The sequence below is a fragment of the Bos indicus genome, chromosome 9, assembly GCF_029378745.1.
Source record: "Bos indicus isolate NIAB-ARS_2022 breed Sahiwal x Tharparkar chromosome 9, NIAB-ARS_B.indTharparkar_mat_pri_1.0, whole genome shotgun sequence".
NCBI classification, from domain to species: domain Eukaryota; kingdom Metazoa; phylum Chordata; class Mammalia; order Artiodactyla; family Bovidae; genus Bos; species Bos indicus.
The window spans coordinates 72313473-72457651 of record NC_091768.1 but is presented as its reverse complement, the minus strand read 5'-3'; the positions used below and the strand labels follow the sequence as shown (position 1 = coordinate 72457651).

General features: G+C 41.5%; 2 protein-coding genes across 5 annotated transcripts; one reads left to right on the top strand and one right to left on the bottom strand.

The window, feature by feature from the left end:
* Nucleotides 1-29824: 29824 nt before the first annotated feature.
* SLC2A12 (solute carrier family 2 member 12) lies at nucleotides 29825-105743 on the top strand. Of its 3 annotated transcripts, none has more exons than XM_070796202.1 (6): nucleotides 29825-30309; nucleotides 60596-61936; nucleotides 81933-82055; nucleotides 86060-86192; nucleotides 98250-98365; nucleotides 105167-105743. In XM_070796202.1, the coding sequence occupies exons 1-6, from the start codon at nucleotides 30195-30197 to the stop codon at nucleotides 105211-105213; spliced, it is 1875 nt and encodes a 624-aa protein (XP_070652303.1). In that variant the 5' UTR covers nucleotides 29825-30194; the 3' UTR covers nucleotides 105214-105743. The 3 variants fall into 3 exon arrangements, with proteins under 3 accessions (XP_070652303.1, XP_019823022.2, XP_019823021.2); XM_019967463.2 differs by lacking the exon at nucleotides 105167-105743 and adding an exon at nucleotides 104338-105159; XM_019967462.2 differs by lacking the exon at nucleotides 105167-105743 and having other exon boundaries at nucleotides 29828-30309; nucleotides 98250-99606.
* TBPL1 (TATA-box binding protein like 1) lies at nucleotides 102098-142049 on the bottom strand. 2 transcript variants are annotated; one of them, XM_070796203.1, is made up of 7 exons: nucleotides 141843-142049; nucleotides 109307-109485; nucleotides 107765-107847; nucleotides 107542-107605; nucleotides 105917-106020; nucleotides 105730-105824; nucleotides 102098-102627 (listed from the first exon to the last, which is right to left on the bottom strand). In XM_070796203.1, the coding sequence occupies exons 2-7, from the start codon at nucleotides 109439-109441 to the stop codon at nucleotides 102548-102550; spliced, it is 561 nt and encodes a 186-aa protein (XP_070652304.1). In that variant the 5' UTR covers nucleotides 109442-109485; nucleotides 141843-142049; the 3' UTR covers nucleotides 102098-102547. The 2 variants fall into 2 exon arrangements, with proteins under 2 accessions (XP_070652304.1, XP_019823023.1); XM_019967464.2 differs by lacking the exon at nucleotides 141843-142049 and adding an exon at nucleotides 140899-141151.
* Nucleotides 142050-144179: the final 2130 nt, after the last annotated feature.

The following is a 144179-nucleotide window of genomic DNA, read 5'->3' as shown; positions in this document are numbered from 1 at the left end:
CCGTCATGTTTTTGCTTAACTTCCCTATGTTCTCATTCCCTCCTTTTTCAGGCTGAGCCTCCTCCTATTCTGTCTCAACCAGATTCCTATGGAATCCATGCGCTCTTGGCCCATCGTCTGGTGGCGTGGTAAGTCACTTCAGTCATGTTCGACTCATTGTGACCCTATAGACTGTAGCCTGCCAGGTTCCTCTGTCCATGGGATTTTTTCAGGCAAGAGTTCTGGAGTAGGTGGCAGTTTCTTTCTCCAGGGGATCTTCCAGATCCAAGGATCACATCCACATCTCTTACGTCTCCTGCATTGGCAGGCAGGTTCTTTACCGCTAGCGCCATCTAGGAAGACCCCATCCCCTGATGGAGTGATTCTTAAGCCTTGGATGTGATGGATCAACACACCTTTTTGTTGTTGTTGTTGTTAAATAGGGACCATAATTAAGTTGCCCTGTTTTTATTTCAAATGGAGAAATAAATGGAGTTGAAAGCAACTACTATTCCCACCACCATTTGTGTTTTTTAAAGGATATTTGAACACCAAAAATAGTTAGAAAGGCATAATCTCCAAATAAAGGAAAACCTTTTAAATTGAGTGATTTTCCTTCATGAAAAACTCCCTGGATGGTTTTTATTTCTCTCATTTTGTTTCAGTCTGATAAAAATGTGGGTGCAAAGGCTGGCTTTTAAAATTCCCTTCTGTTTTTCTTTCATCTTTTTTCTTTCTCTCTCTCCTTATCAAAATGTAACTATCTTGTGCTATGTTTCCTGAAAGCCTGCCTAGTGACAGGAATTAATTTAAAAAGTCAAATTTATAATAACAAATAGCCAAAGATGCTACTACTCCTTTTAATTTTTTTCTACCTACTAATGGCTTAAATAAGAAAGATGTCTGATTAAATAAGACAAATAAGAAAGATGCAGTAGGATTGCTTTGACTTGTAAGTTCAAAGATGTCATTAAGAATTGGCGTCCCTCCTTTTATTATTCTAGCTGCAAAAATCTGGCTCCCCTTCATGTTCACAGGATTGTGGCAAATGCTGTCTGCGTGATTTGTTTCTTCAACCACACCCAGGGAGAAAGCCCATTCACACTTGTATTTGTTTATTTATTTGGCCACATGGCACAGCATGTGGGATCTTAGTTCCCCAACCGGAGATCAAACCCATGCCCCTACAATGGAAGCATGGAGTCTTGATCACTGGGCCTCCAGGAAAGTCTTGAGAGTCCCTTGGGCTGCAAGGAGATCCAACAATCCATCCTAAAGGAAATCAGTCCTGAATATTCGTGGAAAGGACTGATGCTGAAGCTGAAACTCCAATACTTTGGCCACCTGATGCAAATAACTGATTCATTTGAAAAAACCCTGATGCTGGGAGAGATTGAAGGTGGGAGGAGAAGGGGACAGCGGAGGATGAAATGGTTGGATGGCATCACCGACTCAATGGACATGAGTTTGAGTAAACTCCGGGAGTTGGTAATGAACAGGGAGGCCTGGCGTGCTGCAGTCCATGGGGTTGCAAAGAGCTGGACATGACTGTGTGACTGAACTGAACTGAACTGGGGGGAGCGTGGTGGGTTGCAAAGAGTTGGACAAGACTTAGTGAATGAGCACAAATGAATGCTTACCACCAGGAGAGAAGCATCATTACATCAGACAGCATCATTACATTTTGATGCTGGCCTTCCTGGCAGCAAAACTGTTTTGAAAGTCATATTGAGTCAGACATATCTTTTCATCAAGCAACTGCGTGTACCACCAGAAGGTCCATTTTAAAGAATAATGTTAAGAATTGACTATTTTGTAACTGGCCAGAGTCCCATCTTTCCAAAAATGACTTCTTTCTAACAAGGTATAAAGCCTGAGTTCCTGTGCTCAACTTTCAGTGACATACTCAGGAAGAGTTAAATTTTACCTTATCTTTCTTTCTTTTTTTCCTTTAGGTTTTTTTTTTTTTTTTTTAAACTTGTTTGTTTGGCCAGCCAAGTGGCATGTGAGATCTTAGGTCCCAGACCAGGGATGGAACCCATGCCCCCTGAAGTGGAATCACAGAGTCTTAGCCACTGGATCGCCAGGGAAGTCCCTGTGTAGTCTTTCTTCTCTTTTATCAATGATGAATTTTAAATCAATCCACTGAAATGCCATTCCCTTAAACTGAAATGCTATTTTAACAAGATGAGAGGGATAAATTTTGGCATATTTATTTGCATTTTATTTTTAATTCTGTAGGAAAACTGAGGAATGAGAGTTGTTTTCCCTCCTCTCACATCCTAAGAAACTAAATTCCAAGTGCTCCTTTGCTTCCGGGATATTTTTATTGCAGAACACAAGGTGGAAGCCACTCAGAATAAGCTCTTTCCTGCCCCCACCTGCCCTTCAGTTCTGGAAGGATAGCCCACTGAGAGTGGAGGAGCCAGGACTGGCCAGGCAGGGATGCTGGGAGTATTAGGTCCAGAGCCTGAGAAAGAACAGGTGGTTTGAGGTTCAGGATGGGTAGGTGCCTGAACCCCAAGAGGATAAGACGTCCATTATGAAGTGGCTCAAAACCGGTAGAGGAACTAAATGCTGGTGTATGGGGATTCCACTTATTCCTTTTCTTGATGATTCTTCTCATATGGCGAGGCCACCACAAGAGTCAAACAACTAACCTCTCTCCATCCATAACTCTCTGTGCTCAGTGAGAAGAGAAACAACCTTTCTAATGAATGAGTGAGAAAAAGGAATTAGGCCTGCACATTCTAGGTCTTCTCCATTTTTCCTTGCTCTGTTCTACTGTCAGTTTTCCAGGATTTGCTGTAATAGAGATAAATTGCAATTGCCTGGATCAGCCTTGGCTGGGTGGGTGAACCAGTCTAACTGGATGGGTGAGCCCAGCCTTGCTCTGGAGTTTAGTGTTAGCAAACCATTTGGCCATTTTTCCCAACAGCTTTATCACTATCGTAAGTGGTACTTTGATCTCCATCTGCACTGTTTCTGCATTTATTTCTCAGTTGGTCCTGAGCTTTAAGCAGGAGGCAAAAGAGAAGGCTATGTATTAAGCCCTTCAGACACCAACAACTAAGAATCATGGCCCTGGACACCTAAGGAACAGATCTTCCTGTCCACTTTGAGTAATCATTCATTCACTTATCTCACATGCTAGTAAAGTAATGCTCAAAATTCTCCAAGCCGGGCTTCAGCAATATGTGAACCGTGAACTTCCTGATGTTCAATCTGGTTTTAGAAAAGGCAGAGGAACCAGAGATCAAATTGCCAACAGCCGCTGGATCATGGAAAAAGCAAGAGAGTTGCAGAAAAACATCTATTTCTGCTTTCTTGACTATGCCAAAGCCTTTGACTGTGTGGATCACAATAAACCGTGGAAAATTCTGAAAGAGATGGGAATCCCAGACCACCTGACCTGCCTCTTGAGAAATCTGTATGCAGGTCAGGAAGCAACAGTTAGAACTGGACATGGAACAACAGACTGGTTCCAAATAGGAAAAGGAGTACGTCAAGGCTGCATATTGTCACCCTGTTTATTTAACTTCTATGCAGAGTACATCATGAGAAACGCTGGACTGGAAGAAACACAAGCTAAAATCAAGATTGCCGGGAGAAATATCAATAACCTCAGATATGCAGATGACACCACCCTTATGGCAGAAAGTGCAGAGGAACTCAAAAGCCTCTTGATGAAAGTGAAAGTGGAGAGTGAAAAAGTTGGCTTAAAGCTCAACATTCAGAAAACGAAGATCATGGCATCCAGTCCCATCACTTCATGAGAAATAGATGGGGAAACAGTGGAAACAGTGTCAGATTTTATTTTTGGGGGCTCCAAAATCACTGCAGATGCTGATTGCAGCCATGAAATTAAAAGATGCTTACTCCTTGGAAGGAAAGTTATGACCAACCTAGATAGCATATTAAAAAGCAGAGATACTACTTTGCCAACAAAGGTCCGTCTAGTCAAGGCTATGGTTTTTCCAGTGGTCATGTATGGATGTGAGAGTTGGACTGTGAAGAAGGCTGAGCGCCAAAGAATTGATGCTTTTGAACTATGGTGTTGGAGAAGACTCTTGAGAGTCCCTTGGACTGCAAGGAGATCCAACCAGTCCATTCTGAAGGAGATCAGCCCTGGGATTTCTTTGGAAGGAATGATGCTGAAGCTGAAACTCCAGTACTTTGGCCACCTCATGCGAAGAGTTGACTCATTGGAAAAGACTCTGATGCTGGGAGGGATTGGGGACAGGAGGAGAAGGGGATGACAGAGGATGAGATGGCTGGATAGCATCACTGACTTGATGGACTTGAGTCTCAGTGAAGTCCAGGAGTTGGTGATGGACAGGGAGGCCTGGAGTGCTGGGATTCATGGGGTCGCAAAGAGTCAGACACGACTGAACGAATGAAATGAAATGAAATGAACCCATCATGTGCTAGGCACAGTTCTCAGTAGTAGGAATATAACAGGTGGGTGTCTCAACCACAACAGTGATGTGGTGAAAGCTAGAAACTTTTCTTATTGATGCACCATATGAGTCTTCAGATCCTTCAGACAACACCCACCCTCCCCCTGCCCTGCAAAACATAGCTGATGTATTTAATTTAGAATAATTCAGTCTTCCCCACATGTAAATACTGTAGCTCATATTCATATCTGCTACTAGTTTGTTTGTTTTGAAAGAGTAGCTGTTATTGAGACATTTGGAGGGTGGGATAGGAAGTAGAAAACTAAGGCCTTCCTTCAATCTAGTTACATGGACAATGTAAAAGTTGATCTTTTTTTTTTTTTTCCCACAAAACTATTCTATTATTTGGGCAAAAAAAAAAAAAAAAGAAAGAAAGAAAGAAAATCCTAAACTGGAGTCGGAGAAGGCAATGGCACCCCACTCCAGTGTTCTTGCCTTGAGAATCCCAGGGACGGGGGAGCCTGGTGGGCTGCTGTCTATGGGGTCGCACAGAGTCGGACACAGCTGAAGCGACTTAGCAGCAGCAGCAGCAAACTAGAGTAAATGAGCCTCAAAGAGAGGAAATTTAAAATACTAAATAATGGGAAAAAATAGAAAAGAAGCAAACAAAAATCAGGCTTTTCTAACAACAGCCCAGACTTCTAAATAATTTTTTAGAAAACAAACCAAAAAAGTTACACAGAATGTTAAAATAAAAGGCTAAATGTAGCCTTCTCTTCTCTCCATACAAAAATTGTTAAAATTGTACAGAATGTGTGTGCACTAAGTCACTTCAGTTGTGTCCAACTCTTTGCAACCCCATGAACTGAAATCCGCCAGGCTTCTCTGTCTGTAGGATTCTCCAGGCAAGAAAGCTGGAGTGGGTTCCCATGCCCTCCTCCAGGGGACCTTCCCAACCCAGGGATTGAACCCGCATTTATTATTTTTTTTTTTAATTTTATTTTATTTTTAAACTTTACATAATTGTATTAGTTTTGCCAAGTACCAAAATGAATCCGCCACAGGTATACATGTGTTCCCCATCCTGAACCCTCCTCCCTCCCCATACCATCCCTCTGGGTCGTCCCAGTGCACTAGCCCCAAGCATCCAGTATTGTGCATCGAACCTGGACTGGCATCTCCTGCACTGGCAGGAGATCTTCACTACTAGCGCCACCTGGGAAGCCCATTGTACAGAGAAGGAAATCCAAAAACGTTCATTTAAGGGTGGTCCGATTTAGTGTAACATCTAAATAGCTGGATGAGCAAAACACCATATTTCTGAAGAGTGAATATTACTTAATATGACAGAATAAAAACAAAATAATTATCTTCCTCAAGACTTTTGAAAAATACATTACAGTCCCTATTCCTTACTTAATTCAGAACTCCAAGAAGAAAGACTTGAAGATCCTAAAATCATAAAAATTATTTTTATTGTCACTTCTAATTCTTATGTTTGACTAGGGCCAAATGCCAAAAGCATTTAAAACTTTTCCATTTTCTCCTCATTTACCATAATGTTTGCCAAACCTAAAAAGGGAGTGAGAAATAATTTTAGTTTAGTTTTTTTTGTTTTAACATGTGGAGGAAAAAAAAGGCATATGACTATGCCAGTTCCTACCATGCTCTAATCACAGAATGTTGGGTTTAATTTGCATAATAGCTGTTGCAAAACTTGTCCCTTAGCAAATAACTGACTCAGCAAAGTCGTGAAGTGAGCAAATAGTCTTCTGGCCCAACCTTTTTATGGCCTGGGCCCCTCTCCGCCCTTCTTCCACTGTGGTCTCTGTATTTCCCTACTAGGAAATTCCTAATTTAGGGTTAGTGGATCTCCCAAGCAAATTTTTATTTTGAAGATATGCAAATAAGAAATGCAAATGAGCAGCCTGAGTTAGGAGAAGATTTCTTCTATATAATTCTGTATCTATGTCTGTATTATGAGGTCACACTGTGCTATATTTGTTTGTGCTTCTGACTCTCCCATTGGACTAAAAATTGTGCAGCACATTTGAAACCCTTGTCTCTAGCTACAGCCCTGGAGCATAGTAGGTAATCAATTTATTTTTGATGAATTAATAATGAATCAATGTTTTCATATTTGGACACGTTGACAATATATGTTCTGTCTTTATTCATCTCAACTGCTATCTCTAATTCTATTTTCATCTTTCCTCAAAAAGTACATTTGAAAGTTGGATCTGAGTAAACAAAATGGAAATGTAACTTCCACAGAGTATAAGCAGAAAGCAACTTCATTCTTCGTCTTCATTGCCTTTCAAACCTACCCTGAGGAGGTATTCCTTCTCTGTCTGTTGAATAAAACTTAAGGGAGGTCCTAAGAATCTTATAATAACTCTCAGGAAATTTTTCAAAAAGAAGACCTCTAGTTACTTCTAAGTATAGGAAACAGCTTTATTTTAATACCAATATTTTTTGTTCCAGGTACAGTAAGAACTCCAAAACTATTAAGTGAAGGCTTCTTCTTTATCCAGCTCAAGCTGCCCTCAGGCTGGAAACTTGCAATGGGGAGGAGGGGCGTGGTCATAGAGTTTCCTTTCTATTTCCTTGAACTTCCGTCTCCTCTCTACCAGCTGATCTGGGGCTGTAATTGGGGATGGGTAGTGGAGGTTCCTGGAGGAGGCAACCCACTCCTGTATTCTTGCCTGGGAAGTCCCATGGACCGAGGAGCCTTTCGGGCTACAGTTCATGGGGTCACTAAGAGTCAGACACAACTGAACAACTGAACAAAAACAATGGAGGTTCCACGCAGACAGTTTTCTTTGAGCACCCTAAGGGTTCTCAGAGGCCCCTCGTGAGACCTCACATCCAGCCCTCTGATGTGGATGATGTATATTCTAAATCAACAGTTGTGACAGCCACTACCCTCAGCACCGACCCAGAGGGCTTCCCTTGCCCTGATACTGATAGGATTACATCATTGGGTTAATCTCTTGTGTAGACTGCTTCCAGATGGATTTAGTTACAAACCTCACTGTCCACTTGGTCCAGAGTATACTCAAGCATCCTTGAGTATACCACCTGTCCCTATCGCAGCCCTCTTCCCTTTTCTTGTCTTCACACATGGCTTCAGCTTAGCCTTTTAGCTTTGTCTTCTTATGTATGGCCCCAAAATATTCCCACACACTAAGAAACACTCATCAAGCTTTGCAAATGTGTCTCTGAAGCCTTTCTCACTAGGCTTGAGTAAAGAGGAAGTAGTCCTCTCCTTTCCATATGTCTGGTGTCAGGGGAAGAAAAGAGACTTGGCTTGACAGCATTTTTTTCAAAGGAACTCTCTCTTCCGCCTTACCTTTTTACACCCTCTGGTGGATGTTAAGATGGAAGGGTCGCAGAAATAGCTTTCTAAAAATATACATTTATTTATTTTAATTGAAGGATAATTATAATATTGTGATGGTCAGGGAGGCCTGGCATGCCACAGTCTGTGGAGTCGCAAAGAGTCGGAAATGACTTAGCAATAGAACAACAAATTGTGATGGTCTCTGCCACACATCAACATGAGTTGGCCACAGGCATAGATGTGATCCTTCCCACCTCTCTCCCCATCCCATCCCTCCAGGTTGTCACAGATCACCAGCTTTGGGTTCCCTGCATCATACATCAAACTCTCACAGGCTATCTATTTTACATATGGTAATGTTTATGTTTCAATGGTATTCTCTCAAATTATCCCACCCTCTCCTTCTCCTGATCATCTTCCTTGCTAGCCCCATATAAGAGGTGCAGCACCTCACTGAGGAATGTGGGAATATTTGCTACCTATGATATTTGAATCAACCTTTTAGCTGTAGTCAAAATTGAGAGCAAAAGCGCCTATTTTAATTAGTCACTCAGTTGTGTCCAACTCTTTGCTACCTCATGGACTGTAGCCCACCAGGCTCCTGTATCCATGGGGATTCTCCAGGCAAAAATACTGGAGCGGGTTGCCATGCCCTCTTCCAGGGGATCTTCCCAACCCAGGGATCAAACTCAGGTCTCCCGCATTACAGGTGGATTCTTTACCATCTGAGCCACCAGGGAGTACAAGAATACTGGAGTGGGTAGCCTATCCCTTACCCAGGAGATTTTCCAAACCCAGGAATCAAACCGGGATCTCCTGCATTGCAAGTGGATTCTTTACCAGCTGAGCTATCAGGGAAGTCCATTTTAAATTCTATCCAAACACAAATGACAGGGTTTACAGTCACCTGTTGTTTCAAACCCAGACTCTTTTTAAAATAAAAGGATTAGGTTTCTGGTTCAAAATGTTAAGTGAGTGTATGAGTTACAAATGAAGAAATAGAGGAAAGGAAACAAGAGGCAATGAGATTTTAGCTGATTTCTGGAATACAGAAAGAAGACTGGGGATTGAACACCATGCCAGTCTGAGCAACCTCAGGAGAAGGTGATGTGCGAGGTGGCAGATGTTCTTTCAAGCTTCAGGGAGGCTAAGCTCAGCATCAGCAGGTCCAAGGCAGGAGTGGGAGGCAGGAGGCAGCATTCCCTGGAAGGCTTTCAGCAGAACGTGGGCGTTTCCATCTGTCTTCCCTAACCTCACACTTAACAAGCCACTGGCCAATACTCTCGCTAATGCTAGTGGCTGCCTTTCCATCTGTCTTCCCTAACCTCACACTTAACAAGCCACTGGCCAATACTCTCGCTAATGCTAGGAGAAAAAAAACCCCACACAGATGTGGTATCTAAAGAAAGGGGTGACTTATCACACTGGGCTTTGGGTTAACAAGAGTAGACTCTAGCACAGAAGAGTGAAGCCCTAGCCTTTTTGCCAACAAAATTAGCTTAAATGTCCTCTGCAGAGTTTCCACTCAAAGGTAAACCCTGTCATTCAGTGCATGCGTGTGTGTGTGTGTGCACATATACACACACACCTTCTCTACAGCATGCTGGTTTCAGGAAGAGCCTTGATGGGAGAACAGAGGTACTCAGTGCCTTTAGAAACTGTGTCAGTCACCTCTGTTCATCAGTCTTATCCTTCATAAAGAAATAAACACCCTAGGACAAGCAGAACACAGCCAGGGGGATCTGGGCAGCCCCCAGAGGCTGTCTGTGCTGGAAGCAGGAAGGACCCCAGTCTCTTATCTTGTAGAGAGGCCTGCTTGGTCTGGGGAGCAGCTGAACACGTGGTGGGGCATCCCAGCACAGACACCCTGACTCATTTTTCTCATCTTTTGTATAAATTGAGCACGATGATGGTCTTGAATGTGAAGAAAAAGAAAAAAAGATTGGCCTGGAGTACTGAGAAGTCTGAACTTAGAAGCAGGTTATTTAAGAGCCTTCTGACCAATGCCAGCTGTCCACATCTGGAGAATTTTAGGGCCTGTTAAGTGGGAAGTTGGGCTTCCCAGGTGGTGCTAGTGGTAAAGCATCTCCCTGCAAATGAAGGAGATGCAGGTTTGATCTCTGGGTCAGGAGGATCCCCCAGAGTAGGAAACGGCAGCCCACTCCAATATCCTTGCCTGGAAAATCTCATGGATAGAGGGTCCTGGTGGGACTCTTTGTCCATGATGGTACAAAGAGTCAGACATGACTGAGTGACTGAGCATGCACTAGTAAGTGAGAAGTTGAGTTTGGGTACAAGTCCCCCACCCCAGTGGAGGCAGGCAGAGCACTTGACTACAGAGGAAATTTCAGGCTCTGCCCCTAAGAAGAGTGAAGCATCAGGCTCACTGTTGAGCTAGCTTGTTGCCAGGTAACCAAGAACAGCTTCCCAAAATTAGTTATCAAGAGAGAAGGACCAAGAAAAATAAACAGAATGACTAATTCTAGAGAAATTGAAGTTTACCCAGGGAACCAAAGAGACTTGAAAAAAAAAAAAAAAAGCTTTATTGTGCCCACCTTCCCACAGTACCATTACCCACGTACTTGCCTTCAGAGCAGAAGAGTTGAATTGTCAAAGCTGACACATTCGAATCACAGATCTCATCTAGCACCAACCTTCACTAATAACTCAAAGATTACTGGCAAGAAGCAGGGACAGACATGGCACTTCTTTCAGGAGAAGCCCCCATCTGTCAGACACAGCTTTTTAAAAGGTCTCTTTCTCCCTCCAAAGAATGCATTTTTTTTTTCAGATTTCTAAACAAGGTGTGTGGCATAGTTGTGTCTTGTCTATTCCCCAATCAGTCATCCTGCATAACTCCATAAATCTCATGGTTTTTTTTACAATCTTGACTTGATACGTTTCCTCCCTGGGATTAATTTTGAGTTTTACTGAGATAAATCATCAATACTTTTTTCAAAGAGTAAATGGTAGAACATTGTCTGAGAATGCCTTTATTTTGCCTTCATGTTGGAGTAATGATGTAGATCATTATACAGCTCTAGGTTGTCTTCCCTTTTATGGATCACAGCCTTGGCGTGGAGGAGGGGCTTGTGTAAATCAGTGACGCTGTGAACCATGCCTTTCAGGGCCACCCAAGATGAACAGGTCATAGTGAAGAGTTCTGACAAAACGTGGTCCACTGGAGGCTGGAATGGCAAATCACTCCAGTATTCTTGCTGCGAGAACCCCATGAACAATATGAAAAGGCAAAAAATATGACACCAGAAGATGAATACCACCCCCCTCCCCAGGTCGGAAGTATGCTATGGGGGGAGAGCAGACGGCAATTACTAATAGCTCCAGAAAGAATGAAGCAGCTGTGCCAATGTGGAAATGATGCTCAGTTGTGGATGTATCTGGTGGTGAAAGTAAGTACTTTGGCCACCTCATGTGAAGAGCTGACTCACTGGAAAAGACACTGATGCTGGAAAGTATTGAAGGCAAAAGGAGAAGGGAGCAGCAGAAGATGAGATGGTTAGATAGCATCACTGACTCAATGGACATGAATCTGAGAAAGCTCTGGGAGATAGGGGAGGACAGGGGAGATTGGTGTGCTGCAGTCCAGGGGGTCACAAAGAATTGGATACAACTTAGTCAGTGAACAACAATAAGGTTGTCTTAACTGACCACCTGAATTGGCTCCCCCTGCCTCTGTCTGACAGTAAATATCATTAATATGTTTACAAGAAGGTCCAGTCAAGGTCAGTGGACATGTAGGATATGACACTATTGTGACACAAACATACCTATGTTACATCTCCTCCATCACAAGTGTCTTATTTTCAGGAAGAACAGACAAAGAAGAGGACATCTTCCAGAGCATAGATTAAAGGGAAAAAAACATTTAAAAATAAAAATTGTGTGTGATGGCTTCAGGGGGTTTGACTGAGATACTTGGGATTCAGCAGACAGACTCTACGGTGGCCCCCTTCATGACCCCCCTACCTAGTGTTCACACTCTGGTATAATCCACTCCCATTGAGAGTGGGCTGGACTTTTAACTTTCTCCTAGTGAATCGGCTACAATAAACGTGATGGCATATCACATGTAATAAGGAACTACATTACCTTATTCAAGACCTTCTCTTGCTAGAAGACTAGTGTGCAGGGCTCTCTCTCCCCAGCTGGCTTTGATAAAGAGCCATATTGGAAGGTCCATGTGGCAAGTATCTGAAAGGGGCTTACAGGATTTAAACTCCCCCAAAACTGAGAGGCTCTCAGACTAACAGCTGAAGGGAAATGAATTCTTCCAAACTTGGAAGCAGATCCTTCCCCAGGCAAGCTTCCAGATGAGACTGTAAACCAACTGACATCACCACAGCCTTTTGAGATCTTGACCAGAGAACCCAGAGAAGCTGTGCCAGACAATGGGATAGTACATGTTTTGAGCTGCTGTTTAAGCTGTGATAATTTGTCATGCAGCAATAGCTAGCTAATACATGATAGATCAAACCAAAATCTGGTCCATAAGAGTTCCAGAAATAGAAATATTCAGTTCAGTTCAGTTCAGTTCAGTCGCTCAGTCATGTCCAACTCTTTGTGACCCCATGAATTGCAGCACATCAGGCCTCCCTGTCCATCACCAACTCCCGGAGTTTACTCAAACTCATGTCCATGAGTCAGTAATGCCATCCAGCCATCTCATCCTCTGTCGTCCCCTTCTCCTCCTGCCCCCAATCCCTCCCAGCATCAGGGTCTTTTCCAATGAGTCAACTCTTCATATGAGATGGCCAAAGTACTGGAGTTTCAGCTTTAGCATCATTCCTTCCAAAGAAATCCCAGGGCTGATCTCCTTCAGAATGGGCTGGTTGGATCTCCTTGCAGTCCAAGGGACTCTCAAGAGTCTTCTCCAACACCACAGTTCAAAAGCATCAATTCTTCAGCGCTCAGCCTTCTTCACAGTCCAACTCTCACATCCATACATGACCACTGGAAAAACCATAGCCTTGACTAGACGGACCTTTTTTGGCAAAGTAATGTCTCTGCTTTTGAATATGCTATCTAGGTTGGTCATAACTTTCCTTCCAAGGAGTAAGCGTCTTTTAATTTCATGGCTGCAGTCACCATCTGCAGTGATTTTGGAGCCCAGAAAAATAAAGTCTGACACTGTTTCCACTGTTTCCCCATCTATTTCCCATGAAGTGATGGGACCGGATGCCATGATCTTCGTTTTCTGAATGTTGAGCTTTAAGCCGACGTTTTCACTCTCCTCTTTCACTTTCATCAAGAGGCTTTTGAGTTCCTCTTCACTTTCTGCCATAAGGGTGGTGTCATCTGCATATCTGAGGTTATTGATATTTCTCCCGGCAATCTTGATTCCAGCTTGTGTTTCTTCCAATCCAGCGTTTCTCATGATGTACTCTGCATAGAAGTTTAATAAGCAGGGTGATAATATACAGCTTTGATGTACTCCTTTTCCTATTTGGAACCAGTCTGTTGTTCCATGTCCAGTTCTAACTGTTGCCTCCTGAGCTGCATACAGATTTCTCAAGAGGCAGGTCAGGTGGTCTGGGATTCCCATCTCTTTCAGAATTTTCTACAGTTTATTGTGATCCACACAGTCAAAGGCTTTGGCATAGTCAATAAAACAGAAATAGAGGTTATTGGCTTGGCCCAAAAGTTCATTTGGGTTTTTCCATAATGGAACTTTTTTGTCAACCCAGTATGAAGACACAATTCTGAAATATAAAGAAAAATCTAACTACTTAGATTGAAAACTGTTGTGTGGATTAATGTGTGTGTGTGTGCTCAGTCACTCAGTCATGTCCGACTCTTTGCAACCCCATGAACTGTAGCCTGTCAGGCTCCTCTGTCCATGGGATTCTCCAGGCAAGAATACTGGAATGGATTGCCATGCCCTCCTCCAGGGAAACTTCCCAACCCAGGGATCGAACCCAGATCTCCCACATTGCAGGCAGATTCTTTACTGTCTGAACCACCAGAAAAGCTCATGTGGAATAATAGGCGGGGATAGAAAAGATTCACCAATTCAGTTCAGTTCAATTCAGTCGCTCAGTCGTGTCCCCCATGGACTGCAGCATGCCAAGCCTCTCTGTCCATTACCAACTCCTGGAAGTTTCCCAAATTCAGGTCCATCGAGTTGGTGATGCCATCCAACCATCTCATCCTCTGTTGTCCCCTTCTCCTCCTACCTTCAATCTTTCCCAGCATCAGGGTCTTTTCAAATGAGTCAGTTTTTTGCATCAGGTGGCCAAAGTATTGGAGTTTCAGCTTCAGCATCAGTCCTTCCAATGAATATTCAGGATTGATTTCCTTTAGAATGGAATGGATGGATCTTTTTGCCACCCAAGGGACTCTCAAGAGTCTTCTCCAACACCACAATTTAAAAGCATCAGTTCGTTGGTGCTCAGCTTTCTTTATAGTTCAACTCTCACATACATACATGACTACTGGAAGAAATTCATACCAAAATATAAAAATTCAGGATACCAGGAATAAGTAAAACAGCTTAAAAGATTTTAAGAAAGGGAAAGAAATGCAAATTTCTCTAAAAGGAAGGAAAATTAGGTAGACATCCTCTTGCTGGATACCTTCAAAGTTCTTATTTTAACCTACTTATATATTTACTCGCACCATTAATTCAACATGCAGACAAAATAAAAGTATTCTTAGACTGCAGAGTTCAAATAGTTTTCTACTATTTACCTTTTTGAAAAAAATACTGTGACTATACCTCAGGAAAACTTAAAATGAATCAAATGAAGAAGGTATGAGGTCAAGAAAGAGGAAAGTAAACTATGATGAAGAATATACAGTGGATCTGGAAAAAAACCTGTTCAAACTAAAACAAGTCAAAGAAGGTGAGTGGATTCACCTTGACAAATATTATTAAGAAGCTCGATGACTTTAGTGAGAAGGTAAAGGTATATGCTTCTTTTAGTGAGACTACAAAGTAGGCAGAAAAAATCTATAAGAAATTATAGGTTCAAATAAAAAGCAATCTAAAACATGGTATGATTTTGAGCACTTAAAGAATAAGACAGTAAATTATTTGATTTTAACATTTGGACATGTTTTTTTCTCCTTGTGTCACAGCTTTTAGTGACATATGAAGACATTTCTTTACGTTTCCTGTCTTATTACTTCACTTAGCTCTTTAATCTTTAATGAATAGTATATTCATAATCATCATCTTATAACTGCTGTATGGTGAATACCAGTTTTAAAAGTCACTCTATATATTACCAAGGCTGTTGCCCCAGAATCACACGCCTGCCTCTCCCTTAAATGGAAACCAATTACTCTTACTGAAGTTTTAGGAGGAACCTGCAAAGAGAAAAACAAGAACTGGTTAGTACCAGCTAGGCCCGAGATGGTGGAAGATTTGACTTCCAGTAGACCTTGAACCTCATTATACCCTCCTTATAATACATCAGCATGCTAAATAACACAGCAACCAGTGCCATGAAAACTACCATGACAACAACTGGAAGAGCCCACATGAGGAATGAAAAGGAGGGTTGCATCAGATCTGGGACCAAACCACTCCTCTGTTCTTGGATATGTCATGAATATTCCTCCCACTCTTGCCAACTCCCTCCTTTATTACTTCAATCATCATGTACATTTGATATCTCCACCCAAATTGGGTTGAGAAGCTGATTTGTGAACTAGGTTCCTGCTTCTCCATTCTCTGGCCATTAAATAAAGCTTGTGCTATTCCAGTCTCAGCATTGGTTTCATTACTGGCTGCACAAATCCACTTAAGAGAAACAGCCTTCCTGTCCAAGACAAAGGGTCTCAGCAGGGGTTCGGACCCCAGCATGGGTCCAGTCCACCAATTTGGTAACACATAGACAAATTATGAAAAATTAATTAGAGCTGAAGACATTAAAAACATAAACCCTATAAATATTGAGAATGTAAAAATTCATTGGGTTGTAACAGTTGAGAGGTGTTCTAGTGATAATCACAGGCCTGAGGAAAAATCCAGTAGGAGAACTAAAAATAACTCTAATGAACTGGGTGGTAAGAGGAGGCCTGAGGAGCTTTGTGTTTGTGAAAGAGCCATTGGGGATTGAAATGAATGCATTCTGTTCTCTGCTGTCTTTGAGTAAGCTTAGGGAGTTGGTGATGGACTGGGAAGCCTGGCGTGCAGCAGGCCACGCAGTTGCAAAGAGTCGGACACGACTGAGCGACTGACTCTCTGCTCACCAACACCCAGTATGAGAGGGACAGCTTGGGGCAGCTCTGTCTAACTTCCAGGAAGAACTAGGTGAGGAGGAAAGGAACGATCCCTCTGGGTGAACCTAGAATCAGTTCCTCTCAGATTCTGCCCCCAAATGCTCAAGATTGTGAATATGTCAGGGTGAGGAGTGCTGCTTCTCTGGCTGTGGAATCACAAAAGCCCCCTCCACTCCCCAGTTCTGGAGGGGAGCGCGTCCCTTCAGGCACTTAGGTCTTTCCTACCCCGAGCACTCACTCCACTGGCTCTCGCTCTAAGGCAGCACAATTCCCCGGGATCAGCCAGGCCCAGGCAACACAAAAGCCAGGAGGAGGGGTGTCTTCTGGGTGCCTGGCAACCGCTCCTTCCAGCCTCGCCACACAAAGCGGCTGCCGGGAACATTGGGGCCTGGCTGTCTTCTGGAATGGGGGAGGTAAACACACAGGAGCAGCAAGACGCAAACTGCTATTTTCAAACAATCTTATCATTCTCCTCTCTTTCTTACCTTCTTGCACAATCCGGAGTCTCTGAAAAGAAAACAGCATTCCCGGCTTTGTCATACCTCCCAGGGGCCCAGGTCTGTTTCCCAGCATGTTAGCTTCTCCACTGGAAGCAGCTTTATCAGTAGGTGAGGGTTCAGGACTCCTAGACTTGAAGCCTGGGTCTGTAGCCAGTGGATGGGGAGGCAACTTCCCAGCTCATCATGAATCTCAGGTTTAGAATTTTCTTTGCCCAGTGAAGCCCCAAAAAACCTGAAGTTTGAGGGAGTGATGTTTGGCTTAAAGACAGCCAGAAAGGAAGAGTCCAGTTTTGACAAACCCAGATCTTGTCCCTAACTGGGGACTGGGCCCTCTTCTTCCTCACCATTCTTCCCTTCATTGTGGGGGCTCGCTGTAGGGTGGAATAAAAAAGAACACAGAAAGAGCCAGCTGAGCCTAATTTCTTGGTGTGTGGAGCTCCCCCACTCCTTGCTTTTCTCCCTAATTTGCTGAGATCACTGCAAATGCACCCGAGTTGCCGCTGTCAAGCTGCAAAGTCATTCTCGTGCACCATCTACCACAAGAGAAGGAAACACGAAGCCATTGGGCTTCCCTAATCCCTCAGTGGCTTTCTCTATATCTTCCCACACTGGGCTAAGCAGGGCCCTTGGTCTCCACTGGGGCCACTAGGGCTTGCTCCATGCTGTGGTCTCTTCACTTGGGTTCCAGGCCCCTCCTTCAAGGACCAGGTTCTTAAATGGGGAGGGATGAACCAGGCCAGAGGGTACTCTCTGTGGCTCAGCACCACCCCATTCCAGGGGACCCAGGCAAAGGATATCCACCATAAGATCCCCAAAGCCTGCACAAGAGCAGTCAGGGCTTTTTATTGCTTTGCTAAATTCCCATCTGCCACAGCAGGCAAGATATGGGCTGCTGAAGTCAACTCATCCATGTCTCGCTCCAGTTTACATGGAAGTGAGCAATTGGCTCCTCATCTCTCTTCTCCCTCTTTCCTTCACCTGGTTCAATGGATAGGAGAGGATTTGGGGAGGGGGAGGGAACACAGGTTCAGTGAGGGTGGACATGCAGCAGCGTGAGGCACTCAGCTGCGTGTGTGTGCACGCCCAGTTTAAATGAGCAAGTTCTGAGCTACAGGTATGTATCTCCCAGACCAGACACTTCTGTACCAAAGACTCTAATTCCAGTTTAAATACAGATCTCAACCTTTTCAAGAGTGGACTTAGGGAATTGATCTGCAGCATCCTCTGGCTTTCAGTCAACTCTAAATCCTTTTCTGAAGTTCTCAGACATTCAGGCACAATGTCTGAAGAAAGGTTTCTCCAAGTGGGGTCCCAATTGTACCCCACTCCCCTAATTCATATATTGGAGGCCTAATCCCTGGGACCTCAGCATGTAACTTTATTGGAAATAGAGACTTTACAGATGCAGTTAGTTAAGGAGGTCATACGGGAGTAGGATGGTGTCCTTATAAAGAGACTTGTGTTGTTATTAATCCAATATGGTTGGTGTCCTTATAAAAAGAGAATACATAGAGGCATGCACACATAGGGAGAATGCCATCTGAAGATTGAGGTTATGCATGGCTCTGCTAACAGCTTGATCTCAGACTTGTAGACTCCAGGGCTATGAGACAATTAAGTTTCTGTGTCTAAGCCGCCCAGTCTGTGGTACTTTGTTACAGTAGCTTTGTTAGTCTGCTAACTAATACACCTAGGATGTCTCATCAGTTGACATCACTTCTGGCCTTGGAAATCTGTCAATGTGGCACCATCTACTTAATGCTCCCACTTTTCTCAGCCTGGGACCTATAGTCACTTATTCCCTGATTAATTTCCATCATGGACTCCCCTCACCCTCAAACGAATTCCAAAAGCTTAGCCTGTAACTCGGGCTCTCTGGTCAGGCTGGAAGATACAGGGGTTGCTCTTGTACTCCTAGAAAAGATTACTTTTTAAAAGAAATTCAGGGCTCCTTTATATCTTTTCATGATTTGAGAGTTCCAGTTGTTTTTTTTTTTTTTTTGCAGCTTTTTCAATATGAGATGGGTGTTGGGCCTGCCTGTTCCTCATGCCAGCTTCAGGTCTCAAGTTCTAGCTTATGCAAACCTCCCTTCTCTCCAACTCTTATCTATCTATTTTAGAACAAGAATTCAAAAAGGAGATGAGTGCCATAAAAGATACACATTAATGTGGTTATTTGAACTTAAAAATGAGTTTAAATATTTCGTGATGAAAAAATAAGTTGTTATTCAACCAACTAAATCTCCAGTACTTTGGCCACCTGATGTGAAGAACTGACTCATTGAAAAAGACCCCAGTGCTGGGAAAGACTGAGGGCAGGAAAAGAAGGGGACGATGGAGGATGAGATGGTTGGATGCCATCACCGACTCGATGGACCTAAGTTTGAGAAAGCTCTGGGAATTGGTGATGGACAGGGGAGTCTGGAGTGCTGCAGTCCATGGGGTCACAAAGAGTCGGACATGACTGAGCGATTGAAGTGAACTGAACTGATTCAACCATTTGATTTAACAGTAATGCCTATAAGAAGTCTGGATCAAAGGTCACAGTCTCAGAGAACCATGTCTACACAGTCTCAGAGAACCTAGAAAGGAAGAGTATTAGAGTCAAAATGAAGGTCAGGGCACAGGTACAAAGAACGCAGTCAGATCAACTGGAAAGGTCTTGAGTTCTTCTGGTTGCATTCATTGCTCCACCTCATCACCATGCATTGGGCTGGGTGCATCGTACATGACATTTGTGAGAACGGGTGAATGAGTGTTTGAAAGAACACCTACATTCCCTTTACTCCAGACAGGCAGGCAGGCAGCAGGAGCAAGCAGCTTAGCAGACCCACAAAACTGCACACAGCAGCTGACAAAGGCAACTCCCCCATCAATGTGGTGCTCTCTTTTCCCAGCAGACATTGGCAGCTACTGTTGCAGTCTCCAGGGTCCTTTAGCCCCTTGTAGCTGAAAACCTGCTTTTCCCTCTGTCTATCAAAAGGGGGCAGCAGAGAAGAGTAAATTCAGGGGCATGGGCGGTTGTGAGCAAAACCACCCCAATCCCACCAGCATCTGAATACAGATTGTCCAAACTGTGTCCTCCTAAAAATTAATGATTTTTTTAATTAATTTTTTTTTTGTGGAGAAAAGAAGGATTAAAGTTAAAGAAGTTAGGGGAAATCTACCTTAAAATTAGATTTCCCCTAACACGATTCTCAGAGGCTGAGAATCTACCTTTAAATTATTTTGTGTCTATAGTGAAAATTTTCTTAAATATAAAATGTTTCTTGGTGTCCTAAGTACAGTATGGTCTTCCCTGAGTGACTTTCACTTTCTTTCTAAGTACAGTATATCATATAGGGAATTTCTCAAACATTTTGGACAATAAAAGAGCCCCCTCATTTTTCAGTTCCTCAGAATGTCTGTTAATATCTCACACCTCTGTAGAAGAGGAAATAGGAAGTACCACCCTAGCCAAGAGAGTTTCCCAGGTGGCTAGGAGAGAAAAAGAATCTGCCTGCAATGCAGGAGCCGTAGGAGACGCAGGTTCAATCCTAGCCAATCCATTCTTATCTTAACACCAGAGTTGATTCTCTCCACTTTAAGGTATTGATTCTCTTTACCAACAGGGAAAGAAGGACTGGGACGTTGACCCCTGCCATTTCATAGAGTAAGCTCTCTAAAAATGGGGCTTGAAAGATGGGGCCTGATTGTTTCTTGGCGCTGTCTCTTCTCCCCTTCTCTCCTGGTGGTAAGCATTCATGTGTGCTCATTCACTAAGTCTTGTCCAACTCTTTGCAACCCCATGGACTGTAGCCCACCAGGGTCCCCCCAGTTCAGTTCAGTTCAGTCACTCAATCGTGTCTGACTCTTTGTGATCCCATGGACTGCAGCACACCAGGGCTCCCTGTCCATCACCAACTCCAGGAGTTTACTCAAACTCATGTCCATTGAGTCAGGGATGTCATCCAACCATCTCATCCTCTGTTGTCCCCTTCTCCTCCTACCTTCAATCTTTCCCAGCATCAGGGTCTTTTCAAATGAGTCAGTTCCTTGCATCAGGTGGCCAAGGTATTGGAGTTTCAGCTTCAGCATCAGTCCTTCCCATGAATATTCAGGACTGATTTCCTTTAGGATGGACTGGTTGGATCTCCTTGTAGTCCAAGGGACTCTCAAGAGTTTTCTCCAACACCACAGTTCAAAAGCATCAATTTTTTGGCATTCAGCCGAAGCTCTCCTGTCCGTCGGATTATTTGGCAGGAATATTGGAGTGGAATTCCTCCTCCAGGGAATCAATCTTCCCAACCCAGGGATCAAAGCTGCATCTCCTGCAGCACCTGCATTGGGAGGTAGATTCTTTACCACCCAGCCACCTGGGAAATCCTCTGGTCATGAGAGCAGGCCCCAGATTCGTCTGAGAGTTAAAGATCTCACTGGGTCCTCCAGTTGGGTGTGTGGCTCTGTGAAATGTTGAGTCAGGTCATGCTATTGTAGAGGCTGGAGATGCGTGGACTGTTCTAGTGGACTGTTCTGGTTTATCACCACTATATCAGTTGCCACTCTACTGTCATATGGAATATCTGCCCTTATTTAGAAAGAGCTCCTGATGTTGTATGGATAAACAAACTGAGCATTAACTTGATTCTCTTCTATGGTTGCTACTGCTATTGCATTAGTGGATAAATTTTATTTATATAGCACCTGAACAGTTTTCAAAGTGCTTTCAAATATTTTCTCTGATTTTTATCTTAACCACAGTCCTTTGAGATAATTTTTGCTAAGGAATCTTTGGACTCTGGTCAACAGTAGCCAAAAACAAATGTGTTGCTGGGCTTTGACTGGTTTATAGGACTGCAGGAAAAAACAGGAAGAACGAAGTCTTGGGAGAAACCAGGAAAATTCTGGAGAAATAGGTAATAGTGGGTGATGTTTTCTGTTCTGTCATCAGGAATGAGTGACTGTTCCACTCAGGTATTGACCTGTGTCACCTCTCAAGACTCACATTCCGGGGATAGAACATCTGCTTGTTGTGGCAGGCATTAAAAGCCTACCCCTTGGCTAAGGGATGGTGCATATTAGTTGGCAGGTCAAAATGGCATGTCATTTCCCAACAGAAAATTACAAGGTTTTGCCAAAAGGAGAGAGCTTAGCTGCATGGCAAAAAAATTTATCAGCTTTCGGCAAAGCAAGTGTATGTTTTCCTATCTTAGAGATAAGGAAACAGCCTAGAAGAATCGTTTGAATGGCTTAAAGTCAAGTAGATAATAAACAAAAAATACAATAGCATTTATATGATCTTACTCTTGAATCGGTTTGTTTGTTTTTTTCCTAGACTTACCTGTACTTCCATGGAGCCCCTTGGATTCAACAGCTATTATTTATTGAGGGTCACTGTGGTTGGATTGGAAGGACCGATGCTGAAGCATTGGAAGGACTGATATTGAAGCTGAAGCTCCAATACTTTGGCCACCTGATACAAAGAGCTGACTTACTGAAAAAGATTCTGATGCTGGGAAAGGTAGAAGGCAGGAGGAGAAGGGGAGGACAGAGGACAAGATGGCTGGATGGCATCACCGACTCAATGGACATGAGTTTGAGCAAGCTTTGGGAGATGGTGAAGGACAGGGAAGCCTGGCATGCTGAAGTCCATGGGGTCACAAAGAATCAGATGTGACCAAGCAACTCAACAACAACAACAATGGTAGGATACTGTTCTAAATACTTTCTTTATATTAATACATTTAATCTTCATAAGAACTCTAAGAGATGGGTGCTATTGTTATCCCATTTTAGAGATGAGAAAGCTGAGACATAAAGAGGTTCCTGAGTTAGTAAGTGATGCAGCCAGAATTAAAACCAAAGCTAGTCCTAGAACCTACTTTCAAAGTGATTTTATAAGGAAGCAATACAAAATCAATTTGAAGTTTTATTGTTCATCTCTATCTTTTTCTCCTGTGTTCCTTTATGCAAATATTTAGTGAGTGACTCAAGGTTTCAGCCACCATGCTAGACTCCGGAGGAGTGGCAGGGAACATGTGATCACAACTAGCCAGGTGGGCACAGTGGTTACAGTCTAGCAGGGAGAACAATTTAGGAAATCATCATGTCAGCACTGCAGTCTATGCCATGGGAGCAGGGAGTGGGGTCCTTGGCCCAGCTTTTGTAAAGAGAGGACAGAGAAGACTGAGGCATCTGGCAGAGGGAGATGGGGAGGAAGTGGGAAAGGAAGGAAAAGATCATACCTCCCAATTCCTCCAGTATTGAAGGGCAAGTATAGAGCCCAACCAGACCTCATAGAAAGCCAAAAGCCAAGACCATTCTCCTGGGGCCTGACCTAAGAGTTCCACCTCTCTGTTTGACTCTGTGATTTTTCATTCTCTTGTTCCCTCTCCACCCAGCTTTCTCTGATTTTGCACATCTCCTCTGCTGCCTCTACTATAACTCTGGCTTGTACAGATTTTGGCCTGCCATGGCCTGCCATAGCTCTGACCCCAGGCTTCACTTCATATTAATCCAAACATTCACCCACCATTGGTGGATACAGTGGAATGGCCCTTTCAATTTCCATTCCATCCTCCTTCTGCTTGGCTAGAGTAGAAAACTACACTTCCCAGAGTTCTTTGCAATCAGGCTCTAGACATCAGTTGGAAGTATCTGCAAAACTGCAAAATGGTAGGAAAAAAAAAGAAGAAGGTAGATATGATGGGAGGCTATTTTCTTTGCCTCCTTGGGAGTTTCCACTAGCCTCTGAGATTAAGTGAATGTGAGATTTTCCTGAGGCAGTATTTGACATCCATAACTTCTTGGAGAATGCGAATGTGGGGTGTGTTGTGCATGCTCAGTCATGTCCAACTCTTTGTGACCCCATGCTCTGTGGTCTGCTAGGTTTCTCTGTCCATGGCATTTCGCAGGCAGGAATACTGGAGTGGATTGCCGTTTCCTCCTCCAGGGGATCTTCCTGATCCAGGGATCGAGCCCGCATCTCCTATATCTCCTTCATTGGCAGGTAGAGGTAGATTCTTTACACTGTACCACTTGTGAAGCCCACAGTTGTTAGGGTTAGGGTTAGTGTTAGGTTTAGTATTTAAAACTGAACTTATTGCTCCATTAGGTAGCCTTAGACATAGGAGCTCAGCTGATGAGTCTGCTCTGTATTATTCTGGGAGTCATTTCTCAATGATTGGAATTGAATCTTTCAGGCTTTCCAATGATTTTATAAGCCCCCAGCTCCCTGTGTCAAAGTCCTTCCTGTTTAAAATTCCCAAAGAGAAATCTGACTGACATATAACCAATCTCTAATTTAGTTTAGAGAGTGAAGACCCCTGAAGAGAGGATCCTGGCTCATCCCTTTGGCTCCCTAAACATGGGAACTCTATTCCTAGTTTGGACAGTTGGGCTGGAGGTGAGCCTGAGGCGACTACAGTGAGGAGTGGGACAAGAATGTCTAAAAGCGTATGAGGTCAAGGAGGCACTGGCCCATCATAAAGTCCAAGATGGGACTAGATTGCAGAGTTTCCAGTGAGGAAGCAGCAGGAGATGCATCCAGAGAAATCAGCTGAAGCCAGATCATGCTGGGCATTTTAGGACTCATTAAGAAATGTAGGCCAGTCCCAAGAACAGTTGGCAGTTGGTCAAAGGTTTAAAACAACTGGAACCATTTAAGGGTCTGGATTTTAGACAGAAGTCTTGGCTGTAGCATGGAAAGTGGGCTTTGGGGATCAAAGAATGCAGTCAGGTAGACCAGTTGGAGGTCACTACAGCTGTCCACGCGGGAGGTGGAGAGTAGTCTGGATTTAGAGAGTGACAGCAGAGATGGGGGTGGGTTCCCTGGTGGCTCCGATGGCAAAGGATCTGTCTGCAATGCAGGAGACCCAGGTTTGATCCTTGGATTGGAAAGATCCCCTGGAGGAGGAAATGGCAACCCATCCCACTATTCTCACCTGGAGAATTCCATGGACAGAGGAGCCTGGTGGGTTAGAGTCTGTAGAGTTGCAAAGAGTTGGACACAACTGAAGTTACTTAGCAAACATGCACAAGACTCTCAAACCAAATATTTATCAAGTATGGGGAGTAAAGAGTAATTTTTTTTTCTGCCATTATGGCATAAAAAGAAAGATAACCTAAAGGAAAGCCTTGGTGATTGAAAAACTGTGGATGCTGCCATCCAAAAAGTTCCAAGGAAAATTTAAAAATTAAGAATAATTTAATTGGAAAAATAGGTAATAGAATGGAGAAGGGTGCGCATAGAGCTAAGCAATACAAAAGCAGATATAGGTTGAACCAACAGATAAGACATTGCAAAGCAGAGGAAGATTATAATTTGAACAGCCCCATTAATTGCCCAAATGGATCTTTGTGCAAATTACATTTTAACTTTGATTTTCTGGAAAATCTGTTTTATAAATAAACAAATTTCTGTCCAAGGGAATGGGAATGACCCACCTATAATTGTGCGATGTACGTATTGCACAACAGTGTATGGCAACCCTAATTTGAAGCACTTTTCTTCAGATTTATACTTATTAGATAGACAGTATTATAACAACATTAAGAAAATATTTCTTCAGAAAATACTTTTAAACATGGTTTACCCATGATTAGGACTAAATTCATATGGAGAAGGCAATGGCACCCCACTCCAGTACTCCTGCCTGGAAAATCCCACGGACAGAGGAGCCTGGTAGGCTGCAGTCCATGGGGTCGCAGAGTCGTACACGACTGAGTGACTTCACTTTCACTTTTCACTTTCATGCATTGGAGGAGGAAATGGCAACCCACTCCAGTGTTCTTGCCTGGAGAATCCCATGGAGAGAGGAGCCTGGTGGGCTGCCGTCTATGGGGTCGCACAGAGTCGGACACGACTGAAGCGACTTAGCAGCAGCAGCAGCATATGTGACCTAAGATTACTCTGTCAGTGTATTTGTTATTTTCAATTTTTCCAAATCCCCTTCTAGTCTCTGCCAATATTCATACTTTACAAAAAAAATTATTATGGTGGTAATCAGCATGCAATTTTCTACTCTGATTTTTTCATTTCAAATAATGGAAATAATATTTTATTATATTGCTATACTATCCTTCTTTTAACAATTCATTTTATAATTTTATATCAAATGGACATAGAATGAATTTAATCAGACTTCTTTTTTAATCTGAGGAAATTTAATCAATATGTTATAACTATTAATATTCTACTCATTAAAAATATTGAATACCCTTAGAAAAAGTTATTTGGGTAGTATGAACATGTAAAATAATAAATATTCTTCCAAAAAACTTCTACCAAGATGAATATTTTATTGGAGTATAGCTAAAAAGACCTGCATTGGTATCTGGATATTTTTGTCCAGAGATCATATTTGCCATTTGTGTTTATACTGTAATGCACTATTTTAGGATAAAAACTGGAGGTACATTTCACAAAACCAGAGGGCAAGGGGATGCACCACAGAGAAGCAACAGGGTGTAGTGGAAAGCATGTGAGTTTTGGAATGCAATGGATTTGGACTGCTGTGCTTTGAAATGGTATGTTCTGCAAAAAGACTTGCAGAATGCTCATAACAGCTTTATTTATAATAGCCCAAACAAAACAGCCCAGGCGCCCATCAGTAGGAAAATGGATAAATAAACTGTGATATATTTACCCATGGAATACTAGTCAGCAATAAGCAGAATAATCTACTAATACACACAAACATATGGATGAATGTTACAGTTATGGTCAGTGAAAGAAGCCTTACACAGGAGTATATACTCTTTGATTCCATTCTATGAGGAGCTAGAACAGGGAATGGTTACCCATGTGGAGAAAATCAGAACATTGGTTGCTTCTAGGGGTTTTGATGGGAAGTTACTCAGAAAAGACATAAAGGGACTTACTGGATGATAGTAATGTTCTGTAACTTAGTAGAGGTTTGGAGTGGACCTATGTATGTGCGTCTCTGAATTTATATAATGTTACACATGGGATTTGTGCATATTGTTGTATGTAAAATGTCTCAAAGAAAAAAAAAAGAACCTAAACAATTATTGGACTCTAGTTAATGACATACATACCAAAGTACTTCAACCTACTTTGAAATGCATAAAATCTAAAATGAATCAATGGATGGATAGAGGGATTAAAATCCAGATACACAGGTGAAAGAGCAAGCCATAGTAAAATGTTGATTATTGGAAAGTGTTTTGTTTTTTTTTTTTTGATCTGTGACATGTTTCATAAACCTCTCAGTTTCAATTTCTGCCAAATGAAGGCAGTAGTCTTTACTTCACAAAGTTGTTGCAAGGTTTAAGAAAAATCATCATAAAAACAGACCTGGAGGATACATAGCAGAGGTGATGCTGCTTACCTTCTCCTTCATCTCCTCTTATTTGCCTTGTCAGTTTATAAGCTGTCATGTATAGTTTGGGATTTGGTCGCATTAACTATGAGCAGGTGGTCTGAAATGGTGGTTGCTGTTGTTTAATCCCTAAGTCATGTCTGACTCTTGTAACCCCATGGACTATAGCCTGCCAGACTCCTTTGTCCATGGATTTCCTAGCAAGAATATTGGAGTAGGGTGCCACTTCCTTCTTCTCCAGGGCATCTTCCCAACCCAGGGACAAAACCCCCACTCCTGCATTGACAGGTGAATTCTTTACTACTGAGTCATCAAGGAAGCCCAGTCTGAAATGGTATGTAGCAAAATTATTGAAATTATGGGATATGAACTGTCCATCTGTTGATTATATCTTCCTTAAGTGGAGGAACAGTTTTTAAGGATAGTAGTGGCTCAAATTCCACTAAAGAGGGACAGCCTGTGGCGATACTTGCTTTAAAGAGAGTACCAAAAAAGAAAAAAAGGACAAAGTGTTTCAGAAAGTAGTCAAAGGGGTTTTTAGAAACTACATAGTTAATCAGGTCATTCGTGCTGCGATTCATGGGGTCACAAAGAGTCGGACATGACTGAGGGACTGCACTGAACTGAACTGAACTGAAGAGCCCAATATGTGAGCAGTCACTTATTTAACATGTATTTATTGAGGGTTTGCTGCATGTCTGGCACTATGCTTAGAGCTAGGGACACAGAGATGAATGAATGCTCAGGGTAGACATAGGGGCCTGCCCTCATGGGGCTTACATTCAAGTCATGCTAAAGTTAGTTGGATTTACAGGAATCAGTCTGTCATCCAGCAAATATTTACTGAGTATTCACTCTGTGCCAGGAGCTTGGAATATCCATAATGAACCAAACAGACACAGTCCATTGTCACAGAGCCTGTGATCTAGCAGAAAAAAGGAAGGTTGAATCAAACTGCTGTTGTAACTATAATGAAACTGTATCACGGTAAGTGTACAAAATTCTATGAAGGAGAAGTACAGTGTTCTTCAGGAAATTTCGTCAGAAGAATATTTCACATTAGTCTGGGAGAAAAGACTTTTTCTCCTAAACTTTACTCTGTTTAAAAGAGAGAAGTGAGCACAGACCAGAGCTGGGGAGAACCAGTGGCCTGCACTGGGTCAACAGTGAGATAAAGAACAGAATTAGAGGTACCGGGAGCAATGTGGTCAGTCACATTGTGTGCTATTCCTTTGCATGTCTCCTTGGTTTCTGCCTTAGGAGATCCTATGTGGTTCGGCTACAGAAAGCAAATTGAGAATTGCTGAATTGCTCTTCACCATAGTAAGGGATTCTGGAATTAGGTTTATCTTCTACTTGGTCAAAGACTACAGAAAACACCCCCAACACATCCATGGTGCCAGGAAGCTGCTGGAGACACGGGGCCTGAGATCATTAAACAAAAGCAATTATACAGCTGATCCATCGCAAGAACATGTCCCCAGCCGAGGTCATGGATTCCCAGCAGAGAGAAGACAGAAGCCAAGAGAATACCAAGAGCTGATTAGAATACGTGTGTCTTGAAGATAAAACAAAACAAAACAAAACAAAACAAAAAACCTGTTACTCCTACAATGATAACACATCCTGGGAACAAATACAAGCCACAGCATCACCGTACCACACATTCTATAGTGGGGACAGGCTAATCTGCTGCAGTCTGAACCACTCACCTCTGAATCAGAAGAGGGCTGGGTTACACTCAAATAACTAATTTTCCAGCACTAGCAGCTGACATATAATAGCATGATAAACATGATAAACACTAGTTGAATCAACACAGGTTTGTTTCCATTTGCTGCCTGATTCTCTGAAGGAAAAGAAATACATGGAAACATCTAATGATGAGCAAAGTAAATGTATAAATTACAAGTTAATTTAGAGGTGTGTTAGGATCCAGCCAAAGTGATGAAAGTGAGTTCTTCACAGTTCAGCTTCTGCCTCTGCAAGCACGAACTTGTTTCTCTGTCCACAGGAATGACAAGGACCAAAAGCTGCAGTTCATCTTCTTCAGGTACAGAAGTGCTCAAAGTGGCAGAAACCAAGAAAATCAGAGAAGCACAAGGCTTGAAAGTTAGCATATAAGAGTTATGGCATTAGATCACCTGGCTTCCTGGTCTCAGCTACACCACAGGCTAGCTGCTATTTTTGAGGTAAGTTACTTTGCCTCCATTTTCTTCTCTGTAGTATGGGTACCTGCCTCATAGTTTCTCCCCTCCCCAAAAAAGAATCATTTGAGTTAATGCCCTCAGCATAATTTCTGGCTCCATTGCATTAGTGCTCCATAAATTTTAGTTTTTACTCTTAATGATTTTCAAAAATGATCCCAATTTCTTCTCTAAGCTTTTTCAAGAAATATGGTTTGCTAAGTATATAACTAAAGGTAAAATGTCATGACTCTATAAGGCCTTTTATAGAAATATAGTCACAAATCAGGGTGGAAAAAAGTCCTTCTCAGGTCCTGATTTTGCTCCAGATTGGATGATACCACAGCCACACCATGGACCATAAAGTCTAGCCTCTTGGAATTGGAAATGCCCCTCCTTCTGCCATCAGGCTATCAGGCAACGCAACAAGAAATTTAGGGTCGGTTTCTCCTTTAGACAGCTATGCATAAATAAACTGGATTATCTTGCCGTAACCCCAGGATGCAAAAAGTCCAAAGAATCTGTGCATTATGACTTTGCCTACGCTTGGTCTCAGGCCTTGATTTGTCTGACAAGCCTTGGAGAGAGCGAGTATGTATGGTGTTTACCTAAGGTAACAACAGGTAGAAACAATGACTATGCTTCATGCTTTGTTGACTTCTCTAAGTGTCATGACTCTTGGAACAACAGTCTTGTAGAGAAATTGACACACTTTCCTTTCTGGTGTGTCTCTGCATAAATTGTTCCTCCCTCTGCAAGATTAACTAATACCATCTGTGAGTATTCCAGGCCCTCCCTCAGTTTGCACTTGGATCTGCCTGTTTCTTTTCTCTGCCTCTTTTCAAAGGTGCAAGAAGAGGAGAGCTCCCCACCACCTAAGGGCCAAACACTGTCAGAGCTCAGGTTCCCAAGCCTTGAAATCCTTTGCTTCCAACTCTGCATCTGCAGGCAAAAACAATCCTCCGGAGATTCGGCCCTCCCACTGCCTGTGATAGGCTGCTTGGAATAGCAACAGCCTGTGTCACCGAAAAGGGCAAAGCTTTCGGAAATAGAAACAAAGTTGGTCACAAATCACATTGGCTTTGCTCGAAGTTTTTTTTTTTTTTTCTTCCCCACCTTTCTTTAGCATGCAACTATGGGAAAAGTGACCGCTCGTGTCAGTTGGGGAAGTCGGGGTGGTTTGGTGCCCAGGGAACGGCTGTAACTTCTACGTGACCATGGTACCTGTTGAAAACGCAGAGGGCCCCAGTCTGCTGAAACCGAAGGGGCGAGCGGCGGAGACTGATGGCAGCGACAGAGCCAGCGGCGGCCCGCATCCTCCCTGGGAGCGAGGTAAAGCGAGGCAGCCTGGCTGGGGGACCGCGAGAGGAGCGCGCTGGACGCGTGTCTCACTCGTGTGTGTGCGTGTGCTTGTGTGTGTCCACGTGAGCGTGCAAGGTGCCTGGAGACAAGGGGACAGGATCTCGTGGGAGAAGCGACAAGGAGCTCTAATGTGAAGACTGAAGTCTCACTACTCCTAAGCCGGGTCCCCTCCTCTGTGTGGGCTGTATCAGGGATAAATCTCTTTCATTTGGAGAAATTGACTGGCAAGATAATCGCGCCGATGAAGACACCCCCACACACCCCCACATACACACATTTTTTTTTTCATTTCTTGTCACACATGGGTAATCTGTAACAATTGGACATCCTAACCACCATTTTAAAAACCAGCATTTTAAGGAGGCTTCCTAAAATTATTAGTTACATAATCAATAAATTCAACTTTCTTTTTAAGTGCCCAGCATCTTTTTGTAATGAATTTGAGCATTGTTTGCAGTCTAAAACCTCTGCTTACTTGCTCCTGCTTTCTTTAAAACTGGCATGTTAGACTGAGGTTTGTTTAATACTTCTCCTTCTGGAGGTGAAATTTGGAAAAGTTTTCATTCATTTCAGTTAACTTTGCTAAATCAAATGCCTTTCTTCACTTCCATGTTTACAACTTTCACAAACACACTGCCCACATGTAGTTGCCTCTCCCGATCAGTTCGTCTTCAAAGGAATAGGAACTCATTGTAATATGAAATGAAATGAGACACAAATAATACCCCCTTCCCCTGCTTCTCTCAGCTCTGCTCCCTCTAATCATATAATACATTCCCAGGCCATATATTAGAATTTCATGAATAATCCAAACCACCAGATAAATACAAAAAGCATTTATCTTTCATCTTGGGATGGATCTGTATACTTAGTTATTTTTTTTAACAATTGTTCTTTTAAAAGAATTTTGTTTTAATTTGATTTATTTATTGCATGCAGAGTATTAGTTCCCCAATTCCCTGATGGAGTCTTAACCACTGGACCACCAGGGGAAGTCCCCTATATGCTTAGGTTTGCATGGTGGGATTGTCTGATCTTGGAATTGAATCCACATTGGAACTGAGGCACCAAGCGACCCCTCCTCATAAATGGAGAAGCTCTCCTTCTCCCCTGCCCTCTTCCAGCTTAGCCCTCTTTCTAGTCAAGAATTCCCTCCTTCTAGTCAAGAATTAATATCTGGGGTCCCTCACACTACGGCCCAGTCCTCTCTTCAGCAGAGCTGCCACTTTCTCTAAGTGTGAGCTAAGTCCAAGAACAAACAAAAGAAACTTGTATTGGGGAGTAGAGAAAGAGTGGCGAAGTTCTCTCTGAATTCTCGCAAGATTGAGCTGGAGGGTGAGTTGAGGTGGTAATAGCGACAAAAGCAGTAACTATATAGAGTCAGTGATAAATGTCGCAAAGAAGTTGAAAACAAACTTTATGCTAGAGGGGCCTCCACAGTAACAATAAAAAACTATTTAGTTTTGATATGTCTTTGAAAGCACAGTGTCCTTTTAATAGGTCAGATTGTCCAAGTTCACAACGGAAAGCAAGAATGTGTGCTTCTAAAGACTGAACACACACAACTTTCAGTTTAAAGTACAACTTTAAACTGTTGAAACACTAAATGAATAAACACCATCAATTGTCTTTTACATTTAACTTTAAATGAATCTTTATCATGTAGAAGAAGAAACCTAAATGCTTTTCTTAACTCCTTAATGAATACAGCTTTGATGGGTGCTACATGTAGCTTATATTTAGACAAATACAAACCTTATTATTACTTTCATAAATTTTCCTAAATTGTCTTAGGCATTCTTGGTACCCAAAGGCAATTATACAGATCTACATATATAATGAACACATAGCACGGACTTACTCAGCTGTTTTGACAAGTTAGTTTGTCTCTTCTATTGGGGTTGTATTTTTGTCTGATTTACAAAGATGTCAAATGAAATATTTGACAAAAACTTCTTTCAACTTCTTTATATTTTAAACTTCCGTAGCTTCATGCAGGAAACTTCAAGTGTTTAAAATATGCTTAATAATTATCCTTCTTTTCCTGCATTTGAAGGTAGCAAGTTGTTCTATATTCCTAGATGAAAAACAATGTACAAAGAGGAATGAGTTATAAACCCCGGATAAGGTAATTAAAGCATTTGAGATACTGAAAAATGAAACAAACAAACAAAAAAACCCCTGTGATTGCACCCTTTAATGCTATTGTGCATAGTGAGAAGGGTTGGCAGGTTTTCCTTGGCCAAACCCTCTAAACTGGAAGGAATGCTTTGTTCCAGTGGCTAGAAGCTAATGAATTTAAATTCATTTTCAAGAAGTTATGGCTTAAGTGGGTACATTTTTAGTAAACATTTCAGCTTTCATAGACATGTTATAATTGACCTCGTAGGGCAAGGTTGAGCTCAATTTGAAATCTTGGTACTTAAAGCCAGCAACAGATATAGATGAGGTGAGAAACGTGATGGCTAGAGCACCTCACACAAGGAGAACAGGAGTCCAGAAGATGTGTGGTTGGCCCAAGTTCAGGGGGTGGCTGATCAAGGCGGACCCTGGCAGCCTGTTGCCCAGCGGGGCCTGCTTCTCCACCTCAGAAGCTGGGTCTCCCAGGCTCCTCTAATTCATGATTCAACAATTGGTTAGGAAGAGGGTTTCCTTAAGTCCTACTTTACCCGACTCGCTCTGCTTTTCCACATCAGGTCTGCCCAAAAGGTCAGAAAGAACAATATTTACGTGAGTGCATGTTTTCCACACCGCAGATCCAGCTGCCCCATGTACTGGAACCCAGATCGCTGGAACTAGGCTCACTGAATCAGCGACACTGACGGCACTTCATCCCCTCCCAGACCCTTCTAAGCCTGAGCTGCCACAGTCCCGCAGTCTGAGATTCATGAAATGCACACCTCTGCTAGTGAGGCGGCTGCACTATGGCAGTTGTCCTTAAACATGTTTAACGCTGCAAACTCCTTTCTGCAAATGGAGTCTGAGTAGGTGGTCAGTATGTGAGGCAGGTAAACATGGCACTTATTTAGTGGAAAGGGGGCAAGTGTAGAAAGAAAGCCCTGTGGCCTGGCTGCTTCTCTGCTCCCCTCGCATCCCCTGTGGCCCTGAGCCGGCTCTGGGGTCAGGATCACATTAGCAAACCTCAGGTCCATCACTGCTCTGGTTATGCAGGTCATGTTTTTGAGGTTGGGGCATATTTATGGTGCTCCTACTGTGAGCCTTGGGCCCTCAGAATGAGCCTAAACCAGTCCTTCTTGAATTGAGTCAGGCTTGGCCTTCTCAGGCTTCCTCAGACAGCTCAAGGAGAAGTTTACTTGTAAGATAGACTGAGAAGACTTTGGGGAATAGACTTGTTATCAGAGAAGAGAAGGTCAGACTGACCACCTTGACCTGGTAACAGAGCTTTGACTGTGAGACCAACTTTGGGAAGTTACTTTGGGAAGGCCCAGACCTTGACCATTCCCATGTTCCCAGGCTTTCCACATATTAAAAAGTGACGTCTGAAACTAATATAATATTATAAATCAACTATACCTTTAAAAAAGCAGGGAAAATTTTTTAAATAAACCATATACAGTATATATGTATCAAAAGAAAAAGTGACAAAACCCGTGACGAAACTTGTGCTTTTAAAAGCATGTGTATCTAACAAGTAAATGGCAGTTACAACAGCAACAACAAAAAAGTTGTGTATGGCTTGATATTCCCAAGGAAATGGCAGAATTTAGAGACATTTGAATTTATGAGGGACTATAGATGTTTTTGTCTGAAAATATGACCAAATTTAAAGATAACCATCTCCTCTTTCTCTTCAATCAGCTTATCTCTGGGTCTGTACATTTCATCTCATTTGGAAATCATATCAAAAATCTAAATTTGAGGGGTTTTGTTACAGTGAGACCTGGGTAAATGGCTTCTCTGGGACCTGTGGTGGTGGTGGTGTAAGTCATGTCCGACTCTTTGTGATCCCATGGACTGTATGTAGCTCCTCTGTCCATAGGATTTCCCAGGTAAGGGAGAAACCTCTAAACAAATATGGCGGGAGCTGTTCCTCTGCCAGCTCTGGGTGGGTGGTGTTTGACTCACACAGCAGGGATCTTTTCCCCTTTAATATCATGTCACCCCGAGAGGTCAAGGAAGATTGCTGCTTGTCACAAACCACCTCTAGGCTGCCACCACAGCAGCAGACATGCATTGATGAGAGCCTGTGGTGGCAGAGCTTGGCAGACAAGGAGCCACCAACAGTTCCCCTGACCTGGAGGGCCTGAAATTAGCCTGTGGATACCAGCGTGCCCGAGCAGGCTTAAAGCTGATGTCTATTTTGATAGGACAGTACCTTGGTGCGGTTGTTAGGTATTTTCAACATCACCCTTCTGTCTAGTAAGATTGCCGACAGGACCTGAGTGAGTTCTTAGGAACAAGCCTGGTGAATAGCTGGAAGGACCCTACTGGGAGCCCTCAAGTATATTTTTTATGTATTCTCTAGGGAGTACGTTTTAGTGGTCTAGACCCTGTAGTAGCTGAGAAAAACAGAACTCAAAATGCAATGAGTCCACTCTGGAGGCGACTATGGAAAATAATTTCCATGTATGTATTAAAGGTGAATCAGCCAATCTTAAAATGCAGTTTTTAATTGCTATAGATGTGTGGGATGATATTTTGTCATTGAAGAATAGTTAGTTCTTTTTTAAAAACTGATTAATTTTTGGCTGTGCTGGGTCTTCACTGCTGTGTGCAGGCTTTCTCTAGTTAAGTCGGGGCTACCCTGCCATGCGGTACTCCAGCCTTTCACTGTGGTGGCTCCTCTTGTTGCGGAGCACAGGCATTTAAATTGAATGGAATTAGGGCTCCCAAATTCAGCTTTTTCTCATGAACAGCCTTCCCCAAGTGGATGAGTTAGCGAATAAAATAAGGCAACGAAAGAAAGTCACCTAGAGTTACACCAAGTCATGGTGTGAGAAAGGAGAAGAGTTGAAACGGGCTGCTTTCCAAGTGGCTATTTGACCAAATGCCAAATGAGAATAATTCCCTATCCTGTCTTCCCTCAGAAAGTATCTGCTGCTGCTGCTGGTTAGTCGCTTCAGTCATGGCAGCCCACCAGGCTCCCCCGTCCCTGGGATTCTCCAGACAAGAACACTGGAGTGGGTTGCCATTTCCTTCTCCAATGCATGAAAGTGAAAAAATAAAGTGAAGTCGCTCAGTCGTGTTCGACTCCTAGCGACCCCATGGACTGCAGCCCACCAGGCCCCTCTGTCCGTGGGATTTTCCAGGCAAGAGTACTGGAGTGGAGCAGAAAGTATCCAACTTCTGCAAATTCCAGAGCAGTCCAGTGGTTAGGCCTCTGTGCTTTCACTGCTGAGGACCTGCGTTCAATCACCAGTCAGGGAAAAGGATCCCACAAGCAGTATGGCAAAAAAAAAAAAAAAAAAAAAAAAGACACAGAACCTGAAATCCCTCCAAGTATTTCCCAGCTGAAATGTTGAGCCAATATAATACCTTTATAGTAAACGTAAAGTCATATGAGTTTTTTTTTCTTTTTTTTTCTGTCTTGGCTCCTTGGGAAAGCTGTTCTTCCTGTATCACAGCATGCTCATTTATCCATTTGCTAATGGTTATGATTCAGTGATATACTAATTTTTCTATACAATTTAGGTAGAAGTGATCAGATCAGATCAGTCACTCAGTCATATCCAACTCTTTGCAACCCCATGAATCGCAGCACGCCAGGCCTCCCTGTCCATCACCAATTCCCGGAGTTCACTGAGATTCACGTCCATCGAGTCAGTGATGCCCTCCAGCCATCTCATCCTCTGTCGCCCCCTTCTCCTCTTAACCTCAGTTCCTCCTAGCATCAGAGTTTTTCCAATGAGTCAACTCTTCGCATGAGGTGGCCAAAGTACTGGAGTTTCAGCTTTAGCATCATTCCTTCCAAAGAAATCCCAGGGCTGATCTCCTTCAGAATGGACTGGTTGGATCTCCTTGCAGTCCAAGGGACTCTCAAGAGTCTTCTCCAACACCGCAGTTCAAAAGCATCAATTCTTCGGTGCTCAGCCTTCTTCACAGTCCAACTCTCACATCCATACATGACCACTGGAAAAACCATAGCCTTAACTAGACGAACCTTTGTTGGCAAAGTAATGTCTCTGCTTTTCAATATGCTATCTAGGTTGGTCATAACTTTCCTTCCAAGGAGTAAGCGTCTTTTAATTTCCTGGCTGCAGTCACCATCTGCAGTGATTTTGGAGCCCCCAAAAATAAAGTCTGACACTGTTTCCACTGTTTCCCCATCTATTTCCCATGAAGTGATGGGACCGGATGCCATGATCTTCGTTTTCTGAATGTTGAGCTTTAAGCCGACTTTTTCACTCTCCACTTTCACCAAGAGGCTTTTTAGTTCCTCTTCACTTTCTGCCATAAGGGTGGTGTCATCTGCATATCTGAGATTATTGATATTTCTCCCGGCAATCTTGATTCCAGCTTGTGTTTCTTCCAGCCCAGCGTTTCTCATGATGTACTCTGCATAGAAGTTAAATAAGCAGGGTGACAATATACAGCCTTGACGTACTCCTTTTCCTATTTGGAACCAGTCTGTTGTTCCATGTCCATTTCTAACTGTTGCTTCCTGGCCTGCATACAGATTTCTCAAGAGGCAGATCAGGTGGTCCGGTATTCCCATCTCTTTCAAAATTTTCCACAGTTTATTGTGATCCACACAGTCAAAGGCTTTGGCATAGGCAAGAAAGCAGAAATAGATGTTTTTCTGGAACTCTCTTGCTTTTTCCATGATCCAGAAGATGTTGGCCATTTGATCTCTGGTTCCTCTGCCTTTTCTAAAACCAGCTTGAACATCAGGAATTTCACGGTTCATGTACTGCTGAAGCCTGGCTTGGAGAATTTTGAGCATTACTTTAGTAGCGTGTAAGATTAGTGCAATTGTGCGGTAGTTTGAGCATTCTTTGGCATTGCCTTTCTTTGGGATTGGAATGAAAACTGACCTTTCCAGTCCTGTGGCCACTGCTGAGTTTTCCAAATTTGCTGGCATATTGAGTGCAGCACTTTCACAGCATCATCTTTCAGGATTTGGAATAGCTCAACTGGAATTCTATCACCTCCTCTAGCTTTGTTTGTAGTGATGCTTTCTAAGGCCCACTTGACTGCACATTCCAAGATAGACTAAAATAATTTATCACCTTATTCTCACCTTAGGAACTTTCATTCTTTTTGACTGTGAGTCACTTTATACTGTTGTACTGAAGTATCAGGGAGAAAAATGCAATCTTTTGACTTATAGGAATATTTTTTTTCCCCTTAAGAAAATCAAGTATTATTTATATTGTAGAATTGTGCATCCCTTGGAAGTAATCTCCAACTAGTCCATCCTAAAGGAAATCAGTCCTGAATATTCATTGGAAGGACTGTTGCTGAAGCTGAAACTCCAATACTTTGGCCACCTAGTGTGAAGAACTGACTCATTGGAAAATACCCTGATGCTGGGAAAGATTGAAGGCGGGAGGAGAAGGGGATGACAGAGGATGAGATGGTTGGATGGCATCACTGACTCAATGGACATGAGTTTGAGTAAACTCCGGGAGTTGGTGATGACAGGGAGGCCTGGCGTGCTGCAGTCCATGGGGTCGCAAAGAGCCAGACATGACTGAGCAACTGAACCGAACTGAACTGGAAGTAATTGTTTCTCAAAAACAATCATGATGAAGGTCTGCCTGCCATTATTAGGCTCTGTGGCTATTTGCTGCATCCATATTATTTTATTTATATTATTGTTATTTTATAATGTGTTGCCCCTGTATGCACTTGTTTCCACGTGCTTTGTGCAAGTTATGAGCCATGTACAATGCTAATTTATATATGGCCTCTCAGCCTCAGAAGTGCAAGGCTTTTTAAGAATAAGAGAGAGACTTTCCTGGTGGTCCAATGATTAAGGCACCGCCCTTCCACTGCAGGGGCCACAGGTTCAGTCTCTGGTTGGGGAACTAAAGATTTCACATGCCCTGTGGCATGGCCACAGGGCATGAAATAAAATAGAGATGATAAATAAAGAATAGGGGGAAAAGTTGTAATTTTAATCAGTTAGTCTTGTGAAAGAACATCCTTAGCTAATGAACGTTTCATTTCTATTGGGAAACAAAATTGTGGAAAACTCAAGGCAAAATCACAGGAAGAATTTTTCATGATTTAAGTCCCATTATTGCCAAAAAAAAAAAAAGGAATTCAGGAATGTATGAAAAGGCAGAATTGTTATGCTGGAAACAAGGTATCATTTTACTTCCTTTGCTATCAGTAAGAGATTGTTTCAAAGTTTTACTTACTTGTTAGAGAGATTTCACTCCATCAGTTCAGGTCAGTTCAGTCGCTCAGTCGCTCAGTCGTGTCCGACTCTTTGCAACCCCATGAATCGCAGCACACCAGGCCTCCCTGTCGATCACCAACTCCCGGAGTTCGCTCAAACTCATGTCCATCTAGTCGGTGATGCCATCCTCTGTTGTCCCCTTCTCCTCCTGCCCCCAATCGCTCCCAGCATCAGAGTCTTTTCCAATGAGTCAGCTCTTCGCATGAGGTGGCCAAAGTATTGGAGTTTCAGCTTCAGCATCAGTCCTTCCAAGGAAATCCCAGGGCTGATCTCCTTCAGAATGGACCGGTTGGATCTCCTTGCAGTCCAAGGGACTCGAAAGAGTCTTCTCCAAAAGCATCAATTCTTCGGCGCTCAGCTTTCTTCACAGTCCAACTCTCACATCCATACATGACCACTGGAAAAACCACAGCCTTGACTAGCCGGATATTTCTTGGCAAAGTAATGTCTCTGCTTTTCAATATGCTATCTAGGTTGGTCATAACTTTCCTTCCAAGGAGTAAGCGTCTTTTAATCTTATGGCTGCAGTCACCATCTGCATTGATTTTGGAGCCCCCAAAAATAAAGTCTGACACTGTTTCCACTGTTTCCCCATCTATTTCCCATGAAGTGATGGGACCAGATGCTATGATCTTACTTTTCTGAATGTTGAGCTTTAAGCCAACTTTTTCACTCTCCACTTTCACTTTCATCAAGAGGCTCTTTAGTTCTTCTTCACTTTCTGCCATAAGGGTGGTGTCATCTGCATATCTGAGATTATTGATATTTCTCCCGGCAATCTTGATTCCAGCTTGTGCTTCTTCCAGCCCAGCGTTTCTCATGATGTACTCTGCATAGAAGTTAAATAAGCAGGGTGACAATATACAGCCTTGACGTACTCCTTTTCCTATTTGGAACCAGTCTGTGGTTCCATGTCCAGTTCTAACTGTTGCTTCCTGACCTGCATATAGGTTTCTCAAGAGGCAGATCAGGTGGTCTGGTATTCCCATCTCTTTCAAAATTTTCCACAGTTTATTTTGATGCACACAGTCAAAGGCTTTGGCATAGGCAAGAAAGCAGAAATAGATGTTTTTCTGCAACTCGCTTGCTTTTTCCATGATCCAGAAGATGTTGGCCATTTGATCTCTGGTTCCTCTGCCTTTTCTAAAACCAGCTTGAACATCAGGAAGTTCACGGTGCACATATTGCTGAAGCCTGGCTTGGAGAATTTTGAGCATTACTTTAGTAGCGTGTAAGATTAGTGCAATTGTGCGGTAGTTTGAGCATTCTTTGGCATTGCCTTTCTTTGGGATTGGAATGAAAACTGACCTTTTCCAGTCCTGTGGCCACTGCTGAGTTTTCCAAATTTGCTGGCATATTGAGTGCAGCACTTTCACAGCATCATCTTTCAGGATTTGGAATAGCTCAACTGGAATTCCATAACCTCCACTAGCTTTGTTCGTAGTGATGCTTTCTAAGGCCCACTTGACTTCACATTCCAGGATGTCTGGCTCTAGGTGAGTGATCACACCATCGTGATTATCTGGATCATGAAGCTCTTTTTTGTACACTTCTCCTGTGTATTCTTGCCCCCTTTTCTTAACATCTTCCGCTTCTGTTAGGTCCATACCATTTCTGTCCTTTATCGAGCCCATCTTTGCATGAAATGTTCCCTTGGTATCTCTAATTTTCTTGAAGAGATCTCTAGTCTTTCCCATTCTGTTGTTTTCCTCTATTTCTTTGCACCGATCGCTAAGGAAGGCTTTCTTATCTCTCCTTGCTATTCTTTGGAACTCTGCATTCAGATGCTTATATCTTTTCTTTTCTCCTTTGTTTTTCACTTCTCTTCTTTTCATAGCTATTTGTAAGCCCTCCTCAAACAGCCATTTTTCTTTTTTACATTTTTTTACATTTGTTGCTTTTTCATGGGGATGGTCTTGATCCCTGTCTCCTGCACAATGTCACGAACCTCCGTCCATAGTTCATCAGGCATTCTGTTTATCAGATCTAGTCCCTTAAATCCAGTTCTCACTTTCACTGTATAATCATAAGGGATTTGATTTAGGTCATACCTGAATGGTCTAGTGGTTTTCCCCACTTTCTTCAATTTCAGTCTGAATTTGGCAATAAGGAGTTCATGATCTGAGCCACAGCCAGCTCCTGTCTTGTTTTTGCTGACAGTATAGAGCTTCTCCATCTTTGGCTGCAAATAATATAATCAGTCTGATTTCGGTGTTGACCATCTGGTGATGTCCATGTGTAGAGTCTTCTCTTGTGTTGTTGGAAGAGGGTGTTTGCTATGACCAGTGCGTTCTCTTGGCAAAACTCCATTCAGACCAAACAAATCATTATTGAATGATTATTGTGGGTAATTCAATGAAGTAACATTACCCCTAGTTGACAGATAAGGAAACTGAAGCTAAGAGATCAAAAGCTAATAGTTACTAAGCACTTACTAGTGTGCACCAGCTACTTTTCTATTTCATTTATTCTCACAACTTTATGAGGTATGTGATATTATTATCTTTACCTTAGGACACAGAGGAACAGAAAGATTAAACTAGACATGTCAGAGTCTAGCTGCTAACTAACCAGGTATTCTGATTCCAAACTGTACCTTCAGTGTTAAGCCGAGGTACCTCTGGGAGAAAAGCAAATTGCTCCATGTAGCATGGATAAGAGCCTAGAGAGCTAAACCTCAGTGTTATAAATCTCTGGTGGCTCAGATGGTAAAGAATCAGCCTGTGAGGCAGGAGACCTGGGTTTGATCCTTGGAGAACGGAATGGCTACCCACTCCAGTATTCTTGCCTGGAGAATTCCACGGACAAAGGAACCTGGCAGGCTACAGTCCATGGGGTTGCACAGAGTCAGACATGGCTGAGCAACTAACACTTTCACTTTTCACATTCTAAATCCACGCCAGGGTTTTGCACTTGAGCAACAATACTATCCAACACTGATGTCTCTACTTTCTGCTCTGTTCCGTGTTCTGATCTGTGAATTTGGGTCCCCATTACACTTGTTTCAGAACTTCATTGCATTTCATTTTAACTAGTTCCCTAATTTTCCATATGATATGTCTTTTTCTATAAGATTATGAATTTTTGGATTAAAATATATATTTTTGAATCTATCAGATATCTGAGCTAGCTGTTTAGAAAGTACCATATAGCTCATATGAGGTAGGAACTGTGCTTTTTCCTCTGTATTGCCATCAGGGATCATGTGCACACGCATAAGTAACGCCATCTTGTAGCCTAGGAAATGTGTCAGCACGGTGCTCAATGCGCCCACCTTGATGACTGCACTGTCCATCCGGATGAACCTGTCTGCCCTCTGTGTCCAAGATGGTATTGCCACGGAGTACATGCTTAATTGTTAAATCAGTGAATGAGTGAAGTGTTTGTTGAGTTAAACTAAAGCCCATTCTAATTCTGCAATAGTTATTGACTATCTGTGTAAGAGGTACAGTGCAAAATACTTCAGTGTAAAAAATAAAAATATCTAAAATATTGTCTGGGTCCATAAGTTTTACCAACTCATCAGACAGATAAGAATCCAAATAATGACAATCATTTAGCAAATATTGAGCATCGTCTGGAATCAGACATGATGCTAGAACCTGGGTCCAGTGGTAAACCAGGAACATCTGTGCAATGCAGATGCATATTATCAATGGGCGATGAGAGAGAAGAGATCAAGAAATGTAGACAGGAGGAGGTGACCAGACACTATGCCTTGGTAGTACACAGGGGATCCTAGAAGACAGTATGGCTAAGCTGAGTCAAGAAAGTATCACTGAAGCCAATAAGTTTACAGAGAACATTCTAAGCAGAGAAAATAGCTTGTATATGAGTTTGGAGAAGAAAGAATGGCACATTCAGGGAACTACAAATATATTTGTCTGATGAAAGCAGAATTCAAAGAAGGAGAAAGAAGGTTGTGAATGAATCTGAAGATGTTAAGTAGAGACATGTCATGAAACCTTTGTGTGATAAGTAACATGACAGAAGGGATTGTTGAGAAAAGATCTTATTGGTTTACAGAAATCAGGAAAAGTTTCTGAAAGTGATGATAGTGGTGACGGAATTAGGGGGTCTTGGAAAACTCTTCCTGCATGCCTCTAAACCCTTACCATTCTTTTATTTTTAATTTTTTGGTTGCACCTCAGTTTGTGGTGCAACCAGGATTGAACATGGGGCCGTTGGCAGTGAGAATAAATAGTCCTAACCACTAGTCCATTCTAAAGGAGATCAGCCCTGGGTGTTCTTTGGAAGGAATGATGCTAAAGCTAAAACTCCAGTACTTTGGCCACCTCATGCGAAGAGTTGACTCATTGGAAAAGACTCTGATGCTGGGAGGGATTGGGGGCAGGAGGGTAAGGGGACGACAGAGAATGAGATGGCTGGATGGCATCACCGACTCGATGGAGATGAGTTTGGGTGAACTTTGGGAGTTGGTGACGGACAGGGAGGCCTGGTGTGCTGCGATTCATGGGGTCTCAAAGAGTCGGACACGACTGAGCGACTGAACTGAACTGAACTGAACCACTAGATCACTAGGAAAGTCCCACTATTCTTTTAACAGTTAAACAAAAATAGCTCCAGCTCCCATAAAGTTAAAATCACATACCTCTTTGTTCCCCAGCTCTGCCCATCCTCAACCACACACAGTGTACTGGTGTGAGTCTTAGGATCAGAAAGTGGTTTCTGATCACTTTTTGCACCAGCTTCCTATTTATCCTGGTTTCTTGCCCTTTGCTTCCCAAAGCTGGTCTTTTCTCTTATCCCTCTTCTAGTCCATGCATGAATTACAATCCTTTCCTTCATATATTCAAATCCCATTCACTCAAGTTTTTGGTAGATTCTTACTAACAATCTGAAGAGGGCTATAGTGCAATTAAATATTAGGTGGACACATTCATACAATTCTCCTGTCAAATCCACCTTAGGGACTTTCTTGTCAACTAATTTTTGCTAGAAGCTACAAACCTCTTATACTATTTTTCTCTTATCTTCATTCCTCATCCTTACCCACCCTCCACAAGTTGACAAATTCTCCTGACTTTTTTTTTCATTTGTCTTATTTCTGGGTTCTGTTGGCCTTTCTTTCTTGAGCTCTGGTGTGTGTGTGTGTGTGTGTTGTCTCTCTTTCACACACCACACACACACACATACAAATTCGTGCTTCTTAGCATTTTCTCCCTTTCTCTCTCTCCCTCCCATGGCTCACCTCTGTGTTATCAACATGACCCATGGCCTTTTCCCTTAACCCTGAGGTGGCCATCCAGGTATTCACTTTTAGTAAATAAAGTGCTCTTCCTAAGAACTTTACATCCACAAGCTTTACAATATTATTTTCTCCCCATTCATTTCCTTAATTAAAGAATTTTTAAAGCACTGAGGATGACTTTCAACCATTTTGAGTCCCTGGATTCATTTTTAAATAGAAAAACAATTTCAAATTCTCATGTAATAGTTTTGACAGTTTTACATTTAATGATTAGAAAATATAGAATGGCAGGCAGATACTCTGCATTCACTCACACTTTGAATTAAAACCTTTTATTTCATCACATCTACACATATGTATGGAATCTTGAAGGACAAATGTGTATGTTACTATTTTTCCTAATGTTTAGTAAGCATTGATGGGATGAAGATCCTTTTTGAAGACTTTATCAGTTTTCAAATGTCCCTCACTTACCATAATTCACACAGATTGAGAATCTCCTTCCTGGAGATGTCAGAGGTCTCTGGGTGAATGGCTGTTGGTTTGTTCTCCAGAGTCACCCCCTCTTAACTGTCTATTGAAAGTCCTCTTGAAAAGATGGGAAGAGATGCAAAATTGCAATAACATTAAAGCCAGGTATACTTATCAATGGGTTAGAACTTGTGCTGTGCTTAGTTGCTCAGTTGTGTCCGACTCTTTGCCACCCCATGGACTGTAGCCCGTCAGCCTCGTCTGTCCATGGGATTTTCCAGGCAAGGATACTGGAGTGGGTTGCCTTGCCTCCAGGGGGTCTTCCCCACCCCGGAATTGAATCCACATCTGCTGTGGCTCCTGCATTGCAGGCAGATTCTTTACTCCTGAGCCACTGGAGAAGCCCAATGTATAAAACAGGGAGTAATATTTTAGCTTTCCACAAACTGTCACTGAGCATCCCTGCTGAGAGAATTTTCATCGATCAAAGTATGACATCTCCACAGACCTCTTGGAGCTGCTGTTTTGAAAGGGTCAGAAGGTTTTGCTCCATAGTCTAATTCTTCCCACCCTATCCTATCACCGTCCCTTCCCATTCTATATCTCTCCAGTTCAGTTCAGTTCAGTCGCTCAGTCGTGTCCGACTTTTTGCGACCTCATGAATTGCAGCACACCAGGCCTCCCTGTCCATCACCAACTCCTGGAATTCACTCAGACTGACCTCCATCGAGTCAGTGATGCCATCCAGCCATCTCATCCTCTGTCGTCCCCTTATCCTCTTGCCCCCAATCCCTCCCAACATCTATATCTCTTAGGGGCTACAATTTCCAAGATTTCAGCAACTCTGGCTAGACAAATGAAGGACAGTGGTATTCTAGAATGTGAAAATCAGTGTTAAGAAGAGACAATGCTCAGATGAGCCACTGGAGTGGTATATTCTAGATGTTGTAGTTTTGCATGTACTGTTTTTGACAAGCAAAAAAAGAAAGTTTGCTTTATACAATGCAGAGATGTTATCCCCTGTTCACAGTCAGGGGACGAAAAGTAGAAGGGAAAAAATTCCTTTCTCAGTTCAGTGGGGTCCCACCAGAAAAATAACTTACAGATATCAGAAATGTGGCTAGTGTCTGTGCACATTAACTTCTCCTTCAAGTCTAACTAAGAACATTTCCAACTGCAACTGGGTGGTTATAGTAAGATGTGTCAGACACGGAAAACTTAATTGCTATCCCAACTTCCTTTTATTTCTTTGTCTTTTCCAACTAGGGAACTAGAAGATTCAGATACTTATTCTTATTCTCTCTTGCAGCCAAGTTTGACTATGGAACACACTGGTTCTGGTCAATGAGACATGAGGATAAGTCTTTGTGGGGAGGTAAAAAGTTATCCTCAACCTTTTTAGGGTCTGTGACTGAGTCCAAAAATTAAACCAACAAAGGCAGATTAACACAAAAGCATCCATATTTAATTAATGTAAGTTTTATGTGACATGGAAACCTTCATAAGGAAATAAAAGCTCAAAGAAATGATTAAGCCTGAATATATTTATGCTTTATTTGTTATGAAAATACGACAAGAATATGAGGTAAGTGTAGTAAACCAGGGGAAACTTAGCAAATCTGTTCATTCAAATTCTTCTTGGTGCCCCTTTGCTTTCTGAGATAAGGATGTTCTTTTCCTCTGGGTATAACAGAAAGTACCTCTCACATGAAATATTCAACATGCCAAGGTGTTGAATTTTGGGTTAGCATGTTGTGAACGCCATCATCTTTCAAGGTTCTGCTGGAAAGTTCCCTCCATGATAAGAGGAAAGAGGCACATGGGGATAACTCCTTGCCCTAAGCCTTCTCCACTGTGAATCTGGTTGTGAGAGCATCTCACGCCTGGAGCTGTGACAGCCACCTGGCACATATGGTGACAGATTGGGGACAAAAGCCAGCCCTCTGTGCAGGCAGGAACAGATGGATGGGTAGAGTGTGAATCCTTGGAGACACCAAATTCAACCTGGTCTTCTCACAAACTAAACAGTAAATGCCCTTGTTTTTCAGGTTTTTGTTTTCCTACAGTCAAAAATATCATAACTGATTTGGGGGCTGGGTAAAGAGAATGTGGCAAGCCAGTTACTGTCAAGTACATTTTAAATACAAAGGCAAAACATGCATTCTAAGGTTTTTCTTTACAGGAAACACATATATTTTGGACAGTATCTGATTTCTGTTGTCTATAATTTTAAAAAAATGGACTCTGGGGAAAAAAAAATGACATGCAGGACAACAGCTGGTGATAAGAGTAAATTGAGGTAAAGATGGAGCTCTTGAGAAACCTATATGCAGGTCAGGAAGCAACAGTTAGAACTGGACATGAAACAACAGACTGGTTCCAAATAGGAAAAGGAGTACGCCAAGGCTGTATATTGTCACCCTGCTTATTTAACTTACATGCAGAGTACATCATGAGAAACGCTGGGCTGGAAGAAGCACAAGCTGGAATCAAGATTGCCGGGAGAAATATCAATAATCTCAGATATGCAGATGATACCACCCTTATGGCAAAAAGTGAAGAGGAACTAAAAAGCTTCTTGATGAAAAAGAAAGTGGAGAGTGAAAAAGTTGGCTTAAAGCTCAACAATTCAGAAAACGAGGATCATGGCATCTGGTCCCATCACTTCATGGCAAATAGATGGGGAAACAGTGGAAACAGTGTCAGACTTTATTTTTGGGGGCTCCAAAATCACTGCAGATGGTGATTGCAGCCATAAAATTAAAAGATGTTTACTCCTTGGAAGGAAAGTTATGACCAACCTAGATAGCATATTCGAAAGCAGAGACATTACTTTGCCAAAAAAGGTCCATCTAGTCAAAGCTATGGTTTTTCCAGTGGTCATGTATGGATGTGAGAGTTGGACTGTAAAGAAAGCTGAACGCCGAAGAATTGATGCTTTTGAACTGAGGTGTTGGAGAAGACTCTTGAGAGTCCCTTGGACTGTAAGGAGATCCAACCAGTCCATTCTGAAGGAGATCAGCCCTGGGATTTCTTTGGAAGGACTGATGCTGAAGCTGAAACTCCAATACTTTGGCCACCTCATGCAAAGAGTTGACTCATTGGAAAAGACTCTGATGCTGGGAGGGATTGGGGGCAGGAGGATAAGGGGATGACAGAGGATGAAATGGATTGGATGGCATCACCAACTAGATGGCCATGAGTTTGAGTGAAGTCCAGGAGTTGGTGATGGACAGGGAGGCCTGGCGTGCTGCAGTTCATTGGGTCTCAAAGAGTCGGACACGACTGTATGACTGAACTGAACTGAACTGAACTGAACTAGAGCTAGTTGAGATCAGAGATGCAGATAGACCTAATATGAAATGTGTGAAGTGTCAGAGTCTAAAACTGCAAAAGCAGAATTATTATCTGAAATCTGTGATGTGGAGGGTAAATCAGAGAAGCTACTACGAATGCACATTAAAAAAAAAAAGACAAGAAGAAAGAGACGAAAGAGAAAAGAATATGAAGCAGGAGATAGATCCACCCTACCCCTACCCATGGTAAGCAATTCAAGTTGGGTCCTTGTGGATACAAACTCCAAAATACCAATAGGAGGACAACTGAGAGAGGAACTTTGGCCCTGTCTGGATAAGAAATAAGAGACCACATATTTCTCTATTTCTAAAATGGAAGGACTGAACCTGTTGCCTCCTTGGACTATTCAATCACTAAGTCATGTCCAACTCTTTGTGACCCCATGAATTGCAGCACACCAGGCCTCCCTGTTGATCACCAACTCCCAAGTTCACTCAGACTCACATCCATTGAGTCAGTGATGTCATCCAGCCATCTCATCCTCTGTCGCCCCCTTCTCCTCCTGCCCCCAATCCCTCCCAGCATCAGAGTCTTTTCCAATGAGTTAACACTTCTCATGAGGTGGCCAAAGTATTGGAGTTTCAGCTTCAGCATCAGTCCTTCCAAGGAAATCCCAGGGCTGATCTCCTTCAGAATGGACTGGTTGGATCTCCTTGCAGTCCAAGGGACTCACAAGAGTCTTCTCCAACACCTCAGTTCAAAAGCATCAATTCTTCGGCGCTCAGCTTTCTTCACAGTCCAACTCTCACATCCATACATGACCACTGGAAAAACCATAGCCTTGACTAGATGGACCTTTGTTGGCAAAGTAATGTCCCTGCTTTTGAATATGCTATCTAGGTTGGTCATAACTTTCCTTCCAAGGAGTAAGCGTCTTTTAATTTCATGGCTGCAATCACCATCTGCAGTGATTTTGGAGCCCAAAAATAAAGTCTGACACTGTTTCCACTGTTTCCCCATCTATTTCCCATGAAGTGATGGGACCAAATGCCATGATCTTCGTTTTCTGAATGTTGAGCTTTAAGCCAACTTTTTCACTCTCCACTTTCTTTTTCATCAAGAAGCTTTTTAGTTCCTCTTCATTTTCTGCCATAAGGGTGGTATCAACTGCATATCTGAGTTTATTGATATTTCTCCCGGCAATCTTGATTCCAGCTTGTGCTTCTTCCAACCCAGCGTTTCTCATGATGTACTCTGCATGTAAGTTAAATAAGCAGGGTGACAATATACAGCCTTGGCGTGCTCCTTTTCCTAGAGTTTGCTCAAACTCATGTCTGTTGAGTCTGTGATGTAATCTAACCACCTTATCCTCTGTCGCCCCATGTCTCCTACTACTATCAATCTTTCCAAGCATCAGGGTCTTTTCCAGTGAGTCAGTTCTTCCCATCAGTGGCCGAAGTCCTTCCTGGACTAAAAAGGTCTTAGTTGCAGAGGCGTAGAAAAGCTAAGGCAATTGGTAGTTGCACGACTTAGCGACTAAACAACAAGTTGCACCAGTCAGGATCATAATTAAATTATCCAGCATGGGCAGAGAAGTTTAATAAAGGCCAAGAGTGAAGGTGAGAGGAAAGAAGACAATAGTTATCTAAATATACCAGAGCATCTCAATTAATTGGTAAGTAGATTGGAGTACCAGAAGGCAAGAGGAAGATAGTGGCTACAGGTACTTGGCAAGAGGCTAAGAAGTCTTTTTGTCCCTTCTGAATAAGAGCTTCAAGTCTTGGAGTGGCTCACTCATCCACCTGGAATTTTCAGTCTGTTCTGAGTCCCCCTGATCCTGTGGAGATTTGGAGAAAGGGATGGATTCTCAGGGATGGCTGGAATGTGGGTCTTCAGGCTCATGTAATGTATCAGTGGAGACAGGTTTAATCCTAGACAGATGAACACAACTGGTGACATCCTGGAGTTTAACTGCTGTAGGGTTGCTCAGAAAGACTGGTTAGAGCCCTTCTGTTTTGAGAGAAGCTGGTCACCGGGGACTCATTTTTCGAGGTCTTTCAGGGATTACAACAGGGTACCTGGGACTATCATCTGGAGCGGGCTGCACTCTGTTGCCGTATTCTTGTATTGCCTTCTGGACCCGGCCTAGGTTTAAAATGTATTTAAGTTGAGCCTGGGTTTCTGGATCAGTTAACATGTCCAGAGTAAGGAATGGCCTTCCAAATATCGTTTCAAAATGGCTTAACTTGGTGGTTGCTTTAGGAGCTGCCCTGACCCTTAAGAGGGCTATTGGCTGCAGGTGATGCCATGACTCAGACATTTCCTGATGGAGTTTGCCCAAGATTTTCTTTAGCCTGTTCTACTTCCCCTGAGGACTGAGGTCTCCAGGATGAATGGAGGTGGTATTTATTTCCTAAAGCCCATGAAAGCTGTTAAGTGACCTTTGCAACTGAAGGCCAGTAGTCACTCTGGAGGTGATGGGGCAATCCAAATCTAGGAATAATTTCCTCTAGGAGAGCCTTAGCCACTTCAGTTGCCTCCTCTGTTCTAGTGGGGGAAAGCCTCTCTCTATCCAGTAAAAGTATCCATAAAGAGTAATAAAAGTTTGAAGTCCTAGAAAGAGGGCATCTGAGTGAAATCTATTAACTTAGCTAGTCCTGTCTCCTGGGTAAGTCCCACCACACTGGACTGGGCTTAAGAGGGGAGGCTTGAGGTTATCTCCTGGATTATGGGTGGCACGGAGGGCACAGGCCCAAGTAACTCTTTTAATCATCTCTGGGAGCCTTTTCCCTGTAAAAAAAAAAAAAAAAAAAAGTCAGAAAACAATCATAGACATTGCATCTCTCCCCAGATGGAGAGAATCATGTAACCCTTTAATAATTTTTTCATTGGTCAGAGAGATATATGAGCAACTTCTGACCTATATGCCACCAGCCATCTGTTCCCTCAGGTCCCCCCTCTGTCTCATGCCCAGATCTCTGCTAAAGTCCAGTGCCTGGGTATAACATTAAAAGGGATAAGGGGTGGGATTAATGCCTTTTTGGTTTTGGGTATCTGGGCTGCTTCCTTTGCTTTCTGATCTGCCCCACTGTTTCCTTGGGAAATTTGAGAAGTTCCCTTTTGATACCTGTAGCTGTGGATGACAGCTGCCTGTTTTGGTTTTTGAACCGTCTCTATGAGATGTAAAATCTTAGCCCCATATTTTATAGGGGAATTTCTTGCATTTAGAAGTCTTCTCTCTTTCCAGGTAGCTGCATGGGCATGTAAAACAGGGAAGACATATTTTGAATCTGTATGTAGATTTACAGCCTTTCCTTTCCCTAGGGTTAAGGCTCAGGTTAGAGCTGTCAGAGTTTTGCTTCTGTGACGCTGTGGCATACCCTCCCTCTTGACTCCATCTTTAATGAAACTGCTGCCATCAGTAAACCACTCTTCCTTTTTTTTCCCACAGCTTCATCTGCTAGGTCAGACCTGCAGGCATTCGGTCAACGGTTTTGAGACAAGAATGTGTTAGCTCTGAGTTTGCGGCAGACATTAAGGAGCGAGATTAAGAGGATGGCAAGTTTTGAAGGTTAGCTCTGGGAAGTCAAAGAGCAAATCCTGGTACTTAATAAGGCAGCCTTCAGTTAGCCAAGAGTGGCCTTTTATCTCTAGGATCCCTTGCACTTGATGAGGGGTCTGGACTTCCATTGCTGTCCAAAGGTAAGCTTGTTAACTTCTTCCACTAATAAAACTGTGGCAGCTACTTCCCAGAGGCCCCCAGGCCAGCCTCAACCATGGAGTCTAGTTGTTTGGAAAAGTCTCCTATAGGCTGAAGAACTTCCCCTAGCTTCTGTATAAGGACCTCCAGAGCTGTCTCCTGCTTTTCATCCACATAGAAGATGAATGGCTTCTTCAAATTGGGAAGACTGAGAGTCGGGACTCTGGTGAGGCCCTACGTGATACCATTAAAAGTCTTTTCCTGTTCCCTGTTCCAAAGTAACAGTTCTGTATCTGGTCCTTAAACAGCTTTATACAGGGTCTTAGCCATAAGCCTGAATCCTGGAATCCAAATTCTACAAAATCCTACCATGCCCCAAAAGATAGAGATGTTCCTTTGTCTTTGGAACACTTAGGCCTAATATAGCTTGTTTTCTATCTGGAGATAACTGTCTACTTCCAAGGTTTATAATATATCCCAGATAGTTAACTTGTTTTTTTTGAGATTGATGCCTTTGTCTGAGAGACTCTCTAACTCTGGATCCCAAGGAAATGAAGGACTTCAATGATATTTTGATCTGAGCCTCCATGGAGGGACTTCATATTAATAGGGCATCTATGTACTGTAGCATAGCACCCTCTTTTGGGTGTATTTCCCTTATTTACGTTACAAGGGTCTGGGCAAACAAGTGTTCAGTTTAGTTCAGTTCAGTTGCTCAGTTGTGTCCAACTCTTTGCAACCCCATGGCCTGCAGCATGCCAGGCTTCCTGTCCATCACCAACTCCTGGAGTTTACCTAAACTCATGTCCATTGAGTCAGTGATGCCATCCAACCATCTCATCCTCTGTTGTCCCCTTCTCCTCCTGCCCTCAATCTTTCCCAGCATCAGGGTCTTTTCAAATGAGTCAGCTCTTCGAATCAGGTGGCCAAAGTATTGGAGTTTCAGCTTCAACATCAGTTCTTCCAATGAACACTCAGGACTGATTTCCTTTAGGATGGACTGGTTGGATCTCCTTGCAGTCCAAGGGACTCTCAAGAGTCTTCTCCAACACCACAGTTCAAAAGCATCAATTCTTCGGTGCTCAGCTTTCTTTATAGTCCAACTCTCACATCCATACAGAACTACTGGAAAAACCATAGCCTTGACTAGACGGACCTTTGCTGTCCCGAAACCCCTGAGGCAATATTGTCCAGGTATATTGTTGCCTTTGGCCTGAGTCAAGGTTAGTCCACTCAAAGGCAAACAGATATTGTGATGATGGATGAATTGGGATGCAAAAAAGGCGTTCTAGAGATCCAGCACAGTTAAACCATTTAGCATCCTCAGAGATCTGGGCTAATATAAGGATTGGCCATGAAGGGATGTATAGGGACCATTACACAGTGGTGACGCATTTACTGCTTTAAGGTCTTATACCATCATATATTCCACATTTGGCTTAACAACTGGCAGAATAGGAATATTGCATGGAAACTGTTAGGGCAGCAAGATATCTTAAGACTTTATCCACAGGGGTTGTAAACCTTTCTTCACTTCCAACTTTATGAAGTATTGTCTCTTGTTAGGATAGGCAGCTTCTGGTCCAAGACTAATCCTTACAGATTGAGGGTTTATGGAGCTTCCAAGGTTTCCTTTGTCCCACATTGAAGGAGCCACTGCTTGTACAATATGACTGGGATGAAGACTTACTCCTCTGGCTGTTCTGTGTTATAGTCAAGATAAGAAATTGCTCAGGGCCTCCTAACTGGAGTATTGCCCGAGGGAGCTCAGGTCTCTCCCCCGCAGAGGGTGGGACACTTAGATATAACTAAAAGGACACGTGAAATTAACCGCTGCTCACATTTGCAAGTGAGAGGCCCTGTAAAGGAATGGCTGTGAGGCTTTCTGTCCACACCAGTCACAGTACGACTTTTGGAGGAAAGAGGTCCAGTGTGAATTTATTTATTCACTCAACAGATATTTATTGAAGACTGCTCCTGTGGAGAAGGCAATGGCACCCCACTCCAGCATTCTTGCCTGGAAAATCCCATGGGCAGAGGAGCCTGGTAGGCTATAGTCCATGGGGTCACTAAGAGTCGGACACAACTGAGTGACTTCACTTTCACTTTTCAATTTCATGCATTGGAGAAGGAAATGACAACCCACTCCAGTGTTCTTGCCTGGAGAATCCCAGGGACGGGGGAGCCTGGTGGGCTGCCGTCTATGGGGTCACACAGAGTCAGACACGACTGAAGTGATTTAGCAGCAGCAGCAGCTCCTGTGCCAAAGACTAGAGGTGAGAATACAGATGTTAAGGAAAGGAGAGTTCTTGCCTCAAAGTCTTCCTGTGTGAGAGGGGAAGACAAACAGGTCAATAAATGACTTACTAATATGCCTTCATATGTCTGGAACCCCATATTCTGTGCACAGTGGGAGTCCAGAGGGGTCGAGGGTGGGGTAGCAGAAGGTGACAGAACAGGCCAGTCACTCTGGGGGTGGTGGCACTTGAAATGACTCTTGAGTGATGGGTTGGGATTACAGGTGTTCGGGAAGGAGGAGCTGAGAGCAGGGAGAACACAGATGCAAGGCCATTTGGGGGCCACTGCAAGTTTTTCTCAAGCAAATGATGAAGTAGGAGGTCTTTTCAATGTGTGAAACCTTCACAGTTGGTCAAGCTGTATAATGACCTGGCTGCCTGCCAAAAAAAGAACCTGTGTGTGCACGCTTTCCAGTTTGCTGTAGAAGGCAGTCTTCCGCCAAGTGTCTGTTGTGTGTTCCATTATGTACTTATGATATAATAGGCATATGGAGAAGAAAAGGAAATAAAAAAGTGGGCACAAAGTCAAATATTGTGGAAGATGGAGTGTTCGGGTGCAAGCCAGTTAAAGTTGTGGTTTCGTCTGAGTCACCGTGAGTGGCAGACAATGCGGCTATTGTTGTGGAAGTGGCTGCAGCTGCCTAGCCTGTGGGAGTTGGCCGCCCTTTGTGCCAGGGATGTGGGTCTCAGTGCTCATTTGCATAAAGCCTCTGGGTTGTGATCACATCTTCAATAGGAACAGTTTTACTTTATTATCTTATTAAGGAATTATCCTTGCTCCAAAGGAACACGACTGGTCTATTACTAACAAAGCAGCCAGACTCAGAGTGTAGGCATGACCCAGCAGCCTGTGGGTACCAGTTAGAAGTTTCTAGATAGTTTCTACTTCTGTGATGTCCACAAAAGGCTGAGAATCCCCTATGGCACCTTTAGGGGGACACAGGGATGTAGAGAAGGGCTCTCGTGAAGCAAATCCATGGGCAGAATGGCCAGGAATGCTAAACTTCACCATGAACTGGAAGTTCGGACTGACTTCAGGGCTGGATGTTTGTTGAAAAGGCTCTAATTATGATTCCTCACCCTCCTCTCTCCTTCAGCGCTGGCTGCTTCTCCTCTGTCCACCCCAGACTCTGTCCTGCTCCAGACTGCCATTCATGATTAAGCAGCCATTCTTTTTCTTTCCTCCTGGTCTCTGTCAGATTTTTTGGGAAAGTTATCTCTGCTTTCTGGCATCCATAGGGTAGCATCCTGCTTCTGTCATCAGCAACCAAAAGGTAAATACAGAAAAAAAGAAAAGAAAAAACAAACCCTACTCTATGTCTTTCTTCATTTTATTTGTATGGTAAAGTAGCACCAGGAAAATTTCCTGTGAGGAAGTCCTAAGGTGTCACAGGGCTGAGATCTTGGAAGACTTGGGGACTAGCCTTCCACCCTAAATTAAAATTCCAAATCTTGAATGGGCAGCTTGAGGACCATAATGGACCTCAGCAGTAATAAGCAGCAGTGAGATGAATGGGGAAACTAGTTTGGAGCAGTAGCCCTTAAAGCATGTAACAGGGAAGATATACTCTTCCAATAAAATTCAGACAAGGAAGACCTTAGCTTAATTCTGTAGCATATAACCTATGTTGGTATCACCTCACTCATGTGAGAATAGGGTCATGGAGTGCAAAAATTTTTTTAATAATTAATTTAATTTATTTATCAATGGCTGTGCTGGGTCTTCATTGCTAGGGGCTTTTCTCTAGTTGTGGTGAGCAGGGGCTCCTCTCTCGTTGCAGTGCTCGGCCTTCTTGTTGCAGTGGCTTCTGGTTGCAGAGCTTGGGCTCTAGGGTGTGCGGGCTTCAATAGTTGCAGCTCCCAGGCTCTAGAACACAGGATCAATAGGTGTGGCGCACAAGCTTAGTTACTCAACGGCGTGTGGGATCTTCCTGGATCAAGGATTGAACCTGTGTCTCTTGCATTGGCAGGCAGATTCTTTACCACTGAGCCAACAGGGAAGCCTGGGATGCAGTTGTTGAAGGCAAATTGCCTAGATAGATAGGTGATTGTTTTGTGTGTCTCCAACTTTTTGCAACCCCATGGACTGCAGCACGCCAGGCTTCTCTATCACCAACTCCCAGAGCTTGCTCAAACTCATGTCCATTGAGTTGGTGATGCCATCCCACCATCTCACCCTCTGTCATCCCCTTCTCCTCCTGCCTTCAATCTTTCCCAGGATCAGGGTCTTTTCCAATGAGTAAGTTCTTTGCTTCAGGTGGCCAAAGTATTGGAGTTTCAGCTTCAGCATCAGTCCTTCCAATGAATATTCAGGACTGATTTCCTTTAGGATTGACTGGTTTGATCTCCTTGCAGTCCAAGGGACTCTCAAGTATCTTCTCCAACACCAGAGTTCAAAAGCATAACTTCTTTGGTGGGACAGCCAAGGCCCAGGGCATGTCATCCAGCCAGGGCCCAGGGCATGTCATCCAGCTATGCATCGATAGATAGATAATATTGTGATATATAATTTTTAAAAATTTGCGATTTTGTACAGATAATTTTTTATCAATTCATATAGAGACAATTTTATTATATCTCTGAAGAATTGTACTGAGCACTAGCTGCTGGATATCAAGAGGGCCACTGAAAAACTGGGATGGTTTCTAGACCCTTTGCACATACCCTAGTCTGTCAGTGTCCTATGAACTCTGAATAAAAGAACTAGGCATATGAAGTTAAGTCCAGAAAGCTGAAGAAAAGGCTACATCTCTGTTCTGTTAGGAGCTTTTTTCCCCAGACCACAAGAAGCTGGGCCTGGGACTTGTACCCTCCTCCACCTGCTTTCCCCCTTAATCCACCACCTCAACTCTCTCTAAAGTAGAATAATAGAGCATCAAGGAGTATCTGGATGTATCTCAAAGGGTCTTTCTTTCTGCTGCTGCTGCTGCTAAGTCACTTCAGTCGTGTCCGACTCTGTGTGACCCCGTAGAGGGCAGCCGATCAGGCTCCCCCGTCCCTGGGATTCTCCAGGCAAGAACACTAGAGTGGGTTGCCATTTCCTTCTCCAATGCATGAAAGTGAAAAGTGAAAGGGAAGTCGCTCAGTAGTGTCTGACTCTTAGCAACCCATGGACTGCAGCCCACCAGGCTCCTCCATCCATGGGATTTTCCAGGCAAGAGTACTAGAGTGGGGTGCCATTGCCTTCTCCATTCTTTCTGCAGGGAAGCACTATTTCCCATCCAACAAGAGAGAGAAACTAGGGAAGGGGAAGGAGAAGGACAATGTGGCAAAGACATCTGCTGCTGCTCACACAGCTCTGGCATCTCTTCCGCCAGGTCCTTGCCTCAGTACCTTCATGCAGCCTTCTGTCCCTCTAAATCCCCTCTGAGGGGCCTCATGCAACCTGTTCCCCAGGTGCATCACTCTCCAGAATCACTTATTTCTCCAATCCGAATATTGGAGATGAATTGACGAAGCACACACCCTAATCAACACATCAGACTTAGCTAAAATGAACAATGACAAGAAGAGATACAAAGCAATACAATATTCTTATCCTAATATGAAAATCTGACCCAAATCTCCTTTTGGTAGAAGAATCTGCTGAGAATTTTAAGATTATGTGGGGAAATAATTTATGTGGAAACTGAGGGCACGAGAGAGCTGTAAACTGATTTTGCACATGAAAATTAAAAGAGATATGATAAATAATAGAGATATCACTGGAATGTTAAGTTTCTTGGGGGGCAAGAACCACATTTGTTTTGTTTCATTATGTTACATATAAAGAGATAACACCTGTTGTGTAGGGATTTTACATATCTGTTTTCCAATTAGCTGGATAAGTTGCTGATGTAGTTTCATTTTAATGGTTTGTGTTCACAATGCTCATGCTGCTGCTAAGTCGCTTCAGTCGTGTCTGACTCTGTGCGACCCCATAGACGGCAGACCACCAGGCTCCCCCGTCCCTGGGATTCTCCAGGCAAGAGTGCTGGAGTGGGGTGCCATTGCCTTCTCCGACAATGCTCATATATCAACTTTATTTTATTGTGGATTATTGCATTTTTATTTGCTCCTCCATCTAAATAATTGATGCTTTTTAAATTTTATTTTTGGAGTCTTTCGTTTTCCTTATGCCATCAGGATCCCAGAGATGTGAAATACCTTGGATACTTGTAGCGGGGGAAAGTGGTTTCAGATCACCTTTGTTTGACCTGCTCCTTTCACCAAAGCTAAACAGCATTTTAAAACCGTATCTGCTACTCCAGAATGGCACAATCTCAGCCCTAGCTCAGCCTGGGATAACTGTGTGTCCAAGTACACATTTCTAGTCCATTTCACACATATCTCAGTTCTGCTTCTCCATTGCCTTTGCTGTCATCTCCTCTTCTGAATGCTGGTGTTCCCAATATCCTCGTCTTTCGTCCTGTCTCTCCTGCTACTCTGTTCTGTCTCCCAAAGTGATCTCACCCCTTCCCATGGCTTTAAATATCATACACACATTGCTGAATCCCCAGTACATCTCTCCAGGCTTGACTTGTCTCTTAAGTTCCAGATCTGTATACTCAATCTGCTACCTGATATTTTAATCTGAACATCTTACAGGGAAAACAAACATTTTAGCAAGTCTAACGTGGAACTTCTGATTTCCACTTCTCCTTTCACCCCCACCCATAGCCAGGTCCCCTGGCCTTCTTCCCTAGGTCAGTCTATTGCCTGTATAGTATAATACGTAAGCCCATGTACAGGGTACTATTATAAAATCACCCAACTGACTGCTCAAACCAGGGGGCCATCTTGGGTTCTGATCTACTTCCTTACCCTCCAACACCAATTCATGAGCAAATGTCATCATTTTTACTTTCAAATTAACTCTTGAATTTGTCTGCTTGTCATCAATTCCATTCTCCACACCCAAATGCAAGCAAATGCAAGCTGGCACTGTTTCCTATCAACACCAAGGTTACAAACTACCCTCCCCTGCTACAAGTCTGGCCCCTTGAAGAACTAGTCTCCACACAAAAGCAAGAAGCTCAGAATACCTTCCCTTTTACTGGTCAGTAGGCATGCACACTGGAGAAGGCAATGGCACCCCACTCCAGTACTCTTGCCTGGAAAATCCCATGGATGGAGGAGCCTGGTGGGCTGCAGTCCAAGGGGTCACTAGGAGTCGGACACAACTGAGTGACTTCACTTTGACTTTTCACTTTCATGCATTGGAGGAGGAAATGGCAACCCACTCCAGTGTTCTTGCCTGGAGAATCCCATGGACAGAGGAGCCTGGTGGGCTGCCGTCTATGGGGTCGCACAGAGTCAGACACGACTGAAGCGACTTAGCAGCAGCAGCAGCAGTAGGCATGCACCCTCTGTTACTGGGAATACAATAAAAATTGTCACTGTGATCTGCCAGGTCCAGCATGAAGTCTACCTGTCCTCTCTACCTACCTATGCTCACTGACACACACCCCCTCTGCCTCCCTATCCAAGCTCAGGCTATGCCCCATACATCCTGGCATCTGATAGTTCCTAAAACATGACCTAAGCTTCCTTGTGCTCAGACCTTGGAAGCTACTGCTTCTTCTGCCTGCAGTACTCTTCCCTGGCTTTTTGTCTTTTTTGTTTGTTTGTTTCCTTTCTGTTGTGACAAGTTGTTGTTCAGTCACTAAGTCATGGTGAACTCTTTGTTACCCCATGAACTGCAGCACTCCAGGTTTCCCTGTCCTCTGCTATCTCTCCAAGTTTGCTCAAATTCACGTCCATTGAGTCAGTGATGCTATCTAACCATCTCATCTTCTGCCGCCCCCTTCTCCTTTTGCCTTTAATCTTTCCCAGCATCAGGGTCTTTTCCAATGAATTGGCTCTTCGCATCAGGTACCCAAAGTAAATTACAAACATGTAACAAACATCGGTGTACCTACCACTGAAAATGAATGACTTAACATTTTGCCTGTTAAAATGAATTTGAGCAAACTCTGGGAGATAGTGGAGGATAGACAAGCCTAGGGTGCTACAGTCCACGGGGTCACAAAGAGTCAGACCTGACTTAGTGATACAACAACAATAACATTTTGCCATTTTCCCTCAGATATTAACCTCAAAAGAATGGGACAATACAAAGCCTCTTTTGTTCTTCTTCTCCACCCCTTCTTTCTGACCCAGCCCCGACTTTGTGAAGGCACTCACACCCTGGTCTTCCCCATCACCCTCCTGTGTTTCAGCAAAGCCAGGGGTGGCTGAATTTTGGCCAAGGAGACATGAGGGCAGGTTTCCTGGACGCTGTGCTTTATTTTCCCCCAGATTCCACACTGGGCAGACTGAGGCTCTTCCAGAGACTGCTTCCCTCTGTAACTTGCTCTCAAGGGTTTGCCTTAGACAGCAGGACCTGAGGAGCCAGGCGTTCTGAATTTCCAATCCAGCACCAAGACAGGAACAAAACTGTGTTCTTGCTTGTTCAGTCCCCATCATCTGTCATCTGTTTATCTCACATATGGGTCTGTTCAAAATGAAAACCAATATCACATCACACACACATACATACAAACAAAAACCATGTAAATGCCTCCACTCCCTCCTCACCAAAAAAGAAAAAAGGACTTTTCCTTCTTTATCTAATCATGTTTTGGTTAGTGTATTATTTGACTGTAATTATATGTGTTTATTGGTAAAGAATCCGCCTGCAATGTGGAAGACCTGGGTTTGATCCCTGGGTTGGGAAGATCCCCTGGAGAAGGGAAAGGCTACCCACTCCAGTATTCTGGCCTGGACAATTCCATGTACTGTATAGTACATGGGGTTGCAGAGTCGGACATGACTGAGAGACTTTCACATATATGTGTTTATAATCAGTGCTATGGAAAATGTACTTAGACAAGGTTGAGTCTCCATCAGATGCGACTCAGAACTGACCTGTTTCTTCTCTCTGCTCGTAGGTTGTGGCATGTATACTCTCCTGTCGTCTGTCACAGCTGCTGTCAGTGGCTTCCTGGTGGGGTATGAACTTGGAATCATCTCTGGGGCTCTTCTGCAAATAAGAACCTTGTTAGTCCTGACCTGCCATGAGCAGGAAATGGTGGTGAGCTCCCTGCTTATCGGGGCCCTCCTGGCCTCTCTAATCGGAGGAGTCCTGATTGACAGGTACGGGAGAAGGGCCGCCATCATTTTGTCCTCCTGCCTTCTCGGACTTGGAAGCCTGATCTTGATTATCAGTTTATCTTACACCACTCTTATAGGGGGGCGCATTGCTATTGGAGTTTTCATTTCACTCTCCTCCACCGCCACTTGTGTCTACATTGCAGAAATTGCTCCCCAACACAGAAGAGGCCTTCTCGTGTCACTGAATGAACTGATGATTGTCATCGGCATTCTTTTTGCCTACATTTCAAATTATGCATTTGCCAACATTTCCCATGGCTGGAAATACATGTTCGGCCTTGTTATTCCCTTGGGAGTTTTGCAAGCCATTGCAATGTACTTTCTTCCTCCAAGTCCTCGATTTCTGGTGATGAAGGGACATGAGGAAGCTGCTAGTAAGGTTCTTGGAAAGCTGAGAGCTATCTCGGATACAACGGAGGAACTCACTGTGATAAAATCTTCCCTGAAAGATGAATATCAGTACAGTTTTTGGGATCTGTTTCGTTCAAAAGACAACATGAGGACCCGAATCATGATAGGCTTAACGCTGGTATTTTTTGTACAGATCACTGGCCAGCCAAACATATTATTCTATGCATCTACTGTTTTGAAGTCCGTTGGCTTCCAAAGCAATGAGGCAGCTAGCCTCGCCTCCACCGGGGTTGGGGTTGTCAAGGTCATCAGCACCATCCCAGCCACCCTTCTCGTTGACCAGGTTGGGAGCAAAACCTTCCTGTGTATCGGTTCCTCTGTGATGGCAGCTTCGTTGGTGACCATGGGCATCGTGAATCTCAACATCCACATGAACTTCACCAGTATCTGCAGAAACCATAGTCCTATCAACCAGTCCTTGGATGAGTCTGTGTTTTATGGACCAGGTAACTTGTCAGCCAGCAATGACACTCTTAGAGAATCCTTTAAAGGGATGACTTTCCACAGCAGAAGCTCACTGAGGCCCACGAGAAATGACATAAATGGGAGAGGAGAAACGACCCTGGCATCCTTACCAAATGCTGGACTAAGCCAAACTGAATACCAGATCGTCACAGACTCTGCAGATGTCCCCACTTTTTTGAAATGGCTTTCTTTAGCCAGCTTGCTTGTTTACGTTGCTGCCTTTTCAATTGGTCTAGGACCAAGTAAGTATTTTAGTTTTTATTCCTTCCCTCTCTTGCCTTATGAATGTTACCAATTACTTTTGACCAGTCAGAACATCCTACTGCTGTAATACTTCATACGTGGAAATACTAGAAGCAAGCCAGGAATAGTATTGGCCACCTCATGTTTCTGGTAATGAGGAAAATACACCTGTCTTATATCTGCTTTGTGAAATGTGCTGGGCTAGTATCCAACCAATGAGGAGCTTCCCGTTATCTGTCACATGAAGATGCTTTACTATTAATTAATTGGGAAGGAATCAGACCTCAAAAGATATATTGCTCAAGAGAATATATTGTTTTATGAAGTCTAAGTTTACTGGGACATTTTCTTCTGTATAATTCTCTAGTTTCTTTGAAGGTGGAAGAAAAAAATTGTGTTTAGATTTTTTCAAAGACACAATAATGGATTCATTCCAGTAATAATGAAGAAGGGAATTAAGAAGGCATTATTTGGGGAAGGATGATATTTGATCACTAGAATAACCTCCCAAGACTATACTCTGTTAAATGGGTGAATGGGGATCCATGTATTCCCATTGAAAACAGTGCAAACAGTCTACAGGGAGGTAGCTACAAGACTGTTTTATTTGATATAGTTGGTCTTTTGCAATGACAAAGCTTAATTACTTTTCTTGAGCAAACTTCATCTAGAGTTTGCTAGCATAGGTTGGTTGTTGCCGTTCTTTAATCTTTTAGCTTCTCATCCAAACTCTAAACCTCTCTGCAGAGAAGTTGTGAAAGCTCTTTTTTTTTTTTTTTTTGCACCTCATTGGAAAAGGACGGGCTTAAAAATCAAGGGCGGTCTGTCCCTACCACCTTTAGCTTCCATCTGCATCTCTCTCTCCCTTCTCATTCTTCTCCACCCCTCTTTCTTTCTTCCTCCTTTCTTTCCTCATTTACAGAGTTGATATTGAAATGTTTATTTACAATCATCAAGGAGCAGATATACTTGCTCCAAAAAAGGAAAGTGCTGGAAGCTCAGGAATAATAAGAAGATGTAGGCTGTGTTGAAGGAGAAGGAATTTCATGAACACATGCAGCTGCCAGACACGGGATAGTGTTTCTGGAAAAGGGCTTGACCTAGTGATCCACTGTTAGCTCTTCATTGAAATAATGTAGATTGAGTGACGAATTGTTTTAATAGCCAGGAACTATGAGTGATAGGGAAACAGTAATGAGCAAGACAGATATTGTCCTGTCTTCAAGGAGGTTTTTGGTTCAATGGATTGAGCTATGCTCCCTGTGTCTGCTTCATTCTGTTCAGCAATCAGCAGCTTTGGCCTGCTTAATCTGAGTTCATTAATGACTGGACTTGCACATGGCCAATGTGGCCTTTCCTTCAATTCTCTGCTTCCTCATCTTTTAGCTTCTACTCCTACTTCTTTGTGAAATCAATCTCTAGATAGTGATTCATTCAGATTCCAGAGAAGGAATCTGATCTACACTGCTCTTTGCTATGCCGAGTCATAACTGGCTGTTCTGGTATAAGCAGCGATGGCTAGATTGGATTGCATGATCTAAAGCATTGATGTCCTGAAGCTGGCCCTTTCTTTTGCAATATGGGTAGGCAGATTTCCCCATAAAGGACTGTGCTTAGGAAGAAGAGGAAATACTACAGTACCATCAACCCTTGATCTCTCTGACAGATTCCTGGACCCTGGTACTGCTTCTTAAGGCTGAAAATGATGAATACCATTAACGAACAGTTTCCTGGAAACAAGTTTCTACCATTATTTCAGGATTCAATTACTTGGGTGTGTACCTGTGAGACGCTTGTTTTAATCAGCTTGGGTCGCCATGGCTTAGAGAACAAACATTAATTTCTCACAGTCTGGAGGCTGGGAAGTTCAAGATCAAGGAGTTAGGAGATTCAGTTCTTGGCAGTTCCCTCTTCCTGTGTTGTAAAGGCAGACTTCTTGCTGTGTTGGAGAGAGACAGAGAGAGAAGTAGCTATATCTTTTGTGTCTCTTATTATAAGGGTACTAATTCCATCATGGAAACTTCACCCTTATGATCTAATTACTTCCCAAAGGCCACATTTCAAATATCATCACAATGGGGTTTAGGGTTTCAATATATGAATTTTGGGGAGCCATAAAATGCAGCAATAACAATGCTTACATGTCAACTCTGATACATACAGCTAATGAAATAAATAAGTAAGCACCTTTTTAAAATTATTTTCAGAAACTCATTAAAGTCTACCGGAAGAGCAAGATATGAGTGCTAGCTTTTACCAAGGAACAACTTAGCCTTGTCTACGGACCTTGCTATATTAATAAGTACAATAATCTTTGCTCACTTGATAAACTTGAGGTGGTATTTATTGCTCCGTTGATTTCCTCTGCTGGCATCTTTTTTTTCTCTCTGTGCTTAGATGCTCAGTCAAGTCCAACTCTTTGCGACCCCACGGACTTTAACCTGTCAGCTTCTTCTGTCCATGGTGAGTCTCTAGGCAGGAATACTGGAGTGAGTTGCCATGCCCTCCTCCAGGGGATCTGCCCAACCCAGGGATCTAACTCAGGTCTCCCGCATTGCAAGCAGATTTTTACTGTCTGAGCCACCAGAGAAGCCCTTTTCCACCTATATATTTATCATAAAACTAAAAATATTTCCTTTTTTGCATCAGTTTTCTTGATCCAGTCTTTTGAAATATCACAGATCAACTAAGAATCTAAGAAAAGAATGCCTTTTTTTTGTTTTGTTTTCATTCAGAGAACCTCTCAGATTGGAAGAGATTAATACATGCTACATATTATAATATGAGAAACTGATTTTAAACTTCCAGAGCCAACCTGTTCATTATAAGAATCTTCTTGAGCACATGCTACACTTCTTCTCTTTAGTTTTTGGATAACTTTGTAAAGTACAGTAATTCTTCAGTTACACATAAATCATTTGATACATTACTGTATTAGAGCAAGAGTTTTCCTTTTAGGATGTTCAGTCTGACTTTGGGGGAACTTATTGGAGGCTGTTTATTATTTACCTTCTGCTGCTGCTAAGTCGCTTCAGTCGTGTCCGACTCTGTGCGACCCCAGAGACAGCAGCCCACCAGGCTCCCCCGTCCCTGGGATTCTCCAGGCAAGAACACTGGAGTGGGTTGCCATTTCCTTCTCCAATGCAGGAAAGTGAAAAATGAAAGTGAAGTCGCTCAGTCGTGTCCGACTCTTAGTGACCCCATGGACTGCAGCCTACCAGGCTCCTCCATCCATGGGATTTTCCAGGCAAGAGTACTGAAGTAGGGTGCCATTGCCTTCTCTGATTTACCTTCTAGAATTCCTCAAATATTATTCTATACTTATTTTAAATATATATATAATTTAAACTTTAGAGTCAACTAATATTATGTCAAACACTGCTCTAGGAATTTTTTACATGTTTTGGAGGTTTCACCACAAGCCTTGGAAGAAAAACATTCACTAGATTTTATAAATGAAGACACTGAATCTCAGAGAAGTTAAGTGACTTGCTCACATGAAAACATGTACTGTTTATGAAATGGACAAGACAAACAGACAGAACTGTATTGGTCCTGATGGTAACCATTAATTGCTAGTTCAGTTCTCTCCTTGAAGATGTATTCAGCTCAGTTCAGTTCAGTCGCTCAGTCATGTCTGACTCTTTGCAACCCCACGAATCGCAGCACACCAGGCCTCCCTGTCCATCACCAACTCCTGGAGTTCACTCAAACTCACGTCCATTGAGTCGGTGATGCCATCCAGCCATCTCATCCTCTGTTGTCCCCTTTTCCTCCTGCCCCCAATCCCTCCCAGCATCAGGGTCTTTTCCAATGAGTCAACTCTTCGCATGAGGTGGCCAAAGTACTGGAGTTTCAGCCTCAGCATCATTCCCTCCAATGAACACCCAGGACTGGTCTCCTTTAGGATGGACTGGTTGGATCTCCTTGCAGTCCAAGGGACTCTCAAGAGTCTTCTCTAACACCACAGTTCAAAAGCATCAATTCTTTGGCGCTCAGCTTTCTTCACAGTCCAACTCTCACATCCATACATGACCATTGGAAAAACCATAGCCTTGACTAGATGGACCTTTGTTGCCAAAGTAGTGTCTCTGCTTTTGAATAAGCTATCTAGGTTGGTCATAACTTTCCTTCCAAGGAGTAAGCATCCTTTAATTTCATGGCTGCAATCACCATCTGCAGTGAATTTGGAGCCCCCAAAAATAAAGTCTGACACTGTTTCCACTGTTTCCCCATCTATTTCCCATGAAGTGATGGGACCAGATGCCAGAAGATGTATTAGAAATAGGAATAAATGAAACTTGTGTATTATTATCCATTGCATGAAGTCATTAAATAAGCCACTGCATTTTATGCAAGATAGAGGTAGTCTCTTTTTCTGAAGCTCTGCTAGGTAAGTGAGCATGTACATTTTTTATAGGATTGAACTATGGGCTAAAAGAGAAGGAAACTAATGATAAAATGCAGAAGGTTTTGACATGCATTTACCTGAATAACTAAAGAATTAAGATATGTTTAGCATGTATATTGGTTGAAATTCAAGGTCAGCTCCAACAAAGACCAAAATAAAAGTAGCTTAAGCAAGATAGGTGTTTCCTTCTTTCTCAGTTAACAGCTGGACCTGGGTAGTTCTGGGCATTATGGAGGTTTCCAGCTTAGTCACCAGTAGCCAAATAGTGTGCTTAAACCTCATGGTAGCCCGAACTTTGATATTGGTTTCCAGTCTATCATGAGGCCTATTTAGAAATATTAAAATGCATTTAAAAATTTCATCATCCTTTTCTGATAGCTGATGATCCTTTGAGAATAAGTGAAATGCACAAGTAGTCAATTAAAGGGAGGCTTGCTAGACAAAGGCCTGGTGAGAAGACACTGTGAGAAATTCTATAAGAAAAGGTAGAACCACTATGAGTGATATGAGATAAGGAATTTTCCGCAGGGATTAGACATCACATAATTGTGGGAGCTGCTGAGAAAGCACAGATCTGGAAGGGACAGTTAGAGGAAAGAGAGAAGATCACTTATCAGGGCCTCAGAGGAAAGCTGGTAGAGTCTGGGAAGCCTGTGCCCTCTGCATCTGGATGCTGCCTGAAGTTTCTGCAGGTCAGCAGGGCAGGTGGGAGGAAAAGCTGCACTTGGAACAGGGGCAGCAAAGACCAGGGGCCCTGCTAGGACAAGCAGGAATCCCTGAGGAGAAATGGGAACCCACATTTGTCTCTCACCACGTCAATTCTGATAATGCAGGCCACTTGCAGGAAACCAGTGTCCTTTTTCACAGAGCCCTCCCATGTGCCTGGCCTGGTACTTGAAGGTGAAGGAGGAGATCTGGGTGTACTGGCTGCTCCTCCATGCCAACAAGGACAACCAGCATATCACAACAACTTATACATCCTGCATTGATGTCCAGGGCGCTAGCCCCCAAGCACGGGGCTCAGTGTCACCTTGGCCTTCCAAGTCTCAGGCAAATTTCTCTTTTGGCCAACCCTCACCCAGAACTACATGGGGAAGGGAATTCTGGGAAATGTAGTTCCAGCTTAGCTAAATTGGCACAGGACAAAATTGTCAGGTAATAAACTCGACTAAGAGAATAAATATGAATCTGAAAAGAAATATTTCAGAGGGTCAAAGGCTCTGTATTCTGTCTTCTGTGTAGACATTTATTTCTTTTAATTGAACATTACTTGTTAAAATATATGACTAGCTTCCATTCCATCTAGTTCTAAAAAAGAGGTTAGGTCATTTCATTATTGTCTCTTGGCTTTTGTTTCTTTAGCTATAAAACCAAAGGCACTCTTTTGCTAATGCATGATAAAAGCTTTCATATTTATTTTCTCAGGAATGTTAATTGTCTCCCTTGAGCTGACGATCGTCACGTATCTCGAGTTCCATCACCTCACATGACTTCTTGTTCCTTTTTTCCCAACGAGTGCTGGACTTTTCCATTTTGATGCTTCACTGTCAGCTGAACACAAAGAAGCTGTTGCTGAATTCTTATTCCCCTTATGCCAAGAAGACTTGTCTTTGTTTTCCATGGAATAGTCACTCTGCCAGTCACTTAGTTCTAATGCTCTGGGACCATTTCCCGATGGAGTCAATGATCAAAAGTTCTTGGATTTTCCCTCAAAATGGACTCCTCTGTTCATATTGTCCCTCCCTTTTCTGCCATCCTCATCTATTCTTTATGGTCTCATCCTGAGATTACTGGGAAGCCCTTCCTGTGGTTCTTTCCCCTTCCAGCCTTTTCTACATACATACATCCACCATACCAGTATTCCCTAAACAACCATGTTCCTCATGTCACCACAGCTCACAAATCTACCATGACTTCCCACTTTCTTCCATATCAGAAAAGTCAAATCATTTTCAAGATGAAAAGAAGACTAGAAATGCTCCACTCTACATTTTCCTTTTATAAAAAAGAAACAAGAAATTCTGAGAGATTGAGATCACAGAGACTTAGGACTAGATCTCTGGGTATCTATCCGAAGCCTAATTCCATTCTCTTTCTACTATGATATCACACATCTTGGAAGGAAAGGAAGTGTGATTTTCAAGGCCCTCCATGATCCACCCAACTCCATCAGGGTGTCTGCATGACTCCAAGGGAACCATTTACATCATAGTCTATAGATTTTTCTTCCAGGGCTACCATTCATATAGAAATACATTTAGATTCTTGAGGATACGAAGATTTGTGACATGAGGCAATACTTTGCTCTCTGTGCGTTTTATCTTCCACTGCTCCATACCCAGGTCAGGAGACAGAAAGCACTTGTTGTGACCTCTTTTCCTTCTGCCTCTAGTCTGCCCAAATCCCTCCTATCTTGAAAGCTCAGTGAAAGTCTTATCTCCTCTATGAATTCACTCCATTTCTTCAAGGTCTTTATTCATATGAACTACCAGTTATTTCTAGTGTAGAGTAGTTCAGTTATGGGCTACAAAGAGCCTGAATCTGAAATCAGAAAACTTGAGTTCTAATCTCAGTTCTTCTGCCTACTGGTTATGTGACTTTGAGTCATTTATTTTCTCTGAAGCTGTTTCTAAATCTATGAACTAGGCATAATAATACCTGTCCTACATCACAGAGTATAGGTGAGTATCAAGGGAGCCAATGCATAGTGTTTGGATCCTGGAGTGTACGATGTAAATGAAAGTTACCACGTGATAACAACTTAGTCCTTAATGAAACAGTGTATTGCTTTTGAGTGTTTACTGGTTTATTAATCAGAATGTGGTTACTGGATTGTAAGCTCTTGGAGGGAAGACATGACATCTCATATTTTTTCCTTCTATCTCTTGAAGTCATGCTGAGTGCTAAGTTGCTCAGTCTTGTCTGACTCTTTGTGCCAAGAGTAGTCCACCAGCCTCCCTGTCCATGGGATTCTCCAGACAAGAATACTGAACTGGGTTGCCATGCCCTCCTTCCGGGGATTTTCCCAAGCCAGACTCAAACCTACATCTCCTTTGTCTCCTGATTGGCAGGCAGGTTCTTTACCATCAGCACCACTTGTTTGAAAATGATGCTGGGGTATGTTCATGTTTCTAAGGAGGAGAGCAAAAGAACTTTAAAACAAAGATGAATATACAGGAAAAGTCTCGGACTGTGTTTCTTTATCTGTGTCAAGCTATATCTAGTTGGTAGGATAAGTACTAACAAAGCTAGGGTCACTAGGTTGCCACAGAAAAGCCTGTATGTCCTGAAACCATCAAGTTTGTGCAGAACAATCCATCACTTTGCAATCACACACCTCAATTTGGGACTCAAACCCACAGTCTCCTAACCTCACTCCTTTGGGTGGGACTCCAATCCAGCTGCACTTCAGATGGTACTGGAACCCACAATTTCTGGCTTAAGAGGGGCCTTGAACCCATAGTCTCCCAGCTGAAACCACACACCTGGTCACAGGACTTAATGGACCTCAAGTTATTTATGTCTTGCTGCAGAAAAAAATTCAGCAAGAGGCATAGTGACAGGCAAAAAGTAGGTTTATTAATATAGGACACTTGTGAAGGATATAAAAGGGCAGGCAAGAGGAATCTGCTCTGAAAAGTAAATAGGAAAGCAGGTTTATTTAGGGAGAAACACACTCCACAGACAGAGTTCAGGCCATCTCAGAAGGCGAGAGGCCCCAAAATAGGGTCGAACAGAGTCAGACATGACTGAAGTGACTTAGCAGCAGCAGCAGCAGCAGTTTGTATGAGCTGGATAATTTCATAGGCTAATAAGTGGGAGAATTATTCCAACTATTTTGGAGAAGGGGACTGAGATTTCCAGGAGCCACTGCCCACTCTGACCTTTTATGGTTAGCCTCAGAACTGTCATGGTGCCTGTGGGTGTGTCATTTTGCACATGCTAATATATTATAATGAGCATATAATGAGGCTAAGATTCACTGGAAGTCAGTCTTCTGCCATTTTGGGCCTAATCTGTTCTAACCAGCCTTTATCATACCCTCAATGGCCTTGTCATTCTTTTAAAGGTTGTGCCCTGCCCCCTTCCCTCCCGTCTCAATTTGGGCATGAGTTCTAAAAATCTTTTTCTGTTGTGGTCTCTAAGAAAAGATGCAGGAGAGTTAGCAGTGCTCAGAAACAAGTAGTTGGAAGCACTTAGGGCATTTGTCAAGTCATAAAGAGTTATTTGGGAATTTCAGACACAAAGTATCTAAAATAGTACCAGATTTTTTTTTTTTTTTTGACATCTCTGCTTTTTACTCTCACATGGAGAAGAGTCTTTCAGAGCATTTCTTAGAACAAAAGCAAAGCTAATGAGATGAGAATCTCAGGTTTGAAGGAGGTTTGCATTTGGGAAAGGGAAATAACCCATCATCTCCTGATTTCTTCCACTTGCGATTGCTGTTTCAAGCACTGATTCAGATATTCACACCTGAGGCTAGAAGGCAAGCAGTAGGGGACAGAATGTGGTGGTGGTTTAGTTACTCAGTCTTGTCAAACTCTTGTGACCCCATTGATTGTAGCCTGCCAGGCTCCTCTGTCCTTGGGATTCCCCAGGCAAGAATACTGGAGTGGGTTGCCATTTCTTTCTCCAAGGGATCTTCCCAACCCAAGGATCAAACCCGAAGATCCCCTGGAGAAAGAAACGGCAACCCAACCAGTCCATCCTAAAGGACACCAGTCCTGGGTGTTCATTGGAAGGAATGATGCTGAGGCTGAAACTCCAAGTACCTCATGCGAAGAGTTGACTCATTGGAAAAGACCCTGATGCTGGGAGGGATTAGGGGCAGGAGGAGAAGGGGATGACAGAGGATGAGATGGCTGGATGGCATCACAGATTCAATGGACATGAATTTGGGTGAACTCCAGGAGTTGGTGATGGACAGGGAGGCCTGCGATTCATGGGGTCGCAAAGAGTCGGACACGACTGAGAGACTGAACTGAACTGAACTTTACTGCTGAGCCACCAGAGAAGCTCGAATACATTCCCTTTAAGGAAAACAAGCAGTTAATTTACACTGATGGCTTGAAACTATCAATACTGCTAGAGTTTTTAGAAGAGATCTGAATAATTCTCCTTTTTTTCTTGCTAAGAGTTAGTCATTTATGTCCATGTTCATATTGTATTTAATTTTTTCTTTTCCAAAGAAACCATGCCATAAGAATTCCAATTCAATAACCAAAATTGTGTTCTAGAGTATTGGCACAAATGATTTGAAATTTAAAGAATCTTTTTATTAAGAGCAAATTTTCATGCCAGATCATGAATGCATCATAAAACTTATTAACCTGATGCGATTATTGCTCAGGTATTTCATTAAAGAGTTTATTACTTGTAATAGAAGCAAATCCTTTGTGTCAACAGGGGCATAAAGGGAAAAGTACTTGCTGTTCCAAAGAAAACTCAAAAGCAAGATTAAATCATCTTTATTAAATCTTTTAAAATATGGGTTGGCTTAGAACAACATTCCTTCATTGTATTAGATCACAACATAGTTTCTCTTGTCAGAAAGTATTTCTATTTTTAGGCTAAAGTGTATGCCCTACATTATTTCACTTTCTGGTCCTCTGTTTGCCTGAGTCTAGAATAATTGGGGTACTCTGGAATCTAGAATTCAGAAGGGGGCTTAAATTTGCAACCAAGTAATCTTACATATTTTATTTTGTACATTTAAAATATTATTCTATGGAGGAATCCATAGGTTTCATGAGCCTGCTGAAGGGGTTCATAGAGGTTAAGAACTTCTGCCCTCCTGTAACTCATACTAAAACTCTTCCATCAAATAAAATCACAATATATACCCCACTGCTTTTATTACTTTTATGAAACATTCTGTTTTCCACGACTCATCTCTCCCTTTAAAATATGTTCAAAATCTTTCCTTGACTCTCCACTCTTTCTGGGGTGATTCTGGTCATTTTAGCTCCTTCTAATAATGAACACTTTTCTATTGTAGTTCAAGCTTCAGGGTAGAACCAAAGATCCCTGACATTGTGAGGATATAGAGCCACATAGAGATTTGTCTTCTTCTTAGGCTTCAAAAGTAAAGCAGAAATGAGTCCAAACCCAAGGCATAAAGTTATTATCTCATGAGTTCATTTGAGGTAATACTTGTGTAGCCGCCTTCCTTAAAATAGCCTCTGCAACTCAGAAAAATGTGTGTGACTGTTCTTTTCAAAACAATTATTAGGGCCTTTTTTTAAAATCCAAAAACTCCTACGTCCATTAATTAATTAATTAACCTCTTCTTCTTATCTCATGACTAATATCTTTTCATTAGAGCAGATTGAAGGAATTTGTCCATGGTCACATATTAAGCTCCATAATGAGGCTATAACTGTTATCCTTTATCTGCCTTTGTATTCTCAAGTTTAAACAGAACTTTACCCTGAAGATTGAATGACAGATGACACCAAATCACCTCCATCTCTTCTTCCAAATAGGCAGGAGCTCCAGCAAGAAAGTATCTTGGAGTGACCCGGAAGAGAGGAGAGGGGCAGAAGGTGGTGGGGATTCATCTGGTCACTCACTTGTCCAGCACATGTGAATGGCTCAGTCATGACCCATTGGGCATGGGGCCCATTGATGGTGACTCAGGGATGGATGAGTGAAAGCCACACCTCCCCTGCATGGGGACATAGTGGTGGGGACAGGCAATAAAACAGAAAATAAATAGATGTATAATACAGCTTCGAGAAGAGAGAAGTGTCAACATTTAAGTGGAAGTAAGAGTGATGAAGAAAAATAAAAAAGGATCAGGGATAAGATCAATGGCCTTAAGGGGGTCACGCAAGGTTTAGGAGAGAAAGAAAGCCTGCAGAGGTTGTAAACAAAGTGCATGAATTCAGACAAGACATTGGCATCAAGCTTCCTGACACTGAATTGCAGTTCCATGCTGTAGGACTCCAGACAAGTCAATCCATCTCCCCAGGATTCAGCTTCCTGACCTACCTCACAATTTAACTGTGGGGTTGAACAAAGCTATTTGCATGTAGTATACCTAGTGCATTGCCTGGTGGGTGGCATGGACTCAATACACTTAGTTATTAGTGCTATTAAACATCTGGGTACAGTCTAGACATGAGATGGATGGTTCCAGTAATGCCAAGCGCTGACCTCAGCTGGCATTTTGCTTAAGCCATTTCAGGAGACATAGCAAATGTTCCATAGCCCCATACTGAATTATGATGCCATGGTCCTTCTCACCTCCCTTCCAAGCATCATTCCAATTAGGTCAAGACTAAAGAAAATACATGTATTGCTTGAAGTATGGTTCAGTTCTGCATTACCTACAGTCAAGAGAGCCTTCTTTTATAGTATATCAGACAGATGTTACAGAAAATTCTGAGGCTTTGGTGAAAGGTGTGATTTAGGCTGAGAAATAACCAATTTCTTTGTTATTCTGAGTTGGCACAACTAATTTAGACTCTGTCTTGGATGTGCACAGTCCGTCTTGTTCATTGTTGTTTCCTTGAGCCTAACCTCGTGCCTGGCCCACAGGAAAGGCTCAAGAAATATTTGTTAGATGAGTCCAAAAAAGTTTCTGGAACTCTTTCAGCTTCTGTGATGTAGGGGTGCTGTCTCTCTAGTCAGGTGTTGACATATCCTGATCTCCTCTAGTATGAATTTGTATCAATATAGAGGGCATCAGAAATAAAAGTGGTTTGTGTGGAACCTCATACACATTTGACCAAAAGTTATGTCAGAGTAAAGCTACTCAATTGAGGATGTGGAGCCATCTCTAATTCATTTGGTGACTTAAGAAGTTTCATGTCTTAAAGTTACAAAAATTAAGGCCATAAAAAATTTATGGTATTAGAAAATATTTATTTCTATTATATTCTCCAAATATAAGATTCAACCCTTCTCCTGAAGTGGAAAAAAAGACTGAGATTAGCCATATCATGGGATAATAATTCCTATCTTGGTTTAGTAATTGAATGTTTTAAAACTTGACACTTTCCAAAAAAGTGTTGAGATAATTTCTTCCCGGTTTTCCTAGCAGAAATATACAAAAGTCCAAGTCTGGTATTTGGGGGTTGTTTTTACTTACTTAATTAGTGTTAGAGCTTATAGAAATATTTCAATGGATTATCTGAGGCTTAAGAATCATGTAAAATTTCTCAGATGTAAGTGGGAAGTCTAAAGTTAATAATGGTAATAAAAGATCTTTTTTAAAAATTCATACCATAGCTACAAATAATCAGCTCTCAAGAACTATAAAGTGGCTGATATTTGAGCCCACTAGAAAGCTTACAAATTAGCCTGTCTCAGTTTCATGGATTTTGGCAAAAGACACTAGACTCTTTGGTCAGAGACAAAAGACAGTTTATTACTCTTAGCAATAGCAATAGCCAGAGTTAACCACATTTGCATGGTTCCCCAAGCCCTAATGCCTTGACATCATGAACCAGGCCAGATGACACCTACACATAGAATGGGTTATTTTAGAGGAGAGGAATCCCAACCTTGGGGAACCCAAGTCTTTTATAATAGACAGTAAACCGACCTGATCTTTCCCTTGGAGGGAGACATTAATGTAAGCAATAGTAAGCAAACTTTTGCCCAGAGGAGACACTCCATCTTCCAAGGCTGCTTGTTATATGAACATCCTTAGAAAGATAGTCTGGAACAAAGTCAGTGCTTTTCTCAGGAAACATACTGAAATGCAAGACCCATGAAAAATTGCTTTTCAACTCAAATATTCTAAAACATATTAAACAATGTTCTGTTTAAAACAAAACTCTGAAACTTGTTAAGGCACAAAGATTGTAGAGCCTAGCTTTGGTTGTTTGGTTTTGTGGCATTTAAGCAGCCTTTTGGAGGATAGGTATCAGTAGTAAGCATATGACTCTTCTGCCATAACATTTAATCTAAAATTTATAACTAAATAATGAACTCCTCTAAAAGAAATTGTTCATGTGATGTTTGCATAGTTAAAGATGATGACAATTCCAGGGATGTGGAACAGCAGGTTCTAATTTGGAAGTTTACTTAGCTGCTCGACTCCAAGATATACAGGGTTTAGAACAAAGGCTTGCAGACCAGAATTTCATCAAATGTTTCCAAAGAGATTTTGATATTCTTTATATTTCCTTCTAGGCTCCAGGCCTCTAATATTCAAAACCATTACAGTCAAAGACTTTTTTAGTGCTCAATCTTTTCTTTTCCCTACCATTCTTATGGAATAATACATACTTTTAGAGAAAAGGTATATTGATTAAATTATTATTCTTTAAACAGAGAATTTTATTATCAAATGTAGCCATTATACAATCATATTCACCCAATGGGTTTGTGTTGTGTGTCTACCTTTAAGATCTTCCAAATATGTCTTTTCTTTCAAGTTTTATGTTTCAGTTATTCAAAATTCATACCAATACTGTTCCTCCTCCCCCCAAGATAATTAAGTTAAAAGATATTTAACTTGATTAAAGTGGTGATTTATTTGGTCCTCTGGTGTTAGTCATTACAGTAATGCAAAGTAAACCAACAATAGTATCTGAATGGTTTTGTACTAAATTTGCATCCAAGCAAAAGAGGAAAAACTTAAAGAAAAGAAATATATGCCCTTTGCTAATTAAATTTCACTTTCCTCTTTGGAGTTAGATGATGCACAGTGGTTCCCAAAAGAACCAAAGAGTCTGAAACTGTATTTTTGTAGCACAAACACAGCTAAACACAGAGAAATTGCACCATTTATTACATTGCCATCAACAACTTTTCACATAATATAATACATTAGTGTTTAACTTTCCTCTCTGACCTGCACTATGATCATTGTCTCATGCCCTTAAAAATTATGAATATCAGACACTGAAAACATTAAAGAAATAGAGTAAAGATTTTAACACTATCTTAATAAGCACAGTATGTGCTTGTTACTTTATTGTTCTTCAGAACATGTTAAACATTTTTCCAAAGAACACTTGCAACATTAAAAACTATAATACTTTTCATTATATTTTTTATTATGAATACTGAAGCATCATTCACAAGAAAAGTACAACATAAAATGTTACGTGTGAAGCACTCCATTCACATCATACTGTAAACCAGAGTGGACTACTTTTTTGTAACTCCTTCCCTTTTTTTTGTTTTTCATTTTGAATTCTAGTTCAGTGATCTGCAAATTGGGATAAGCATACTCCTGGGGGCTACTTTCTGGAATCTTCCTTCAATGATTCATTAAAGGAAATCAATTTCTTGATCTTTAGGAAAAATCTGTTTCCTAGTTTCTTCTTCCTTATCTTCCCACTAAAAACTATTCTTCCACTTAAAAGAAAGCACATCTATTACCTTCCAGAAATCTTATTATGACAATATATCCCCAATTATAAAAACCTGAGGAACACTAATCAAAAAGGCAGTTTGAGATATTGGTGTAGGTGTGGACTAGAAAAATGACTCTAATGACTATACAATAATACTTCTTAAGCTTAGATATTTCCAATAATTTTCTTTCAACAAATCTATAGGCTGAGCTAATCAAGTTATCAACTGATTTATCATTACAACAAATTTTTTTTGTTAATTTAAAGAATGTAGTGACACTGCTATTATAAAAAATTTTCAACTCCCCATCAATTTTTATTATTCTTGAGAATATTTCATCTATTTAAAAATGTAAACTTTATATTAAATGCCATATTGCTATATTTTTAAATGGATGAAGATGAATATCAAATAGAGATGGTATTTAAATTCCTCTGGAACTATTTGAGTGATATAAATATTCTCTATTATAAACATAGATTTTAAATGCCATCAAAAATAAATAAATAATCATTGAAATTGCATATTTTGCTGTCATTTAAATTTATGGTAAAAAAAAAAGTGAGATGTTGACTTATAAATGAAAGAAAGTACTTAGCTTTTCTAATTATTTTAAAGGCTACACAAGCATTAAAGCTTGGAGACCCTGCCACAGTTCTTATTCCCAATTGGTACCTGCTCACAATAGGGTTCCATCTTTAACTCTGGAATTTTTTTAAGGATTTAAAATTTAATCCAATTAATCCACATAATCCAATTTCTCCTAAAATATTTTAGAAAATAATTTCTGATGGATTCTGACTAGAAATCATTAAAATAGAAAGATTGGGGAACATTGAGGCTTTATTTCATTGCTTTTCTTGGTTTGTTAAGATTCTTGAATAAAGTATCTATTTTAAAAGCGGCCAGGAGTGAGCAAAATTCAGAGAGACTGAGAGAAGGGAAAATACAAAAAATAAAGTAAAAATATCATTGCTGATGTTGTGGATGGTGGTTTGCTGTGCTGTGCTTAGTCGCTCAGTCATGTCTGACACTTTGCTACCCCATGGACTGTAGCCAGCCAGGCTTCTCTGTCCATGGAGATTCTCCAGGCAAGAATATTAGAGTGGGTTGTCATGTCCTTCTCTAGGGGATCTTCCCAACCCAGGGATCGAACCCAGGTCTCCTGCATTACAAGTGGATTCTTTACCATCTGAATCACCAGGGAAGCCCAAGAATACTAGAGTGGGTAGCCTATCTCTTCACTAGTGGAACTTCCTGACCCAGGAATTGAACCAGGGTCTCATGCATTGCAAGAGAATCCTTTACCAGCTGAGATACCTGGGAAGCCTGATGGTGGCTTATGGAGGAGTATATTTTTAAAGGACAAGATTTTCCCACTCAAGGCACTTATAAGATCATAATTTAAACATCTAGTTGGAAGGAAATGAGCATACTCCCTTTCAAATTCACATTTTAAGTACTTCTTTACAGTGAAAGGAGAGCTTGGGTCTGCTGCACATTGCCTGCAAAGTCAGTAAAAGCCGTAGGATTTGGCTTCACTCCTACAAAGTATAGGACACTGGCTCCATCAGGTTGTTGGGAACTCTACAGCTTAACTGTAGAACTTCCTCCAAATTGCTAGGAGTTCCCTAAGAGTTTCAAGGTAAGGTAAGAGTTTCAAGCCTTCCATGAGTCTTTCAGACCTGAGGCTGAAATGCTCAAGCCAAATGGAAAGCATGCCTGAAATGCTGCAGGGTTTACATCTGAAAGCACAGGGAGAGAAAGGACAGCCTCAGTGGAAAAAAATGTTCAGCAGTGGCAGAAATATAGGAGGAGGGGGAGATAAGCATGGCTGCCGACATGGCAGAGCTCAGCTGTTTCCACTGATTGGCTCTATTTATCCAAGTTTGTGTCCTCTGCTGCACACAGAGCCACTTCAACGAGCTTGTCCCTCATGGTCGTTTTATGGCACTCTGTGCAGCCATAAACACCACAGATTTCATCTGGATCAGGCCTGTTCTGACAGACAACCTTGGTGATTGAATACCATGTGAAATATGAGTCTCAATATTTGTGGACAATCATCTCCCAGCAAGTCCAAAATTTTCTCAATCCTTGTAACCTGGAAAAGACTTTAAAGACTCACGCAGACGTTTATAGAGGCACATATGTCAGAGGTGGTCCTGGAAGAGTAGGGTAAAAGGTGAAATAATAGATGTCAAGGAGAATTGTTGCAGGGCCTGCTCACCTGCAGTGAATGGCTGTACTCATTGTGGAAGAATTATTATATCTCTGACTACTCCAGAGAGAGCCACCACTTTACTGCGGCATGTGGCAATAACTTGATTTTTGGTGGTGAAAAATTAGGCTCTCTCATTGGAAAAACATTTGGGATTAAAAAAAAAAAAAAAACTTCCATCTATTATTAAATATCAATATATTAAATTCCTGTGATAGTTTATACCTCTTTGCTCTTTACTTATGACTTGAAACAGCTTCTCCATTCCCTCTGCTCTGGGTACTCACAGCCCTTTTCCAGAGAGTGTGGAGACATAAAATTGTGGCACCATCTTGCACCTAAGACTGCCATGGAGGGACTTTACCCTTTCAGTAAGTTCTATCTTGCTGCAAATGGCACTTTCACATTTTTATTTCACTCTCTATGGATCTGAAAACCTGTACTTTTTATGATTCTGAGATCTGTTAAAGCTATTTTAACATTGTCGTTGTTGTTCAGTCGCTAAGTTGTGTCAGAGCCTTTGAGACCCCATGGACTGTAACACGCCAGGCTTCCCTTTCCTTCACTATCTCCTGGAGTTTGCTCAAACTCATGTCCATTGAGTCGGTGATGCCATCCAACCATCTCATCCTCTGTCATCCCCGTTTCTTCCTGCCTTCAATGTTTCCCAGCATCAGGGTCTTTTCCAATGAGTGGGCTCTTTGCAACAGGTGGCGAAAGTTTTAGAGTTTCAGCTTCAGCATCAGTCCTTCCAATGAATATTCAGGGTTGATTTCCTTTAGGATTAACTGGTTTGATCTCCTTGCAGTCCAAGGGATTCTCAAGAGTCTTCTCCAATACCACAGTTCGAAAGCAGGACTCCTACCTGAATCAAATATCCATGGCAGGAAGGAGCCCGGGGGGACTGGTCTTTGGCATAGGTGATTTGTCTTCAACAAAGTGAACTTACTTACTTTTATCTTGTATTTGCTCAAGGACAGCCTTGTTACAAAGGCTTCACCAAAATTACGCAGCTATCACTCTTCTCAGAGCCAGATCCTCAGTCTGCAAAGCTCAGGGCAAGGTTACCTGATCTTTGCACTGGTCTCCAAGGATATAATCTGCAGGAATCTGGTGAAGGACTTTGGGGCACAGAGTGGAGGGGAGGGCTCTGGAGTGCTATTTTGGAATTCCTTATTAATTAGAACAATAATCATGTTCCTTTGCTTGCGATTCTCTTCCATACCCTCAAGGTAACTGTATGTAGATTCACTTGGAGCAAATAATCAAGGGGAAAAAAATGTGTTTGCAGCCCTCTTCTGTAATTTAAATATTTTTCTTTGAAACAGCAAATTTACTTTGAGCAGATGTTCTCTCTACAGAGCATGATCCTGCTACGAGAGGTAAATTTTCCATCAGAGACCCAGGTGACAGCCCCACGATTCTGGCACAGGCAGCCCGAGTGGTTGCTGGTCAAGGGGGGCCCTCCTCAGCCTCTTGTTTCTTCCTCCTCCGGGGTAGGAGGACGCAGCTGGGCTGGGTATAAACACTGGGTTTGCAACACAAGGTGACTTGGCCAGCACTGAGCCAGGGCTGGGGCAGCTCCTAAGCCCTTCTTTCCTCAGCATCAGAAGTGCTTATACTCCTTATCTACATGCTCATTAACAAATCTTTATTGAGCCACTCCCAAGAGCGCACCGAGATGAAAAAGTGTGAGATCCAGAGATGGTCGGGCTCCATGCCCCCTCCGAGCTCTGTTAGTGTTTAGTCGCTCAGTCATGTCCAACTCATTGTGACCCCATGGAGCCCGCCTGGCTCCTCTACCCGTGGAATTTTCCAGGCAATAACACTGGAGTGGGTTGCATGCCCTCCTCCAGGGGATCTTTCCGATCCAGGGATCAAACCTGCATCTCTTATGTCTCCTGCATTGACAGGGGAATTCTTTACCACTAGCGCCACCTGGGAAGCCAGTGTTGGGACCTTGGCAAATTATGAACTCCTTTCAACCTCAGTTTCCTCTACTTTTTGGCGTCCCTGGTGGCTCAGAGGTTAAAGCATCTGCCTGGAATGCAGGAGACCCGGGTTCGATCCCTGGGTCGAGAAGGAAATGGCAACCCAGTCCAGTACTCTTGCCTGGAGAATCCCATGGAGGGAGGAGCCTGGTAGGCTACAGTCTATGGGGTCACAAATAGTCGGACAACTGAGAGACTTCACTTTCACTTTCCTTTACTTTAAAAGAGGGGAAGAGTAATGTTAGTCCCTAATGAGGAGGGATTCAGCGAGGATACAATGACAACAAGGTTTGTAAAGGGCTGAGTCCATTGAAAGAACTTGTAGCTATTAGGCAAACTGTTTTTGACAGGCTGTGAGCAGAAGTCAAGTAATCCCATCGGGCAGGTCCTATAGTGGTCTGTGTCACTCTCAGATCACAAAAAAGTCCTCGGATCAGTTCTTGTGCCAAGAAGAGTCTCCTTTCAGAAAGTCAAATATTTGATATAAAATCAAATCCTACAGCTCTGTTTAATTGAGAGCTTCTCTCCACCCAGCTTGCCACAGGCCGGGAAGCCCGAGTGGGGGAAGGGAGAGGAGCCAGTCTCCTCTTCCACTCTCCTGGCTCTGTCTCCTACCCACTCCGTAGCTGTGATGGTGGACTTCTCCAAGGTTAGGGGCAGAGGAGATTACAGGATAGGGCCCAGAGGACAGTGGGGAGATCCAGCGTCTGGCACTGAGGCTCTGTGCTTGGCAGAGCCTCAGAGCTGCCTCCTGTCATGGGCAGGCGGCCCCAGCCGCCGCGCTTCCCCTTTGCAGTTCTCAGCCAGTGTCACCTGCCCCAGCCCTTTATGTTGCTCCCCCTACTTCCAGGGGCCCTTGTCAAGCTCCCTCAGTTTCTCACTTGACTGGAGAGAGAAGAAAGCACATCCCTCCTCCTTCCTCATGTAGAAGGACACGGCCCTGCAACCACAAATCTCGCAGAGGTCAGTGGGGCAGAGGTCAGTGAGCTGGCTGTCAGCTTCAGTGGATTTTCCATCATTTTGCTGTTCCCCGTCCACTCTTCCCTTTCTTCCAGTGCCCTGGTTGGTGCTGAGCGAGATTTTTCCCGGAGGAATTCGAGGACGTGCCATGGCTCTAACTTCCAGCATGAACTGGGGCATCAATCTCCTCATCTCTCTGACATTTTTGACGGTGACGGGTAAGAACTTGCTTTTCCCTAAGGCCTTTTATGCTCTTAGGACAGGTGTTAGGGAAGTACATCACCTGAAAAACACTTTCTTGTCAACATTTTCAAACACTCAAAAGTAAAGAGGATGGCCGTGAACCTGGTGTACCCACCACCCAATTTAAACAATTATCAATCCTTAATTCAGTCATGACCCCACTTGTTCTGCCCACAAATTACCTTAAGTCATGTTCCAAACACATCTCTAAAGTTTCAACAGAGACCTCTAAAAGATAAGACATTTAAATACTATGACTACATAGCATTTTCACCCCTAAAAAAAATACTACTAATAATCCCTTGGTATCAAGTATCCAGTCTGGGTTCACATCCTTTCAATTGTTTTATAATTATTTTTTATACCTTATTTGAATCACAGTTCAAATAACTGATTTACAATTGATTGGTATGTCTCATAATTTACAGGTTTCAACTCTATGTTTCTTCCCTCCGCACACTTTATATTTTTAATAAAGAAGCTGGGTCATTTGTTTCATAGACTTTTTCCCAGGCTGGTTTTGCTCATTGTAGTCATATCATATGACCTCCTGTCCTTTGTGTTTTTCCTATAAACTGCTATTTATCTGTGAGTGCTCAGTCACTCAGTCATGTCTGACTCTTTGTGACCCCATGGACTGGAGCCTGCCAGGCACCTCTGTTCATGGGATCTTACAGGCAAGAATGCTGGAGTGGGTTACCATTTCCTTTTCCAGGGGATCTTCCCAACCCAGGGATCTAATCCGAGTCTTTTGCGTCTCCTGCATTGGCAGGTGATTCTTTACCCCTAGAGCCACCTGAGAAGCCTATTTATCTGTAGAAGCTAGAAAAGATTTAGCTTTTCTTGTTTATTTGCAAACCTCTTCCCAGGTGATGGCGTGTGTCCTGCTATTAGAGGCATGTCCTGTCTGTTTGTCTCCCACCTTGTCGTGTCTGGACCTTTGAGGATCATTGCCCAGATCCATTATTTTCCTTCCATTATCCCTAAAAGACCCCGATGCTAGGAAAGATTGAGGACAGGAAGAGAAAGGGGCGACAGAGGATGAGATCACTGAATAGTATCATTGACTCAATGGATATGAGTTTGAGCAAACTCTGGGAGATGATGATGAAGGACAGGGAAGCCTGGTGTGCTGCAGTCCATGGGGTCACAAAGAGTCAGATACAACTGAGCAACTTAACAACAACTGAATTTTTATCAGCAGTATTTCTCTAAGGAGAAAATTCTTCTCATTAGTTGTTTGCCTGCCCTGAAGTATGGATCATATACTAGATTCATATACTAGCAAGATTAGTGTTTGAAACTTTCTCTTTATTTTCTAGTTTTCAAAATAATAAGGTGGTTCCCCAGCATCCTCAAAAACTAATGAGTTGAGTTTTCTTTATTTTATATGCATATATATATATAAAATACATAAATTTTAAATAGTGTGTATATATATATATATACATAATATAGAGATAATATATACATTTTCAGAAGTGGTTCATGCGTGCATACTTAGTCTCTCAGTCATGTCTGACTCTTTGCGACTCCATGGATTGTAGCCCACCAGGCTCCTTTGTCCATGGGATTTTCTGGGTGAGAATATTGAAATGGGTTGCCATTTTCTTTTCCAGGGGATGTATACTCAAAAAAATATATATCTAGAGGGAAAAACAAGAGTCTTTGAACTCATGTACTTCTGAATCTTGTTGACCACTTTCTTTTTTCTTTTTTAGTACATCTACTTTTGGAAGTGAACTTTTGGAGTTATTAATTAAACTTAGCTTGTGTTTTTAATAAAATTTTTAAATATTTATGTCCCACATTTTTGGAAATAGTCCAAGATGAAACAAAGGAACTGGTCATTTGCACCAGCCATACATCTCCTGCTGAGATCACACACATAGATCCATGCCCTTCACCTTCTCTCTCTCTCTCTCACACACACACACACACTTACACGACATTTATATAGAGAAAGAGAAATATAAAAGAAAGAATGGAAATGATGGAGGACAAGTAAAGATGATACAAATCTCTGGGAAGGATGGCTAATATACAGGATGAGCTGATGAAGACTCAAGTTCTGAGTGGACTTTTAGAACAAATGTTTGGAAAGCATATTCATTTATTAAAAAAAAATCCTGGTATGATCTCAGACCTGTAGATGATATTTCATTGGACTAAGTTTGAAATTCTATACTTCTTTTCAAAAATCAGTTTTCCAAGTAAAAGATATAAGGGTTCAGCTTGACAGCAAGCCCTTGGGCACTGACTTTTAGTGCAATGTCAGCTGTACCAATAAAAGAAGAATGTTCTGGAGACACAGACATACCCTCCTGTGGTCATAATACAGCTGGGTACTGCTTTCAGCTCTGAGTAAAATATTTTTAGAGAGTTTCAGTGTGTCCCCCAAGGAGGGCACCCTGGGTGACATGGGCACATGACCTATGGTCTGTGAAGAACAGTTGCAGGAACTCGGGGTGTTTGACTTGGACAAGAGGATGCTCAGGAAGGGATGGAGGTGCATTCAAATATTTGCGGCATGTCTTGAAGAAGGAATGAGAAGGTTGATGCAGAGAACAAAACAGAGCCTCTGAACCCAAATTCCCAGAAGGGAGACTTGGCTTTAGAAATGAGTGAGAAGTATGTTTGAACAGACAGGGCTGATTCACAATGAAGTGTACATCTTTGTAAGTGGTGAGCTCCCTGTCACTGTAAGTACTCAGACAGAAAAGGGGACAAGTTTGATGAGATGAGCTTTCCCCAACCACCACCTTCTACATTTCTGATTTTATGCTCCAGAGAGGGAAGGAGGACCAAATCTTTAAACTCTTTATTAAGTATTCGCTTGGGGGAAACCATGCATCAGGAGCAAGAAAGGCAAGAGAGAGCAGACTTTAATTAAAATTGCCAGGAGAACTGCAGTGCTGGTCTTTTTTGCCTCTTGAACCCTCCTCAGCACAGCTGGCCTACAAGTGCTTAATATGTGTAGATCCTTCCACTCTGCATTTACCAAACTGCCTTCTTGCATAATTGCTCAGTCAGTGTTCCTGACTGACTAGCTGTGATTTGTGGCCACTCCAAGGGCTATTTGCACTGTTTCAGTCTGTGGCTGGTCTGAGCCAGGCTCCTCGTCTCGGCTCCTGGCTACACTGGACTTTCTGTTGTGCACAGGATGCCGCAATACAAGGTCATACTCAAGTGCATTGGGGGCCGCCTCTCACTAGCTACCTTACCTTGACCTTGGTCAGTACTACAAAGGGACAGTACCTCTGGCAAGAAGCCGTCAGAGGAAACACTAGGTTAGCAGATAAGATCCATCAAAACCTGGAGGATCCTGCTTCTTCCTGATGCTTCTTAGCAAGTTAATATCCTTCATTCAAACCATTATCACTTTTTTTCCCTCTGAATCCAGGAAGCAGCATTGCAAATACAGTGCCAGCTACTAAAATGATGAAATGCTGCCAACATGAAGTGATTTATTCAAGTCAGAGTAAAGAAGGGGGAGCTCATTCCAAGAAGAGTCCATTTGTATAAATGTCTTTACAAATGTCGACCAAATAGAAACCAAACTGCCATGGCAGTGATTCCCGAGAGAGGAACTGTAGGGGGTGATGAGAGAGGAGAGTGCCTACTTTCTGCTTTATGTGTTTCTGTGTTATTAGAGGTTCTTTTTGTTTGTTTTGCAACGAACATGTCTATTACCATTTTGAAAACAAAAAGTATGTTCACCAAGAAAATGGCATTGAGTTTAAATTGTGATCCTTACAAGACTGTTATTCACTTCACCAGAGAGAGCTGGGGTTGTTTGTGAAAATGAACCTTTCAGATGCTGGCTATATTTTTAATTTGTGATTGCTATTTCTCTGGCTACTACTGGCATGTTTGAAAATACATATGTTTTTATATGTGTCCTAAGAAGCATCTATCCACAAATAGGATGGAAGCCACACAAAATGCATCTCTAACTAGTTTCTTTTGTCTCCCCCAGATCTCATTGGCCTGCCGTGGGTGTGCTTTATATATACAGTTATGAGTCTAGCATCCCTGGTTTTTGTTATTGTGTTTATACCTGAAACAAAGGGATGCTCTTTGGAACAAATATCAGTGGAGCTGGCAAAAGAGTGAGTATTGTGTGTGTTGCTCTCTGAACAGCACTCTTAGCTCAAAAATTCAGCTTTTATATACAATGAAATGATAATATCTGAAATTATTTTAGGATATATGCTTTGGTGGGGAACCATATCTCAAAAAATAATTCTAGTTTCTCTGCTATGTGTTTAATTTGCATAATTCACCTAAGAATTTAGAATAAGCATGGTTTTTTAGTCTTCCAAAGCTCTTTTCAGTAATGATTGAAGAACCTCTCCCGTCTCTGTGCCTCCCCTCACAGGAGTGGTTTTTTTGCTTGGGGGTTTCAGATTGGTCCCAGAATGACATGCTCACCCTGTGCTAAAATAGTGGGCTTCAGCCTTCTGTATCACACTGGTAGGTTTCTTGAAGTTCTAAACACCCATTAAGGCTAAGATTACCAGGAAAACTCTTGGGCTTAAATGTCTAGAATTATTCCAAATATGGCACAAAGTATGTTATGCAAGATGAAGAGTTTCCTAATGAATAGGCAATTAGAACAAAGGTTAAATAAAACTCACATGGAGAGATTGCTTAAACAATTCAACACAGCAGTGGGCTGCAGAAAACCCCTGTTTTCTTTAGGAACAGAACTCACAACTCTGAGTGATGAAACTGGTCTGCGGGAGGAGGTGATCAGTGCACAGAGGTCAGGGATGAAAGGGAACTTGCTGCTCTTCCTAGCTTTTAATCATTCTACTTGAAATACAGGAATACTTGTGCTTAGGCTGTAACATGACAGGAGGAAAATATATATTTACAGTTTGATTTTCTTCTAAAAATACTTCCAGTACACTAGAGAGAAATATTATGATGGCTAAAGAAATTTGTAAGCACAGTGATTCTTCAGCTTTTGTCTGAAGGAAGAATAAACCTGAGGGCTGAACTGACATCCACTGACAGGTACATGTGTGCAAATATATAGACCGAGTTTTTAATCCTGGTTTAAAAGTATTATATAATAATTATTTGTTATTATTATTATTAGGGTACAAAGGAAGTAGGAGTATGGACGATTTTTACTTTGTACTTTATATACTTTATTTATTTATTTTTTTGGCTTTTATTTTTGTTTTACAAGTAATTATCTGGTCCTTCAGTAATTAGGACTCGGTGCTCTCACTGCCAGGGCCTGGGCTCAATCCCTGATTGGAGAACTAAGATCTCATAAGCTGAGTGGGGCAGCCAAAAACAAACAAACATAAAAAGGCTTACATTTTAAAGACATTTCCTTTTAGTAAGCAGAAAAACTTTTCTCTTAATTCAGCATAAATATCAACTGTAAGGCTAATTTTTGATGCAGATAAGGCCTTATTTTATAAGTATTCAATGAAAATGAAAATTATTCACTTACAAAAAAAATATGTATATATATAGTTGTCATGAAAGCCAGATATCCCCTTGGCCTGGTCAGAGCATTGTCTGGCTCTATACAAGTTAAAGTCAAACAATTGGATTTCTTGGTGAGCGCAGAATCTGAACAAGACAATTAATTACACATACATGATTTACATAAGGAATATCTTCAGACCTTAATAACGCATTCATCTGTAGACTGAAAACATGTCTGACAGAGGCAGGCCTTTTCCAGAACTGAGATGCCAGGACCCTGTTGACATCCACCTCTGTTGGTCACCCTTTACTTCTCATCCTTTCCTAAGAGCTTGTTTCACATCAGTGGTCTGTTTAGATATAAAACCTTCTCCCCAGATGTAGTGGCTTGAAATACACTAGTTGCTATTTCCCATGATTCTTTGGTTTGGCTGGGTGGGGCCCCTGCTCATTTCACCTGAGCTCAGTCACGTGACTCCAGCATCAGCAGGAAGGGCAGCTGGTGGAAGATGCTGACATAGAGGGGAGTTTCAGTTCTCTTTGGGTGGCCTCATCCTCCATGAGGCTAATGTGGCTTCCTCACCTGTCAGACTCTGGGCAGCATTCCCAGGTAGTGGAGGCAGAAGCTGCAAGGTTCCGTGAGGTTTCCATTCTGGAAGTCCCGCTACATCACTTTCATCAATTTCTATTGTCAGTACAAGTCCTAAGGCCAGCCCAGATTCACATAGAGAGTGACTTATGTCTTGATGAAATGAAGGGCAAAGGTCTTTTGTTTGTTTGTCACATTTAACCTATCACATCTATTCTTTCTTTTTTTTTTTTTAAGTCATTTATTTATTTGGCTGCACCAGGCCTTAATTGAAGCATGTGGGATCTAGTTCCCTGCTGCTGCTGCTGCTAAGTCATTTCTTGGTGAGAAGTAGTGTCCAACTCTGTGCGACCCCATAGACGGCAGCCCACCAGGCTCCCATGTCCCTGGGATTCTCCAGGCAAGAATACTGGAGGGGGTTGCCATTTCCTTCTCCAATGCATGAAAGTGAAAAGTTAAAGTGAAATCACTCAGTCGTGTCCAACTCTTAGCGACCTCATGAACTGCAGCCTACTAGGCTCCTCTGTCCATGGGATTTTCCAAGCAAGAGTACTGGAGTGGGGTGCCATTGCCTTCTCCACTAGTTCCCTGAGCAGGGAATGAACCCAGGCCTCCTGCATTGGGAGCTCAGAGTCTTTGCTACTTTGGACTGTGATGGAAGTCCCACCCCTACTGTTTCTTGAAAGTCTTTTACCTCCTGCATGCATGCTAAGTCACTTCAGTCATGTCCAACACTTTGCAACACTATGGACTGTAGCCCGACAGGCTCCTCTGTCCAAGGGATTCTCTAAGCAAGAATACTGGAGTGGGGTGCCATTTCAGTCTCCAAGGGATCTTCCCAACCCAGAGATCGAACCCGCATCTCTTACTTCTCCTGCATTGCAAGTGGATTCTTTACCACTAATGCCACCTGGGAAACCCTTTTACCTCCTAAGAAACACTTTTTCCCCCTGGGGCTTCTTCTCCTACTTCATCAACTCTTAATTCCTTCTTTCTCCTTCTACTCCTACATGATAGTTATCTTTGATATCTTAGCCATACATCCTTTTGCCTTAAGGCCAAATCTTCATCTTCAAAGCCTTGAGTAACCCTAGCCCTGGATAGTAGTCCTTTCTCCTGGATCTTCAAGATTTTCTAGTCCTAGTTTCTTTTTATGTTGCCCTAGCTAAAATTCTTGTGGTTTCACTTCCTTAAGTACTTTATAAAATTTTGGTTTCCAGGGATGGTCTTGACCCATTATCTTTCTTATGTAACGTCTACAGTGCCTAGATTAAAACTGATTCCTAGTGGATGACTGAAAAACATCCACCATGTGGTCTGTCGATCCAATGCTGAATTCACTGTATGTGGGTATTAGATTGCAGGCAACAATACAAATCATAACAGGTTTTGATCTGTGGATCATAGGATGAGATTTAATCTATGACCTAACAGTCATAGAGGAGAAAGAGGTATGTGTTCAGAAAAGGGAGATGAATGGGCTTCACCATACTGCTCCCTTCCCACAACTGCAGAGATTACTCATTCAGCTCTTTGTTGATGATCTACTAGGGACTAGACACTGTATTAGGAAAGAACTGAAGGTATCCAGAGTTCATAACTTCCTTATTTGAAGAGGCAGACCAGAAAACAGACCATCGCAATACACTGTGTTGGCAAGTGCAAAGGAAGGTCACATGTGTTGGGGAAGAGAATTCCTTTAAAGGTAAGGGTTCGTTACCATTCTGGTGAGCAGTATTAATTTAAAAAATTGAAGTAGGGAGAAAGCAGTAATGAATGAACTGAACAAGACTATGCATCACTCATTATTGCACTCTCTTTTAAAAAGTCTGAAAGCAGAATGTTCTCAATGAATTAAAGTTAAGAAACTTTTAGATCTTTCTTTTTCATATGGGACTGTCAGAATGTATCAAACTTCAAACCAAATGAAAATTTGAAGACAAAACTTAAGAAAAGCCAGTCTTCCTATCCAGTAGACCTTCAGAATAAGGCATTCGTAAGAACATAGTGATTTGGGTGGCTAAAATTCAACAAAACGTATGCATTAGAATTGAGGGTAGGGAAGAAATTCGTCTAAATTAGCAAAACTCTGCATTATGAAATGTTTTTGAAAGAATCACATTTCTGTTCCTTTTGAGTCAAACAATTACTCAAACTTAAATCCATACCCTCTCCAAGAAAGTTTTACATCGCAAATTAGGAGAGATCCAAAAGCCAAAGGCAGACTCTTCTTGTGCCAGGAGGTTGATGTAGAACAGAAACAGATAATGGCACAGGTGTGAATTATGAAAGATGAGTTGGCAAAACAGTTCTGCATTTTGAATTCATTTCTAGCAGCAGCAAGCAGCAGTATCTACCTGGGTTGCATTCTTGCAGAGAAGCCCAGCACCTGAGGGCAGAAAGGAAACAGTTGCTTTCAGAAATCTTGGTTAACTGATTTCTACAACACCAAAGAACCTGGGACAAGTCTTAGCTTGAAGCAGCAGATTGGCCAATGCTTTAAAAATTAAGAAGCAAGCAGCCTGAATGGTGTAAATTGACCAAAGTTATGTATGAAGTATGGGTGTTAAACAAGGTTCCCTGGAGGGAAATGGTGGAGACAAAACTAGAAGTAAAATACATAATTTTATTGAAAATGTATTGAACTAGCTAAGTGAATATGGGGTGGCAGAAAGCCCCAGGGAACTTGAGAGGACATGAAAGTTGAAGAAAACTTGAAGATGGAGGAAGGCCACAGCTGAGCTAAGAAAGTCTTTCTGAACTTAGAAGTTGGTGAAACAAAGAATCAACTTTTGTTACCAGGGAAACACAGAGTTCAGATGTTATGTCCAGTGATTTTCTAAGCAAGAAAGGAAACTACTTATAACATCGAATTAACTTCAAATTTGATACTCCATTCCACTTAATATTTTCGTTTCTCATATTTAGAGCTGGCTTCTTTTCCTTCTGTTTCTACAAGACTGAGAAAACACATCTTCTTCCAAAGTTGTTAAATTTTTTGTAAGATAAACAATGACTCAGCGGAGAGGTCAGAAAAGATCTCACTAATAATGTAATTTGAAAGGATTTTATTTTGAACTCGTGCCCTGCCAGCTACAAACACAAAATGGGACACTTGCCATGTGTGCTATTTCAGCTGTGACTTTCATTCTTTTCCTCGATTTAAGTGGAAGCAATTAGAGAAACACAAGTTAATGTTTTGTAAATATTTTAGCTCTGAGGCTTAGATTATTTTTCACTTTTAGCAGCTAATTTTATGTGGCCATTCCTTCATTCATTCACACAAATTCATTTATTCTCTGAATATTTACCGAGCATCTGTTCCATGCCACACACTGCTCTAAGTGCTATAACATTAATCAGTGAGCAAAGTGCCGTAAGAATTAAGATAGTAAATGTGTGTGTGTGTGTGTTGGGTGGGTACTTTGAATTGGTGATCTGAGAAGATATCCTGAAAGATAACATTTCAGATAAAAACTGAGTGCTTATAGTCAGTCCTGCAAAGAGAGAGGGAAAGAAAATTCATGCAGAGAGAATACTAGTGCAAAGGCTACAGTAACATACTTGACCTGTTCTAAGAACTGAAAGATGCCCAGGAGGAGGCTGCAATCTTTGAGATTCAGTGAGAAAGTCAGTGGAAATGGATGTGACTGAGTGTGGATTTCATTCTAAGTGCAATGGGAAGCTACAAAAGTACTTTAAGCAGGGAAGTGACGTGACCTGATTTACTTTAAGGTGTGCCAAGCTAGTGTCTGCAGGCACACAGCTGCACAGGGCAGAGAAAGCACACGAGAACAGGGCTGGGCCCCAGGTTCAATCCCCCTCATACCTCCAGGGCCCCTCCCATGCTGCCCGGCCATTGCCCACGTCCATTGTCTATGAACTGCCTCTCCTGGACAACTGCTCAACACCAACTCCTCTCTCTGGGAACTTCCCACCTCCTTGGTGGTGGTGGTTTAGTCCCTAAGTCATGTCCAACTCTTGTGACCCCATGGACTGTAGCCTGTCAGGCTCCTCTATCCATGGGATTCTGGACAAAAATACTGGAGTGGGTTGCCATTTCCTTCTCCAGGGGATATTCCTGACCCAGGAATTGAACCTGGGTCTCTTGCATTGCAGGAAGATTCTTTACGACTGAGCTATGAGGAAAGCCCACCTCCTTAGCCCTCCTCATTCCTGCTGACAGCCTTGCTTCTGACTCCATGGAGGCATGCGTGCCCATTCACTCAGTTGTGTATGACTGTTTTGTGACCCCACGGGCTGTAGTCCACAAGGCTCCTCTCTCCATGGAGTTCTCCAGGCAAGAAAACTGGAGTGGGTTGCCGTTTCCTTCTCCAGGGGATCTTCCTGACCCAGGGATTAAACCCAAGTCTCTTGTGTCTCCTGCATTGGCAGGCGGATTCTCTACCACTGAGCCACCTGGGAAGCCTCTACTTCTGACTTCACGGAAGAAATGAACACAATCAGAAAGGAAACTTCCCTAACCTTCCACCTCACCCTCATCTCAGTGTCTGTATTGAAATATAGTACCGTCCCTCTAGGTTCTACCTTTAACTTATTGCTACATGAAGGTGACCACTTCACACCCTCTTCCCTTCCCTTTTCCAGAACATTCCCCAGCAGTACTCCTGGTCCACCCCATCCATATCTCCCTTCTCTCCTGGATCTTTCCTTCTCATCAGCAGAAAGATCTTATGTGATTTTTTCCCCTATCTTAAACAAAAAAGCCTTTTGGTCCCATTTTCCTCTCTAGGTTTTGCTCTGCTGTCATTTATTTTCATGTTTTCTTTGCCATTATTTGTAGCAAAGTTCTTCCAGAGTTGTCTCTATTCCCTGTCAGCAATTCCTCTCTTCCTAGTCTCTCATGAACCTGCTCCAGTGAGCAGACTTTTGTGGCCACTACTCCACTGACATTGTTCCTTTTAACATCCAGGTTACTCCGCATTGCTAAACCCAGCAGTCAGTTCTCAGTCAGCATCTTAATGGCTGGGATAGTGACCATTGCCAGCATGGACTGGGGTGAGCGTGTCCTTCTTTCCAAGACCCTTGCTTCACTGCCTTCAGGGACCAACCTCCTGGTTGTCTTCTGCCACTAGCTCCTTCTCAGCATCCTCTGCTGGATCCATCTCATGTTTCACTGTCTTAAAGTTGGCGTGCCCTGGGGCTTCATCCTCTGATCACCTCTCTCCCTCACTGGCTCATTGATCTTAAAGCCATGGTGCTTATACTATCCATATGCCACTGATTTCAACATTTATACCTCTAGCTTCAATATCTTTCCTGAATTCAAGTCTTGTTTATTCAACTCTTTGCTCTACACCTTTTTTCAAATGTCTAACAAATCTTTCAAACTGAGCATGATCTAAATTCAACCCCAACGCCCCCCAAACCTACTCCACTCACAGACATCCACCTCACTTGAGGTCAACCTTATCCTTCTACTTGCTCTGGTCACAGACCTTCGAGTCTTCCCTCTCCTTCCCTCCCACTCCATGTTCAATCTTTCAGAATATAGTGTTGGTTCTTATTTCAAAATACATCTAGAACCTGGCCATCTTCACTGTTCTTTCTTTGATCTGAGTCACTATGCTCTCTCCTGTATTACTGTAGTAACCATCTGTGCATGCTCATTCTCTTCAGTCATGTCCAACTCTCTGAAACCCTATGGACTATAGCCCACCAGGCTCCTCTGTCCATTGGGATTCTCCAGGCAAGAATACTGGAGTGGATTGCCATGCCCTCCTCCAGGGGATCTTCCCAACCTGGGGATTGAACCCACATCTGCCTTCATCTCCTGCATTGCACGTGTATTCCACTGAGCCACCTGAGACCCACCTAACTGGTCCTGTTTTCAGACTCCATCCCCTCCAGTGTTTTCAGCATAGCAACCAGTGACCCCTTTAAATGTGATCAAGCCATTGCTTTGCTCAACTCTTCCAGCAGCTTTGATGGCCCATGTTCTTCAGTTGCCAAGTCACATCTGACTCTGCAACCCCACGAGCTGCAGCACACCCAGCCTCCCTGTGCCTTACCATCTCCCGGAGTTTGCTCAAATTCACGTCCATTGAATTGGTGATGCCATCCAACCATCCCGTTCTCTATCATCCCCTTCTCCTCCTGCCTTCAATCTTTCCCAGCCTCAGGGTCTTTTCCAACGAGTCAGCTCTTCGCATCAGGTAGCCAAAGTATTGGAGCTTCAGCTTCAACTTCAGTCCTTCCAATGTGTATTCAGGCCCATGCAGGTCTACATATCCTACCACTCTTCCCCACTCTCACTCTTACCAGCTGTATAGGTCATTCTGCTGTATCCCAAACACACCAGGAAATGGTCAAGACTCAGGGTCTCTGCCCTAGTTTTTGTATACTTAGTTCACTGTAGTTTCCCAGCACCTGGAATAATTTCTTTGCATATAATTGAAGCACATTATTGAAAATGAATGGATGAATGAATGAATTCAATATAGGAGTAAGGTAATGGAGTAGTGGGGCTTCTCCAGTGGCTGGGCAGTAAAAGAATCCGCCTGCAATGCAGGAGATATGGGTTCAATCCCTGGGCTGGCCAGATCCCCTGGAGAAGGAAATGGCAACCCACTCGACTATTCTTACCTGGGAAATCCCACGGACGGAGGACCCTGGCAGCTACAGTCCATGAAGTTGCAAAAGAGTTGGACATGACTGAGCAACTAAACCACAGCAATGAAATAGTCAGGATAATAACTAAATTTTTAGCTTGAGAAGCTGCATGGATGGTAAAATTGGGGAGCCTGAAAGAGAACTTGGTTTCAGAGCTGGAAAGATTTCAGAGATGTCCATTTGACATCAGATGGATGTGTATTCATTGGCAGCTGGATACATGAGATTCTGGAGACATTCAGAGTCTGGGTCAGATTTGGGAGTAAATGGTATGTAGGTTATGGAACCAGATGAGATCATCTAGTCAGAGAGCAGAGCAAAGAGAATGAGATCCAGGACCAAGCCCTAGTTTATGCCAACATTCAGAGAACAAGCAGGGGAGAGTGAGCATGGAAAGCACTGAAAAGGAGCCAACAGTAAGGTTGGAGAGGAGCCCGGAAAATATGGAATCACTGAAGCCAGAAGGAGTGTTGTGGGAAGGTGGCACCAAATGATGTTAAATGCTGCAGAGTGGCCAAGTACAAAGGTGGGTGGTGACTACGGGTTGTTGGGTACAGTCTCAGTGGGGTTGGGAGGACAGAAGGGACCGAGGAGGCTTGAGAGTGGAAGTTTGTGAAGACATCAGCTACAGTCCAGTTTTGCTGGGAATGGGAACAAACAAGATGATCACGGTCTTGACTGTCTTAACCCATCACCACTCCTTTCATAAGCCTCCCACGCACCCTCGGACCACTCTGCATTTCAGCTCACTCTCTCAAACACCTGCCAGGACTGGGAATCCACTGAAGAGTCATTGTCCACTTCCTTTCTTATGTTAGATTCCATGCACCACCCCTCCCTTTACCTTGTCCCCTCTCCCTTCATTGTTCAGGCAAATCTTAGTTAAGTCTATTCTCAATCAGGCAAATGTGATTAAGTCTGTTCTTAGCCTGTTTTTTCCCTGCATCCGAGGAACTACACATGGCTGGAGAAAAATAGCCAACTGTGCTAGGTAAGTTCAGTTTTGAATTGCTGAACGTAAATCTCAAGTAGGTTTCCAGGAATGTCCTTCCGCAGTTGGTCTTCCTACTGTCCTAGATGGCGACCTCACACTCTGTCACCTCTCAAACCTCCAGCATTCCGTCCCACTTCCTCACCCCCTGATGATGGTCTTGGCTTTTTAGTTCACACACACGCAAAAAGAGAGAGAGAGAGAGAGAAATAAAGAGCCCACCTCATGTTCTATGCCATCTACTAAACTACCTACATCTATGCCCGTTTTCTGCGTCTTGGTATAAAGGCCAATTCTTCCATTTGTCCTGAGTATGTCATCAATTTCCCCTTTCTATGGGATTATCTGGAGAAGGTGATGGCACCCCACTCCAGTACTCTTGCCTGGAAAATCTCATGGATGGAGGAGCCTGGTAGGCTGCAGTCCATGGTGTCGCTAGGAGTCGGACATGACTGAGCGACTTCACTTTCACTTTCATGCACTGGAGAAGGAAATGGCAACCCACTCCAGTGTTCTCACCTGGAGAATCCCAGGGACGGGGGCGCCTGGTGGGCTGCCGTCTATGGGGTCGCACAGAGTCGGACACGACTGAAGGGACTTAGCAGCATGGGATTATCACTACATACACACACACAGCTACAGTACTTCCCATCCTAAACAAAATACCTCCCTAGACCTCAAGTCTCAAATTCCCCTCAGGTACCACCCACTCCTTGCTCTCACTATTCAGTTACAGAGTATTTTGTTTGTTGTCTCCACACCATCACCTCTCATTCAGTATTGAACTCACCCCACTCAGGTTTTCTTTCCTGCTTTCTTACTCCCCATGACTTCTGCTGTTACCAAACCTGTTACGTTCCCGTTATGTGACTCTAGCAGTATGTGCCCAGTTCTCCATGCTCCCATCTTTAAACACTTTTTCTTCTACTTATCTTCTAGAATATTGTACTTTCTTGGTTTTCCTCCCTCATCAGTGACTCCCTGGTCTCCTTTGTTTCCCTTTCCGTCCCTCCTTCCTCCCTCCCTCCAAATACCATAATGCCCAGAGCTCCATCCTTGATGTCCATCTACACTCACTTCTTGGGTGTATTCCCCTGGCTTTATAAGCCATCCATAAATTGATGATACCCAAGTGATTTTCTCTGGTCTCTGACCTTTTACCTGATTTTCAGTTCCCAAATCTGTCTACTTGACATCTTCGGTTAGAATGTCCATAGGCATCTCTAATTTAACATGACCTGCACAGAACTCTGGATTCCCAGTACCATTGACTACCCTTCTTATATTTCCTCTACAAGTCTTTTGCTTGGGGGAACCTCTGAGGCCAGAGGCTTAGGACTCATCCTAAGTGTAAGGAACAGTGTAATGTTCCTTACACTGTCAGTCTTGTTAGCTGTGAACATGCGAATATACACTTTCTACCAGTACTATTCTAACTCCAAGCCACCATCTTTTATCTGGACTAACCTCCAAACTAGTCCTCTTTCAACTTCCACCTTCTGCAGTCCATCCTCCATACAGCAGCTAGATGGATCTTTTAAAAATATGTCGTTCTTCAGCTCAAAATCCTACTACATTTCAAATAAAATTCATGCTTCTTAATTATGGCTGCTACCTACCCCTCCAGCCTCACCTGTCATTCACATACTCGCCATGTTCTAGCCATGCTGGACTGTCCGTAACATGGTCCTTAGTTGCAGTCCTTCACATGGTTTCCTCCCTAACTTCACTCCAGTTTCTGACCAAACGTCACCTCATCTTTGGAGATGCCAGCAGTATGACAGAGTCCTCCACATCCCCACTAAGTCATTCTTTTCCCCTTTCTTGGTTTACTTTTCTCATTACACTCTTACTAGTTGAAATCATATGCTTATGTGCTTGTCTCCTTTGTTAAGATGTAAGATCCTTGAAAGCAAGGTCTTTATCTACTCCAACCACAGAACACCTGGAATGTTGTAGCCACTCAACAAACTGGATAAACCATAGGACAGTATATTTAAGGGGAGAGAAAGGTTCGAAGGTGGTCTTTTTAAAAGTAAACATAAAATATTGGAGCATGTTTCTATGCTGATGGAAATAATCTTGTAGAAATGAATTTGTTAAAGCAGGAGCAAGAGAATAATGCAGAAAGCAGAATGTGTAGACACAAATATAGGCATATTGGTAACCAGTCTGAGAAAAGGGGGGAAAAAATAAGAGGATCTTGGTTGTAATCTCCACTCATTCTACGTAAGACTACCCTTGGAATCCTTCCTTGCAGACAGGAATGCCATGGTTGTTCTGAGAAGACACCCCACCTTACCCTTTGCATGAGATCGATCAAAGGTCTGTGGTGCCCAGAATTTCATGACACGTGGAAACTTTGCAATAAACATTGGTCTTTTTTGCACAGCTAAAACATTAAAGCCCCAGGGTGATTTTAAAAAATGATAGCCTGCACATTTTTTCCCCTCAAATACTGTAAATTAAGAATGACATTTTCATTAGTGCCTCTTTCTCTTTCAGGAACTATGTGAAAAACAACATTTGTTTTATGAGTCATCACCGGGAGGAATTAGTGCCAAAACAGCTTCAAAAAAGAAAACCCCAAGAGCAGTTCTTGGAGTCTAAAAAGCTAAGGGGTAAGGGACAGCCAAGGCAGCTTTCTTCAGAGGTCTAATGGCCTCAAAACTCTTCAAGTGTTGATACAGAAAGAGTACTTACGGTGTCTTCCTATCAATATGTGTTAGCCACGCCTGTGCTTTCTTTTCAGTGTCATAGAGCTAGTTTACAAAGGATACCCTGAAATTATAGTCTTTACTCATTACCCCACCCCCCAAAGGAGCCATGAAAGGTATTTGAGGAACAAGGTCCCAAGTGGTCTCTTTCTTACTCTGAGCAGGACACCAGGATAAAAATAATACCAGCTGGTTCAGTATTTTCCACCTTCTTCACAGAGGAGCCTTTGAAAGACGATGAACTAGTGATGAGAGCAACTTTTATCTTAAGGTTTGTTATGCACAGAGGCCTGTTGCGGCTTTATTATTCAGACACATAAGTTGTCCGAACATAAGCTTGCAGTTCTTTGCCTACCAAGACACTCCCCACACTAGGTCTTGTGTAAAAAAGAACCAAGACACAATACAGACAATTGCACACATGTTCTAGGTTAGGATGGGGTCCTGGTTAGGACTTCAGTGATCATCTCTAATTATAGTTCAACAACTATAAGGATTATCCATCTTATTTTATGAATCATGAACTACAATGTAATTCAAAATACTCTTTTATGAATTTGATGTTAGTATTACCAAGTATTAAAAAAGAAACAACTCTGCAATAGTTGAGAAAGATAAGCATTTTTCTATCCATTAAAAAATATATGAGTAGAAAGGATACTTTCAAAATCGTGGGATCATATTTATTTAGTAGTAGTTGTTAGTAAACATGAGAAAAGGAGTCAGGTCATTAGGTTATTTATCCAAATCTGTAAGTAATTAGGTTTGAGTTACTAAGTTAAGCTTGCAGATGTCTCTCTTTGTAAGGCTTTCATGATAACTTAGATCCATAGTTTCCTGCAGTTCTTCACACGCCTCAGGAATATCACTACCTCAAGTTACAGCCTATGGGCTATAATTGATGCTGACTTTCAGATGCTTGCAGACATAATAAATGACATCTGGACATTGGGACAATTCCCTCACTATGTTCTTTTCTATGATGAAACAGAGATCACTGACTGTACCAAAAACTTGGGTTTTCACCCACACAGTAATGGACTGCTCTTTTCTGTACTGCACCAGTTGAATTTTAAGATGTGGGGAGGCATTTTACCAATACATTTTGGTACACTAGAAAATCTACAATAAAAAATCTCAAACCATTTATGCAATAATCCATTAAATGACTTAAGCTATGGGAAACACACACAAAATATATTGAACAACCTAAGTTGAAAAAGAATACAAAAATATGATTACCCTGAAGAAAAGAGAATCCTCAGAGTCAAAAGCCCTTTTCAATTAGCCTGAAATTTTTGTATTGGCCCGTAACAAACTGTCCCAGTTTGATATAAGGAAGTAAGATCTACTGCAGCCCTTTATAATGAAATGGTCAGACTTCAGCCTCTGTAAGCAACAGTAAAACTGTATTATCAGAAACTCAGGAGAATGACTAAAAGCCCTGGTGCTGAAAAACACTATCGACATTAAAATTGGCAGGGGAACTTATGAAGAAAGATCTGCAACCTCCATTCTGCACAGTACATTTCTCACGCAAGTTAGAGCATGCATTGTTCATTTGTTCTGGAAGAAGGGAAAGTATGTTCTGTAGAGGTGATCGATTGAAGAAATTTATTAAGAACCTTCAGTGGAATTATATGCTGACATTAAAAAAGGTCAAGACAGGTAATTAATCAGCATGATGTTTTTTTCTTTGCCAAGCATCACAGATTGTAAGATACTAACAAAACTGTTAAAGTGTGCAAGTTCAAACACTGTATCCATTAGCTATTTCACGGCTTAGCCATGCATTATCAATGGGCAGGAAACTGTTTATAAACTTAGTAGGTTTATCATTAAGTGATTTCAACTTCAGTATCTTAAACATTCTATTTTTCTTTTATTATTCAGAATCTGTAATGAAACAATTCTATTTTCAAGCTAATTTTTACCCAATACAACCCCAACTACAGCATTTTCACTTTCAAAAATAAAAAGGGGGAATACTTACACTTTTTATGTATATATTTACAGTTTTTATTTATAAAAAAAAATGTACAGCACTTGTGAAAAGCCAGAAGACATCAGACACACTCATTTCTTACCAGCTTTAAGTCTAGTGGGTCACACCCATGGCACTTTGCCAGGCGACACGCGAGCAGCAGCCCTGAAACCAGACCAGTCGGATTGTCTTTCTTCCACTTTTCTGAGAAAGCGTTTTGATGAGCTACTGATCTACCTAGTTTTCAAGTCACTCCAATACTGAAAAATCTTAGAACATTTGGATCTGCCTCTTGGCTATATCATCATGTTCCCCTCCAGCCCTCCTTCTCTTTTTCTTTTTCTGTGAACACTGCAGAACAGGAGATCACTTAATTACTGTTAATTAAGTTTAAGTGAAAACTCAAATTTTTCAAACAGTCTGCCCAGAACCTATAATTTTCATTGAATTTTATTCTGTATATATTTTATGAGGCTACCTAAACACAAACGTAACAAGTGAGAAAGAAGTCTGAAAATCACAATTAAGTCTCTCCCAAGAGAGAAAATATAAAAGTTAGCCCTTGCCTCCAACTTATGAAAAGTCAGAGGAAGGGCAGGGGAAGGTATTGAGAAGACAAAGATAAACATAAAATAATATGCATTGTTCAGTACAGTTTTCAAGATTTTAGAACATGGTCGGGAAAATGTACTAGAATATAGAGGTTAAAGTGTTCCAATTTTTCACAAAGGTTCCAAAACATTTTGGAAATTCAAGGTTTTAGTGGAAGACTATGTTGTATTATTATCTCTGTTAATGTTAACTGAGAACTAATATGACTCTCCACTTAGTTTTATTTCTAGGTAAAATCATTCTTAGTTAATACTCAATTGGTCGAGCACCACTACAGCTTGATACTGTTATTACCATTCCCGGGCTCATGGGTGAGCCAGAGTCACTGGTTCACAAATGCGTATTTCCTGTTAACTTTAAAGGCGCAATCCCATGTATTGAATAGTCACTCTTTAGCTTCATTCAATAAGACACAGCAAGGGGAAAGACTTATCTTGCAAAATGGCTTTCAAGTTCAAGTTGAACTGCAGTATTAATATAGTCACACTGGGGCACTTCTTGTTAAAACAGCACGTTTCAACTTCTGACAAGACTCCTAATATACAGCCTTGAGTATCAACCTCAGATTATTCTTTTCCTATAACCAGAGTTGAGTCTTTCCAGAATAACAAAGGTACATATGAGGTACAACCCATCACAGCTTTTCTTGTATTTATCTTGTAGGTAATAAGAGGTTTCTTTTTTTAAAACTACAACTCTGCAACTTTTAAAAGATGGTTAACATTTTCTACCATGTTAAATTAGCAACATAAAACATTATGCTTAATCTATAAAGTTCTACTCTGGTTCCCTACAATTTATATACAGGTTTTCATTTCTAATCTTCAAGAAAAAAAAAATTTCCTATTTGATATTTGGTAACAGAGCATTAAAAGATACTATACACATATGGCATATTTACAAAATACACTTCAAAACGAAGCTGACACACTTTAGCAAAAGTCTAAGCTTGCATAGATTAAAAAAAAGAATTATGAATACAATTTTTGTTAAAATAGAAAAATGGGGAATAAAAGTTATAGAATGGATATGAAGAGAGATCTTTTCCAAACTTTTATTTGTGCACATTCAATTGAAAAAGGTAACTTTTACAGGTTCTTTGGTGCCCATATTCAGCATACAAAAATGTAAAAGACTATTCACAAATAAAACACATTAGCTCAAACTGGAAAAAAATAATGACAACAACAAAACGATCTGCGGTAGTGCACACGGTGACAGCTCTGCTCACGGGGACATGAAAATTACTGCGAAAATAAATAGAAATGTCCTTTTGTAAAAGCAGCAATGTCATGTCTTGTAAACTTCCTTTTTATATTACAGCAAGGTTTGACATAAAATCCAAAGGGCCTGGAGCTTACACTGTAGCCGTGAAAGAATAAAAGAGTCTATTTCCTCAGTTACTGTTGGTCCGGTTTTCCTTTTGAGTCCAATGTGCAGCAGGTTTTAAAAGGTGCTCAGTTAAGGATTCTAACCAATTAAGTGGTGAATTATAAAATCTCTTTCCTGCTTTCAAACACAAATGGGTAAATCTGTTCCACAGCAGTAGCAACAGCCTTTACATTGGGTCCTGCAACAACACAATGGAGGAAGAGGTGAGAAGAGGCAGAAGAAAACTAGGAAAAGCTGATTTCCCAGAATTACAAAGAACTGAGTACTTTAGAATATCAGGTTGTTCTTTTAAAAATCTACACTTATATAACTGTACACATAGTAAGAACCAAGAAATACAACTTTTTACGAACAATTAAAGGGAATCAAACATAAAATGATGTTATTCATCTTGGTTTGGGCACCATTGTAAAAATAAAGTATATTAAACACACACACATACAAAGTCACAGAGCAAATACGAATTGCTAAAATATGCTCATTAAAGGAAGGGAAAACAAACGGAACTAGACAACTATTAATAATATTATCCTTTTGGTCACTGTAGCCTAGCTTCTGGTTAGGCTACGACTAAAGCTCATCACAGGAGTATCAAGGAACCCAGCAGAAGTAAACAAAGCTGCTACCAGAGTTGGGAAACCAGAGGGCTGTTATAAACTGCACAGTCTGAACATCCCCACAGATTTACCACTATCTGGTATTCACATCTTTATTACTAATCTGGTCATTCACCCTTACAGCTTACATCCCTGGTGGCTCAGTGGAAAAGAGCCAATGCAGGAGATGCCAGTTTGATTCTTGAATTGGGAAGATCCCCTGAGAAGGAAATGGCAACCCACTTCAGTATTCTTGGCTGGGAAATCCCATGGACAGAGGAATTTGGCAGGATACAGTTCATGGGGTCCCAAAGAGTCAGACATGACTTAGTGACTGAACAATAACTGCCAATTAAAAACAAAAAAGCACCAGGGGATGGGTGATGTAATATATTTATTAATCCATACAATGCTAAGAATAACTTTAAAATAAGTAAGCTTTCATCTAAATAGGTAAAAATATATATAGAAAAGAAAGTGAAAAATAGTTTCATAAAATCTATTTTGAATAAACACATGTATTTCCCCCCACTAACATTTACACTTACTTTTTGAAAGATCCTAAAAATGTACATATGCATCCACTGGGAACCCTTTCCTGACTCACCTCAGTCCCTCCAGAGACTAGAGCTCTGCCTGTCGGGACCACTCAGAATGTGTCCACTGAACCAACAGATCAGAGGGTATTCCAGATGTTAATATATAATGCATAATAGGTAACCAGGTCAATGGTCTTCAGTTTGCCATTGTGTTAATTATCTATTAACTTAATATACATATTTTACATAAGCATTATTTTATTCCATACTTCTTGTTGTTTTGTCACTAAGTCGTGTCTGACTTTTTTGCAACCCCATGGACTATAGCCCACCAGGCTCTTCAGTGCATGGGATTTCCCAGGTAAGAATACTGGAGTGGGTTGCTATGTCCTTCTCCAGGGAATCTTCCCAACCCAGGGATCAAACTGAGTCTCCTGCTTGACAGGCAGATTCTTTACCACTAAGCCACCAGGGAAGCCCAAGTCTATACTTAGCAAGGACTTTATATATTTTAGAACCTCTGTGAAATCTGAGCTCCAAAGTGTACACACCCAAAGAAGGAAAGAAAGAGACTTGTTCCCCATGATCCTGGCAAGAGCCTTTAAAAGTCTCCAAGGAAGATGTGAAAACCCAAGGATGAATAAAAACTAAAGCCTTTCTATTGAAGGTTTATAGGTATATTTTCCTTTAAGGATTAATGAAATAAAAAGAAAATTCAAGGACCTAAAGAAATTTTCCTTAATTTTCCCAAAGGTTGGACCTGACTCCAAAGTACTGTCTGCTGCTGCTGCTAAGTTACTTCAGTCATGTCCGACTCTGTGCGACCCCATAGACGGCAGCCCACCAGGCTCCCCCGTCCCTGGGATTCTCCAGGCAAGAACACTGGAGTGGGTTGCCATTTCCTTCTCCAATGCATGAAAGTGAAAAGTGAAAGTGAAGTCGATCAGTTGTGTCCGACCCCCAGCGACCCCATAGACTGCAGCCCTCTAGGCTCCCCCATCCATGGGATTTTCCAGGCAAGAGTACTGGAGTGGGGTGCCATGAACAATTTATAACCACAATACCATTTAAAAAAAATCACCCTGCATGCTAAATGCTACCCTTTGACATCTATGCCTACTCTTTTGAAATCACCTCTTCCAAATAATTAAAAAGACTTGAAAGATATAACAAAATACACATTACAAATAGATACCAATTATATTTGAATATTCTGCTCATGTAAAACCTCTATGAAGTTCATAAAATAGGCTTCTCTTGAGTATTTTAAATGCAAGACATCATAAACTTAAAAACAATGTATAAAAACACATACTAGAATATTCTTAATTCCAAACTGAAAACCCAAATGTCCATGGAACAACAGATTCACACACTGGGTACTAAACAGCAATAAGAATGACTGATCCTCAACTATGTGGAACAATACAGATGAATCTACTAAGGTAATGAAGAAGATAAAGAAGACAGACATAAAACTGTATACATAAGATTTCAAAGTAGTATATAAAAGCAGGTTAAACTCATCTACTGTGTTTGCCAACAAAGGTCTGTAGAGTCAAAGCTATGGTTTTTCCAATAGTCCTGTACAGATGTGAGAGTTGGATCATATGGAAGGCTGAGTGCTGAAGAATTGATGCTTTTGAACTGTGGTGCTGGAGAAGACTCTTGAGAGTCCCCTGGACAGCAAGGAGATCAAACCAGTCAATCCTAAATGAAATTAATCATGAATATTCATCGGAAGGACTGATGCAGAAGCTGAAGCTCCAATACATTGGCCACCTGATGTGAAGAGCCGACTCATTGGAAAAGACTCTGATGCTGGAAAAGATTGAAGGCAGGAGAAGAAGGGGGCAACAGAGGATGAGATGGTTGGACGGCATCACTGACTCAATGGACATGAGTTTGCGCTAACTCTGGGAAACGGTGAAGAACAGGGAGCCTGGCGTGCTATAGTCCATGGGGTTGCAAAGAGTCAGACATGACTTAGTAGCTGAACAACAACAACTGTGTTAAAAATGAGGAGACTGGCTCTCTGAGGAGGGCAGAAGGGAAAAAGCATACTTCATCTCTATTTTGGTATGAACACCTCCTTATCTCATTCAATCCATAATTGACAAGCTTGGTTTCAATAAAATAAAATACCTGTTACTGTGATACTTCCTGTTGAAAAAATCTGTAATGTAGCTCTTAGCGATTTTATCCGATAGCACACAGCAGGATGAAGCTCAGGTTCGTAACTATACCAAAAGAGCCAAAATTAATATAAATATTTATAGACTGACAAGTAATTTCAAATTTGGTAAGTTACGTTGATTCTTTGAAGACCTACCTGGCATGAGGTCTATTGTTCTTTGTGAATTCTGGCAAACGGATTTCAAACGGCATGTTACACACCGCCAAAACGTTAACAACCTTAAAATCTGTAAATATTACCTTTAGGAGAGAAGTAAAACCAATGAATTATTTTGAAACAAACAAAAAAACCTTACTCATCATGGCAATCTTAATTTTAAATCTTAAATTTTAATCCTTAAAAATAAGAGCAAACAAGATAAATAGAAACATTTCAAGCATGGTTTAATATTTGAAGTTACCAGAGACTCCTTAATGCTGTAATTAAAGTGGGGAGGCGGGGAGCTCAAAAACTTTATTAAAAAATAAACAAAGCCTGAGATAACTGCATGAATAAAATAGTACATCTGGGTCTTCTGAATCTTATTTTAAGACTGTACTTTAAACGGGATATTTAATCTACCGGTGTAAGAGGGAGAACGGTGAGGAAACATTAAAGCAGATTCCTCCAAAAAGAGTCAAAATGGAAAAGCTGTCATTTCAAACTCAAAAAGCAGTGGACACTGAGCTCCAAAGGCCAGACTTTTTCTTATACACAGTAAGGTAGAATCACGTTTCTGCAAATTTAGTTAGATGTTTGCTCTTTTGGGGGGACAGAATGAGGAACAGAGTGACAAAACTGTGTCTTTAACTCACTGGGATTTCTCGCAACATCTCTAATGTAAAAGAGGCTCCAAGGCTGAAAATAATGTCCTCTCAATATTAATAACTTTAGCCACTTCTGCCAATGTTTTAATGGTTTTACCCTGTTATCCTTTCAACTGTTCCTAGTAAAACCGCAAATCTGGATGAACTAACTATCCTCTAACTCAGCACAGCCACAAAGCAGTGAGAGAAAGTCAAGAGACGTGCCCAGTGGCCCTGCCATCAGTCTCGGCTCTCTACTGTACTCTTGGCCAGCACCAACACCCCCACACCCCCCAGCACCTCGGGGCCTGCTTAGCACCTTCCACCTCAGGGGAGACTGCAGTCATCAGAGAGAAACTTGACCCCCATCCCCTCCCACCCAAATCCCAAACTGCCTAGGCCCATCTCTTTTTCTTTTACTTACTCATCATTTCTAAGTGACCCAGCGAGTCCAGGATACATATTCACTTTATTCAAAGTTATGCCTCCAGAAATTATATTTTATAAGGCTGACCTGCTAGAGATGGTCACCTTACAAGGCTGAGAGCCTGCTAAGCAGTGTGTACATGTCAACAGGGTCCTGTGGCTCTCGCTCATCATCCTGACACAGCATTCTTGTGATGATCAAACACAGATTGTGTGTGTGCATGTGTGTGTGAGAGTGTGAATGAGAGAGAGAGAGAGAGAAGTGAAAAATGTAAGGAGTTGTAAAGCAGTTAATGTATAAGGAAACACGTCTCTTTGGGAAAGCAATTTGTGAAAAAGCCAGGATCCCACACAAACATCCACGTGGGCAAAGTCTGCCACTACAGTTTTGAGCTGAAGGACAGAATTACACAACTTAAAAAAAGGTCAATCATAAGAGGGGACTTCTTCAAATCATTAAATAAGATATATATATATATATATATATATAAAATTTACAGAAATAAATTTTTGGATATCTGCAGCTTGGATAGCTTTTGAAAACATTACCTGAAATCCTAGTTTCTGGAGACTACGGGCTAAACGTCTGGCACCAAATTTAGCTTCTTCTTCACTATGGTTTGAAAGAAAGAAAAAGATTATCAGTTACACAGGAAACAAATTGTACACTGAGGAACACAACACACTGTACATGTGATTTTGTTTTCAAGTCTGGAAAAATATCTTTCCCATGAGGGGCAAATTAAAAAGTAAAAACCCAAGTAACATTTACCTTGTTGCTCCAGTGCAAATAATTTTTCCTGAGGACCAAATTGTAGCTGTAATTCTAGGCTTTCTAAGCTTCATTAATACTTTCTGCAAAAAGAAAAGAAAACCAAAAACCCAACAGCTTGGTTAATTTCCACACATGGTTCTACTCTGTGTGGCCATTTTACGTTTAAATACTACTTCAAGCTTACCCAAGACTGAAATAACTGTTCTCCAAACCACCCACTCTGAAATCAAGAACCACACTGAACATAAAGAACATATTAAGTCAAAAGGACATTTAATTAATAAAAAATTCAAGGCCTGTATATATCTCTCACTATATACTTGAAATCAATGTACTACAAATACACATTCCAACTTCTCACTCTGCTCACATAACTGGAATTTGCAATTTCCATGGATTCTCGAACATGCCAAATTGTGCATGCCTTAGGACCTTGTTACTTTCTTCTGGTATTCTCTTCCTTCAGTGTTCTCACTTCATTCAGATGTCATCAGATGTCTCTCACCAGATGTCATCTCTACAGAGACCTTCCCTGACCATTTCACCAAAACACCCATCCCTTCACCCCTCTGTGACTTCTAACCCTGCTTTTCTCTGCTTCATGGTGCTTATTACTTTCTTCTGTGTCTTACAGCTGATATGCCTATTACATATTCATGACTGATGTGCAAATCTTGAATGCAGGAGGAAGTTTGGAGCTGGAGATGTAATTTTAGATTCCTTAGAAATGAAAGGCACTTAAAGCTATGGATTTGGACTAAATTATCTATAGTGTGAGTGTAAATAGGTCAGGGACTAAGATCCAAGATAACATGTGAATTTAAATTTTCATGGCAACTTTTCATTTATGGCAATATTTAAGAAATGGCCATAATATATAAAAGAGCTAAATGTTTTACTGAATATGAAACAAAAAAAGGAATTGGACATTTCTTCTTAATACTCTTGACATTTTGAGTTCCTCTCTTTCTCTGTCATATATTATTAAACTACAAAGCTAGTAAACCTGGGGAGACCCAATTTATCACAGGCTCAAAATAAAATTTGAGCTAAAATAGATTATAAAATTTCTTACCTAAGTGGCTGAGAAACAGAGTTTTTTCTTCATTTAGTTGTCTTTCACTACCAGCTTGTCCATCGACTCAAGACATAAACCTTCCCAGGAATAATGACTTGTCTGCCATATGGCATGCTCAAATTTCAATGCAGCATTAAGCCTGTCCCTCTCTTTTTAGCAGATTATTTACTTCTTTTTAAAAGTGAAGATGGCATTATTGATGAACATGAAAATCTTTAATTGTGACTCACTGAAATTTTTAATTGAATTCATCTGTACTTCATTTCTAGCCTGAAGAACTAATGCAAATTTACCAAGATATACTGGCATCTAATTTTTAGAGCTTCAGCAGGGCCTTCATACCCATTCTTAATTTTTATAATAAATGTATAAGGTATTGTCCTCATTCTTTACTTAGTATGTCATTCACAGCACTATACAATTAGGCTATGTAGCACACATGACAAAAATCAGATACTTACTCCAACATCACGCTTATAAATTACGTTTGCTCCCTCTAAAGCAATCTTCCTTAAGTTCAAATGGCATCTTGTTCTAAAAACACATACTACATTTGTAATTAGAATGTCCAGTGCAACATCACTGTCTGCATCCATTGGGGTAGTTTAAAAACTTGGCTTCCCACCACGAAGATCACATCCTGAGAAATAAAAACAAACAAATAATTGAACTCAAATGTTCTGTTACTGTTAATATTTTCGTCACAAGGAATTGAAAACTAAAATGCAAGAAGTAGATCTCTATTTTTTATTTTTCAAATGTTATTCAAATCATGTCCTTTCTTTTCCCCATGAAAAAGGTCACTTTCTAAAAGATAATGTGTCATAGAAAGTCTTTGAAAACCTGAATCTAACTTTTATTCCTTAAAACCAATCAGTAACTTTTACATGCCAGGAACTTGCCAGACTTAACTCTTGCAACTCGCCTTTACAGCCACCACTTTCCAGGTGTGTCACGGCTACGGTGATTCTCCAAACACACCATGTTCAAGGGCTGGACTCTATGCGGTCCCAATGTCCAACCATTAATGGGACTAAAACCCACCTCATACAACTTGAAAGGGCTATATAAAGAATGACCTACTTTTTCTCTATTCTGGTAGGGCCACTGACTTTCTTAAGTTTTAAGACACAGCAATGTTAATAATAACATTCATTAACAGACTTTCTTCATTTACTAGTCATTCATTCATTAATCACTTACTGAAAACCTCTACACACTGAAGAGACTGGAGAAAAACAGAAATAAGGCAAGGCCTTTCGTCCTGAAGCAGCTCACCGGGCTGTGTACGTACGGGGAATCTCTAACAAACAACTGCTCAGCACAATACCACTTTTACCAAGATCCCAACCTTACAGACTGCACATCTTTTCAAAACAATGCCAGGATCATTTCCAAAAGCAAACGAAAATGAGCCCTAGTTTTTACTAAGTACACGATCTAAGTCCGGCTAAAATATTTTCTCTTTGAGTATCCACATCTTAAAAAATAAGCAATGGTAATTCAGTTGACCTATCCCACAAAGAGAAAAACCAGAAAATGGTAACAATGCTATTATAATTATCTTTATAATTCCTTGAAGCACAATATGAAAAAGAACTAGTATTCTTTATAAGGATTCAAATTATTATATGACTAAAAAATGAAGCCAAGAGTCCAAATTTAAAAAAAAAATTCTACCTTGTTTTTCTGCCTTTTAGTTTCTGGTAGGACACAATGAGAAGTCAGGTGGAGACTTTTAGCATCTCTCTAGGATCCTACAGCATTGAACTCTGTGTATCATTTGAACCCCAACTTCATTCTATTTTCTTTCTTCTATTTAGTTCAATCTACCTATCTTTTTGTTTTTCTGTTCTTTGTGCTTGAGCAACCTCAAATGATTCTTGGGTACAAGAGGCGGGGACAGGGGTGGCAGTGGCATCTGAGGGATAGATACATAGGTGGACAGATTAATAAACAGAGGACGGAAGCAGTTATAAGTGACGATCTTTAAGTGCACATTCAACGTTCGACTCACCACTGACTATTCGGAGGACACGGGCCAATTATACCATCTATCTGTGTCTTGGTTTTCTCACCTATGCCATGAAATGGACAGTGCCTAACAGATAGTGCCATGGGAATTACATAAAATGTATGAAAAGTACTTAACACATAACACATATACTTGGAAAATAGTAACACAAAAAATAACAGTGATTAGGGGTAAAAGTTTAAGTCCAAGTCCACAGGTAGAGCAGAAGTTTCTTAGCGGTCACTTTGCATGATTGTATCATAACCCAGATATTGCTCCACTTGCTACTTTCCTATTAGAACTCTGAAATAACTGTGAGGCAGAGGCTCCTGACTGCTCACCCCAACACCCATTTCACCCCTCCTTCACAATGAACAGAACCCAGATGTCTAGCTGGATACATTGTGGCAGGAAAAAAAAAATTCTATACATTTTAGCCTCCCTGGCAACAGACATTCCCCAAGAGGACACAAGCGCTGCACTGTCAAAGAAACGTAAAACACTATGGCTTCATGACTTTTGAGAAGCCTGCTCAGAGGGACCGAATTAACCAGAAGACCCTTTTGCCTTTCTGCTCTTCTTCACTCTTGCTGGATGGAGTCTGGATGTGAGGGCTGGAATTCAAGAAGCCATTCGGGATCATGAGATGGGCACGGAAGAACAGTAAGAGAAGGAGCCTGTGACCCTGATACTGTGAAACTCCTTGTCACCCCCATCATTTTCTAATTCTAGACTTTATGAATGTGAGGGGGAAATCAATTTCTATTTTAAGCCCTCCTGGTGGACTTTAGCTATATGCAGCCAAATCTAATCCTGACTGATACACATCCCAAGATAAGAGGCCACAAAAAGCATGACTTAAAAGAGAAATTACATATTAAGGAACTATGTTGAATTTACCGCCTCACACAGACTTTTTACATCAAACAGGCTAAAACAAATGATTCAGATCTCCTACTCTGAGTATTAACTGCTGAACTGTCTGGAAAGACTACAAGGATAACATACAAGGTAAAAATAAGTCAAGAAACAAGGGGGAACGCAAACTTTGAGAATGCAAAGAAGCCTTGAAATTAATCAAAATTTGATGATAGTTTCCATACATTAGCAACTTAAAATCTAAAAATAAAGTCATGGGCATAGATAAGTTAGGAAGTATTCATATTTTAGATAAGCATCCTAGCAAACAGTCTCAGAAGATATATCATTGATTTAAGAGGTTTTAAATCAAGAGTAAAATATGAGAAAGTCATTACTAAGGAAAACAAAGAGGCAGGAATACTACATGAAAACTCCAGATTTTTAAAGCAGTACTAAAAAAGAGATGCATTTGCAAACAGTTTATCTATCTTGTAAAACAAGAGTAGTACTGAGTATTAAAAAGATTCACTTCTTACAGCTAAGCACTTCATATCACTTTTAAGTAGGATAATTCAAATGGCAATCTAGTGAAAGAGACAAATCTCAATTTCTACAGAGCATCTGACAGCCTATCATAGTCCTTCCAATTCTGAATGAAGCTAAATCATTTATCAATGTGTGAAAAATTCTACCTGAGTAAACTTAACTCTCAGCATTAAAGAGGAATGAATTGATTATCTCTAAAATTAGTTCAGAAGGCTTACATTATTCCTAAAACATACACATAACTTTTTTATTAATTAATTTAAATCACTGCAGATGGTGACTGCAGCCATGAAATTAAAAGACGCTTGCTCCTTGGAAGAAAAGCTATGACAAACTTAGACAGCATATTAAAAAGCAGAGACATCACTTTGCCTACAAAGCTCTATAAAGTCAAAGCTATGGTTTTTCCAGTAGTTATGTATGGATGTGAGAGTTGGACTATAAAGAAAGCTGAGCACTGAAGAACTGATGCTTTTAAACTGTGGTGTTGGAGAAGACTGTTGAGAGTCCCTTGGACTACAAGGAGATCCAACCAGTCCATCCTAAGGGAGATCAGTCCTGAATGTTCACTGGAAGGACTGATGTTGAAGCTGAAACTCCAATACTTTGGCCACCTGAAGTGAAGAACTGACACACTGGAAAAGACCCTGATGCTGGGAAAGACTGAAGGCAGGAGGAGAAGGGGACGACAGAGGATGAGACGGTTGGATGGCATCACTGACTTGATGGACATGAGTTTGAGCAAGCTCCAGGAATTGGTGATGGACAGGGAAGCCTGGTGTGCTGTAGTCCATGGGGTTGCAAAGAGTTGAACATGACTGAGCAACTGAACTTAGTTTTTAATTGAAGGATAACTGCTTTACAGAATTTTGTTGTTTTCTGTTAAACCTCAACATGAATCAGCCATAGGTATACATATGTCCCCTTCCTCATGAACCTCCCTCCCATCTCCCTCCCCACCCCACCCCTCTAGGCTGATATAGAGCTCCTGTTTGAGTTCCCTGAGACATATAGCAAATTCCCATTGGCTATCTATTTTACATATTATAATGTAGTTTCCATGTTACTCTCTCCATACATCTCACCCTCTCCTCTCCTCTCCCCATGTCCATAAGTCAGTTCTCTATGTCTGTTTCCCCACTGCTGCCCTGAAAATAAATTCTTTGGTACCATCTTTCTAGATTCCGTATATATGCATTAGTATACGATATTTATCTTTCTCTTTCTGATTCTGTATAATAGGCTCTAGGTTCATCCACCTCATTGGAACTGATTCAACGGTGTTCTTTTTTATGGCTGAGTAATATTCCATTCAAAAACCAATACCCAGCTGTGGATGTAACTGGTGATAGAAGCAAGGTCTGATGCCATTAAGAGCAATATTGCATAGGAACCTGGAATGTCAGGTCCATGAATCAGGGCAAAATGGAAGTGGTCAAACAAGAGATGGCAAGAGTGAATGTTGACATTCTAGGAATCAGCGAACTAAAATGGACTGGAATGGGTGAATTTAACTCAGATGACCATTATATCTACTACTGCGGGCAAGAATCCCTCAGAAGAAATGGAGTAGCCATCATGGTCAACAAAAGAGTCCGAAATGCAGTACTTGGATGCAATCTCAAAAACGACAGAATGATCTCTGTTCATTTCCAAGGCAAACCATTCAATATCACAGTAATCCAAGTCTATGCCCCAACCAGTAACGCTGAAGAAGCTGAAGTTGAACGGTTCTATGAAGACCTACAAGACCTTTTAGAACTAACACCCAAAAAAGATGTCCTTTTCATTATAGGGGACTGGAATGCAAAAGTAGGAAGTTAAGAAACACCTGGAGTAACAAGCAAATTTGGCCTTGGAATACGGAATGAAGCAGGGAAAAGACTAATAGAGTTTTGCCAAGAAAATGCACTGGTCATAGCAAACACTCTCTTCCAACAACACAAGAGAAGACTCTACACATGGACATCACCAGATGGTCAACACCCAAATCAGATTGATTATATTCTTTGCAGCCAAAGATGGAGAAGCTCTATACAGTCAACAAAAACAAGACCAGGAGCTGACTGTGGCTCAGACCATGAACTCCTTATTGCCAAATTCAGACTGAAATTGAAGAAAGTAGGGAAAACCAATAGACCATTCAGGTATGACCTAAATCAAATCCCTTATGGTTATACAGTGGAAGTGAGAAATAGATTTAAGGGCCTAGATCTGGTAGATAGAGTGCCTGATGAAAATGAGGTTCATGACAATGTACAGGAGACAGGGATCAAGACCATCCCCATGGAAAAGAAATGCAAAAAAGCAAAATGGCTGTCTGGGGAGGCCTTACAAATAGCTGTGAAAAGAAGAGAAGCGAAAAGCAAAGGAGAAAAGGAAAGATACAAGCATCTGAATGCAGAGTTCCAAAGAATAGCAAGAAGAGATAAGAAAGCATTCCTCAGCAATCAATGCAAAGAAATAGAGGAAAACAACAGAATGGGAAAGACTAGAGATCTCTTCAAGAAAATTAGAGAAACCAAGGGAACATTTCATGCAAAGACGGGCTCGATAAAGGACAGAAATGGTATGGACCTAACAGAAGTAGAAGATATTAAGAAGAGGTGGCAAGAATACACAGAAGAACTGTACAAAAAAGATCTTCACGACCCAGATAATCACGATGCTGTGATCACTCACCTAGAGCCAGACATCCTGGAATGTTAAGTCAAGTGGGCCTTAGAAAGCATCACTACAAACAAAGCTAGTGGAGGTGACGGAATTCCAGTTGAACTGTTTCAAATCCTGAAAGATGATGCTGTGAAAATGCTTCACTCAATATGCCAGCAAATTAGGAAAACTCAGCAGTGGCCACAGGACTGGAAAAGGTCAGTTTTCATTCCAATCTCAAAGAAAGGCAATGCCAAAGAATGCTCAAACTACTGCACAATTGCACTCACCTCACATGCTAGTAAAGTAATGCTCAAAATTCTCCAAGCCAGGCTTCAGCAATATGTGAACTGTGAACTTCCTGATGTTCAAGCTGGTTTTAGAAAAGGCACAGGAACCAGAGATCAAATTGCCAACAGCCGCTGGATCATGGAAAAAGCAAGCGAGTTGCAGAAAAACATCTATTTCTGCTTTATTGACTATGCCAAAGCCTTTGACTGTGTGGATCACAATAAACTGTGGAAAATTCTGAAAGAGATGGGAATGCCAGACCACCTGACCTGCCTCTTGAGAAATCTGTATTCAGGTCAGGAAGCAACAGTTAGAACTGGACACGGACCAACAGACTGGTTCCAAATAGGAAAAGGAGTACATCAAGGCTGTATATTGTCACCCTGCTTATTTAACTTATATGCAGAGTACATCATGAGGAACACTGGACTGGAAGAAACATAAGCTGGAATCAAGATTGCTGGGAGAAATATCAATAACCTCAGATATGCAGGTGACACCACCCTTATGGCAGAAAGTGAAGAGGAACTCAAAAGACTCTTGATGAAAGTGAAAGTGGAGAGTGAAAAAGTTGGCTTAAAGCTCAACATTCAGAAAATGAAGATCATGGCATCCGGTTCCATCACTTCTTGGGAAATAGATGTGGAAACAGTGGAAACAGTGTCAGACTTTCTTTTTTGGGGCTCCAAAATCACTGCAGATGGTGACTGCAGCCATGAAATTAAAAGCCGCTTACTCCTTGGAAGGAAAGTTATGACCAACTTGGATAGCATATTCAAAAGCAGGGACATTACTTTGCCAACAAAGGTCCATCTAGTTAAGGCTATGGTTTTTCCTGTGGTCATGTATGGATGTGAGAGTTGGACTGTGAAGAAGGCTGAGCGCTGAAGAATTGATGCTTTTGAACTGTGGTGTTGGAGAAGACTCTTGAGAGTCCCTTGGACTGCAAGGAGATCCAACCAGTCCATTCTGAAGCAGATCAGCCCTGGTATTTCTTTGGAAGGAAGGATGCTGAAGCTGAAACTCCAGTACTTTGGCCACCTCATGTGAAGAGCTGACTCACTGGAAAAGACTCTGATGCTGGGAGGGATTGGGAGCAGGAGGGGAAGGGGACGACAGAGGATGAGATGGCTGGATGGCATCACTGACTCGATGGACGTGAGTCTGAGTGAACTCTGGGAATTGGTGATGGACAAGGAGGCCTGGCGTGCTGCGATTCATGGGGTCGCAAAGAGTCGGATATGACTGAGCGACTGAACTGAACTGAATATTCCATTGTGTATATGTACCACAACTTCTTTATCCACTCATCTGTTGATTGACATCTAGGTTGCTTCCATGTTCTAGCTATTGTAAACAGTGCTGCAAGGAACATTGAGGTCATTTGTCTTTTTCAATTTTGGTTTCCTCAGGGTATATGCTTAGGAGTGGGACTGTTGTGTCATATGGTAGCAGGGCAGGGGGCACTGAATGCAGCAGAGCATGCAGGGGACCTTTGAAGGAAGTTGCTATTATCTTCATTACCTTCACCATAGTTTGCCTCCAGGTCAAAAAAGAGCCAGAGAACACTGCCCCCCTCATCAACAGAAAACTGGATTAAAGATTTACTGAGCATGGCCCTGCCCATTAGAGCAAGACCCAGTTTCCCCCGTCAGTCTCTCCCATCAGGAAGCTTCCATAAGCCTCATTATCCATCAGAGGGCAGACAGAATGAAAATCACAATCACGGAAAACTAATCAAACTGATCACATGGACCACAGGCTTGTCTAATTCAATGAAACCATGAGCCATGCCACGTAGGGCCACCCAAGATGGATGGGTCATGCTGGAGAGTTCTGACAAAATGTGATCCACTGGAGAAGGGAATGGCGAACCGCTTCAGTATTCTTGCCTTGAGAACCCCATGAACAGTATGAAAAGGCAAAATGATAGGACACTGAAAGAGGAACTCCCCAGGTTGGTAGGTGCCCAAATTGCTACAGATCAGTGGAGAAATAACTCCAGAAAGCATGAAGAGACAGAGCTAAAGCAAAAACAACACCCAGTTGTGGATGTGACTGGTGATGGAAGTAAAGTCCAATGCTGCAAAAAACAATACTGCATAGGAACCTGGAATGTTAGGTCCACGAAGCAAGACAAATTGGAAGTGGTGAAACAGGAGATGGAAAGAGTGAACATCGACATTTTAGGAATCTGTGAACTAAAATGGACTGGAATGGGTGAATTTAACTCAGATGATCATTATATCTACTACTGTGGGCAAGAATCCCTTAGAAGAGATGGAGTAGCCATCATAGTTAACAAAAAAAGTCCAAAATGCAGTTCTTTGGTGCAATCTCAAAAATGACGGAATGATCTCTGTTCGTTTCCAAGGCAAACCATTCAGTATCACAGTAATCCAAGTCTAGGCTCCAACCAGTAATGCTGAAGAAGCTGAAGTTGAATGGTTCTATGAAGACCTACAAGACCTTCTAGAACTAACACCAAAAAACGATGTCTTCTTCATCATAGGGGACTGGAATGCAAAATTAGGAAGTCAAGAAACACCTGGAGTAACAGGCAAATTTGGCCTTGGAGTACAGAATGAAGCAGGGCAAAGGCTAACAGAGTTTTCCCAAGAGAAACCACTGGCCATAGCAAACACCCACTTCCAATAACACAAGAAAAGCCTCTATGCATGGACATCACCAGATGATCAATATCAAAATCATAATGACTATATTCTTTGCAGCCAAAGATGATACAGTCAGCAAAAATAAGACCGGGAGCTGACTGTGGCTCAGATCATGAACTCCTTATTGCCAAATTCCAACTTAAATTGAAGAAAGTAGGGAAACCACTGGACCATTCAGGTATGACTTAAATCAAATCCCTTACAATTATACAGTGGAAGTGACAAATAGATTCAAGGGATTAGATCTGCTAGACAGAGTGCCTGAAGAACTATGGACGGAGGTTGGTGATACTGTACAGGAGGCAGTGATCAAGACCATGCCCAAGAAAAAGAAATGCAAGAAGGCAAAATGGCTGTTTAAAGAGGCCTTACAAACTGCTGAGAAGAGAAGCTAAAGGCAAAGGAGAAAATGAAAGATATAGCCATTTGAATGCAGAGTTCCAAAGAATAGCAAGGAGAGAGAAGAAAGTCTTCCTCAGTGATCAATGCAAAGAAATAGAGGAAAACAATAGAATGGAAAAGACTAGAGATCTCTTCAAGAAAATCAGAGATACCAAGGGAAGATTTCATGCAAAGATGGGCTCGATAAAGAACAGAAATGGTATAGGCCTAACAGAAGCAGAAGATGTTAAGAAGAGGTGATAAGAATACACAGAAGAACTGTACAAAAAAGATTTTCATGACCCAGATAACCACAATGGTGTGATCACTCATCTAGAGCCAGACATCTTGGAATATGAAGTCAGGTGGGCCTTAGGAAGCATTACTACGAACAAAGCTAGTGGAGGTGATGGAATTTCAGCTAAGCTATTTCAAATCCTAAAAGATGATGCTGTGAAAGTGCTGCAGTCAATATGCCAGTAAATTTGGAAAACTCGGCAGTGGCCACAGGACTGGAAAAGGTCAGTTTTTATTCAAATCCCAAAGAAAGGCAATGCCAAAGAATGCTCAAACTACTGCACAATTGCACTCATCTTACACGCTAGCAAAGTAATGCTCAAAATCTTCCAAGCCAGGCTTCAACAGTATGTGAATCTTGAACTTCCAGATGTTCAGATTCTAGATTTAAAAGAGGCAGAGGAACCAGAGATCAAATTGCCAACATCCGCTGGACCACATATAAAGTAAGAGAGTTCTAGAAAAATATCTACTTCTGCTTTATTGACTACACCAAAGCCTTTGACTGTGTGGATCACAATAGACTGTGGAAAATGCTTAAAGAGATTGGAATACCAGATCACCTTACCTGCCTCCTGAAAAATCTGTATGCAGGTCAAGAAGCAACAGTTAGAACTGGACATGGGACAACAGACTGGTTCCAAATTGGGAAAGGAGTACATCAGGCTGTATATTGTCACCCTGCATATTTAACTTATATGCAGAGTACATCTCTGCATATAAGTACAGAGTGAAATGCCAGGCTGGATGAAGCACAAGCTGGAATCAAGACTGCCGGGAGAAATATCAGTAACTTCAGATATGCAGATGACACCACCCATGGCAGAAAGCAAAGAACTAAAGAGCTTTTTGATGAAAGTGAAAGAGGAGAGTGAGAAAGTTAGCTTAAAACTCAACATTCAGCAAACTAAGATCATGGCATTTCGTCCCATTCAGTCAGTTCAGTTCAGTTCAGTCGCTCAGTCGTGTCCGACTCTTTGCGACCTCATGAATCGCAGCATGCCAGGCCTCCCTGTCCATCACCAACTCCCGGAGTTCACTCAGACTCACGTCCATCGAGTCAGTGATGCCATCCAGCCATCTCATCCTCTGTCGTCCCCTTCTCCTGCCCCCAATCCCTCCCAGCATCAGAGTCTTTTCCAGTGTGTCAACTCTTCGCATGAGGTGGCCAAAGTTCTGGAGTTTCAGCTTCCATTACTTCATGGCGATTAGATGAGGAAACAATGGAAAGAAACAGTGAGTGACTTTATTTTTTGGGGCTCCAAAATCACTGCAGATGATATAGCCATGAAATTCAAAGACGCTTGCTCCTTGGAAGAAAAGCTATGACAAACCTAGACAGCATGTTAAAAAGCAGAAACATTACTTTGCCAAAAAGGTCCATCTAGTCAATGCTCTGGTTTTTCCAGTAGTCATGTATGGATGTGAGAGCTGGACTATAAAGAAATGAACTGTGGTGTTGGAGAAGACTCTGGAGAGTCCTTGGGACCACAAGGAGATCAAACCAGTCAATCCTGAAGAAAATCAGTCCTAAATATTCATTGGAAGGACTGATGCTGAAGCTGAAGCCCCACTACTTTGGCTACCTGATGCAAAGAGCTGACTCACTGGAAAAGACCCTGATGCTGGGAAAGACTGAAGGTAGGAGGAGAAGGGGATGACAGAGGAGGAGACCGTTGGATGGCATCACGGACTTGATTGACATGGGTTTGAGTATGCTCTGGGAGTTGGTGATGGACAGGGAATCCTGGGTGCTGCAGTCCATGGGGTCACAGAGTTGGACATGACTGAGTGACTGAACTGAACTGAACTCATGGTGGTTTCTGCCTTATGGCAGAAAGCGAAGAATAATTAAAGAGCCTCTTGATGAAAGTGAAAGTGGAGAGTGAAAAAGCTGGCTTAAAACTCAACATTCAGAAAACAAAGATCATGGCATCCAGTCCCATCACTTCATGGCAAATAGATGGGGAAACAATGGAAACAGTGACAGACTTTATTTTCATGGGCTCCAAAATCACTGCAGATAATGACTGCAGCCATGAAATTCAGACGCTTGCTCCTTAAAAGAAAAGCTATGACAAATCTAGACAGCACATTAAAAAGCAGGGACATTATTTTGCCAACAAAAGTCCATCTAGTCAAGGCTATGGTTTTTCCAGTAGTCATGTATGGATGTGAGAGCTGAACCATAAAGAAAACTGAGTGCTGAAGAATTGATGCTTTTGAACTGTGGTGTTGGAGAAGACACTTTCGAGTCCCTTGGACTGCAAGGAGATCCAACCAGTCCATTCTGAAGGAGATCAGCCCTGGGATTTCTTTGGAAGGAATGATGCTGAAGCTGAAACTCCAGTACTTTGGCCACCTCATGTGAAGAGTTGACTCATTGGAAAAGACTCTGATGCTGGGAGGGATTGGGAGCAGGAGGAGAAGGGGACGACAGAGGATGAGATGGCTGGATGGCATCACTGACTCGATGGATGTGAGTCTCAGTGAACTCCGAGAGTTGGTGATGGACAGGGAGGCCTGGCGTGCTGCAATTCATGGGGTCGCAAAGAGTCAGACACGACTGAGCGACTGAACTGAACTGAAATGAATAATGAGTGATATTTAGCATCTTTTCATGTGTTTGTTGGCCATCTGTATGTCTTCTTTGGAGAAATGTCTGTTAGGTCTTTTTCCCACTTTTTGATCGGGTTGTTTGTTTTTCTGATATTGAGTTGTATGAGCTGCTTGTATATTTTGTAAATTAATCCTTTGTCAGTTGTTTCATTTGCTCTTATTTTCTCGCATTCTGAAGGCTGTCTTTTCACCTTGCTTATCGTCTCCTTTGCTGTGCAAAAGCTTTTAAGTTTAATCAGGTCCCACTTGTTTACTTTAAAACATACCCATAACTTTTAAAACACAGTTTAAACACACACATACACAGCTACAACTATAAAAAAGATGGGGAGAATTAACTGAACTGAACTGAGGGGAGAAATAGACCAAATTGCTTGTAACTATGGTACCTATAGTTCCCTATGGTACCTTGAAGTTCCCTGATAGTTCCCACAGTAAAGCGTCTGCCTACAATGTGGGAGACCTGGGTTCGATCCCTGGGTCAGGAAGATCCTCTGGAGAAGGAGATGGCACCCCACTCCAGTACTCTGGCCTAGAAAATCCCATGGACAGAGGAGCCTGGTAGGCTACAGTCCATGGGGTTGCAAAAAGTCGGACATGACTGAGCAACTTCACTTTTCATGGTACCTATAGTTAAACATCTATTTCACTTATTATATTCTGAAGGTTAAAGACTACATCTTAAACTCACATTCATGACTTGGCACCATATCTCATTCATTGAAAATGTTCTATTACTATTTCGTGAATAAATGCTACAAAATCCAACAGTTCAATCTTCAGGTTAAATTAAAATTCTCATTAGCTAGAATCCCAAACTACTATTTTTTTTAATATTGGTTATGGAAAAAAAAAAAAGCAAAACTAAAAGCTCCTGAAGAAAGTGCTTCAGGTCAAGTCCAGCCTGCTTTAAAGTCAAAATGGAACCATCAATTTGAAGCAAAATGAATCCAAAACAGAGTGAGTGCCACTAGTCTACTAAATCTCAGAATTGAGGTAAACTAAACATAATAGTGTTTACTTGATGATAATACATTATTATTAAAGAAAAACAACATGTAACAGAAAGAAAAAAAGAAACTAAAAGCAAGCCTGAAACTTCAGTTCCAAAGCCACTCATTCTCATTTAAATGAAGAAGAGCGAAGAGTCTTTTTCTTCCCTACATGCCCCTTAATATCCATGAAAATGCATATGTAGTGTTCTTTACTATATTTCATGATGGCTTACACATTTAAAACTTTTAAACTTGTTTGCATGCATCCAAGGGAAATAGGTCTCAGCAAATCCACAAAAAACACCATTTTAAAGTGGCATTTAAATTTACAAAGCTGTTAAGCCTGCTAACACTATAGCACAAAATACTTAAGACAACATAAATGATAAAAACAAACATCTATGTTCCTACCACCCAGCTTAAAAAATATAATTTACAATACAATGGATGTCTCCCCTCCTGCTCTTCTCCTAGATAAGGTCCTCAATTCCTTTCTCTGGAGAAAACTCTATTCTCACGGAACTGTTTTATCATTCTCATATATTCCTCTTAAGGTTATGACATACACATTGTATCCTTGGACCCAATAAATCATTAAAAAAATACATTAATGGATTTGGCTTGCTAATACTTCATTTTGGATTAATACATCTATTTTTGTAAGCAGAATTTACCTATAATCTTTTCTTGGACTTTATCTGGTTTGAGTATCATTCATGGTGATACCACACTTACTAGACAAGTTAGGTTGCTTTCTTCTTTAAAAAAAAAAAAAAAAAAAAATCTCTGGAAGACAGTTTTAGAAGACCTTATTTGAAAACTATCTTGACCTGTTTCTTGGTTCCTTTTTTTAAAAGGTTAATTCAATGTAAGAGTTTTAAGACATTTGATATCTTCTATTTCTTCCTTGATCAGTTTTCCCAAATTAAATTTTCTTGGGAAATTTTCCAGTTCTTCTAAAATTTAACATTTTATGGCATATAATTTTTCGTGGTTTTCCTACAAATTTTAAAAACTCAACTTCAGTATACTTATCTCTTCATCATAGTATCATTTATCCCTGATTTTTTTTTCTATCATCAATCTTGCTGAAAAGTTTTTCTATTTTTTGTTTGTTCAAAGGACAAACTATTGGTAGTTCGATCCTCTTTATTAAATTTTTTTTTTTCCTTGTGTTCTTCCTTCTACAGATCTACTCTTTTCTTGATTTCTTATATTGGAAAGTAAGCTGGATGCTTAATATGTCAGTTTTGAACTTTTTCTCTTTTCTTGTATGAGCATTTACAGGAGTGATAACCAAGTGCATTCAGTATTTCTGAAGTTGGATATATAATGTTTTCACTATCCCTTGATTCTAACAATAGTTGCATTTCCATTATTATTTTTCTTAAGACTACTTATTTACTAATTATTTATCTTTAGACATACATAGCTTTAAAATCACTAGCAATGAGGAAGTGCTAACTTAAAAGAATGAGATACCACTACTCATACTGGTAAACATCAAACATTGCTGATGAATGCATCTTGAGAAATTATTCAACTGAGCAAAGTATAAATAAAGATGATATACTGCAATTCTGTTAATAGCAGAAACCTACGTGCCAATGCAGAAGGGGTTGGTTAAATAAAGTATAGCCCAGTCTAATAAAACAGACTACTAAACTGACTTTACAAATTATAACTACATGGATATAGACAGAGGTTCATAATGTGAAAACAAACATACATTTGATAGAGTTCATTTTGGTTTATATATCTACGTATGTACTAAAAATGCCAAAATGTTCACAATTATTCTATTCAGAGAACTGGCAACAGGGTGACTTTGGTAATTTCCCCACTGTCCAAAGCCTAATAGTAAGACGTGATTTAACAAGACGTTTTGTCCTGTTTCTCAAGTAAATGCCAAATATGAGTTTGTCAAGTATTTCCTTCTAATAAAAAGCAAAGTTGAAAGTTGAAGCTGTCCTACTTCAGGAAATAACATATTTCTAGCATTGTATTAAGATACAGTACTGAGTTGAAGCAGATTTTTATGGACAAGTTAGGTCCTCCTGGTGGTCAACCACAACCTTAAAGCATCAACTGGAAAACATCGCCACCTCCTGGTTTTTAAGACAAATTACATCCAACACTGCTACATTTAAAATTTCCCACTGGAGGAAAGAAGGAAATGGCAACCCACTAGTCAGTGTTCTTGTCTGGGAAATGGCATAGACATGAAGGAGCCTGGTGGGCTGCTACAGTCCATGGGGTCACAAAGGAGTCGGACAGGACTTAGCAACTGAGCACACTAGGAAAGATATTTTAAACTAAAAGGGCACAATAAGCATTGTTATGAAAACAAAGCAAAAATAGCCCTAAAATCTAACCAAAAGCCAAAAGAATAAAGTAAAATAAAACTGAGAATACAGAACAGTAGATTCTGGCTACTTTTAAGTGTACTTAAGTTGGATCTGAGGATACAGTGGGTGGGTCCTCTAAGGTTTAACCACAGAACTACTCTCCATGATTTGAGAAATGGCAGACAGAGGCAGACTGGACACAGTCCAGCTGCAAACACAGCGTGAGCCCAGGTGGTGTCCTGGGGGTCGTTCTTTTCTACAAACAAGACACGCCACCCAAACTAACTGCATATTCTTTATAAAGTTCCCAAAATAGCAGTTTAGGAAAGAGATATTTTGTGTTCCTGATTCCAACAGATTACTCAACCATCTCTCAATACACACCTGTGACTGAGATGGAGAAAGGCTAATATTCTGCCTGTTACAAAGAGGGTCTTCTTTCACATAGATTTAATATTAATAGTACACCATAAACCTTATAAAACAGGGTGCTGACCTAGTGTTCACATTTAGGTATGTGACACTGGGTAAGTTACCTAACCTCTGTCTTAAGTCCTAATTTTCTCTTCTCTTCTCACCCATCTTATCTCCCAGGGTGTTTTTAAGAAGTAAGGACTAATTATCTGTGTCAAGTACACAGCATACTGTGTGTATTCACTAAATGGTAACTATTGCCATTTAATGGATTCACAGGTAGAATATTGCAACCAGATGGTATTAATGAACTGACACAAAACTTGAGAACAATCATAGTGATAGAAAAAAACAAACAAACAGACCATAATAGGTTAGGCAGGGGTCAGTAACATAACAACCCGTGGGCCAGGCCCTGATTTTTTTTTTTTAAATCTTACTGAAACAGTCATGCTCATGTGTTTACTTAATGACTATGTGGCAGAGCTGAGCAGTTGTTAAAGCGAAAGTGAAAGGCACTCAGTGGTGTCTGAATCTTTGCTACCTCATGGACTATACAGTCCATGGAATTCTCCGGGCCAGAATACTGAAGTGGGTAGCCTTTCCCTTCTCCAAGGGATCTTCCCAACCCAGGGATCAAACCCAGGTCTCCTGCATTGCAGGCGGATTCTTTACCAGCTGAGCCACAAGGGAAGCCCTAGCAGTTGTGACAAAGACCAAAAGACCCACAAGCCTAAAGTAGTTACTATATGGTCCTCTAAGAAAAAGTTTGCAGATCCCCGGGCTAGTGCAATGGGGCAGTATCAATAAAATGACATCTAATGTAAATAAAGTTTACATTTTTATTAAGATGAACAAAATATCTGTATACCATGGTCCCTGATTGGCTCCTGGTTTGAACAAAACAGGTGTTAAAATCTGAATACGATAGATAATTTGAGTATATTAGATAGTATTAGGGAACTGCTATTAATTTTGCTAGGCCAAATAATAGAGTGGTCATACAGACGATTATGCTTATTTTTTAATATGCATATTCAAATAGTCAAGGGAAAAATGCCATGTCTGGAATCACTATCTGAACTCAGTAACAAACAGATTTGGTAAAGTTTCAGATGATCCCCTCAATATCTAGCATCTTGCCACAGGAACCAAACAAATTTGGACAATTTGAGTACAGAACAGATCTGGATCATAGGTATAATTTTAAGACAAAGAAATGCCATATTACTGCCTCAACTCTTAACAATGATTAAATCTAGGCGAAAGGGTATAAGGGTATTCATCACACTGCTCTCCCTACATTTTGGTCTAAAAAAATGTCCATAATAATTTTTAAAAGCTGTTTAAAAAGAAAAACAAATTTCTTCACAAATAGGCCACACTAAGACAATGTGGGCATTAATTATATATATATTTTTTAAAAGAAAAACCAGATCAGATAAGAGTATTCAGAGCAAAGGAATTACTAGCTTCTTTGCTACTAAAACATCTAGAATATCCTGACCTTATCATTTAAAGAGGCCACTGATATCCAGATATCCAGAGGAAAGTACGGTGGCGTGAGATATAAAAATACTTGTGAGGAAAGTCTCAGGATATTTAGCACAAGACAGGAAAGACAGCAGTTGCTTTCAGATGTCTGAATAAAAAGGAAACTGAAAAATCCAAATGAAGGCCCAGAGGAGACCTTATGAAGCCACACCAAAAACCAAATACCTGCAACGCAGTAGGCTCCATGGAAGATAAGTGGCCAAAAAAACGGAGGCAGGGCAAGACGAACTGGAGTGTTAGAGAATGAGTTTTTTATTCGGTAAAAGATGTGACTAGATGGTTTCTAAGATGCCCATCTAACTCTCAAATCCCAGGATTCCAACATCTTAGATGAAGACATACTCTAGACACATCTAGGAATTACACACTAAATTTCAATTTTCAGTCTAGAACTATTATGTAGTTTAGTTAAATTGACAACCCATTCTGAACTCCCCACTTTTCCTACAACAAGCACTTGCATTCAAATGGACAATACAGAGAGGAAGTTAGACGCACCGAGGGCCAACAGCACAGGCAGATGACCAAACTGCAAAATCCGTCTGACCTGGTGACATCGCATCGTGAAGACACTTCTGTGTGTGGCCCAACAGCTTATACTTTATACCAACAGTTCTTGGTGTTGGCGTTTTTGTGTTCTAGCCACATGCAGAAAATTTTATTAACAATATGCCTGACCACAAAAATCCTTGTATATTCTAAAGGAAAGGATTCTGAAGGAAAGGATCATATAGTATACTACTCATATGACAAAAAACAGTTAACAAATGCTTAAGTAAAAGAGAAAGTATGTACAAAACCGTAATTTGTTGTTGTTCCATTGCTAAGTCTTGACCAACTCTTCGTGACCCCATGGACTGCAGCACGCCAGGCTTGCCTGTCCTTCACTCTCTCCCAGAGTTTGCTCAAACTCACGTCCATTGAGTTGGTGATGCCATCCTCTGTCTTCACTACATATGTATCTACCTTTTACCTTTGACTTTTTCTAAATACCAATTCTGAAGACTGGTATATCAGAAGAGTTATTACAATTTTTAAAAATCTACATCAAGAAAATTACAAATACTGTTTTTCTCTAGTTTTTATTTTACATTGGAGTACAGTTAGTTCACACGTTGTGTTCCTTTCAAGTGCACAGCAAAATGATTTAGTTACACATATACATACATCTATTCTTTTTCAGATTCTTTTCCCTTATAGATTATTACAGAGAAAGGTACTGGTTTTTAAACAACTCTGATGGTTGCCAGCAACCATCTATTTAAAAAATCAGTAAGGAGAAGTATATTTTATGTTTCAGTCAATAAAAATATCTGTAATGATGCCTAAAAGGTGGTGGAGGAAGATTTAAACAATGCTGATTTTCAGAATGAGTGCTTAAGTCACTGGTTTACACAATCATAAAAAAGTTCCAGTACAAAAACAAATCTGCCTGCAATGATGGAGACCTGAGTTTGATCCCTGGGTTGGGAAGATCCCCTGGAGGAGGGCATGGAAACACACTCCAGTATTCTTGCCTGGAGAATCCACATGGACAGAGGAGCCTTGTAGGCTACAGTCCATGGGGTTGCAAAGAGTTGGACACGACTGAGCAACTAAGCATCTTGCAATTTGAGAATACATAATACTAATACTAATACTTATCTAATACTAATACTTATCCTATATTAACAATGTTTAAACAGTAGACTGTTAAAGGATTTCACTATTTTAATATGTACTAAAATGTATCTGTGAAGTAAGAAAACTTGGGTGTTAAGGTGTGGACTCTAAAATGGATGCTATGTGACACAGACTGATTCTAAACTGTTCTTACCTTTATATGCAAAATACAAACAACACTATTTACTCACAATATGACTGATTTGAGGGATTAATGAGCACCTCACAAATTATAATAGCGTGGGGTTTAGTCGCTAAGTTGTGTCTGAGCCCTTGATACCTCATGGACTGTAGCCCACCAGGCTCCTCTGTCTATGAGACTTTTCAGGCAAGAATACTGGAGCAGGTTGCCATTTCCTTCTCCAGCACAAATTATAATATGCTCTATTAAAGTAACATTACACTAGTCAATGCTAACATTAATTTTAACTAATGTACTATTATAAGAGGATAAAGTATATTTTGATGAATACAACTTGAAATTTGGGGATTCAAACTCAAAGATGAAGAAATCTGGCATAGAGATTCCTTACTATGTAAAAGAAAAATTTATTTTGGCATTTCAAATAAGTGGTCTTAACATATGATTTTTAAAGATTATATGTCATTTTCTGATTACATAAGAAATATTTAAAGAAAAGAAGTCATCTATAGTCCCACCACTGTGATAATTACTACTGTTTTTCTATGCTCATATGGACACATGTTTTTAGGCTGCTAAGTCCACATACTTATTTGTATATACTAAACAAGGTTGAGATCATATGCATATGCTGTTGCATCTAGTCAACAAAAGATTTTGTAAAAATATCTGCAACTTTTGCTAAGAAAAACAGTAATATTGAATTCATTAATTTTCCTTGAACACTAATGAAAGTGAACTTTTCAAATATTAATAGTTATATTTACTCTAGGCTAATTGCCTCATATTCTTTGCTCATTTTCCTTCTGAGATATCCTACTGATTTTATAAATGCTCTTATATGTAAAGAAGTATCAGTCTTTTGCCTGCTTATGCTATTTCTTCAGCTAAAAATGATTAATGCCTATTTTTACACCTGGCTCATTCCTACTTGTTCTACAAGTTACCTTCATTCATAATCAGTTCTGGAACAATAAACGGTAATCTAAGCATCAGGCCCCATCTTAGTGGATGGGGATCCAGTAGTGAGGAAGGCTTGGCAGAGGGGACAGCAGGCCTTCTCAGCTCTGAGGAGAGGAATGTGAACTGTTCAGATGTGAAGAAGGGCCAGTCTGGCTAGAGTGGGAAGAGGGAAAGGGGCACGAGACCAGGCTGGAGGTGCAGGGAAGGGTTAAGTCCTGCCTTCCAGACCATGTTAAGGATTTTCACATTTATTCCAAGAAACTGGTGGACTAAAGAGAAGCAACAAATGACATAACGTATTTGCTTTTCATGAGACTCTATCATTGCCATTTCTTTAACAAGAGAATGGGATGCAAGGCAAGAAAGGGCAGAAAACTCAGGTCCACCGCTGCGGTCCTGGTGAGAAGGGACAGTAGTGGGAGCAGGGTGGATGAAGAGGCAAAGCGGTAGGTCAGAGAGAGACTTCTTTAGGAGACAGAGGGAACAGAGCTTTGCGACTGATATGGAGAAGAGGAAAATGGAGATGGAGTATGCCTCCAGGTTTGTGGCCTAAGACGCCGTCTACTGGGACAGACACACTGGAGGCAGAGCAGGTTTGCAAGGGGGTAAGGATTCTGATTTTGACCTGTTGATTTGAAGGAACTTGTGAGACATCCACAAGGAGAAACAATCAGGTAAGAGTCCACTGCTCAGGACAGGCCTAGGTCTAGACTGCAGGTGAAATCTTAGAAACCCACATGTAGAAGGTAATTAAAACCATGCTGGATAAAATAAGAAATCAAAGGTACTAAGACCTCTGGTCTCCAAGACTGAGCCAGGGCATCCATTACCATGATGGACACTCTGAGACCCATGACCATGCTGCCCGGGGACCCACTACACAGCACTTGCTCACACTACAGTGGAATTTCATATTTCAGTGTCTCCGTGGTAGACAATAAGCTCCTCAGAAGAATGATCAATTCTTACTTATTTCTGTACCCAAGTCTTGGTATAGGTCCCAAGGTATGAAACACATTCAATGAAGTGTCTGTGAGAGGTTAACTGTTAGCTTGAGATTATTAAAAAGCAGTATCTCCAAACACGCACAGAGAAACAAGTTTTAAGAGCCCAGGCTCCGGAGCAGATTACTTGGGTTAAATCCAGACTCTACCACTTATCAGTCATATGACTTGGGAAAGTTATTTAATGCCTTTGTGCCTCAACTTCCACATCCATAAAATAACAGGTAACAGCATCTACCGCCAAGTGTTGGGAAAACTAAAATTTCATGCAGACCATTTAGCATAGTACTTGTACATGATAAGCATTCAAATTTAGCTATTCTTATTGTTACTATTATTATATTCTTTCTTCATCTTCCATGGATAGAGAAACGTGCAAAAATGGAAAGGATTTCCAGTTATTCATTGTGGTCCTCCAGCTTTGGAATGCAAAAACAGATCATGTTGTTTCAGGTCTAAAAGCAAGGGTAAAAATAAAACAACTTTGATGTATCTGGTAAATGATATAAGGATTTAGAAAACAACTAAATTTAACAGTGAATTAAAAAAAAAAAAGCCCTAACAATAACAAAATCATCTCAAACCAACACAAAAAGTAGTTGTTGACTATGTCAGGTGTTTTTCTGGAGGGGGCAGTGGAATATGGGGGAGACGGAGACAGGAATAGACAAGAAGAAAGAGTCTGACCAAGTCTACAACAAATTACAAAACAGACATTTTGCTAATGTTTACTTAGCTAGGTACCTGGAAAAACAGGAAAACTTCATTTAAAAAATCAGCAAGTTTATCTCTTTATAGAGAATCTTGATATCTGCCTTAAGTTACCCATGATAAGTAACTACAATTTGTGACTAATCTCATCATTATGCTGATGCTATTAACACAGCAGACTCTTTTAAGATTATCGTTTTCTTTGCAAGTAAAAATGTTAATTCATGAGGTTGCTAACAAACTGAATAAACCCTCTTCCAGCTTGTGGCTGGTGTCAAGGCTGGCATGCATAAAGATCATTTTTCTCCATATTCTAATTTTTATTTCAAGGGTGTGAATGCAGCATTCAAGCTTGAACTTCTGACAGCTCATCAAGAATTTAATCCAGAGAAAGCACTGCAAGGTGAAAACACAACAGGCTGAATTTCGTATTTTGACAGTTTCCTTTCAACCACTTTTATAGGCTTACCTTTCATATGAAATGTCTGTTTTAATGGAGACAAACTGTTTAAGGTCTGGGTCATGTATGACTGCCATTTTAAAAACAGGAAGGTAAGATTATGAAATTAGCTATTTGGAAAACAGTGTACAGAGTTCAAACTTTTCTAGTTAAAAAACAGTTTTTGCTATTTAGTGAAAAAAAAAAAAAAGCAACATTTAAATAAAAGCAAACAGGACTACAGAGTGAATACTTTCCACATGTTGGCACCATTAAGAATTTCTTGTTTTACTCAGAAATGGGCAGATCTTTCACTGATTGAGGGCTGTATCATCCAAAGAAGACATATGTGTACAACTCGGCTAAAGATCAGAAGAAAGCCACAAAAAATATTTTGAATTAGAAATTCAAATTCAATGTAAAAAGGACTACAGGGAACTGATTTAAAACTAGCATGACAGTAAGCTAAGTAACTGATGATAATGTACAAGAAAGTGTTCTAACACAGAATACACAAGAGTGATAAGGAGGTTTTCTGATGGGTACACTGGTTCTTAATTCTAAAAAAAAGCCAAAACAAAACAAAATAAAAGCTATAAAAGAGGCACAAGCCCCAGAGATATTGATTAACTAACCTTTGCACGGCCCTGACTTTAAAAACATTTCCAAGTTGTTTCTAATGGGGCAGTCAGTTGAGAACCACTGGGCTGAAACGCCACAACAGGTCAACAAAATGATGGAACTTCCCTCTCAGTAGGTCCTTAAAATGGGTTATAGTCTCACACCAGGGCTGTTTATCATAGAGAACATCAAGATTTCTGCACTGTTTCCCATGTGTGGCTTCCTTAACTCGGATTCATGCCTTAAATTGTCACAATCTGCCTTCTGCCTCTGCCTGGGATAAAGTGTTACAAAAAACTGCTCCTTGCTGAATCCAGTGTCACCACTGACACTTCCTTTTATTGGACTACTCCAGAGCATAAAGCCGAAGAAGGTGCTGGCACCCTACTCCAGTACTCTTGCCTGGAAAATCCCATGGATGGAGGAGCCTGGTAGGCTGCAGTCCATGGGGTCGTGAAGAGTTGGGACACGACTAAGTGACTTCACTTTCACTTTTCACTTTCATGCACTGGAGAAGGAAATGGCAACCCACTCCAGTGTTCGTGCCTGGAGAATCCCAGGGACGGGGGAGCCTGGTGGGCTGCCGTCTATGGGGTCGCACAGAGTCGGACATGACTGAAGCGACTTAGCAGCAGCAGAGCTTAAAGCACTGGGAACCCCTGATTCCCCAAATTCTTCCTCACTATTCCCTATCCTTGGCTTCTGAGGCACCTTTCCTAGGTTCTCCTCCTATCTCAAATATTGCTCTGTCTGCCTCTTAAATCATAAATTCTTCAGGGAAGTCAGTGACATTCCCTTAAAAGGTCAGCAACGGGTTCTAGAGGGCAAACTCCCTTGGAATCATATCCACACTAACCTGGATACGTATCTGAGGAGGCCATTATTTTCTTCATATTTTCAAAAGGATTTAAGATCTTTGAAGGTTATAAATCATTGCCTTAAATACTTTTTAATTTAAGCTTTCCAGGCTTCAATCACTATCCATAAATTTAGAGGTCTTACTTCAATATTAACCTATCAGAGACTGAATCCAGATTCCTATCTGTTAGGCATATTCATTGAGCTAAACCAATGTATCCAAAACAAATAATTAATCCCCTCAGAAATACTTGCTCAGAATAAAATGGTCAGGTAAGGAGCCCTCCTGACAGTTGTCCTCCAGTGGAAGAAACAGACGACAAGCAATGAGAATAATTAGAGAATGTGATCTATGTTATAAAAGAAATGGCATGAGAGAAACTTCAGAGTGATCCAGGAAGGCCTCTTAACTTCCTTAGAAATGAAAATTATTTTTAAAATGAGATCTTGAAGGTTAAGGAGGAGCCAGTTATATGAAACACTGAGAGAAGAGACTCCAAGTAGAGGGCACAGCAAGTGCAAAGGTACTGACTGTACTTAACTGTCTACTAGACTGTAGGCACTGTGATCCTTAAAGAGAACGATTTAATATAAATGTGTATCTTTGGAATGTGGGTTAGTAACTGGTACTTGGTCCTAAACTCAATAAGTAGTTGCTGAATTAAATGCAAAAGGACAACTGAAAGAAAGAATTATGGAGTTGGGTGGCTGCTAAGTGGGAAGGGGGTGGGGGAGGAATGGATTGATAATAAAGCCATTATTCCTCTCTTTATAAAGTGAGAGTGAGGATACAATACAGATAAATTAAGAACATAGTTTCACAGATTTGAAACTCTTCCAATTTAACAGGCCCCAAACAAAAAGCCTACTAAGAGTAACTTTAAAGGCATGCATTCTTAATATATAGACAAATTAACAATTATCCAAAGTAGGTTTACACTATGCATTGAAGTGGAATTTTCAAGATTACAAGATTTATACTGGCAATATGCTGCTGTGATGATGGAAAAAAGCATTATTCATAGATTAATATGATTTTTTTTTAAATCAGTTGTGAATTGTTGAACCATGTCACATCCTTTATCTCAGCTTCTCCCCCACCAACAAAAAAGAGGAGAGAACTGAATTAAGAAATCTGGCAGACTTTTGAGATGAGCACACCAAGTTTGTTTCAGGAAGGTCCAATGAACTGGTGACTGTGTCTTCTACATAGCTGTGGCTCCTACCATCACCCTAACCTGCCACATCCTGGGATGTGGTCAACCCACAAGCAATTAAGGGAGGCTCATTACCACCTCACTAGGCTGCACATGCATACAAGAAACTACAGATATACAAGATGCTCACCACAGCCATAAGCAGGTGACAGAAAAAAGGTTTTGGGCTCAACAAAAGTATTTGGCAAATTCAAAAGAAAAGGTTCTTGTTTCATAAAAGCTGCAGGTTCCTCATGAACCTAAACAGAGGTTCAAACAACGACAGGATCTATTAAGTGTTGGCCGTATTCACAAACCAAACGCCCATCTTCAGATCTGCACTTTGGGGTTACACACTGGTTTTATTATCTTCACGTCTGAAAGATGGCAACACCTGTCCCTGAAAAAGAGTGATGTTGAGAACACCAGGGAAATATTAACCATGTGGCAGAATAAAACACCTAGCTTTTATTCTGGGCAATAGTACTGACACCTTGAAGACCTGTTGTCATAAAAGTTCCCAATACAGTTCTCAGAATATCTAAAATTAAAGGATATATGGATGGAGGAGCCTGGTAGGCTACAGTCCATGGGGTCGCTGAGGGTCGGACATGACTGAGCGACTTCACTTTCACTTTTCACTTTCATGCATTGGGAAGGAAATGGCAACCCACTCCAGTGTTCTTGCCTGGAGAATCCCAGGGATGGGGGAGCCTGTTGGGCTGCTGTCTATGGGGTCGCACAGAGTCAGACACGACTGAAGTGACTTAGCATACATGTGTATGTATACGCGTGCGCACACACACACACACACTTATATGAAAATATATATATGAAACAGCCAGGATCATTTCTATGCTTATTTCAATATTTTTTTAGATCTGGACTCCATGATGGTTATAGGCATTATGTTAACAATATTACATCAGTACTTCCTCTATTGTGGCCAATGTAGTTATCAGTACTCAATGAAATCAACAGTAGCAACTAGATGTCACTCTCCTCAAAAAGGAAAACAAAAGTCACGCCTCTAAACACAAACATATTTACCAATCTGGAGGAGGGAGAGTTATAAAAACCAACTAAAACAAAAATTGCACAATATGGAAGAATTATAAAATTTTACCCCTGTATATTGAAAGCAAAACATACTTTTAATAATGTGTTTTATATAAACTTCCATATGTCTTATAAAAAATATTATTTCAACTAAAAACTAAGACCTACACATTAGCCAAAAATAGAGAACAGTTTGCAATTTATTATACTTAAGCAGAAATAGTCATTTTCTAGTCAATAATTTCAAAGGTCCATATAACTAAACTAAGACATTTGGACTTAACATTAAAAAAAGTTAGCCATTTCAACAGCAGTCTAATAAAGCTATATTTATCAGGTTACTCCCTGATTAGGCAGTCTCAGTATTTGGTGTCAACCTTATCATAAACAAATAATCTTGCAATCATATGCAGTCATTCCTGAGCTACTTGTATTATCAGAGCAGAGCAGCAGTTTCAACTACATCTAAAATGACAAGAAAGCTACTATGAAGAGCACATTTATACTGACACAAAAACCTCAAGCTAAATGGTCTGACAATGACATCAGCAAGTTTCAAGTTTACCATCACCTACGGTTATACAAGTAAAAACAGTGTATTCTACAGAAAGACTAATTCTGCTAAATGAAACCACTGGGGTCTATTCCTTTTATTCAGAAGTACCATACAACTAAACAAGCAGTCAAGTCCACAGGGAAATAGCATTTCAATAGCTGCAACATGGTGCCAGACCAGCCTTTGTTGGCCTTCCTTTTCCAAGAAACAGAGATGTCTCTTTTTACTGAGTCCATCTGCCATAAGTGATAACCAGATGTCTGTGTGACGATTCAAAATTAAAACAAAAGTCCTTTCCCCTCCGAAGACCTAATAAGCAGACATGAGTCCAACAGGCAGCATTACAAAGAGTTTCAATGTTTTAATCGCCTCCAACTGAAAGAAATAAAGTTAACTGTGCCACCGCAACAAGCACCAGCCAGTATCTTTTCAGCTAACTTCGCACAACACTGTGCTAAGTGCTTTACACTTCCTTATCACGGCAACCCTATGAGGTGGTACTAACATTAACCCCATTTTACAGCTAAGAAACTGGGGAATGAAGGCAGTGAAAAGACTTGTTCAAGGCCATACCGCTAATAAGCAGCATCGCCACCACACTGAACACAGGCAGCCTGTATCCAGAGTCCATACAAGGGCTATACAAAGCCTAGTCTCAAGAAAGTATAACAGATTTTGATCAAAACTGATTTTACAATGAAAACTGTAATTTATTAGAGGGAAGAAAGTTAATGCCTGATTCTTTGAAACCATTTCATTAATAAAAACAAATTCTGACTTCTTTTAAAATGTTCTCAGTTCTCACTTACTGAATTACAAAACAAAGGTGTATCAGGTCTCAGTGTCTATGGACAGCAGTCTATGATGGTAACGATGACAATTAAAATACAAAGAGTCATCCATATAGGTCCCGAGAAAACCATCCATAAAGATGCAATCTGATTTTCAGTATTCTTTCTTGACAGATGAATATTTGCATGGTTAAAGTCGCCAGTCAAAGTTTTATGGTGCATTTTTTTGGGGGTGAAATTTTAAATAGCTTCATTATGGACTCACACATGAAGGCTGATTTGAACTGTCCCAGAATTCACCTTAGTATGTTATGGTTTTTGTTTTTAGTATTTAGTGGGATCCCCAAGCAGCACACTTCGCATTACAAAACAAGCCATTTAAACCAAATTGTGAATTTTATCACCCGTTAACCACATGAAAAGACCAGATGGGTACAATTTTTGATACGACCTGAACTGATTCCTTTCTACTATGACACAGTTCTGGAATCTTGTTTTTTCACAACTATACAAACATACTCCATTTTTCTTCTAAATCAAAGGTTGTGTCACAATACAAGAATCAAATTTGTCTACATGGCCTGTGAAGACCTCAGATAAATATACTCTTTTACCCTTTTGAAATTACTCAAAGTGACAGTCATGGGACAAGAGCAAATACTGTATCAACTCAAAGCAGTAAACCATTATTTTTATTATTTGAATTGGTTAAAAAAAAAAAGCCCTAATCATGTTTGAGAAATTTTGTTGCTTAGAATATACAGCCAATATAAAAGTTTAATTTTAGGCATCAGGATTAGATTCCTAATTAGATTAGATGTCTAAAAGTTCCCTTCATCTACTAGATAAGTCCCTGAAAGGAAATAAATAAAATATGTATATCCTTTAATTAATGTTAATCTTCAAAACACACACACACAAACATACAACAGGATGGCAATTTACAGTCCTGATCCCCAAGAAACTTCTAATTTACCAGGCATGATGAAATCCGTACACCAGTAAGTATAGCACCAGGAAGCATGTAATAAAGGCTTTAAAATCCAGATTTGTGTTTGTCATGTTTTGGTGTCTACCTATGTCATTTCCCTGCTATCTACAAGTGCACAAAAACGCACCTGATGAGAGACACCTTTAATACAGCTTTACACACCATGGCATCAGACATATTAAAGGTGCAACAAACATGGGTGTAAATTTCAGGAAATCTTTATTAATTCAAATGCCACAATACAGCTAAACTGCCAAAGCACTACAGGTTTTGAGAACACTGTGGAAACATTCTACTATTATCAATTCTAAAATCCATTTAACAATTATTCATCACACAGGCTATGATGCAACAGAAAGAAATCAATCACTAGATAATTATAAGCCTCCTTCACCAAAAAACAGCACTGATACCCACTTAACTAAATTATACAGTATTTGCTGATTTTTAAATAATGTGCCACGTTCATGCTAAGAAAGCACACTCTCCAGAAGTTTTCAGCTGTAAATTTCCTATTTATTCATACTACTTTATAGCAAATTCTATACATTCTATATATATATATACATCTATAAAAATTTTGATATGACAATTTCCCACACATGAAAAAAAATTATGGGACTCACTTAGTTTTCCCCTCTAATTTGGCAAAGCATAATTTCAGTCAAGTACTCAGATGCAAAATGATCTGAAAAGTTGGATGTTAAGACAAGGTTTTTAGAGTACAAATTTTGAAAATCTAAGGTTCAATTAAAAACAGAGAGGGCTGTACTATATCTTTTATCTTTTTTTAAAAAAAGTGACTACATCTTCAATAATAGTGTTACTAACTGGACTTCTGTAACACCTTTTATTCCTAAAAGTTCAAACATTTTTACATGCCTTATTTCAGTACAGTCTTGATTCTCAGCATAAGGCTCTTACCTGTCATATCATACAACCAACAGTTGTTGGTTCAGAATGAATAGAGAACATCTGACATGAATACTCCATTCTCAATATAAGCGGAGGGATACAGAAGGAAAATGCAACAGACAAAGTAATGTTAATGAAAAGGATACACAGGCCAAGGACATATGTTGAAAACTCCCTAAGAAACAGAAATAATACAAACAGCATAAGGAATCATTTTTGATTGGGACATGATGAGGTGAAGAGAGGAACTAAGACAACACGAAATGCTGCAAATATTGGAGCAGATGGCAGGGAAAGCGGGGATTGTTAATAAATGTAGAAGCTGAGGTAGCTGGGGCTTAAATCCTTTTCCTCAAATACAGAAGGGGTAAAGGGAAGAGGCAGCAGCAATTAAGATCTAAATGAAGTGAGTGTGACGGCAGCCCTGAGGCAGAGGGAACTCACTGAATCTCACATGAACCAAGAACATCCTCCAGCACCTCAAGTGCCATCATCCCCCAGCACAACCTCAAACAAGAGAGTAAGCCAAAGTCCTTGACTCACTAATCTACAGACGACAATATTAGGTTTTTCTTCTCAAGAGGTTTAAAATGCAATTTTAAGTTTCCCAATGTTTGTACTTCCCGGGCATCCCAGGTGGCGCCAGTTGTAAAGAATCTGCCTGCCAACACAAGATGCGGGTTCGATCCCTGGGTTGGGAAGATCGTCTGGAGGAGCGCACGCAACCCACTCCAGTATCCTTGCCTAGAGAATCCCATGGACAGAGAGGCCTGGCAGGGTGCAGTCCAAAGGGGTGCAAAGAGTCAGACACGACTGAAGCAACTTAACACACACACAATATTTATATTTTGCATCTTTGTTAAAGGTATCTTCCCACCTCTTTGCACATATATGAAATTGGTTTAACAAGAGATACTGTACCTCAATTCCATGAAAATACCCGAGTCAAAAACTCGATTCTGACATCAACCAATCAAGAGCACAGAGCAGCAGATCATAATAGTCTCGGAGACTGACTTTGAGGGCAGAGTACAAAAGCAGGGGTTTGGGGGAGCAGGATGAAACGTTTTTACTTAAGACAAGCCAGACTTAGGGGAAAAGTGAGAGGGAAAAAAAAGTAAGGGACAAACAGAAACCATGGTTGACATCATTGCTTCTGTGATTTATCAATTTTCTTTTCATCTTTAATCTTCAACTAAAGAGCTTTGTTCCCGCTGGACACAAAAATAGTATTACTGTAGCATGCGTATATGGCCATTTCAGTATGCCACAGGAAAACCTCATTTACTGACCTAGAAAGGTTTGGGAAGCATAAAACCATTAAACAGAGGCCTAAGGCCTAATGAGATGGCACAAACTGGTAAGCAAGATATCAGCTGTGAATAATTCTTTCAACTAGAGTGATGATAGAAGTCCTTTTTCGATTTAACTGCCATTCTCTCAAACTTTCCAAAAGACTGCATGCAGATTATGCTAAAATAGCTAAACCTTCTCATATTTCTCTTTTTCAATTTCCCCACGGAAAATGTCATTCTTTCTGCAAACAAAAATCACACCAAGCTCGTTTCCTTTTCTTTCCTTGAGCCAATTTTAAGTCACTCTCCTTAACTCTAAATACACAAGCCCACGCTGGTCAACTGCCAGTGTCTCTCTAGAACTGCAGGTGACAGATGCAGTCAGAGAGCTCACAGACGTGGATTGGCTGCGGTCTGAATCCTATTGCAATGAACACACTGACAGAGCCCGCAGAAGCACATCTCGGCAGAAGGAGAGAGTTTAAAAACCGTCATTTCCAATCGAATTTACTTTTAGACCTCTTACTGGCTATTATCCTCTTACCCCGGTTCTCAACCTTGCTTAGCCCTACGTCCTACCTATTTTATTCTCCTCAGTTCCAGATCCTTCATCAAGCCTAATTCTGGTTAATACTACTACTACTAACAACAACAACAAAAAGGTGGGGGGAGGTGCTGCAGGCATTGCCAAAAGTAGGAACCGACCAAGGTGCTATTTGGGAGCCTTCCCGCCGCGGCCGAGGCCGCAGGAAGTTTTCTGGGAAGCAACGGACCCTTTTAGCATCTTTGCACGATTTCCCGTCCCCTGGGTGAGGGCTCCACAGAGAAAGATGGGGAATTTCCCTTCTCCAGTCTTCCCCAGTGGTGGCTAACCCAATAAATAAAAATATATCTTTTCTTATCCTACATCCCGCCGGATAACGTTCCCAGGCAGTGACGCCCCACCCCCACCCCGTTATCCCAGACGAGATCCCCAAATATCACCCCGTCCTCCTGAAAGCTGGACCCTCCCTCGGCCGCTGGACCAATTTTCCGCATCGGAGCTGCTCTCCCCCCAGCCCCGGCATCCGCCCCCGCACACTCCATCAGGAGCACGGCCGCGGCTCCGCACAAGCCCGCCCCGCGCCAAGACGCCCCGCAGCCGGCACTTGGGCAGCCCCGAAGACCGCGCTACCCCCCGCCCAGGGTCGCCGACCGGGTTACCGTGGGAAGAGCGGGCGGCGGCAGAGGACGCGGCGGCAGCGCTGCTGCCGGTTGCGGCGGACGCGAAGGATAAGCTGGAGGATAAGGATGATGATGAGGCGAGCGCGCTCCCCAGTCTCCATGGAACTCCCGCCCCGGCCGGTTGCTAGGAGCCCCCAAGGCTCGGGCTCCGTCTTTCGTGCTTTGTTGTTCCGGGTACAGGGCGGCCGCTGCTTCCCCGCGACAATAAATAGACCAGACGCGGGGGAGCATAGAGACAACGCGCGGCGGCTAGAGCGCCGCCGGACAGGGCCCTGCTGGGTTCCTCGCTAGCCAGTCATATCCGGCTCTCACTGCTCCCGTCACTTTCCCCCGCCCTTTCCTCCACTTTCCCTTCCTCCTTCCTGGTGTCCGGGTCGGCCCGGCCTGCCTAAGGGCTTGACGAGGTGGGGCTAGTGGGGAAAGGTGTGGAATAGGCTAGACTTGTTTTGCTTGAGAACCGCCTGGAAAGATTGCGAAAAAACTGTGCATCCCTTGTACATTTTTAGCTAGTAGTTACACATGAGTACGTAATTTCTGGCATACAGTGTAATATAAACGGACTTTAGGGTTTTTATTTTGAGGGGTGGGGGTGGGGCAAAACCTTGCCACTTCTGTTAGTTCATTCAATTCATAGAAAAGGTCCACCATTCAATATAGTTAGCGAAGCTGGTCCTCAACAGCTAAAAGTTGTTTTCTAATTCTGACGAATACATTTTCTGTCTTGAAAAAGTCCGACTTCGCTTTTTCGGTTAAAACAAACGCGTTAATTTAAGTGATCAAGCTCTTGTGAAGGAATGCTAATCCTAGTCCTAAAATACAGTGATAGGATATGACAGGTAAAAGAATGGATAGATAGGTGATAGATCATGCAGGGGGGTTAGGTCGCATTTCTGTCGCCTGTCCCTTTGGCAACCATACTCAACTTGGGTTTGCGGTCAGGACTCTGCCTTGGAAGCCGGGAAGCACTTGAGAGGCTTTTAAGCCTCGTAGCTGGATCCAAGAAGGATGGGAGGAGGGAGAGGGCGGCTGCACGCTGGGACCGGGGTGCTGGGCAGAGGCGGCGGCGGCTCTGCTCACACGGAAGCCGGGCGCCTGAGGACTGAGGCCCTTCTGTAGCTCCGCGCCCAAGTGGCCCTGGAATGACCCGGGGGACTCCGAGAGGCGCACACTTCGCCAGTTTGAACGGCTGCGCTTGGGCCCTCGGGGCCCCTCGGGGGCCACTTGAAGGGTGCTGCCTGCGAGAGCGAGACGGGACTAACGGTCCGGGAGCTCCAAGCAGCGGCGCGAACACCCGCCGCGCCCCCGAGTCCCACTCCCAGGCCGGCCGGCGCAGGCCTCTGCTTAGAGTTGGGCTGCAGTTAGAAACCTCCCTGGATGAGGCCAGTGGGCAGCTCTAATTTTAATAAAAGGCCCGAAGGGGCTCATGAATACCTGGCCGCTGGTTGGTGTGCATCCGGCATGAATCATGCTAATACCACAGTCCTTTTTGAAAGAGATGACTTGGGCTGACTTCTGAGGGGTTAGGGAGTAGGCAACCATTTGAGTATTTCACTACTTATGGGGTCTTCAAGGATGGCTATAGATCTTTTCCTTCCCACTCTGAATATTCAGTAAAATATGTGAGCATTTAAAGGCACTGTAGAATTATGGAACTTTGATCTGTTTCAGTTTGTGTACTCATTTATTCTTTGAACAGTATTAAATAATTATAGCTTGTATTAGGTGTAATGAAGACAAACAAGCTATCTGAATGGGAATGGAAGGGGTGCCCAGTGTTCCAGGTGGAGGGAACAAGACAGGCTAGAGCTATCTTTGTGGGAGATTGCAGCCATGAAATTAAAAGACACTTACTCCTTGGAAGGAAAATTATGACCAACCTAGACAGCATATTCAAAAGCAGAGACATTACTTTGCCAACAAAGGTCCATCTAGTCAAGGCTGTGGTTTTTCCAGTGGTCATGTATGGATGTGAGAGTTGGACTGTGAAGAAAGCTGAGCGCCGAAGAACTGATACTTTTGAATTGTGGTGTTGGAGAAGACTCTTGAGAGTCCCTTGGACTGCAAGGAGGTCCAACCAGTCCATCCTAAAGGAGATCAGTCCTGGGTGTTCATTGGAAGGACTGATGCTAAAGCCGAAACTCCAATACTTTGGCCACCTCATGCGAAGAGTTGACTCATTGGAAAAGACTGAGGCTGGGAGGGATTGGGGGCAGGAGGAGAAGGGGACGACAGAGGTTGAGATGGCTGAATGCTATCACCGACTCGATAGACATGAGTTTGATTGAACTCCAGGAGTTGGTGATGGACAGGGAGGCCTGGCGTGCTGTGATTCATGGGGTCGCAGAGTCGGACACGACTGAGCGACTGAATTGAACTGAACTGAGTAGCCTGGATGGGGCATCATGATCAGTGCAAGGGGAAGCGGACATGAGGCAAAGTTGACAAGAAACTAAGGCTTGAACCTTCAGTGCCTTGCAGACCATGTGTAAGAGAGTTTGGATTTTCTTTCAAATGCTGGGGGAAGTGAAGGGTTTTAAATGGTAGAGTGGCATGGTCTGATTTACCAAGGAAATGGCAGGAGAAAGGCTCTATTCCAATGATCACTGCCACTGTGGATAAGTCAGCTTTATAGTAACCGTGACTAAGGTCTTTACGTGTCACCTTCCTTATAGGAGACCAGCAATATAGCTGGTATCAAGCATGTCAACTGCTTTGGACTCCCCTTTTGTCACAGACAGTTCAGGAATTTGCCTCATTATAGTATTTCCTCATTCTGGAATTGGGTTTGATTTTACTGCAGGCACCATTCTCTATAGAGAAGGAAATGGCAGCCCATTACAGTATTCTTGCCTGGAAAATCCCATGGACAGAGGAGCCTGGTGGGCTATACAGTCCATGGGGTTGCAAACAGTTGGACCTGGCTTAGCGACTAAACGACGATAACCATTCTCCCGACGATGACCATTCTCCATAGACTTGTTGAGTGCTTTAGCTGAAACACCATTCTACTGACCAAGGAATTCATTTTAAGATGAAAGAAGACAATGAGATAAAGCCCATGGGCTGCACTAGTCTTATAATGTGCTCCATTTCCATTAGTCAAGATCCAGTTAAGGCTATAATATTATTTATTATCCAGGTGCCAGGAAAAGTTAGAATATACAGCATATGTTCTAAACCAAGACTCTTTTTTTAAAAATATATATTATTTATTTATTTTAATTGGAGGCTAATCACTTTACAATATTGTGGTGGTTTTT

Coding starts and splice junctions, on each gene's coding strand:
- TBPL1 (XM_070796203.1), bottom strand. CDS start 109,441: ATGGATGCAGACAGTGATGTTGCACTGGACATTCTAATTACAAATGTA. Junction 107,848..109,306: donor TTTATAAGCGTGATGTTGGA/GTAAGTATCTGA, acceptor TTCTTTTTGCAG/AAAGTATTAATGAAGCTTAG. Junction 106,021..107,541: donor TCCAGAAACTAGGATTTCAG/GTAATGTTTTCA, acceptor TCTCTCCTAAAG/GTAATATTTACAGATTTTAA.
- SLC2A12 (XM_070796202.1), top strand. CDS start 30,195: ATGGTACCTGTTGAAAACGCAGAGGGCCCCAGTCTGCTGAAACCGAAG. Junction 30,310..60,595: donor GCATCCTCCCTGGGAGCGAG/GTAAAGCGAGGC, acceptor CTCTGCTCGTAG/GTTGTGGCATGTATACTCTC. Junction 98,366..105,166: donor GGAGTCTAAAAAGCTAAGGG/GTAAGGGACAGC, acceptor TTTTTCCAATAG/TCCTGTACAGATGTGAGAGT.